This window comes from Alosa alosa, chromosome 6 (assembly GCF_017589495.1).
Source record: "Alosa alosa isolate M-15738 ecotype Scorff River chromosome 6, AALO_Geno_1.1, whole genome shotgun sequence".
Classification (NCBI taxonomy): domain Eukaryota; kingdom Metazoa; phylum Chordata; class Actinopteri; order Clupeiformes; family Clupeidae; genus Alosa; species Alosa alosa.
Genome location: NC_063194.1, coordinates 1,162,719 through 1,272,477, shown reverse-complemented (window position 1 = coordinate 1,272,477; position 109,759 = coordinate 1,162,719). Strand labels below are relative to the sequence as shown.

The 109,759-nt window shown below is 43.1% G+C and overlaps 6 protein-coding genes and 1 pseudogene across 17 annotated transcripts in view; 2 read left to right on the top strand and 5 right to left on the bottom strand.

Annotated features, from left to right (window-relative positions):
• gas7a (growth arrest-specific 7a) overlaps positions 1–21,322 on the bottom strand; it is a 57,800-nt gene extending 36,478 nt beyond the window's left edge. For 3 of the 4 annotated variants that reach the window (XM_048246752.1, XM_048246751.1, XM_048246753.1), the window contains exons 1-5: positions 20,991–21,322; positions 15,639–15,759; positions 13,630–13,728; positions 11,627–11,712; positions 4,807–4,875 (exon numbers count right to left, since the gene is read on the bottom strand). In XM_048246752.1, coding sequence (XP_048102709.1) covers positions 4,807–4,875; positions 11,627–11,712; positions 13,630–13,728; positions 15,639–15,759; positions 20,991–21,167 — 552 coding nt within the window. In that variant the 5' untranslated portion in view covers positions 21,168–21,322. Of the gene's footprint in view, positions 1–4,806; positions 4,876–11,626; positions 11,713–13,629; positions 13,729–15,638; positions 15,760–18,930; positions 19,020–20,990 lie in introns of those variants that run through there. The other variant, XM_048246754.1, reaches the window with a different exon arrangement.
• Positions 21,323–22,899: 1,577 nt separating this feature from the next.
• On the top strand, positions 22,900–37,463 carry LOC125296720 (annotated as a pseudogene).
• Positions 37,464–38,521: 1,058 nt separating this feature from the next.
• LOC125296721 (myosin heavy chain, fast skeletal muscle-like) lies at positions 38,522–51,388 on the bottom strand. The gene is made up of 39 exons (XM_048246790.1): positions 51,185–51,388; positions 50,567–50,710; positions 50,326–50,482; positions 50,012–50,039; positions 49,802–49,913; positions 49,610–49,702; positions 49,440–49,503; positions 49,233–49,331; positions 49,021–49,124; positions 48,760–48,898; positions 48,531–48,649; positions 47,948–48,097; positions 47,640–47,810; positions 47,240–47,549; positions 46,957–47,054; positions 46,772–46,859; positions 46,497–46,614; positions 46,289–46,412; positions 46,030–46,166; positions 45,661–45,916; positions 45,225–45,467; positions 44,962–45,138; positions 44,698–44,843; positions 44,523–44,613; positions 44,039–44,428; positions 43,598–43,724; positions 43,104–43,222; positions 42,786–42,982; positions 42,508–42,691; positions 42,138–42,303; positions 41,877–42,001; positions 41,415–41,723; positions 41,071–41,274; positions 40,783–40,908; positions 40,525–40,695; positions 40,281–40,385; positions 39,652–39,747; positions 39,432–39,566; positions 38,522–38,944 (listed from the first exon to the last, which is right to left on the bottom strand). The coding sequence occupies exons 1-39, from the start codon at positions 51,386–51,388 to the stop codon at positions 38,921–38,923; spliced, it is 5,850 nt and encodes a 1,949-aa protein (XP_048102747.1). The 3' UTR covers positions 38,522–38,920.
• A 3,642-nt stretch (positions 51,389–55,030) lies between these two features.
• LOC125296722 (myosin-3-like) lies at positions 55,031–71,710 on the bottom strand. Of its 3 annotated transcripts, none has more exons than XM_048246794.1 (38): positions 71,507–71,710; positions 71,045–71,188; positions 69,621–69,777; positions 69,089–69,116; positions 68,871–68,985; positions 68,656–68,748; positions 68,500–68,563; positions 68,282–68,380; positions 68,078–68,181; positions 67,811–67,949; positions 67,591–67,709; positions 67,342–67,491; positions 67,056–67,226; positions 66,652–66,958; positions 66,478–66,551; positions 66,246–66,333; positions 65,847–65,964; positions 65,345–65,468; positions 64,979–65,115; positions 63,302–63,557; positions 62,833–63,075; positions 62,162–62,338; positions 61,765–61,910; positions 61,444–61,534; positions 59,999–60,388; positions 59,552–59,678; positions 59,335–59,453; positions 58,968–59,164; positions 58,257–58,440; positions 57,976–58,141; positions 57,412–57,536; positions 57,018–57,326; positions 56,447–56,650; positions 56,244–56,369; positions 55,969–56,139; positions 55,769–55,873; positions 55,539–55,634; positions 55,031–55,338 (listed from the first exon to the last, which is right to left on the bottom strand). In XM_048246794.1, the coding sequence occupies exons 1-38, from the start codon at positions 71,705–71,707 to the stop codon at positions 55,141–55,143; spliced, it is 5,862 nt and encodes a 1,953-aa protein (XP_048102751.1). In that variant the 5' UTR covers positions 71,708–71,710; the 3' UTR covers positions 55,031–55,140. The 3 variants fall into 3 exon arrangements, with proteins under 3 accessions (XP_048102751.1, XP_048102750.1, XP_048102748.1); XM_048246793.1 differs by having other exon boundaries at positions 66,478–66,519; positions 66,644–66,958; positions 71,507–71,707; XM_048246791.1 differs by having other exon boundaries at positions 66,478–66,539; positions 71,507–71,707.
• Positions 71,711–74,482: 2,772 nt separating this feature from the next.
• On the bottom strand, positions 74,483–77,156 carry LOC125295781 (protein SCO1 homolog, mitochondrial). 2 transcript variants are annotated; one of them, XM_048245257.1, is made up of 7 exons: positions 76,914–77,152; positions 76,658–76,774; positions 76,334–76,424; positions 75,982–76,179; positions 75,704–75,796; positions 75,295–75,410; positions 74,483–75,158 (listed from the first exon to the last, which is right to left on the bottom strand). In XM_048245257.1, exons 1-7 carry the CDS (start codon positions 77,088–77,090, stop codon positions 75,024–75,026), a joined length of 927 nt encoding a protein of 308 aa, XP_048101214.1. In that variant the 5' UTR covers positions 77,091–77,152; the 3' UTR covers positions 74,483–75,023. The 2 variants fall into 2 exon arrangements, with proteins under 2 accessions (XP_048101214.1, XP_048101215.1); XM_048245258.1 differs by lacking the exon at positions 75,704–75,796 and having other exon boundaries at positions 76,914–77,156.
• Positions 77,157–82,410: 5,254 nt separating this feature from the next.
• Positions 82,411–94,551, top strand: LOC125295780 (phosphoribosyl pyrophosphate synthase-associated protein 1). 6 transcript variants are annotated; one of them, XM_048245251.1, is made up of 13 exons: positions 82,411–82,999; positions 83,326–83,462; positions 83,866–83,918; positions 83,990–84,056; positions 84,278–84,450; positions 84,585–84,700; positions 87,366–87,421; positions 87,632–87,777; positions 88,240–88,257; positions 88,788–88,826; positions 90,685–90,755; positions 91,897–92,043; positions 92,524–94,551. In XM_048245251.1, exons 2-13 carry the CDS (start codon positions 83,380–83,382, stop codon positions 92,680–92,682), a joined length of 1,128 nt encoding a protein of 375 aa, XP_048101208.1. In that variant the 5' UTR covers positions 82,411–82,999; positions 83,326–83,379; the 3' UTR covers positions 92,683–94,551. The 6 variants fall into 6 exon arrangements, with proteins under 6 accessions (XP_048101208.1, XP_048101209.1, XP_048101207.1 ...); XM_048245252.1 differs by having other exon boundaries at positions 82,987–83,074; XM_048245250.1 differs by lacking the exon at positions 82,411–82,999 and having other exon boundaries at positions 83,006–83,462.
• Positions 94,552–96,447: 1,896 nt separating this feature from the next.
• LOC125296372 (GTP-binding protein Rhes-like) lies at positions 96,448–98,285 on the bottom strand. Its single transcript, XM_048246253.1, has one exon. The coding sequence runs from the start codon at positions 97,957–97,959 to the stop codon at positions 97,333–97,335; it is 627 nt and encodes a 208-aa protein (XP_048102210.1). The 5' UTR covers positions 97,960–98,285; the 3' UTR covers positions 96,448–97,332.
• Between the last annotated feature and the right edge of the window lie 11,474 nt (positions 98,286–109,759).

Sequence of the window (109,759 nt, the reverse complement as noted above, 5' to 3'; positions counted from 1 at the left end):
AGTACGTTCAGTGTGTAGTGCCACTATTCCAATGTTATTGCACTATACGGCCTCCCGTAGTGATGGGACTCCAGGTGAACGATCTCCTGACCACTCAAACAAACAAACCCCTAATCTGGTCACCGGGGAGCACAAACTCCACTCAAGTGTGCAGTGTATGCACACACACACACACACACACACACACACACACACACACACACACACACACACACACAAACACATAAACACACACAAACACACACACACAAACAGATGCACATACAATATATACAAACAGCACGTGTCCACAAATGTCTATGCATGTGTGCACATTAGCACATGGATGCATGTTTAGAAGCACACACACTCATCCAGACAAACACACACCCAGAACCAAGACACAAACACTCACACACTCACCTAGACAAACACACACCCAGAACCAAGACACAAACACACACCCAGAACCAAGACACAAACACACACCCAGAACCAAGACACAAACACGCACACACTCACCCAGACAAACACACACACCCAGAACCAAGACAAACACACAAACACTCACCCAGACAAACACACACCCAGAACCAAGACACAAACACACACCCAGAACCAAGACACAAACACACTCACATTCACACTTATCTAGACAAACACACACCCAGAACCAAGACACAAACACAAACACACTCACCTAGACAAACACACACCCAGAACCAAGACACAAACACACGCCCAGAACCAAGACACAAACACGCACCTCTGTGCGCATTCTACACCGATCAGGAATCTCAGTCACCACTGACACTATGGGGTGCTCGCCGCTGTTGCTAAGCGACAAATTGCTTTTGCTGTAAAGGCAAATTCTCCGCTCCCCAAACACACACACACACACACACACACACACACACACACACACACACACACACACACACACACACACACACACATCCACCCACCCTCTCCATTACACAACACTCTAAATACTTCCTCACTCTCTCTCTTTCCATCTCTCCCTCCCTCTCTTTGTGCTTATCATCCACATCTCTCCATCCTTCAGAGCTGTACTACGTGTACCTTGTCATCACCATAATGGCGGATCATCCTGCCCAGACCATTCTCCACCACAACCACCACCACCACCTCGACCACCTCCATCCAACCCTTCAACAAACTGTTGACACCCCTCCCCCCCAACTGCTACCCTCTTCAGCAACAAGTGGTGCATAAGAGGGGATAGCACAGCATTACCCCAGAAGAGGATTGATATACTGTATCAATATAACACTCTCTCTCCATGGTTCTCATGCAAGCTGCTAAACAACAGTTCTGACAAGTTGCACTGGAGAACCAAGACACACGCACCATGCAGCATGGGGGCAGGAGGCTGAGGAGAGGTGAGAGCGAGGCTGAGACATCACACCGTAGACGTGTGGAAACAGTCCTGATACCAGAGCTTGTACCACATCACAGTCTGTGTTGCCAGCCCAGGAGACGCGTATAGACTGTGGCTAAATCAGGCTAAATCAAAGATATAGACACTAAACAGAAATAGTCACACACAAGAGATGTTACGTTTCCACGTATCATTAACCCCAATGATTTTATGAATGTCAGCACAGGGAATACAATATACGTTTGCAAAATAGTCTCAAGCCAGCATGTGGCTGTGTGAGTGAGAATGTGTGTGTATGGAATTATGATTGCACTCGGACCCACGGCAGAGGCATTACTCAGTAGACACAAACAGCCTGAAACCCCCTGAACGTGAAAAGAACCAACAAACACACATCACATTTCAAGACGTCTCCATTCATGCCGCAAACTAAAACGTTTGATGAGGTTTCCCTTTTTGATGTGTATGAATACAATATATTTTGCTTTTTCCACAGCACATGATCGTGTTTTCCATTTCAACTGCCATTAATCAGAACTATTGCCTTTGTCACCATGGCAACTGGCCTGGCTGTGTCTTCCTCCCCCTCTGCACGGTCTGTGAGCTCTCCACGGCCAAACCCCCGCACTGCTCTAGTGGCTGCGGCAGGTCAGTATTACAGCATCACACACACACACACACACACACACACACACACACACACACACACACACACACACACACACACACACACACACACAAGCACACATGCACACACACACAAACATTCTGACACCTCTGTCTGCAGTCCTAAGAAAAAAACCTCAACCTGCTTCCATCTGTCTCGGTCACACACACACACACACACACACACACACACACACACACACACACACACACAGAAACCTACACACACACCTACCTTTCCTCTTCCCTAAGCTCCCACAAAACTCATAGTCAAAAACCCACACACGTGCACTCAAACATTTCCTCTGCCCTGACCACCCCCTCACACACACACACACACACACACACGAGGCATTTTTCTCTGAAAATCACTGTTAATCATCAGCAGGCTGTGGGTTACATAAGCTGGGCCAGTGTCAGGCTGACGTGAGAGGCTGGAGGGGAAATGCTCCTATTATTTATTTCTCCACACATTCACACACACACACACACACACACACACACACACACACACACACACACGCACAAAACCCACAGCCATAGCCTCCCTCTCCATCTCTCTCTCTCTCATTTTCTATCTCTCTAAGTTTACTCAGCCATTCTGCTCCACAGCACCTATTTAATGGGCTGCTTTCTTTATGTTATGTTTATGATATTTATGTGCTAAAAGAAGTAAAAAACATAAAAATTAAAATCACAACTAACAACTGTTTGGAGAATATGCAGGATAAAAATCAAACCCTGGACTTTTGTGTGTTTGTTCTAATTCTCAAATAATGAACAGGGAATGATTTTAGAGATGGGGGAGAGGACTTGTCCACACAGCACACGACTCCGTAGTCCTTCATTTTACCGTCCCCTAAATACTTATATCTACCTCACAAATACACGGTAAATTATAGTATATCATTGGGTAATTACCACAGGTAACATGAAGGCAAATACAGAGAAACTACATGTAACCATAGGTAAGATCACATGTACATGTTGCGTCCTGGTAATTACCCAGTAAAATACTATCATTTACCGCCTATTTACTTGCTAATCAGAGGACTGTAAAAGGAAGGGTTACCTCGCGGTGAAAGGAAGCCCTGGTCAGTGGTACCCTGCGGACATGTTTCACAGATGTGCCCACTGGCACGTAGTGCCCACACACACTCTGCTACAGCTGGGGTTGGGGAGAACAGACAGTGAGAAGTGACAGTGAGGTGCGTGAGCAGCACGCGTGAGCACGCGTGAGTGACGGTGACGGTGACGTGATGCGATGGGAAGAGCGCGCCTCAGTGAGCTACAGGTGGAGAGCCAGCTGTGGCAGGGGGAGCTCTGGAGGGAGGAGGAGGAGGAGGAGGAGGAGGAGCTCTGGACACGCATCTTTCTGTCCATCCGTTCACGTCACGTTCACACCGCGGCAGAGCCAGAAAACAGCCGTGCGCCTCCTGGCCAAGGTCCACACACGCTCAGGATAGGTGCACGCTCCTCGCCACACGCCCCCCCCAACATGGACCAGACCTCCCCCACCACCGAACCAACACTCCCGTGCGGTCACCAAAAACATTTATCCAGAGGTTTTGCCGAGCTGCGTGACTTTGGTGTGGGAGCAGTGCCTCTCTCTCTGTAAGAGTAAAGCACAGTGCAGCACAAGAGCCTCTAAATAAAGCTTAAGAGCGGCATTGGAGGTTCGAGGTGTGGGGGTGAGGGGGAGGTGAGGAGAAGGGACAGAGTGTCATCTTTTTCCAGCATCAGATGGCCTCTCTCTCTCTCTCTCTCTCTCTCTCTCTCTGACGGTTTAATCTGTGCCGTGGCGAAATCAAGACAATCATCAGGTTGGCAAAAACTCATATCATCACTACAAACACGGCGGTCAGTGAGTCAACTGAGCCTCTGCAACACTAAACACTTGATGTGAATGAAAGAAAAAAACAAAAAACACTGCGGTTTCTACTGTGCAGTCTCTAGCCTGGATCTCTGGAACCTTCAAAACACACACACACACACACACACACACACACACACACACACACACACACACACACACACACACACACACACACACAGTCAAATCTCTGTAGAGTTGATATTGCTGGCCAGGAGCTGAAGCATGAGGAAGAGTTGTGCTGGTAAGCAGATGCTGAACATTACACACATAACAGCTGCTTCTCTCTCTCTCTCTCTCTCTCTCTCTCTCTCTCTCTCTCTCTTTTCTCTCTCTCCGTAAGTGAAAACACTCCTGGCTGCGACGGTGAGAGATCTCCCAGGCACTCACCACTCGGTTCTCTCTTTCAGAGCTCAGTTAGCGCACAGAGATGTGCCATGGAAGATAGGAAGCCAATAAAAGAGCCATTATGGATTCCACTGTACACTGATCAGCCTGTGGTTACTCACTGTTTTGTATCTCCCATAGGGGTGGAGGGAGAGAGAGAAGGAGAGAGAGAGGCATGCATTCAGAATAAAATAAACAAATAATTCAAACAATTCAAACAATAATTCAGAAAAAATTATACAAAATGTACACAACAAAAACAAAATGACAACAAAGAAAGATCGAGAAAGAGAGAGAGAGGGAGGGACAAAGACTAAAATAAACAAAGACAGAATAGAGAGTGCGAGAGCCAGAGCCAGTTAGATATGGACTGAGTGTGACAGAGAGAGAGAAAGAGAGTGAGAGCGAGAGGGAGAGAGAGAGAGAGAGTGAGGGAACACCAGCGTGACAGCGGGGAGCGAGGTGGACAGACGAGCGGAGGCGCTCCATGGCTACTCACGGTCATCTTGGTCTCCTTGATCTCGCGCTCCTTGTTCTGCCTCCTGGCGGGGGAGGTGGAGCCCGGACTCTGTGGAGAGAGGCAGGAGGCATCGTCAAAGCTCTCCTCCGCGTCAAAGCTGGCCTCCATGATCCTCCACTCCACTCACTACCTAGCTATCTCTCTCTCTCTCTGTCTTTATCTCTATCTTTCTCTCCTCTTCCTCCTTATCTCTTAACTCCCTCCCCAAAAATCCAGATGCTTCTTCAGTCACTTTCTCTTTCTGTCTCTCTCTCTCACTCTCTATCTCTCTCTCTCTCTCTCTCTCTCTCTTTCTCTCTCGTGCGCTCTTTCTATCTCCTGTTGTTTTTTCCCTCTTTCTCTCTGAAGGCTGCTGAAGCTCTGCGTGCGCTTTTGAATCTGGCTGCCTCTGTTGCCGTGGTGAGTGGAGTGTGTGGATGTTGGTGGTGGTGATGGTTGGGGGGAGGGGGGGAGGGGGAGGAAGGGGGGGCGGTCGCGGCTGAGGGAGCGTGACGAGTGGAGAGGAGTGTGTGTGTGTGTGTGTGTGTGTGTGTGTTTGGGGGGGGGGGGTAGTAGGGGGAGCTCCTGGTTTAAGCGCAGCGGTCCTGCCTCAGGGGTGGATGACTGGGGAGAGAGAGAGAGAGACGGGGAACAAGAGGGCGAGAAAGAGAGGGAGAGATGATATTATGATATATAGAGGCAGATTTAGACAATCAAAGAGAGAGAGAGGGGGGTAGAGAGAATGATACAGATGATAGAGTTCAAAGAGACAGATATAGAAAATCAGAGAAAGAGGGGGGTAGGGTGATATAGCGGTTGAGAAAGATGACAGAGGGAGGGGGAGATGTAGAGAATAAGAGATGGAAAGAGAGAGGGAGAGGGAGATGTAGAGAATAAGAGATGGAAAGAGAGAGGGAGAGGGAGAGGGTGATTAAGGAGAAAGTGAGAATATATTAATTCCAAGCCCAGCTGTATTTGTATGATATTCCATTAGGACAATATTTACAGATGATCCAAATTTAAGTTGACACCTCATCATGTCAGGAGGACAGAAAGATAACTACAGAGATACACAGAGGCAGATGTATGGAGGAAGAGAGAGAGAGAGAGAGAGAGAGAGAGAGAGAGAGAGGAAGTCAGGTATTCTACAGCTGCAGCAGAGCAGGCATCTCCTCAAGCAGTGAACCACTGATGAGTCCCACTGACACACAACACATGGAAGGAGCGAGGAAGAGAGAGAGAGAGATAGAGAGAGGAGGGGAGAGAGAGAGAAGGAGATGCTGGAAGGGATAGAGAGAAGGAAAGAAAGAGGGACTGAGAGAGTGATACAGAGACAGAGAGAGAGAGAGAGAGAGAGAGACAGAGAGAGAGAGACAGAGAGAGAGAGTGAGAGTGAGAAAGGAGAGTCAGATTTATTTATCCAACTCCCCCTCGCTCCTACCTCCTGCCCTCCACAGACGGCCAGTTTGTAGAAGGCAGGGGAGAGAGCAAGAGATGGAACGAGAGAGAAATAGAGAGCGCATGTGAGAAGAAGAGATGTGAGGTGTGTGCTTGTGTGTACATCTGTTTGTGTGTGTGGGGTGGGGGTTGGGGCTGTTACAAGTAAATGAACTGATGAGCCCAGAGAGACCTGATCATAATTAGATGCAAGCTGCAAATGAGGATATCAGGATCACAGATACTGATACACAGACATACAGACACAGGCACACACACACACACACACACACACACACACACACACACACACACACACACACACACACACGCACAAACACAAACACATACACAAACACATACACACACAAGCATGCTTTTGTTAAAGCTTTTGAAACTATCCCCCATTACCATGTGTGTCTGCATCAGTGTGTCTGCTGGTATGTTTAAGTGTGAGGATAAGTTGGGCTTGTAAAAGTCAGGGTGAATTGTCTGTGCGTGTGTCCGTGTGTGTCCGTGTGTGTGCATGCGTTTTATTGGGTTGAAGAAAATGACTGTATTTTGTATAACAATACAGTATTGTATGTATTGATGTGTTTTTGAGAAAATACTGCAAAATACTCTCTGTGAGACATATGTGATTTTGACCTGATTGTATAGTGCATTCATGTGGCTGGGAAGTGGGAAGGCCCCCACTTTGGAACTCCATACTTCCGAACTGAGGGCCAGATGTACTAACGCTTTTGCGCCCACTTCAGGCGTATTTGCTTCACAATGTATGTGTAAAATCATTGCGAGGTATAGAAACAGGCCGCAATGATGTAAAAGTGCAAACTGCCTGTGGCGGAGCTGAAAGTGGCAGATTGCGTTTGTCATGTCATGCATATGCATTCATGGGAGGATCCAGGGGAAAGTGTAAGTTTAACGTAAAAAGTTGGGAGGGGAAGAGTAAAGAGCGCCTAATTATGTATTCCGCGGTATGTACAAAGACTGCGCCTGAAAGCGCACGTCTATTTTGCGCCTAAATACTTCCACCTTGTAAAAGCAGGTGTTAATCCAAATTGCAGTTCAATGCGTCAATATGAGAACCTTTCAAAGACAACAGAATCGCTAGAGCACCAGTTTTGTAAGTCTCTGTACTATCAAAAGCAACATTAACTTTTGTTGGCCTTGAATGTCTTACTTTCACTTTCACGTCATTCACTTAAACTTTCCTACTTGCTAGATTTGACCAATCTTCCATAGCCTACGTGCACAAGTAGTTTGAGTAGAACTACTGATCTTCATTATCTCCCTGCTTGTTGACATCTTATCATGTATGGTATTATTTCATGATCGCTAAACGTTTGATTCTTTTTAATGTTGTCACCAGTTAACTTCATTCAACTGCTTTGTATGTAGGCTGCCATTCAGTTGTGGACATTAAGAATTGCGTTTAAGGGCGGAGAAAGGCAGAGAAAGGCGCAGTTTACACTAAGTGGAAATGCATGGATTCCAGTTGCTGCTACTGGAAGAAACTGGAATCCATGCATTTCCACTGAATTATTTTTGGAATCTGATCCCTTATCATACCTGTTCATTCTTACTCGTTGCTCGACTTATCGTGACTAAATTCAAGATGGCTGCAAACGCTAAACCGTGGAAGATACTGTCTGTATAAATCGTCTTGTAAGTAAACTACCAGTGCTTTTCAAAGTTCTCAATGTCTCGCTTTTAAATGTCAGGGTCCTCGGAAGTCTACCAATGAAGTGTGGAGATACATTGAGCCTCGTAAATGGGTGTAAAACAGTGATTTATTTGCATGGCTAGTCCGATGCCGAAGCACCACTATTGAAAAAGCTGTTGGTAGCATCGGCTAACTAGCGCCAGATTTTGGAGTGCAGGGGACAAGCCGAGATGGGCTATGAGACATACGTTCACACTCGGTATCATGTTTCAATACACTTTAGGTCAATATCACACCGGATTTCTCCTTTAATATTACATCCAACAGTAAAATAATGTTAGCTACTGACAGTAGCTTAGGTAGTTCGCCACAATGATAGTGTGTGATGGAAAAAGACTTATATCGCTGTAACGTCGGTTTTGTTGTGCTAAGTTATTGCTCGACAGAGCTGGTTTAGCAAGAGTTGACATAAAAATGATGGAAAAGGTTTGAAGCGATATAAGAATGTTTAGAACTTTTAAACCGTTTTGGAATTTCTGGTGTGTGATATTCCATATGCAGCCTTAGACAAGTTTTAATAGGCTAAATGTTTGGGATAAAAAAGTTGATTTACAAAGTGATTCCATGCTCCCTTGAAAAAAAGTATTTTGAGTATTTTCAAACTGAAAAAAATAAAGTACCGGTAATTTATTTTGAAACTTAATATGGCTACAGCATTTTGCAGTTTATTTTGATACGTTTAAAAGGCTATTTGTCTTTTTATTTTGAAATACATTCTGATGTACATGTATTTTTGCCCATCCCTCTCTCTCTGTGTGTGTGCTGTGTGTGTGTGTGTGTGTGTGTGTGTGTGTGTGTGTGTGTGTGTGTGTGTGTGTGCGTGTGTGTGTGTGTGCCTGTGAGCTCATGCATCTGTATAGATTCATACATCTGCGGCCCGTGACACATTTTTTGTTCTGTGAGTACACATATGGTGGTGTGTTTCCACAGTTCCTATTCCAGTGCTTCTGTGTGTGTGTGTGTGTTTGTGTGTGTGAGAGAGAGTGTACGTGTGTGTGTGTGTGTGTGTGTGTTGGAGTGTGTGTGTGTGTGTAAGTGTGGGTGTGTGTGTGTGTGTGTGTGAGAGAGAGAGTGTGAGTGTGAATGTGTGTGTGTGTTGGAGTGTTTGGTGTGTGTGAGAGAAAGAGTGTGTGAGTGTGTGTGCGTGTGTTGGAGTGTGTGCATGTGTGTGTGTGTGTGTGTGAGAGAGACAAAGAGATAGAGAGAGAGAGAGAGAGAGAGTGTGTTGGAGTGTGTGCATGTGTACTGTATGTGTGTGAATGTGTGTGTGTGTGTTGGAGTGTGTGCGTGTGTGTGTGTTTGTGTGTGTGTGTGTGTGTGTGTGTGTGTGTGTGTGTGTGAGAGAGAGAAAGAGTGTGTGCATGTGTGTGTGTGTGTGTGTGTGTGTGTGTGAGAGAGAGAGTGTAAGTGAGTGTGTGTTGGAGTATGTGCGTGTGTATGTGTGTGTGTGTGTGAGAAAGAGATAATGTGAGTGTGTGAGTGTGTGTGTTTATCAGAATGTGGTGCTGCATGCTGTGCTAATGCCGCTGCAGTGCTGAGGCTGGAAGTGTGAGAGCAGGAATACTACACGTGACGGCTCCAGGACGTCTCACACACACGCCACTTGCTGCTTTACTCGCATGCACACACACACACACACACACACACACACACACACACACACAAGAAAAAATCATATGCATACACACAAACAAGCACAAACACATATAAATGAACACACACATTTCTATGAAGCCATTACAAACTAAACAGTTACAATAAGTATAGTATAAGTATATATACTCTTTTGATCCCGTGAGAGGAAATTTGGTCTCTGCATTTATCCCAAACCATGAATTAGTGATTACACACTCAGCACACAGTGAGGTGAAGCACACACTAATCCCGGCGCAGTGAGCTGCCTGCTACAACAGCGGCGCTCGGGGAGCAGTGAGGGGTTAGGTGCCTTGCTCAAGAGCACTTCAGCCGTTCCCACTGGTTGGGGCTCGAACCGGCAACCTTCCGGTTACAGGTCCGGAGTGCTAACCAGTGGGCCACGGCTGCCCACAAATATACAAACACACACACACAGACATAAGAGCAAGCCTAAACACTCCCTTGATCAAAACAAGCCGACATCAGCACATACAGTCCATCACATACATCAGCGGTTCCCAAACTTTTTTTCCCGCGGACACCTTTTACATCCGGACTCGGCTCGCGTACCCCCACCTGGTCTATGAGCTCGCACGCTAAAAAAAACAGTGTGGAGAACAACATTGGACTGATTAGATAGCACCTCACTGCAAACCACGCACTGTGGATTTGGGTAGTCTGTCTCCCAATTCACGTGAAGCCAAGGCCTATATGCCTCATCATACTTTAGTTTTCTTCACACACTTTAGTCTTTTCTGTCTCTTCCTTTCTTTTATCCCCCTGCTCTCCACCTCCGCCTTCATCATTCTGCCCCCCATCCCATCGTTACCTGTCTCCTGCTCTGTTTCTCTTGCTTCTCCTCTTCGATCGCTTTAATTAGGCCTTTTGGACAGTGTCCCTGTTTTTAGCCAGTTTTCCATGTTTCCAGTTTTCTATATTTCCACGAAACTAACATGCCAGATATTCTGGCTGCCCGCAGGAAATCCTGTGCATTGTGGGTAGCTTATTTTTTAATGAAAACATAGCCTACTATAGAGTTTACAAATTATTTCCTTTAATTTCACATTTCCATATCATTATAACCCGATTCGAAATTATGTATTATTTATTAATTAATTAGATTATTAATTAATTAAATAATTTTTCCGACACCTTTCCGACATTGCCCTTTTCCTCTCGCGTAACCCTTGACATACATAACACACTCACTCTCCCACACCTGCTGATCGTGCCTCTTAGCCCAAAGTCTCAGACTGCCTCTCTGAGTCCCGCTCCTCACCTTCCTCCTCCAGAACATGGCTCCTCCACCTCCTACTCCAGCAGCGATGGCTGCCGCCTTGCCCTCTCCTCTCCTCTCCTCTCCTCTCCTCTCCTCTCCTTGCGCCCCAGTGTCCGCTACCCCTTGCGCCCGCTCCTGGTCCCCGTCGCTCACCTCCGCGCCTCCGAAACTCCAGCCGTCACTCTCTCCTCCGATCGCATCGATGCCGATATACTCAGCCCGCTTCTACCCTCGGCCCACACACACACTCCTTCACACACACTCACTCCTTGTTTTCACTGGCCCCCTTTCAGGAACTGACCGAGCCCAACGTCTCACCGTCCAAATTTCTGCGTGGCCATATGGCCCTCTCTCTCTCTCTGTCCCTCTCCTCCACCTTCCTAGTCCTGCTGCCACTGTGCCAAACACGGCTGTTGTACCCTCTTCTGACTCGTTGGTGGTCACGTGACACTGGCACCGACCCTGTTGACGAAGCTTCGCTCAGGTTGGTACCACTGGGCCACCCGACTGGGACGCTATGACGGAACAAGTCGACTGCAGACTGTTCACTGGTGCCTCTGCCTTGCCATGCTACTTCCTGGACTGAGCTGAAAATGACAGGACTGGCAGGTCAGCTGGGTGTGTATGGGACACCTGGGAGCCAGCAGATGAATGGCGGCGGTGCTGGAACACAATCAGTGGTGGAATCCTTTCAATGGAAACCACACACTGGCCTTGTCTGTGAGAGAGAGACCTGATTTTACCTGTTTGTCCAGGCTGGCTTTCTGGAGAGCCAAATCGGGCAGCTCCAACGGCAACGCAGGACTCCTGCTGGCCTGGCATCCGTTCACTGGAGGGAGAGAGGGAGAGATGGAGAGAGAGAGAAAGAGAGAGAGAGGGAGAGACGAAGAGAGAGAGAGAGAGATGAGAGAATGCTGTCTTAAATGAATCTTAATGCTGTCAATGTTCTAATTGTTATGCTGTTTTAATTGTGCTTTGGCAACACTGTACTTACAGTCATGCTAATAAAGCAACCTTGAATTGAATTGAATTGAATTAAAAGAGAGAGAGAGAGAGATGGAGAGAGAGAGAGACAGAGAGAGATGAAGATAGAGAGATGAGTGGTGAGAGAAAGGGAAAGGAGAGAGAGAGAGAAGAGGAATGAAAGAACCCAGGACACAGACAGACGAGGAGATATGCATGGCTTTCACATTCAAACCTGCGGAGTCTGTACAGAACATGCTAGAACTTGGAGCACACGATTACCACGGTTACGTAATGTCATTGTAAAATGGGCCGTTTCCCAGGCACATACTCTGGGGTTCCCGTGGTGACGGATATGCTATAATTAGGTCACAGGCTTGGTCAGCTCGTCTGTAAAGCAGTGACACCACTGGACTAAGCCGGGCCAGGCTGAGGTGTGTGTGTGTGTGTGTGTGTGTGTGTGTGTGTGTGTGTGTGTGTGTGTGCGTGTGTTAGTGTGTGTGCGTGCCTGCAGCTCTCAAGGGACTGAGTTTATCACTAATGAGGCACAGGCCTTGCATAGAAACAGAGAATCTTACAGCAGACATACACACACACACACACACACGCATTGAAACAACAGATGTGTATGTCTGCACATGTCCCCCCCCACCCCCCACATACACACACACACACAGAATACAGAATAAAATGTTCAGATAATTTTTTATCCCAAATGAGGAAAACAGAGTAGGAGAGATGCTCCTCCCTCCCTCAGGTAAAGGCCTTCCTGTCCCAGCGTACCACAGGAACCGCAGTGGCAGCAGGCTGGGGGAGGCAGGGTGGGCTGTGTATGTGTATGTGTATGTGTGTGTGTGTGTGTGTGTGGGGGGGCTGATGCTAGCGCTCAGTTTAATTACTGCCCCCTGTCTGCCCTCAGATGGGACTTGTCATCTCTGGCAAGTGTTTGCCTCTTAACGCCTCCCTCCTAACACACACACACACACACACACACAACCACCCAGACCACCAGTGAGAGGAGACTCTGTCAGGTCCATTACCACATACCTAGCTTCCTACATCTGAAGCATAGTTGACGGAGAGTGCTTGGTTGTATGTGAGTGTGTGTGCTTGTTAGGGTGGTTTATGACCACATTTCACCTGAATACAGTACATACCACATCATCCTCAAATGTCCCTCCAATTTAAAAGACTGTTTGGTTAAAAGTGATATGCGCCCTCAACACACACCGACCATGCCTTTCATGCCTGACAGCAACTACAGGTGTGGTGGCTACGCAAAATGCACGTACACACACAAATATAAGAGCTTTAATCATCCACACACTGGTAAGGCCATAATCATACACTGTGCTATTATGTACAGCACCACTGTTATGCGTTTCTGTTTGGATTTTACACCACCTTTGGAAACTAGAATAGAAACTTGAACTTAAAACCAACAAGGATGCTTGCGCTGTCCCAGAGTAAAGAGGAGTACAGGGCAGAGAGTGCCAGCACGCCACAGGTATGTTGACCGCTCTCTGAGGCTCCTGCCTAGCTGTTATACACACATGCATTCACACATGGTTAGAAGAACCTACTTCCATGTCTGTTCACCACATGTAGGGCTAGCGGGTAGGGTAGCTGTTACAATGAAGAGCTGTGGCCTCCTTCCTTCGTATACGAGAATAAATATATTCAGCCTTTATTTGACCTATGTGTTGTGTGTATGAATTTATTATCTAATTGGAAGGGTTGAACACACACAGTGCCGTTGCTGATATGGAGAGGAGAAAGTCACCTGAGGAGGTGCTGGTTGAGGACGAGGCTCTTGGCAGGAGGCTCTTGGGAGACACAGTGGAGGAGGAGGAGGTGCAGGAAGGCCGCTTCCATGTTGTCTCTGGAACACAGAGTACGCACAAGAAGAATCTTCAAGGCGATAGTCATTTAAAATACTCTTGGAACATATACCAGGGGTACTGTTCCTCACAGGCAGCTCACTGTGTCAGGATTAGTGTGTTCTTCACCTCACTGTGTGTTCACTGTGTGCTGAGTGTGTTTCACTAATTCACGGATTGGGATAAATGCAGAGACCAAATTTCCCTCACGGGATCAAAAGAGTATATATACTTACTTATACTATACCAGTTGACCAGTCCAATTTATGGGCTGACACAACAGATACAGTGTCTGAACAGTCCTGGGACTGTAGATGGGATAAAAGACAAACACGACAAACAAACAACAAATTACTTTATCCTACAATATTTAACCAGTCTTGACACCTGGAGGTTCTGAACCAATCAGGACAAAGTCTACCTGTCACATGTGCTAAACAAGGCCTACGGTGAGACCAGGGGATGGGAGGTGTTTTTTTGTTTTTTTTTCCTGTTGCGCTCCTTTTACGTAAACAGCAGACACCAGGAAATACCCAAGAAACATCACAACACCTGTGAAGTCACCTCTCACACCTCATCAAAGCAAAGCATACAAACACAACACAACAAAGGCAAAAAACAAACCAAAAACTGAAGCATAGTTTCAATCATGACTCCATCCTTTTCAAATTCATCCTCTTATTCATCCTCTTATTCTTCCTTTGGGCCTGATTTGGGATTTCCACTGACTAAGCAGTGTGCCTCAGCCCCTCCACCATCTCCACAGCCCAGCTTGGACTTCCTGCCGACCGACTGCTGCCCGCCTGTCTCACATTTCATTTGCATTATAAACATTACGAGCCGAGTCAGCCTACTGTATCGCAGAAATGGAATACGCGCGGCGTCCACGGGGGAACGCGCTGACGCGAGGTAGCCGCAATAAAAACTGCGAACAGAACTGGGCCGGCTGAGTAGCGCTCCGCAGCGCTCCCTGCTCCATCAGTGTTAGCGAGGGCTGAGGGGAGACGAGAGAGACAGGTATTTATGTGTACCCAACACCTGTAATTAACATTATTGAGGCTGTGACCCATGCAGCACAATGGAAGGAGCGCTGGAGATTTTTTATTGAGGGCATCATCCACATGCAGGCATGCCGCCGTGCCACTGCAGGAGGAGCTGTGCCATACATCAATTACACCGTGAAAACAGCAATCAGCAGTATTCCAGCAAGAGTTATGGCAGTCGGCAAAAGCAGTTATTACTGAGAGGAGAGTAGGAAACACACTCGCGCTCACGCATATGCACACACACATGCACACACACACACACACACACACACACACACACACACACACACACACACACACACACATGCATGCACACACACACACGCGCCGCATACACACACACACACACACACACACACACACACACACACACACACACACACACACACACACACACACCTCTCATTCCACATCACCCGTAATCAATTCTTAACCCACAGGCACAACTTCACAATCCTGCACAGCCTTCCCCCTTTGATAAAGCTGAGTACTGTGGCCCCAGTGCTTCAGACGGGCGACCACTAACGTGCCCGAACAGAAAGAGCAGGCAGCCGGGTCTGAGCGAGCAGAACCCTGACTAGCAGGGGCTTTGTGAGTGAGATGAATGTGACTCCCTCTACAGATGAATGGGGTGCGGATGTAGGAGGCGGACGGGGATGATGATGAGCTCTCCAAAGCCCCGGAGAGTGATGGGACACGACAGCCACTTCAGACAAGACAGAGAAGACGTGGACACAGGAGGAGAGGAGCGGAGCTGTGGTCTCCCTTTCTAGACTTGCTACAAAAACTCTAATGCATCCACAATAAATACTATCTAACAGAACAGAACAGAACAGAATTATTTCCTTTGGTGCAGAACGGCCTACCTTTGGTGGTGGAGTTGACAAAGTAGCGGTGTCCGTCAGGTGACAGGTAGCACCTCCATCCCTGGGGAAGAGTCTGGTTGTCTGTCACCTCTGGTGCACTCAGAGGTGGGGCCACAGGCTTCTAAGAAACAGAAAACAAGATGGCAGCCTTTCACTGCAGCTCTGCCACAAACTGGCTTTATGGCTGAACAAGGGATGAGGTGGGTGGTAGGGGGGGTGGGTATGAGGCATTGATTTCAGACAGCACATTTCATCATTATGCCCATTTTTTGTATTGCATGAATGGAAAATTGACTGATTATTTATCTATGAGCAAAAATACTACTCCAAAACAACACTGTATCAGTAAAATCATGAGTGTTATGGCAAGATTTGGTGAGCTTATTTCACTTTTGATGTGCTTATTTCACTTCCTGAGGTCCACTACCATAATATACTTGGACTACCCTCTCTTCAGCTCTACTGAGGCCTCCTTCATAAGGCATCAACACACTGCGTGGGAACTCAGCTGAGGCGGCATAAGACTTCATTAACTTGACCAGACCCTAACAAGCTGCAGTTTACCGTGAAATGAGGACGAAGAAGAGAAGTGGTTGGCCGCAGAGGATGAGGGACCCTTTTTAATCAGATTAGCTTGCCTTGGCAATGAATACCACACTGGCACAACTGCCAAGGTGTCATAGAAACCCGCTAAACTGTCCTAGAATAAAAAGCCAGGCTAGCGCAGGCTGGAGATTCAGGTTGTTTAGTATGTCTTCGCTGAGGTGGAACACAAACGCTTGGCAGAGAGATGCCCGGCTAATGGACAGGGGGTGTTGGTCAGTCCAGGAGTCTGCGATCTGTTCCATATGCTCAACATTATGATGGGAATGACCTCACGGATACACTGAGTGTGTATTCAAGTAAACTTTTCACCCAGAGCAAAAGAACCTTAAAGCGTCCATTTTTCATCTAACTGCCAGAACACTGATTCAATTAGGGTGGTAAATAAAATTAGATTAAAAACCAAACCGCAAATTGAAATTCAGATCTGTTGCACATTGGGCAAGCCAAGGACACTGGCAGAGAAGCAATCGTATTTTGGACAATAACTGAGGTGTAAAGAATAAAGTCTGATTTATTGCAGCTTTTATCCGAGCGGCCCAGTGTTCAGCTGAGCCTAGCATTGCACTGGCACAAGAACTTTCCTTGCTGGCTTTGCTCCACGCTGTCGTAGACGCATTATCTGAGCTGTATTTCACCTGGAGAAACGTGGTCGTGGTTACGTAAGGGAATAAATATGAGTGTTCTTCAGTGAGCCTTTATCTTCTGTTTCCAGAAGCCCACGGTAGTCCCCCCTCATTCTCTCGGCAGTGAGAGAGGATGCCACTGCGAAGCAAGCGAGTGTTTACTGCAGCGTGTTTTTACAGTGGAGGAAGCGCAGCAACTCTCAGCAACTACCAAGTTCGATAGCACACACACAGCAGCAACCTTAACTCCGCTGCCTGTTTTACTGTGTGTGTGTGTGTGTGTGTGTCCATAGCATACATGTGTGCTGGTACACGTAAATCACAAATATGTAACTGTGTGCAAGAGAGAGTCTCATCAAGAGAGAGCACATCATTCATTCTGGTCCTCATCCAAAATGATCATGTGTCTCACTCCAGGTCATCAGGCCAGTGTGGGTGGACGTGCACGTTTGATGTGCAACATAAAAGGGATTCCTCTCTATCTCTCACTCCCACCCTCCCTCCCTCCCCCTCTCTCTCTCTCTCTCTCTCTCTCTCTCTCTCTCGAACTCACACACTCCCCTCTGCATCAAGGCTTAGTCACGACCTTGCCGCATACAGTAAGTGCTACTGAAACAGCCTGCGGACCAATTTTTATTTACTCTGCAACCGTAGACGTCCGCCACTTCCTCCCGGCGCGAGCCACAGAATAACCGTTATGGATGCAAACGGCTCGGCGCCTCGAGGTCAGAGCTGTAAAGATGGATAACGTGCCATGGTTCATGAAACTATTACAGTCTCCTTTTTTATTGCTTTCAGAAAACGTTTTCTCTTCTGTCGCTGAAAGAAAATGTGGCTCTCTTGTTATTACAGCTTCCCAGTGAATCATCTGGATGAGTTGCAGCTTCCCACAGTGGCTTTATAGATACCACACATTACTCAAGAGATGGGAGATAGTAATCAGCTGCTCAAAATAGGAAAGCGCTGATTGTATCATATCTCTTACACAGACAACATACAAGATTCCAGACTGATTCCAGACTTTCTGTAGTCCTATCTAGAGTCAAGATATGCTCAGACTGTCACAAATATAATACTTCCTGTGAATATATTTGTCAGCCCCCTCCCAGACATATTTGTTATTATTCATAGTCTGATGTAACGCAAAGAGCTTCATTACATTGCTCTAACACTGTTCATATATAGATCCAACAAGAGCCCTGGGATTAAACGCACACTGCATGCAAGCCAGTTCTGACGGGGACACTGCATGCAAGCAAGCAGTTCTCAAATCCAAGGTAATGAACCCAGAGCATGGTCATCATCATCTGCGCTCAGGAGCAGAGACAAATTTGTCACTCTCTACCTTAATTAGTGACTACAGAGGCAGCAGAGATGAGTAAGACGACAGAGGTCTGGCACCAGAACAAACAACCCAGACTGCATGTGACACATGCTTTCCCCTCTCTGGAAGCAGGGGAAACACTGTGAGACAGAGGAGGAGGAGGAGGAGGAGGAGGTTTGACAAAGTCGACAATGGCAGCATTGCGTTAAGAAGTGCAGCAGGCACCTCTTGAAACCCACAATGAAGATTAAAGCACTTTGGCAGGAGCTCCTCAGGGTGGACCAGCTACTGGGATAGACAATATAAGCAGTGACCGCCAGATCTGGAGCCTGACCAAGAGAGTAACTGAGACCACAGAAACATCTTTTTCAATGCTTCAGTTAAAAGCGTTACTAAAAGGCCTTGGCTGGAGAGCTCAAAACTCTTAAAAATATATATTATTTTCTTGCAGTGCAGCATGGATATTTCTGTTTTATACTTATCAATGCCAGAAGAGAAGTTCTGTTACTGTATCCACACAAAATGCCTTCTTCATTGAAATGAAGTGCATAGCTTCAAAGGTTGCAGCATCCACATTTAATCAGTTAGACCTGACGTGAACACATACAGGCATTGCTTTCTGCTGCAGACACACACACACCACACAGAAAACCGAAAAACAAACTAAGTAAAGTAGCACACGACAATCGAAGGATCAAGCCCAGCCAGAAGTGCATGGATTAAAAAAGGCTGTCCCTACCATGCTCCCTCAGACCTGGTCTTTCTTGTGTCACAGAGTGAAGGTGAGAGGTGTCGACTGACACGACTTGCTCAGGGGAGAGAACCGTCAGACTGTGAGGCAGAAAGAAACTCTGGAAGCAATTTTTTTGCGGCTCTAACGTCCGTCCCAACCGAACCACCGCCTAAGGGCTCAAGGCTGAGGACATGGGTGGACAAAGAATGAACATGACTTTATAACTGAAACTCTGTCAAAGAAAAGGAGACGTGTTTGTCTCGTTGTCCAATGCCAGTTGGAAAGCTGTTTGAACGCCTTTGTCTGAGACTGCCAGATGTTAACGACGCCACAAGAGCCCAGGCCGAAACATCACTGCATCCCTCTTCTGAGCCTGGACGCACAATGGACCACAGTGTGGGACGTAGCTAGGGGAGTCACCGTGGCAACAAGGCCTGTTTTGTGCGACCCGCTGGCCCATAACTTGCAAATCAAATTGACCCCTCTGTGTATCGCACCACTGATGCTCCCTCCAAAAATGGAAATGGGCAACTTTACTGATGAGATGATGACAGTGAGTGGGCTTGGCTGTGCGGAGCATGCAGTGCAGCTGGCTACACAGGGAGATAAAAAGCGAAAACACAGGATAGGGAGGGAGGAGAAGGGGAGAAATGATGACAAAATGCTGTCTTAAAAAAGCATCAACGTCACACCATGGGGGGCTTCAAAAGTAGAGCAGTCATTCTGTTTTAAATCACATCTTTTCACTAGAAAGATAATCTCATGGGACTTGCCTGAAAAAAAAACAATGCATATTACATTAAACACTGATTTTAGGGAGATTCTTATATTCTTTCCTGGTGCCTGTCACACAACAATCACTTAGGACTCCAATTTAAAATGATCAACCATGTGCATTGCTAGTTTACAAAAAATAACAAAATATTGAATTGACTGACTGTCAAGAGATGGGGACATCCAAGGGCTGTCTGCCTCTCCTGTAAATCTGAGTGTTCTGGATGAAAACAAACCTGTGTGCTGCTTGTATGTATTTTATGCAGCTCCCGTGTTGAAAGTAGTGTCTGCTAGTGTATTTTATGCAGCTCCAGTGTTAAAAGTAGTGTCTGCTAGTGTATTTTATGCAGCTCCAGTGTTGAAAGTAGTGTCTGCTAGTGTATTTTATGCAGCTCCAGTGTTAAAAGTAGTGTCTGCTAGTGTATTTTATGCAGCTCCAGTGTTGAAAGTGGTATCTGCTGTGAATGAAACAATCTAAGAAGACTTGATGTGTTTGACGGAAAAGGTCAAGTTGACCTCTTGGTCCTTTCCATGATTTTCCTGTATAAGCACTTACAGTATGCCTTTGAACAAGAGCACACTTTTACCTTCCCCAAATTGTACATTGTTTCCTGAAACTTCATACCAATGTATTACATGTAGAGAGTGAGCAAGATATCTGAACAAGGAGTCATGTTTTTCCTTAAACAGATTAAGAGAAAATCATAAACAGAAAGGCCCCACAGGCAAAGCAACCTGAAGTGATGGCAAAAGTTTTCCTTAAGCGCAGCACAAAAAGGACACTGTGAAGTGTCTGACAGCTGTGCAAGACTAATTTGACTGAAGTGGCTGACTGTTGACCAAACGTTTTGACATTAAGAGATTAAGTGTTATCTTAGATGATATTTCTTGCTGCCTCCTTTTTGTAAGTGACACGCACTCCGTGTGTGGCCAGATATGCGCTCACCAACATTACTGAGCTTCCCTTATGAGAGCTTTGAACTTCTGTGTGCATGCCGAGTGCTTGTGTGTGATGTGCACTGCAGAAGATGACATGAACGTGCTCCTGGAAACATGCTGCAGTACATGATAAGTCATTCGTATCCCAGAAATAAATGTCATAACTGAATTAATATACTGCATTTGTTTCAGGTATGGGTTTATTATTTTCACAGGTCACCTTTTACGCATCAGAATACAAGTAATCCTACTCGGACGAACGGATGTGCGGAACAAGGTGTAAAGTTAGAGAAGTTAAAGTTCTGATGAGAACTGATGAGAACTGCCATGTTTGTCATCTGCCCCTGGCTTACCTCCAGAACTTTGACATAATTAGCAGGGAACCATCCTCTGACTCCGTCTATCGCTCCTTCCCACCACCCGCCGTCCAGTGGTTGCAAGAGCTCGATCATTTCTCCCACTTCGAACTTGAGCGCTCGGTCATTTTCTCCGCTGAAGGCGTACATCGTTCGGCAGTAGATTCCTGTCATTGCCTCAAAGGTTTAGAAAGAGCTCTAAGCGGGGAATGTTAACCTATCTTGGTGATGTTTTCATAGTTCAGTGTCGTTTCGTTGAATGTAGCATCGCAATGCAGCCACTTGTAGAGTGACAGCGGTACGAAGAAAGAAACTTTATTCCCACTAGCCAAAACGTTGCGGCAGAAGAAGAAGAATCGGAGGTTCTGTAATATAGGCTACAGATTACAGAACCTCCGATTCTTCTTATGTCTTGCCCAGATGACACACTGCACCCAGCAACTCAAACACACACACCTGTGAATTACTGACTGAACACAGTGAAATGGCAGTGGATATTATAGCCGATTAATTGTTTCCGGATATGCATTCCCTTCTTGACATAACCACAGGTTGCTTGACCCATGAAATACAGAACGCCAGATATGCTGCTCTGTTTCATGACGGACGCCATCTAGAGTAAGTATTTTGAACAACACACGTACTGTAGGATAGGATAGGCCGTGGCCTATCCTATCCCCAGTGGTATTAATGTGTTGGGGCGAAAAGGCGACACTGAAAGCTACTTCCACCGAGATAGTCGTGTTATATTTGTTTAACAATACTGTTTCTAATCTTCGGGCGGGGGGGGGCGCCGCACAGTCTACAACTCAAGTCGTGATTTAGGGATATCTCTTTGGCACGGAGCTGGCCCTGTGAATAGAAAGTTGTCGTGCCTATGTGCTCACCTTGATGTGACTTTGCATTCAGCAGACAACTCGAGCACAGTAATAATTGGAAGTGGGAACAGCCGTGGCATTAATTACAGAGCTCTGGGCATCTAAATTGGGTTCATTAACTTCAATGTCACTGTCCTTCAGTCAGAAGAATAGGTCTACGCGTATTGAGGCTGGTTGGTTATGATAGTCATTGTTTTAAAACAGCTGCGTCTAAGCGGCGTCTTTTGATGACCTGTCAGTATGTCCGTCCTGGTTGACCTCCATTAGCCTTTAAAACGAATCATAACAAACCTCGATCACAGCCTGCGAGTCTGTTGCTTTTCTGTATCCACTAACATAGCAAGTGTATTTAAGTCAGGAGACGCTTCAAACCATAGACTGTATACAGTCTATGCTTAAAACCCTGTTGAGTATCTAAAATACCATAATAGTATAGACCTATTGTTTGTAAGACCGGATACCTTGCATATGATTACAGAATGCTTAGGCATACGTCCCTGAAACTAAACAATTTTCATGTCAAGACGCCAACAACATCTTGTAAAGACACGATATTTATTCTCTGATTAAATTATATTGTTTTTGATTGATTTAGTTGACAGATTGTGAAACTTTAGAAAATAGAATAGTAATCAAAGGTTATTTCAGGTAGGCCGTAGCTCAAGGTAGCAATGGGTTAGCTGGTCGTTTTGTCAAGTTCTGAACATTTAATCACAATTGACAAAGTTTCTGATACCAGATGACTTCATGTTGCTAAAAAGTGAACTAATAATAACAGCCTGACACTGCATGCTGTTCATAATTTAAAACAAAAAATGGTATGTGATATCTATTGATTGAGTAGTGTGTAGTTAGTGTGATTGAATTGCATGCCTAGTCCACAGGATTATAATATTTTATTGTGAGAGAGTACTAAATATAACTCTTCCTTGTACTGGATTTATTAACTAACTACCCTCTGCTGGGATAACAATGCCTGCCCAAATATAGGGCATAGAATAGACACCAAGGACAATGACCACACTATATAAGGGTTGGTTGAGGTGGGCCACTGTTGAGAAGCGTCCCAGGTAAGTCACTGCATTTGAGTAATACTAAGGTGGTGCAGCTGTGCATTGTTCTGTAAATTAGTTTTTTTATAAGACATGGCAAAAAGTCATGAAAAATTTAAAACATAATAGATCTGTCATGATATGGTTGATGTTTTCCCCTCCTGTGAATGCTGTTTGGATAATCCATCTCCAAGAATTCATCCAGCTGATTTTGTGATCGATACATCTCAGATAGGTATGTAAGTCAAGTTGTGTTTCTTTTAGTCTTCACTTTCTTTTTGAACAAAGATCGCCAGTGTCTAAAGACATCTTATTCCACTGGCGCTCTTGCTCAAAGGACCAGAATGAGTTCTGACGCAGAGATGGCAGTCTTTGGGGTGGCTGCCCAGTACCTACGCAAGAGCGAGAAAGAGCGCATCGAGTCCCAGGGCAGGCCCTTTGATGGCAAAACGGCCTGCTTTGTCTGCGATGAAAAGGAACTGTATGTGAAAGGAACCATCATGAGCAAAGATGGAGACAAAGCTACAGTGGAGACCCAGGACAGCAGGGTATGTGGCATGCATACCATTATATCTCACTGTCCGTTTGCATTACAGTACAGCAGCATCAAATATCTCTTTAAGTTGTGGAATGTAGTGTCATCAGATTTGATAATTGATCATTGATCATTTTCATGTGAAATAATGAAGCATCTTTTTGTCTTGAAAAGCGCTATAGAAATTAAATTATTTTTTATTATAAATAAATAATAAATTAGTTATTATTATATTATATATGTTTAGCTGTTTTGCTATAACCTTGCAAGGAAGCATACCTCTTATAAAATGTATTTTCAAAAACTTAGATTGTAACTGTCAAGGAGGACCAAGTCTTTCCTCTGAATCCGCCCAAATTTGACAAGATTGAGGACATGGCCATGATGACTCACCTCAACGAACCATGTGTGCTGTTTAACCTCAAAGAGCGTTATGCAGCCTGGATGATCTATGTAAGAATTGCATTTCTAGTCAGTAAACCTCCAAAAGCAATGAATTACATTAATACATTATTTATTGCCAGCTTTGGATGTAATATGGAGTCTTCTCCCCATATGTCAGACCTATTCTGGGTTGTTCTGTGTGACTGTGAACCCGTACAAGTGGCTCCCCGTCTACAACCCCGAGGTGGTGACTGCATACAGAGGAAAGAAAAGGATGGAGGTCCCCCCACATATTTTTGCTCTGTCTGATAATGCCTATCAGTTCATGCTTACTGGTGAGGGGACTTCGTGGGAAAATGTTGTCATTTACATTTAGAGTTACAGTTCTGCTTTATCAAAAATGTTATTTTTGTGTTGTTGTAGACAGGGAGAATCAGTCTATCCTGATCACGTAAGTATTATTTTAATTCTGATTCAATTGACCAGCAGACTGCTACAGTCAAATCACAGCTGTGGTGATGTATTTTACCAATGCCACTATTACTCATACAATACATTAAAAATTAACAGAATAATCTGATATTCTTTAGTGGAGAATCTGGTGCAGGGAAAACTGTGAACACCAAACGTGTCATCCAGTACTTCGCAACAATTGCAGTGTCTTCCGACAAGAAAAAAGAAGTTGTCAGCAAAATGAAGGCAAAGGATTTTGTTTGTTATTGCTATTTTGCCAAATAGCCCAAGCAAACTCATCAAAAAGATATTTACAGTTTGCTTTGGCCACAGGGTACCCTGGAGGATCAAATCATCCAGGCTAACCCTCTACTGGAGGCTTTTGGCAATGCCAAGACAGTGAGAAATGACAACTCATCTTGTTTTGTGAGTACATCATTCTTAACTCATTTATAATTCATATCCTGTATAAACAGCATACCAACAGCACAGAAGTAGATGCTGAATTTTTTTATTGCAGGGAAAGTTTATTAGAATACACTTTGGAATGACAGGTAAACTGGCATCAGCCGATATTGAGACATGTGAGTATCCTATAAATGTCAACAAAGAAATACCAAAATTACAGATATAACATAAATTGTGTATAACAATGTATAACATAACATTATTATGTCTTCTCATTTATTATGGTGCCACATGGCTACTACAGATCTCCTGGAAAAATCCAGAGTTACATTTCAGCTCGGAGCTGAGAGAAGCTATCACATTTTTTACCAGCTTACTTGCAACAAGAAGCCAGAACTAATTGGTAAATTATTGATACAGTGATAACATACTATTTTAAATGGTTATTTTTCTGGAAGCATTAGTATTCTTAGGAAGCATTCTGTAATGTTGACTAACATACATAGATATACTTTATAGATCTGCTTCTCATTACCACAAATCCATATGACTTCGCCTTCATCAGCCAAGGGGAGGTGGCAGTAAAAAGCATCGATGACGCTGAAGAACTGATGGCAACCGATGTAAGTAAAACACAGTTTGATGATGTGAGGTTATTTTCAAAACAAGCAAAACAAACCAAGACACAAACAAAGCGAAACAATAACATTTTGTTTGTGTGTTACAGGAAGCCATTAGTATTCTTGGCTTCTCCGCTGAGGAGAAGATGAGCATCTACAAGCTGACAGGAGCTGTGATGCATTATGGGAACATGAAGTTCAAGCAGAAACAGCGTGAGGAGCAGGCTGAGCCTGATGGCACAGAGGGTAAAACACCTTCATCTCAGAGGTTCAGCTTATTCTTCTACTGCTACCATGTTATACTGAAGCAATTTGACAGGCTGATGTGTTTGTTATGTTTGTTATTTACATTATGTTCTAAAGAATTAAAAGTTCGTGCTAATGTTTGGTTCATAACTTTGTTATGGCAAAGTTAGCTATTACTGCAAATAGAATGAGATTATTTTGCGTTGAACGTAACTTTGGGTTTATGTTATCTGCTCATTTGTTTAGTGGCAGATAAAGCTGCCTATCTGATGGGCCTCAACTCAGCAGACCTGCTGAAGAATCTGTGCTATCCGCGGGTGAAGGTCGGGAATGAGTATGTCACCAAGGGACAAAATGTCCAACAAGTAAGACCATGCTGCAGTAGAACCTCGTTCTACATTTTGTACCTACTGTATTACCCATATTTATCTGTTTTTTTCTATATCTTGTCACCTAAAACTGAGTAGGACATTGAGTAAGCATTTGGTTTAGGTTGCATGGTTACTTCTGTTTGCCTACACTTATAACTTTGACCAGATAAATGATGATGTTGCTGTTTTATGCCTTAGGTGTACAACTCCATTGGTGCCCTGGCAAAGTCTGTGTATGAGAAGATGTTCATGTGGATGGTTATGCGGATCAATCAGCAGCTGGACACCAAACAACAAAGACAGCATTTCATTGGGGTCTTGGATATTGCAGGATTTGAAATCTTTGATGTAGGTTTTTACAGTTCAAGTTCAGGTTTATTGCCATTTCAACAACACAGTTGATAAGAAAGTGCCTTGGTATGCTCACAATACAACACGACTCATCACAGCACAACATAACACATGATACAAAATCAATGCATAATGAAAACACTAACGGCTACAAAAATCAACTCGTTTTTTTGTATTTCATGTTTTTCTTATTGGTTTAGTTCAACACATTGGAGCAGCTCTGCATCAACTTCACTAATGAGAAACTGCAACAGTTTTTCAACCACCACATGTTTGTTCTGGAGCAAGAGGAGTACAAGAAGGAAGGGATTGAGTGGGCCTTCATAGACTTCGGGATGGATCTGGCTGCCTGCATTGAGCTTATTGAAAAGGTCCATTTCACCAAGTATACACACTAAAACATGTGTTAATGCTTATACACATTTGAGTTTACATGAGTGTCACTTATGTTTATTGTCATTTTTAACAGCCAATGGGCATCTTTTCCATTCTTGAGGAGGAGTGCATGTTCCCCAAATCAACTGACACATCATTTAAGAACAAGCTGTATGACCAACATCTGGGCAAGAACAACTGCTTTCTGAAGCCAAAGGCTGTCAAAGGCAAACCTGAGGGCCACTTCTCCCTGGTCCACTATGCCGGCACTGTTGACTACAACATCTCCGGCTGGTTAGAGAAGAACAAGGATCCCCTGAATGAGTCTGTTGTGCAGCTGTACCAGAAAGCCTCAGTGAAAATTCTTGGGATGCTGTATGCAAATTTTTCTGGCAGTGATGGTAAATTCATATGAATTTATGTTGAGTCTGAAATGTCTATGTTACAATATTGCAATCTAAATAATCTAATTAATTTCCACCACTACTACTACTAAAACTACTACTTTAACAATTAAAAATACAACAACAACAACAACAACTACAACTACAACTACAACTACAACAACTACAACTATTATAACAACTACTACAACAACAACTACTACTACTACCACTAAATATTAATTTATTATGTGAATTTTAGATTCTGGTGCTGGTGGAAAGAAAGCTGCGAAAAAGAAGGGCTCATCTTTTCAAACGGTCTCCGCTCTGTTCAGGGTAAACACTTCTCCAGGTATATGAAACATAGGATACCTTCTTGTTGCCAAAAGTAAAATAAAAAACTCTTGTGTTTATGTAGGAAAACCTGAATAAGCTGATGTCAAACCTGAGGACCACTCATCCACACTTTGTGCGATGTTTGATCCCAAACGAGACAAAAACACCAGGTACTTTTTGTGTGTTTTTCTGTAGGATATTCAGTAAATTCTGATCGTTTCCTTCCGCTGTTGGTCATGCATGTGCTACTGATATCAGGTGCCATGGAAAACAACTTGGTCATCCACCAGCTGCGCTGTAACGGTGTACTGGAAGGCATCAGAATCTGTAGGAAGGGTTTCCCCAGCAGAATCTTATACGGGGACTTCAAGCAAAGGTATGCTCCCTGGATGGATATCAGACCTCTGCTACCTCAGGTGTCTTTAATTACTATGTATTTCATACTTAACTATGAATTAATAGTGCAATGTCCTTTATTAAAAATTAATAAAGGAACACAGGTGTTTAATGATATTTAGTATTCGTGGTTAATAACAATAATTCATTTAAGAAGTTTACTATATGAGCATATTCACAGGTTTCCCGTTTACCTACAAAACTAGATGCGCGCGCAGCCGTGGGGAAGAAGACGCTTGGTGGCCGTCCACAACGTTATAAACTTAACCTAATAGTCGGCTGCTGTAAGCTACAATCTGAATTTTTTGTATACCCCTGTTGTCTCAATGATAATAACATCTCATTTCCGACTATATTTCAGAGTTTGCCGTTAATTTGCATTATTAATATAACATCGTCTTTTGGCATTTTTGGCGAAGACATGCATTCCGTTAGGGATACTGAACATATTGAACATTCTCTAACCATTGTGATTTTGAATTGGTGCAGTTTTCAGCACAAAAACTCATTTTATTCTTTTCATGGAGAGCACTGCTCTATGCTGTTCTATGGTGCTTTCTGCCTCTTAGTTGCGCACACATGTTTTCATGACGTTGCATAGAAATCCATGTATATAGTACTGGATTTCATCATCTGTCATTGAAACCTGCAACTCTGAATATGTTTTAGATACAGGATCCTGAATGCTAGTGCAGTTCCTGAAGGTCAGTTCATGGACAACAAAAAAGCTGCGGAGAAGCTGTTGGGCTCAATTGATGTTGATCACTCACAGTATAAGTTTGGACACACCAAGGTGCAACTCTCCATTATCTACACTTATATTGCAATTAAAGGAGAATTCCGGTGTGATATTGACCTAAAGTGTGTTGAAACATGATAACGAGTGTGAACGTATGTCTCATAGCCCATCTCGGCTTGTCCCCTGCACTCCAAAATCTGGCGCTAGTTAGCCGATGCTACCAACAGTCCCTACCAACTTTTTCAATGGTGGTGCTTCGGCATCGGGCTAGCCATGCAAATAAATCACTGTTTTACACCATTTACGAGGCTCAATGTATCGCCACACTTCATTGGTAGACTTCCGAGCGACGAGTAAGAATGAACAGGTATGATAAGGGATCAGATTCCAAAAATAATTCCGTGGAAATGCATGGATTCCAGTTGCTGCTACTGGAAGAAACTGGAATCCATGCATTTCCACAGAATTATTTTTGGAATCTGATCCCTTATCATACCTGTTCATTCTTACTCGTTGCTCTACTTATCGTGACGAAATTCAAGATGGCTGCAAACGCTAAACTTTGTGAAGATACTGTCTGTATAAATCGTCTTGTAAGTAAACTACCAATGCTTTTTCAAAGTTCTCAATGTCTCGTTTTAAATGTCAGGGCCCTCGGAAGTCTACCAATGAAGTGTGGAGATACATTGAGCCTCGTAAATGGTGTAAAACAGTGATTTATTTGCATGGCTAGCCTGATGCCGAAGCACCACCATTGAAAAAGCTGTTGGTAGCATCGGCTAACTAGCGCCAGATTTTGGAGTGCAAGGGACAAGCCGAGATGGCCTATGAGACATACTGTACGTTCACACTCGGTATCATGTTTCAACACACTTTAGTTCAATATCACACCGGAATTCTCCTTTAAACCACACAGAAATGAGGACCATAATTGACATAAGCTTTTTATTGAGTTGACATCTTTGTGAGAATGTACATGAAAATCAGATTTCTGTATGTTGTCTTCCAAAGTATTAAACAAAGCCTATCTATCTATTTAACTAAATCATAATGATATCACATATAAACAATGGGCGAAGATTTGACCATTTAAACCTTAAAACCTTGTGACTGAAGTATGTTCTCTGGAATTGAAATATGTTGTCTCACACAGGTGTTCTTTAAAGCGGGTCTCCTGGGAGTCCTGGAGGAGATGAGAGATGAGCGTCTGGCCCAAGTGGTCACCTGTATTCAGGCCGTCTGTCGTGCATACATCGTGAGAATGGAGTACAAGAAGATGCTTGACAGGAGGTATTCAATGTGATCTACTGTACTGTGCTTTTCCTGTTGTATACCTAAAAATGAATATAATCATTCATATCATTATTCTATTTGAAAAGGGAATCCATCTACACCATCCAGTACAACATCCGGGCATTTATGAATGTCAAACACTGGCCATGGATGCGTCTGTACTTCAAGATGAAGCCCCTGCTGAAGAGCGCTGAGTCTGAGAAGGAGATGGCGCAGATGAAGGAGGACTTTGCTAAGTGCAAGGAGGACCTGGCCAAGTCTGAGAGCAGACGCAAGGAGCTGGAGGAGAAACTGGTCTCAGTTGTGCAAGAGAAGAATGACCTTCTCCTTCAAGTCCAAGCAGTATGTCTTATTTCCCAACTCTATTGGCTGGTTTCCTGTATATAGATTTAACCTAGTCCTATACTTAAAATCATTAAAAGTTTCCATTGAAAATTGTTTTAGTCTGGTCGAGTATGTGTACAACCCTTATGTCCTTTTTTGTTTTATTCATTTATTTTTTGTTACGTTTTAATTTATTTGTGTATCTCTCCAACTGCCTATTTTCTTTTATAATTTGTGAAAGGAATCAGATAACCTGGTGGATGCGGAGGAGAGGTGCGAGGGGTTAATTAAGAGCAAGATACAGCTGGAGGCGAAGCTGAAGGAGACGACTGAGAGGCTGGAGGACGAGGAGGAAATCAATTCTGAGCTGACCGCCAAGAAGAGGAAGTTGGAGGATGAGTGCTCTGAGCTCAAGAAGGACATGGACGACTTGGAACTCACCTTGGCTAAAGTGGAGAAGGAGAAACATGCTATGGAGAATAAGGTCCGAGTTGTGTCCATGCATCCCCACAAAGGAATCATTTGTACAATAACTAATGAATCATATTTCATAATCTGTCTGTGTTTTGTCTGGAAATGTACCTCATTGATATTGAGAAATAATAATAATAACAGAAATGACATTAATAGTCTGTAACATACTGTATGTGATTGACATGATTTGATTGTCCTACCACACAGGTGAAGAACCTGACTGAGGAGATCATTGCTCAGGAGGAGAGTATTTCTAAGCTGACCAAGGAGAAGAAAGCCCTGCAGGAGTCCCATCAGCAGATGCTAGATGACCTTCAGGTCGAAGAGGACAAGGTCAACACCCTGACCAAAGCCAAGACTAAGCTGGAGCAGCAAGTGGAAGACGTGAGTCTGTATGAGCTGAATGATGACTTACATACTGTATATACCGTTACCAGTGTAGACATTGTTATGATGTTGTTATGATGGTGCTTCACATTGGTGGTGGTTAGTGAGGTTTCCCGTTCACTTTAAAGCACTTTGGGCGCCTTGAAAAGCACTATATGAATGCATTGTGTTGTTGTTGTTGTTGTTGTTGTTGTTTATTGGTGGTGGTTTTCGTGGTGGTGTTGTATATTGTTTCCTTGTTCTCACACAGCAGGATCTCTTGAACATGAGGTAGATGTTCAGATATAAATGTATGTGTTTATGTGTATGTGGCTTGTTTTTCTTTTATCTTTTATTCAGATGGAGGGTTCTCTTGAGCAAGATCGAAAGGTTCGGATGGACCTTGAGAGGGCAAAGCGGAAGCTGGAGGGGGATCTGAAACTGGCCCTGGAGTCCACAATGGACCTGGAGAATGAGAGGCAACAGCTGGAGGAAAAGTTGAAAAAGTACCAAATGCTGAACCACTGTATACGCTGTGCATTCATTATGTGGAGTTTGTCACAACAAGGAGATCTTTATTGTAATTTTGTCTTTTCCACCTGTAAATATTTTTTTTTTGTTCAGGAAAGACTTTGAGGTCACACAGCTTCAAAGTAAGATTGAGGATGAGCTGTCGCTTGCTTCTCAGATTCAGAAGAAAATCAAAGAGCTTCAGGTGATCAACCCATTTCATACAGACATTGCTCATTGGAAATTATGGCTAACTGATGATGAACTCCACTTCTCTTCCTGATGCCCAGGCTCGTATTGAAGAACTGGAGGAGGAGATTGAGTCTGAGCGCGCTGCGCGTACCAAAGTGGAGAAGCAGCGGTCAGATCTGTCCAGGGAGCTGGAGGAGATCAGCGAGAGGCTGGAGGAGGCCGGAGGCGCCACCGCCGCCCAGATCGAGATGAACAAGAAGCGGGAGACTGAGCTCCAGAAGCTCCGGCGAGACCTGGAGGAGTCGTCCCTGCAGCACGAGGCCACTGGAGCAGCTCTCCGCAGCATGCCGACACCGTGGCCGAGCTGGGGGAGCAGATCGACAGCCTCCAGCGGGTCAAGCAGAAGGTGGAGAAGGAGAAGAGTGAACTGAAAATGGAGGTGGATGACCTCACGAGCAATATGGAGACTATAGCTAAAGCTAAGGTGAAAGAAAGTCCTAAATGTTGCTGAGTGGATCTCAGATACTAGTGTACTTTGTGCACAAGCTGTGATGACGTATGTATTTCGTAGGTGAATCTTGAGAAGATGTGTCGTGCCCTTGAAGACCAGCTAAGTGAGGTGAAAACCAGACAAGTGGAGAAACTGAGACTCATCAATGACCTTTCTTCCCAGAAGGCTCGGTTGCAGACAGAAAATGGTAATGCTGCAAGATAACTTTCATAATTAACCTTTACCTTAATTAACCTTAAGGGTGTCACACCGGTGTGACAAGAATGTTGGAAAATGAACGTTCTAAAGAATATCTGGGTTCATTGAATTCAAACAGAGCCCGAGATATCTCTATCATCTCTATAATATGGCTCTGAATTTTAACATGGTATTTTAAAACCTGGGATTGCTCTGGAATGGAATCTTTTCTTAGAATGTTCAAAACTCCACCAAAAACACCAAGAAGAAACTATGAGTGTTTTTTTATTTTGACAAATATAACTAAGTAACACTTGATCTGGGTGTAGGTGAGATGGCACGCCATGTCGAAGAGAAGGAGTCCTTGCTGTCTCAGCTAACAAGAGGAAAACAGGCGTACATTCAACAACTTGAAGAGCTAAAGAGGCAAAACGAGGAAGAAACTAAAGTGAGTAAAGTGGACAAGAACAGTTAAGTGGCAACATAAAAATGTTATTAGCAAACATTTCAAAAATCCTAATTATTTTGGGGCACTGTGGCGTAATTGGTTACAGTGTCTGTACCATGCCAACGGGGGCCCGGGTTTGAGTCCAACCTGGGTCATTTCCTGATCCCACCTCATCTCTCTCTCCCACTCACTTCCTGTCTGCCTCTTCACTGTCTTATCATATTATTATTGGGCAATAAAGCCCAAAAAATCATATTAAAAAATGTTATTATTTAAATTGTTTAACAGGCCAAGAATGCCCTGGCCCATGGTCTGCAGTCCTCCCGCCATGACTGTGACCTCCTGCGGGAGCAGTTTGAGGAGGAGCAGGAGGCCAAAGCTGAGCTGCAGCGCTGCATGTCTAAGGCCAACAGCGAGGTGGCGCAGTGGAGAACCAAGTACGAGACGGACGCCATCCAGCGCACCGAGGAACTCGAAGAGGCCAAGTAAATATCACATCACTACATAAGCATCAAAATATGTGAAAAATGGATTTGTAAATATATGTGAGATGGGAAGTAACTAAGTCAGTGACAGGGAAATAGTTGTTAAGGAGTTACAGTTGTTAAATTGGAATATCATTGTAGGCTACAGTCTGCTTCTTTTAACAGAAACAACAGGTAAAATAGTCCTTCAAAAAGGCTAGGATACCTTTTACTTGTATACTTTACATTTCAGTACATTTCAGTCTGTACTTTGTTATTTTTACTGGAGTAAAGAAGGTGAATTTTTACAGAGGTATCTGTAGTTCTACTTGATTGAAGATCGATGGAAAGTGTGTACTTTTACCATCTCATGGTATATTTACTACATGTAGATAGTATATAACTGCATTGATAATGCTGTGTATATATTTATGTATTCGAAATGTTAAATCTGAAAGGAAGAAGCTGGCCCAGTGTCTTCAGGAGGCAGAGGAGGCAGTCGGAGTGGTCAGCTCCAAGTGCTCCTCTCTGGAGAAGACCAAGCAGAGGCTGCAGAGTGAGGTGGAGGATCTCATGACGGATCTGGAGAGGGCAAATTCAGCTGCAGCTGCCCTGGACAAGAAGCAAAGGACTTTTGACAAGGCAAGAACTTTATGAAAACACAGCAATACCTTTTATAATACATTTCATATTTCAATGAGCAAAGCCTAACTACCATCTTTGTGTCTTAATATGACATGTCTGTGATAAGATAAACAATGTCTCTAATATAAATGTTTTTTTGCTCCTGGCAGAGTGGAAGCAGAAGTATGAGGAGAGCCAGGCTGAACTGGAGGCGGCCATGAAAGAAGTGCGTGCAATGGGCACAGAACATTTCAAACTGAAAAATTCCTATGAGAAATCTCTGGAACATCTTGAAACGATGAAACGTGAAAACAAAAACCTGCAGCGTAAGAGCCTGATCCTTGAAAGAAGTTGACTTTCATGTAATCAGAACATTTTCATCAAATATTCCATTTGTATTTTTCAGAGGAGATCATGGATCTCACAGACCAACTCGGAGAGTCAGGAAAAAACCTTCATGAAATTGAAAAGTTAAAGAAACAAGCAGAACAAGAGAAGACAGAGATTCAGACCTCCTTGGAGGAGGCTGAGGTAACCTTGTTTCCATACCAGTGTGGCTACTGTGCATCCTGTGCTATACCACTATGAACTTGTCTTGGAATCATACACTCCACAGCACAGAAATGCAGTCGCAAAATCACAACACACGGACATTATCACAGGGCCATTGCATCAACAGCCATTTCTGCTTCAAAAGCACAGTGTTCAGTGATAACCACTTGGTATAAAAGAGTTGAGAGAGTATGAATGGAATGAAGGAGAACTTCTTCTTCTTAAGCAAGAATAGTACTTCACACAGTTGCTTGCAAGTGTTGGTTAAACGCAGTAACACAAAACTTGTATTAAGCTCAATAATGACAGATACATGTCTTTCAGGAGACACTAGTGCTAGTACTAGGGGTCGTAGTGTCTTTTTGGGCTCAAAGACATAGAGGACAACAGTAGCGCTGTATCATGTTCATGCAGTATCAATGGTCATTTCCTTTTGAGGCGTCCCTGGAGCACGAGGAGTCGAGGATCCTCCGCGTGCAGCTGGAACTGAATCAAGTGAAGTCTGAAATGGAGCGAAAGATCGCAGAGAAGGACGAGGAGATGGATCAACTGAAAAGGAGCAGCCAGAGGATCATAGAGTCCATGCAGAGCACTCTGGACTCAGAGGTCCGGAGCAGGAATGACGCCCTGAGAATCAAGAAGAAGATGGAGGGAGACCTGAACGAGATGGAGATTCAACTGAGCCATTCCAACAGACAAGCCAGCCACCTGAGGAACCTACAGGCTCAGCTAAAGGTGAACAGATGAATCAAATGGGGCTTTCAGGTTGTCTTTGGATTCACAACAATATAACCAGTGCCCTTAACACATATATTCATTTCAAAAGGATGTTCAGATTCATCTTGAGGACACGCTGAGAAATAACGATGACATGAAAGAGCAGGTGGCCATGACGGAGCGGCGGGCCAACCTGCTGCAGGCCGAAATTGAGGAGATCAGGGCAGCTCTGGAACAGACCGAGAGGAGCCGCAAGTTGGCTGAGCAGGAGTTGGTGGACGCTAGTGAGCGGGTTCAGCTACTGCACTCACAGGTAGCTACAGGGTCAGTTAAAGGGCAGCATGATTTGGAGAAAATATCTAATTGCGATTTTTCTTACGGATAATGTGAATCTTGCGATTGTGATTGGTGATATAATTTTTTGAATATCAATGTCAAGATTCAGTTCAACATTCCAAATGTCTTTTCCGATTGGTGAGCATGCCTTGTGCATGAGAAGCATAGCACTCCTGACTGGTGAGCTTCACTGTCTGTCACACAAAGAAGATGACATGAACATAAAAATCATAAATCATAAAAAGATTAACCATGCACGATTAATTGTAGCCTTTGCGATTAAATAATTGCATTGGTTGAAATTGCGATTGCGATAATTATGCAGCCCTTGTCAGTTACATTGAAGACAGATGATTATTCTGGGGATCACTGAGCAGTATTGACAGTTGTGTTTTTTTCCCGTAGAATGTGAGTTTGCTCAACAGCAAGAAGAAGCTGGAGACTGACCTCAACCAGATTCAATCTGAAATGGAGGACACTACTCAAGAGTCCAGGGATACAGAGGAGAAAGCCAAAAAGGCCATCACTGACGTAAAACAACATACCTCACTCTAGTACACGGGAATATGACATGTCATGGTTATAGTGCATTACATGAATATAATAAACCTTTGGTTTCTGTGCCAAGGCTGCTATGATGGCTGAGGAGCTGAAGAAGGAGCAGGACACCTGTGCTCACCTGGAGAGGATGAAGAAGAACCTGGAGACCACCGTCAAAGACCTGCAGCACCGCCTGGACGAGGCTGAGAACCTGGCCATGAAGGGTGGCAAAAAGCAACTCCAGAAGCTGGAGTCCAAAGTAAGAGCAACACAACACCAGTGCACATGCACAGACAAACAAGAGAGGGCTTTGCAGATACGTTTTCCATGGCCGTAAAAATAGCTATTCTTTGTCTTTTAGGTGCGTGAACTTGAGAACGAGCTGGAGTTGGAGCAGAGACAGAGTTCTGATGCCATAAAAGGCTTGCACAAATATGAACGCAGAATTAAGGAGCTTTCTTACCAGGTAGGTTGACAAAAAATCAACTCACATGTGGAAGGGAGTATGCTAGACTGCTTAATCCTGGTTAGTAATGGACTATTTTCATATCCACACACTCATTTCTTTAAATAGTCTGAGGAGGATAGAAAGAATATCCTGCGTCTGCAAGAGCTTGTGGATAAACTGCAGCTGAAGGTGAAAACATACAAAAGGCAGGCCGAAGAGTCTGTGAGTATCAGCACACTCAAATGGGTTGGGCTTGAGAAGAGAACTTTACATGAAACACAACTTTAATTCGTTTACTGTCTTACAGGAGGAACAAGCCAACATGTACTTATCAAAGTTAAGGAAGGTGCAGCATGAGCTGGAGGAGGCTCAGGAGAGAGCCGACAGTGCCGAGTCCCAGGTCAACAAGATGCGAGCCAAGAGCCGAGACATGGGAGCCAAAGTGAGTCGATGGCGAGACATGGCGAGCATCACAATGGGATTATGCCTGGGGATGGATTTGTGCATTTCATCTGAATGGGCTACTGTGGAATGTGTTCTCTCTCTCTCTCTCTCTCTCTCTCTCTCTCTCTCTCTCTGTCTTTCTTTTTCTTTTCTTTCTTTGCAGGGAAAGGATGCCAGTGAATAACAGAGACTCTTGGGGAGAAAAGTGTTTAGTGTAATGACATCAAAGAAATTCTCCTTTCATCGCCTGCTGTTCATGCTAAAATGCTTTGACACTGTTCGAGGCTCTTGAGTCTGATCACACTACAGTAATTGCCTGTGTGCATGCCTAATGTGCATTCTGTAATTGCTTGAATGAGATTATTATGTAGAAAGATTTTCAATATTAAAATGATCTGGAGGATCAAAGAGGAAAAGTGGTAAGCGATGGTGTAGTAAACTATGAATATAAAAAAAGCTTTCTCTATTTTTCTCTCTAAAGTCATTGGTTGTAAGGCAACTGCTACAGTAGTTTAGTCATGGAGTGGGGATATTGTTTGTGTATTTGCTGCTTTTGAATTGATGTGTGTGCATTGCAACAATAAAAAACTTGAATGCAATATGGATTGGTAACTGTTTTTCTTTGCATGCTCATATGTATGGTATAAATCCCAAGGTGAACTCATCTAAAATCCCATAATCCATCATGGAGTGTCTTCAATGTATATCTGACCAGAAGTCAGGAAAACAAAGGGAAAGAGCAATCTGATATCAAATTATTGTTTCTGTGTCTATTGAAATGCCCTCAGTTCACTGTTGAAATGAGAATTCTGCTATATTTTGAGCACTCTGCTTTTGGACGTCTAGTACGGGTGTTTTTTTCTTTGGAAGGAAAATGTCCTCTATGGGTGTATTGCTACAGAATATTGTTTTGCTTTAGAGCCGACACCATGGAACAAACAAAAGTATGTGCTACTTGGCTCTGTGCATGGCATCCAACATCAGAGGGCAAAAACTCACACAAGGGACACAGAGTGACCTCCAGAGCAAAGGGACGAGAGCGCATGATAATCCTCTCATAAGCATTTAAATCAGCCCAACATTTCACAACACGGTGTAAATGCTGGATAAGCCACACATATGATGGAGAATGGAACTTGAGCAAGGAGCCCTCAAGTTCAAATATAGCCAGAAGTTTATCCCTTAAGTGCAGCGTTGCTCTGCGTGCAGTCTGTGAGAAGGAATTGGGCATGGCAGTGAGGTTATCACTATGGAATGGAATTATATAGAATTTTATGTAGCTTCATTGTGTATTTACAGAGTAGGCTCCTACATCTGTGGCCTCACACATCTTGAAGAGGTAAGGTGATACTGCTGAGTGGGTTTTGTATGTGGTGTCATTGTGAGCATTGATTAAAATACATTGAAAAGGAATTAAACAACACAAGGGTTTTGCTACGGATATGGTACTTAATTTATTGATAGATTATATTTTATTTGAGAAACTGAAATGGGTAAAGGGGTTGTCATTAATGGTTGGTAAGGTTGAATGATTTAATGAGTGTTGTCTTTTATCTTCATTTAGTTTCATTTGAGGTTTAAATGACTAATATGACTAGTACAGCATTCAGTAAAGTATTATTGGTGGAGAAATTCAAGGCACGCAAATCAACAAATGTAATACATTCAACGTCATTATTTGATAATACTGTAGCTGGCATTAAGTGTATTCCATGTGCATATCATGTGTATATGGGCATTCCGCTGAGTTAGACTCATGCACAATATAGCACCCTTTATGAAGTGAGATCATTTGTTTCCATGTATTGTGTGAAAAACAAGAGCCTGCAATGGGTTTTGACAACAACACCAAAGACAAGGGCTGTGTCATAATATCTCCATGTCCTGATGATGCTGAATATAAGATTACACACGCAATACATGAACATTTCCTCTCTTTTTTCTTATTCATCTTATCCAAAGATATTATCTCTGTCTCCCCTACTCGGCTGGGCCCTCTGGTGTCTGTCAAAACAAAGAGAGCACAACAGCAATTAAGAAACCCCATTAAAACAACACCATCATCTGAGGTCTTCTAACAATGCCATAGTAAATAACTCATTGAAGAATTGTTCTAAGAGCACTGAACAAAATCACATTAAACAACTGAAAGAAAGTACAAGTACAAAGTGTCCAAAACACAGATTGTTTTATTTTTTTATGTCTGAGAGATTTTATTTTTTAATTGTCTGTTGTCAGAATGCCTGGAAGATCTGTTTTCCTTTAATCTACAACATTATTGCTGTTAATTCGCCTGTAAGGAATTTGATGTTTGACAGTGATTTTGACACTGAAACTGAAAAGGACTGTTTTATATGGGATAGAAAAAAAATAATTCAAAATGTAAAAACCTTTTATTACTGTGTAGTATGTAGTCACTGCTATTACCAAAAAGGTTGCATTTTGTATATGCCAAAAGGTGGAGGCCAAATCTACAGATATCTCCACTCACCTTGGGTCCCATGTCTCTGGTTTTGGCTCTCATCTTGTTGACCTGGGACTCTGCGATATCGGCCCTCTCCTGAGCTTCCTCCAGCTCATGCTGCACCTTCCTGAAGCGTGTCAGGTGAGTGTTGGCCTGCTCCTCCTGAAAACATATAATTAGGGTAAAGACACTGGCTAAATAAATAGGGTAACATGGTGTGTCACTTGTGTGTGTTGGGGTGTCTTACAGCTTCTTCAGCTTGTCTCTTGTAGGCCTTCACTTTGTTCTGAAGTTTATCCACCAGATTCTGCAGTCTGTTCACGTTCTTCTTGTCCTCTTCAGACTGCAAGGCAGCACAGAACACATATAGTCCCCATAAAAAAGCTGCAGATTTCAGGCTCAAAACATTTATTTTATTTCTCTCTTTTTACTTCAATCATCTCACAGATCTGTCTGATACAAGCCAATTTGAATGGCATATTGGTATCATATTTAGTAAAATTATCTATTTCTTCAAAAAATCCCAGATTTTGTCTATCATTTCAACCCAGCAGAGGACTAGAAATGCATTAGGACGAAAAATTCAGTAATTTGTAGAACAGATCTAGCCTGGTTAAAACCAGACTCATTCACTGTGTGAATAGACCCTGTGGATTGTGAAACGTTTCCAACACTTTTTGTTGTCTGATGGAAACGTTTTGTCACAACGTGAATTATGGTGTTCCAGACTAGTATCTCCCTGAAAGGAGATCTAGGTGGGCCTGTCCAGGCTAGAACAGACCAGCACCAGCATCTACTGTATACTGTAGAGGCTGATGTGCTGGGCCATTACAGCTTCTCTAGAGAAGAGCAGAGGAGCAATAAAATGGTTTGAACCTGGTAGGTGAGCTCCTTTGCCCTCCTCTCGTACTTGCGGACGCTCTTGATGGCCTCAGCTCCACGCTTCTGCTCTGCGTCCAGCTCGTTTTCCAGCTCACGCACCTGCGGTCATCATCACAGCAGGGTTTAAGAGGAACAACGCTGTCACACTCAGTAGTGCACACTCTCTCTAACCACCACACATCCTCTCAAACCTCACACTCTGCTGAGACACATAGTACATACGGTCACATACACATACCCTTGTTTCCAGTTTCTGGAGTTGCTTTTTGCCACCCTTCATGGCCAGGTTCTCAGCCTCGTCCAGGCGGTGCTGCAGGTCTTTGACGGTGGTCTCCAGGTTCTTCTTCATCCTCTCCAGGTGAGCACAGGTGTCCTGCTCCTTCTTCAGCTCCTCAGCCATCATAGCAGCCTTTATGGAGGTAATAATACAAAATCATTCATTTGTCATTTCCGTGGTTATTGTTGTGGGTGAAACTGTGAGAGACAGGAAACGTACATCTGTGATGGCCTTCTTGGCCTTCTCCTCAGCATTCCTGGCTTCCTGAGCAAAGTCCTCCATTTCAGTCTGCTGTTGAACCGCATCAGCCTCAAGCTTCTTCTTTGTGTTGAGCAGACTTGTGTTCTTAAATGAAAATTACAGTGTTGGCTTAAAATGACTGCCAGACTGACTGACTTGTAAGAGCCAAATGTTTGTTGAATGCAAACACTTCAACAGAAATAGCCTCATTAACATGGTCTCATTAAGTGGAACTTAGATACGACTCATGATTCCCATATGACCCACCTGAGAGTGCAGGAGTGCCACTCTCTCACTAGCATCGAGTAGCTCTTGCTCGGCCACCTTGCGACCCCGCTCCGTTTGCTCAAGGGCACCGCGCAGCTCCTCGATTTCAGCCTGCATGAGGTTGGCCCTACGCTCGGACATGCTAACCTGCTCCTTCATATCCTCCTGTCCCCTTAGGGAATCGTCCAGGTGAATTTGGATGTCCTTCAGAATTGAGAAAAACATGTCTTATTAGAATGATCTGTTCAGTACATTCGACTAGAATGCCATTGCTGTGTTTATCTTTTCAGAAGAAAACAAAAATGAATCAGAAAATGTATAACACTGCATGAGAGGCTTCATACCTTAAGCTGTCCCTGGACATATCTCAACTGCTTTTGTGCTTCAATTGCCTGGCGGTTAGCATGGCTCAGCTGAATCTCCATCTCGTTCAGGTCTCCCTCCATCTTTTTCTTGATTCTCAGGGCGTCGTTCCTGCTCCTGATCTCCGAGTCCAGGGTGCTCTGCAGGGTGTCGATGATCCTCTGGCTGCTCCTTTTCAGTTGATCCATCTCCTCGTCCTTCTCTGCAATCTTTCGCTCCACTTCAGACTTCACTTGATTCAGTTCCAGCTGCACGCGGAGGATCTTCGACTCCTCGTGCTCCAGAGACGCCTCAAAAGGAAATTAACATTATGATACAGCGCTACTGTTTACATTGAGCCTGAGGTCACCTTGTTCAAGTAGGAAAGAGGTAACGCATACAGCATAATGACATGTGCTATTCATGTCATAATTGGGCGAAAATGAAAAGGTGAGCTTTCTCACCTCCGCTTCCTCCAATGCTCCTTGGATGTCAGATTTCTCAGTCTCCATCTGCTTCCTGGATTTCTCCAGCTCATGGATACTCTTTCCAGTTTCACCTATTTGCTCGGTCAGGTCAGAGATCTCCTCTAATTAAGGTAGACAATCAGTGTCAGTAGAAGATTAAAATGTTCTTTTGTACTACAGTATATGAGGTTGTTGTGTCAATTAATCAATTACTGACTACTGCAACAAGTGCATTTGTAAAATGCTCAATTCCCTCACGTTGAAGGTTCTTGTTTTCACGCTTCAAGGTCTCAAGGTGGTCAAGGGATTCTTCATATGAGTTCTTCATTTTGAAAAGCTCGGTGCTGAGCGTTCGGGACTCTTTCAGAGAACCTTCCAGCTCTGCCTGGCATTCCTCATACTTCTGCTTCCACTCAGCAAGAACCTGCCATTAGACACAAATACACATGCTATTGTCTGCTATTAACAGAGTGAGAACTGCTAAAAATATCATTATCAGTCAAGATGCAAGAACTGCAAACATTCAGAACCTCTGTCCTGCTTACACATGGTATGTTCCTGAAATGTAGATAAGTAGATCTCCTGTATCTTCACATTTAAAAACTGCAAGTGGACATATACTGAGCACCTTATCAAAGTTCCTTTGCTTCTTGTCCAGGTTGCCAGCCAAGCTGTTGGCCTTTTCCACATCAATCATGAGATCTTCAATCTCACTCTGCAGCCTCTGCTTGGTTTTCTCCAGGGAGGCACATTTAGCGTTCACGGCTTCAATTTGCTCCTCTGCGTCTTGGAGACGTTGGGCAAGCTTTTTCCTGTGAAAAGGCGGGAAATTGTTTTAGCACTTCTGGCTTTATTCACGTAAGCTATGAACAGAACATCCTAAGGTTTTGGAGATAGTCGAATTACTTGGCCTCTTCGAGTTCCTCGGTGCGCTGGATGGCGTCCGTCTCGTACTTGGTTCTCCACTGCGCCACCTCGCTGTTGGCCTTGGACATGCAGCGCTGCAGCTCAGCTTTGGCCTCCTGCTCCTCCTCAAACTGCTCCCGCAGGAGGTCACAGTCATGGCGGGAGGACTGCAGACCATGGGCCAGGGCATTCTTGGCCTGTTATGTTGTACAATTAAATAGTTATGTGTTATCATTACAGATAAGAAGGGCATTTTTTCACCTGTTCCTTTGGATATATATTTACTACATTGTCTCTCTCATTGTATCTATCATTTACCTTTCCCTCTTCTTCTAGCTGTCTTTTCAGCTCATCTAACTGCTGTGTGTATCCAAGTTTGCCTCTGGTCAGCTGTGAGATGAGACTTTCTTTCTCCTCAAGTTGGCGAGAGAATTCCCCTGTGTAGCAAAAACATTTGTAGAGGAAAGGAAAATTCTAAATAAGATCGCTTCTTTGTGTAGCCTATTTCTCCTAGACACAATTGAGCTCAATTGAACACCAATGTATGATGTTGACTGTCTCATATTTCTTAAATGTATCTAAGAAATAGCCTTGTGTCATCTCAGGTCCAATAGCTCATGTTCAACTAAATATCTTAAAATGCTTAAAAAAATTGCTATTCTAATAGCAGGTCAGAATTCAGTATTCTCTACATAAGAGTCTATTTATTTCTGTGAAACAAAGACAAACAAGACTGTTGTAATCAGAAGTAATCTTTTAATTTTGGGTAGTCTTCCAGAGGACAGAGGAAGCTTTGGGGCCTTGGCCATTACCATTTTCAGTTTGCAGACGAGCTTTCTGTGCGCTCAGGTCGTTGATGTGCTTCAGGCCCTCCTCGTGTTTGGTCTTAATCTCACTGAGCTGGTCCTCCAGAGTGCGGCACATCTTCTCCAGGTTGATCTGTTTTTAAAACACCATGAGAAATCCATCATCCAGCCTCTCCAATCTGCTTGGTCAGGTCTGAGATCTTCTCTGATTAAGACCACCAATACCAGTTGTAGATTGACAGTTTCCTTTGTCCTGCATAAGGTTGCTGACTGGATTGTTTTGTAAATTTTTGCAACAGATGCAACTGTAGAGGCTCAATTCATCACCATGAGAAAAAAAATGCCTCATAATGTGCTTATTTTATTTCATCATGGTTTTGCAGGTAGCAGTGTTTAGTAAGATTAACATCATAATGGTATTATTAATTTAAAAATGTAGAATTCTACCTTGGCTTTTGCCACAGCCTCCACGTTGCTGGCCAGGTCGTCGATCTCCATCTTGAATTCGCTCTTCTCCTTCTCCAGCTTCTGTTTGATGCGCTGCAGGTTGTCGATCTGCTCGCCGAGCTCGGCCACGCTGTCGGCCTGCTTCTTGCGCAGGGCGGCGGTGGTGGCCTCATGGTGTAGAGTGGACTCCTCCAGGTCTCGCCGGAGCTTCTGGCACTCCGCCTCCCGCTTCTTGTTCATCTCGATCTGGGCGGAGGTGGCGCCTCCGGCCTCCTCCAGCCTCTCGCTGATCTCCTCCAGCTCCCTGGACAGATCTGACCGCTGCTTCTCCACTTTGGCACGGGCAGCGCGCTCAGCCTCAATCTCCTCCTCCAGTTCTTCAGTGCGGGCCTGAAAAGACAGAGAGTATGTTGCAGCAGCCAAAGATAAGGCAAAAAGTTCTTATTATAAAGTTATGATTATCAAAAAAAGGGCTTGTCATTACCTGAAGCTCCTTTTGCTTCTTTTGAAATTGAGACACCATCGATTGTTCATCCTCAATTTTGGTGAGCAGCTGATTTGTTTCAAAATCTTTTCTGGGAAAAAAGAACTCCTGCTCAATTGCATGTAGCAAGGACACATACCTACACCTATTGTATTTGCGCCAAACATGATCTTACTTCTTGAGTTTTTCCTCCAACTGTAATTTGTCATTCTCCAAGTCCATTACAGACTCTTGGGTCAGTTTCAGATCCCCTTCCAGTTTCCGCTTCCCTCTTTCCAGGTCCATGCGGAGCTTCTTCTCTTGCTCCAAAGAACCCTCCAACTATTTCACACATTAAAGTCCACTTCAAACAGTAACATTTATACAGTATATATCAATATAATCATCCATATTACAGATATAGACATAGATATACATAGAGAAAGACAAAGGGACTCACATCATCCACTTGTTGTTCAAGTTTAGTTTTAGCTTTTGTCAAGGTGTTGACTTTGTCTTCCTCAACTTGAAGGTCATCCAGAGTCTGCTGGTGGGCCTCTTGGAGAGCTTTCTTCTCTTTGGTCAGTTTGGCAATACTTTCATCTTGACCAGAGATCTCCTCTATAAGATTTTTCACCTGTAAATATTTTCATGGACTTCCAGTTAAAATCAATGTTGTAAATTGTTTCTGAGATAGGTTTAGTTGCGGTTTTCAGTATGCACCTTATTTTCAGTGGCATGTTTCTCCTTCTCCACTTTGGCCAAGGTGACCTCGAGGTCATCGATGTCCTTCTTCAGCTCGGAGCATTCATCCTCTAGCTTCCTCTTCTTGGCCGTCAGCTCAGCGTTGACCTCCTCCTCATCCTCCAGTCTCTCAGTCGTCTCTTTGAGTTTCGCCTCCATCTGTATCTTACTTTTAATCAGACCCTCACATCTCTCCTCAGCATCCGACAGATGCTCCGCTTCCTGGCAATCAGCATCAGATACAAAAAAAAGTAGAACAATTTAGGCAGCAATTTAGGTAAAAACATTATTTAATTAAATTTGAAATAAAAACTGACCTGAACATTCAGTATGTAAATGCTATGATATAAACAGAAATGTTACTAAAGTTATATTATATATTTTTTGAAGATTCTAGAAACCTCTACATGCTTACAGACTGGATCTGTAAGAGCAGGTCATTCTTCTCTTGCAGCAGAGTGACCATTTTCTCCTCCAGCTCCTTCCTCTTGGTCTCCTGCTTGACCAGGTCATCCTTGCATTTCACAAAGTCCTCCTTCATGGTGGCCATCTCCTTCTCTGTCTCAGCGCTCTTCAGCAGAGGTTTGATCTTGAAGTAGAGACGCATCCATGGCCAGCCTTTCACGTTCATGAATGAGCGAAGATTGTATTGCAAGGTATACACAGCATCCCTTTAAGAAAAGACAACAGAAAATTCTTGTAGACATTAAAAGTTTGCATTACTGCTGTTATCTACAGTGTAAAAACATCTAGTAAAACGTAAACGTGTTAGAGCTATAATTACTTCCTGGATGTCATCTTGGAGATTTCCAATCTCATGAGGTAGCCGCGGCACAGGGCTTGAGTGGACGTTACCAACGAGGCCAGCTTCTCGTCCCGCATCTCCTCCAATGTTCCCAGCAGACCTGCTTTGAAAAACACCTGCGTGTCCCCAAGACATTCATCCATTAGTCATTGTAAGAAATGTTTACACAGAGAAATGCATCATGACATTATTTTATCTTACTTTATGTTATATTTGGTGTGCTCTAGAATGTTCTTACCTTAGTGTGTCCGAAGCGATACTGTGTGTGATCAACATCAATGGATCCCAAAAGCTTCTCGGAAGCCTTCTTGCCATCAATAAACTGGCCTTCTGGAATGGCACTGGCATTCAGTATTCTGTACCTGTTTGGACCCATGAAAGCCGTAATGAGCATGACTCCAGAGGATTAGTTCCACTGGGAGTGAGCGTGCTCACGGTTCATTTACCTCTGCTTGAAGTCAGCATACAGGATTCTGCTGGGGAAGCCCTTCCGGCAGATTCGGATGCCTTCCAGTACACCATTACAGCGTAGCTGGTGGATGACCAGATGATTGTCCATTATCCCTGTCATGAATTCAGTAGGCAAACATAAGTTGGTTTTCCATCATTTGCCGCATAAACAGAGCGTACCAAAACTGTCTACTGAATGTAAGCAGCATTTTATGACAGACAGAGGTTCAGTGGTTCATTGGTGGTATATTCTACAATGCCTAAACAATACCTGGAGTTTTTACTTCATTGGGAATCAGGCATCGCACAAAATGAGGATGGGTGGATCTTAAGTTGGTCATCAGTTTACCCAGATTCTCCTGCAGGTAGTCAGAAGCCATGGGTGATTAATCAGTGACCAGTGACTTGAAAGGGCTTCAGTGAGTTCTGGACATGGGCTGTGTGGTGCAGGTTTACCCTGAAGACAGCTGAGACGGTCTGGAAGGAGCCGCCTTTCTTCTTGGCTCCCTTTGCCTTGGCACCACCCCCGGCGCCACCCCCACCACCACTGGCCTCTTCAGGAACAAGCCAACAATCCAGTCAATCAAAACCATCATGTTCATGTAACGTATTTACATCTATATTATCAAAGACTATGACCAAAATTATAAATAACAATAAATCTAAGTTAAATATTAATATTAATATGAATGGAGTTGGAGTTAATGCAGTTAACTCCTCACTACACAACGAATAGTACCTGCTTCTGCAGTGGAAAAGGATGCATACAGCAAGGCCAACAGCTTGACTGAGGATTTCTGGTAGAGCTGCACCACGGACTCGTTTAGCGGGTCCTTGTTCTTATCCAGCCAGCCAGAGAGGTTGTAGTCCACGGTGCCAGCGTAGTGCACCAGGGTGAAGTGGGCCTCAGGCTTGCCTTTGACAGTCTTGGGCTTCTGGAAGGCATTGTTCTTGCCAAGGTGTTGGTCATACAGCTTGTTTTTGAAAGAGGTATCAGATGCCTTTGGAAACATACACTCTTCCTCGAGAATGGAGAAGATCCCCATCGGCTGAGGAAGAAAAAACAAGGATGCTCATTGGTGCAAGGTTATAGAGAGAGGGAAATTAAATTATAGTTATTTAATGTGAGAATGTACTACCTTCTCTATAAGCTCAATGCAGGCAGCCAAGTCCATTCCAAAGTCAATAAACTCCCAATCTATGCCCTCTTTTTTATATTCGTCTTGTTCCAACACAAACATGTGGTGGTTGAAGAACTGTTGCAGTTTCTCATTGGTGAAGTTGATGCACAGCTGTTCCAAGCTGTTGTACTATGTGAAAATTAATGAAATACAAATAGTTTGAATTCCATCATTTCAGTATAGAGTATCACAGAGAACAGTGTCTAGTTAACAATAATCCTCATACACTAAAACCAACTATTATATCGCAAAAACAAAAAACTCACATCAAAGATTTCAAAGCCAGCAATGTCAAGCACGCCAATGAAGAACTGTCTTGGCTGCTTTGTGTCCAGCATTTGATTGATTCGTATTACCATCCACAGGAACATTTTCTCATAAACAGATTTTGCCAAGGCACCAACTGAGTTGACCACCTGAAAAGGGTGTATTGAAGTGAATCAAATCTCAACATTCAGTGCTAAATAAATATATTATGAACAAAAACCATTCTGTGGAATATACCATAACTTGACAGACTCTTGGGTATTTGACTAAGTGCTTTCATTTTCACATGTTACTTGGACATTTACTCCTTTGCTATGACAACTGGGCTTATTCATAATTTAAAATGCATGTAATTTTCAGCCCATGACAAAAATGTTTCCTTAACACTTCAAATTAAGCTGAGGCCCATTTAGAGTCCCATGGACAGAGCTATTTTCCAAATCAAGTGAATGGGGAGGCATACAGGAAGGAGCGGGATATGTGTAGACATCGGCCATATTGGCGTTACAAACTAACCCCATGCATTTTTATGGAGGATTCTTTGGGTGCTGTGTCTCCTCATTAGAAAGTCTCTCGGTTTACCTGTTGGACACTCTGTCCCTTTGTGACATACTCATTTCCCACCTTGACCCTGGGGTAGCACAGAGCTTTGAGCAGGTCGGCAGAGTTCAGGCCCATGAGGTAGGCGACTTTGTCAGCCACTGCAATATGAACATCCGAGGACAAAACATGTAGAAATTAACAGCAGACCAGACAACAGAAATATGACAATCACTACTAGGAACAGCAAGACTGGGAAGAAGGGTTCTACCCTCAGTGCCATCTGGTTCCGCCTGCTCCTCACGTTGCTTTTGTTTGAACTTCAAGTTCCCATAATGCATCACAGCTCCAGTCAGCTTGTAGATGCCTAATTTCTCATCGTGACTGAAGCCCAGGATATCAATAGCCGTCTTCAGAAAGAAAAATAGATAGCTGATTTATAATTTTGGGGCAATAAGGGATTATTATGAAAACAACAATAGTAAAGAGATACCAAATGCAGTTTCGTATGCAAAAGAAAACAAATACACACATCTGTGGCAACCAGCTCCTCCTTGTCATCAATGCTTGCCACTGTGATCTGACCCTGGCTAATCAATGGGAAATCATACGGGTTGGTGGTGATCAACAGCATTTCTGACATAGGTAAAAAAGACAGGAAGTAAGAGTGAGGATGGGATGACATGACGTCTATCTTCACTGCAGTAGTCTACTAAAAATAGGCATAACATCATATGAATGTACCAATGAGCTCTGGCTTGTGGTTTGTCATGATTTGATAGAAGATGTGGTAACTTCTTTCATCTGACAGCTGAAATGTCACTCTTGACTTCTCCAACAAATCTTAATAAAAAAAGAAAACGTGTAGTCATTGATTACCAGACAAGAAATAAATATTCCTGACAAATAAAATACTAGTAACAAATAAAATGGAATAGAGGAGAAACTTACAAGTTTCAATATCTGCGGATGCCAGTTTTCCTGTTGTTCCAAAGTGAATTCTAATAAATTTACCCTATTATAAAGAAAGACTTTATTTTCACTTTTTCTCTTCAAAAGAGAAGCATCAATTTGAAATGCTTCAGATCATTTTCAAAATAAAAAAATAGAAATCTACTCACAAAACGTGAGGAGTTGTCATTTCTCACTGTCTTGGCATTCCCAAATGCTTCCAGCAGAGGGTTGGCTGAAATGATTTGATCTTCCAGTGTTCCCTGGGAAAGTCAACATGTCTTGTACAGTACAGTACAGTACGGTATGGTTATAGGCCGACTTCCTCTTTACAACCGTCCGCATCAGTGTCCCTGACCTACCTGTATTTTGCCAGGAGCAGCCTCCTTCTTCTTGTCTCCAGACACTGCAATTGTTGCGAAGTACTGGATGACCCGTTTGGTGTTCACCGTTTTCCCTGCACCAGATTCTCCACTAGAAAATGCACCAGTGCATACATTCAGTGTCACCCGAACACTCAAAGCACGATGGATTGCAAACGTGTTAGAAAGAAGCAAATGAACATGACTCACGTGATCAGAACAGACTGATTTTCACGATCTGTTGAAATCATTACAAAGATACAAAGCATTTATTATAAAAATACTTGATAAAATACTGTACATGTGTCCAATATTATTGATATATTCATCATACAATCAAATGAAACTTCTCTGTACACTTCAACTTCTCGTCATAGTGATGTCATACAGATATTTAAACACTAATGATGAAGTGTGTGTGCATGTGTGTGTGTGTGTTTGAGTGTGTGTGAGTGTGACTGACTGTATTTGTGTCCATATCTGTATGTGAGTAGGATATCCTTGTAATATCCTATTGGCCTCACCTGTTAGCATGTTCTGGTATGCATTATCAGACACAGAGAAGATATGGGGTGGAGCCTCCATTCGCTTCTTGCCTCTGTAGGCAGACACCACCTCTGCACTGTACACTGGGAGGAACTTGTAGGGGTTCACAGTGACGCAGAACAGCCCAGAGTAGGTCTACAGGAAAAAGTCCATCATGAATTTCTCGTCCCATGTTAAATGTTCCTTAAAATTCCATAGCATTCCCAGGAAAAAACTTACGTAGATCATCCAGGCTGCGTAACGCTCTTTGAGATTACACAGCACAGATGGTTCGTTGAGGTAGGTCATCATGACCATGTCCTCAATCTTGTCATACTTGGGCGGGTTCATGGGGTGGCAGTCCTCGTCTTTAACGGTCACTGTCTGTCACACACAAAGACAAGGAGCAAACTCACATCAGCTGGGGAGCCTGAAAAGTTGTGGGTTCAATTCCCAGCTTCCACTGTTGTGCCCTTGAGCAAGGCACTTACCCTGAGTTGCTCTGGGGAGACTGGCCCTTGTAATATAATTGTAAGTCACATTAAGTCACATAAAAAGTGTTGGCTAAATGAACAAATGTAAATGTTATTGTGCGTTCCATTTGTACATGGTGACAGCTTGTGACAAACTCGTAAATTGAAATGACATAACTTTCAAGTCATCAGAACTCGCCATGAACTGGGGATCCATTGATTTGTACAAGTCCGTTTCTCATCGGATGACTTTAGGGAGGCGTGCCGTCGCGTAATTTTATGTAACTTCTTGTTTCTCGGTCATCTTACTACTCGTAAGAAGAGCCCTTCATACAAATGGAACACACAATAAATCCTTAGTGGAAAAGGAGGCCTGTGGGCTCACCTCCCCAGCCTCGGTCTTCACGGTTGCTTTGCCACCCTCCTTGCTCTGGATGACACCTTTGACGTACAACTCCTTGGTGTCAGGGACAAAGCAGGCCGTCCTGGCATCAAAGGGCCGGTTCTGAGCCTCGATGCGCTCCTTCTCGGGCTTCCGGAGGTAGATGGCGGCCGGGCCGAACACGGCCATCTCCGCATCAGAACTCATGATGACTGCTTCACTGTATAGAACATATGAATGACTTTTGATGTATTTTTGATATATTGATTTCTTTGTATTGACAGAGCTATTCACATTTTTAGAATTATATATCTAATGTTGTTATATTAAGATATTTTTCCCCCATACCTTCTCTTCAGTCAGTCCAAAGATGAATTACTTCAACACACAGAAATCTGCTGAAAAACACTCCAATTAAACATAAAAAAAATCATTTACAGTATTTACATTTTGAGTCCCGTTATATTAAAAAATGTAACAGAATGCCATGTCCCTGAATTCATGTGGAAACTCCATGAGTAGAATAAACGTTGGGGATCTTACCTCCGTCAATCCCAACCTCAGGGGCCTCAGTGTAAGAGGCAGAGAACCAGTGGTCCTTTTATGAGGATGAAAGTGCTTGTCAAGCGCAAATGCACACGCTATGTTTGGGCATGTAATACTATGCAAATCTTAATCAAGTCGCATTATCGATTTCTTCTGAGCACTTAAATCGGCAGTAGATCTTCAAGGGGCAACAGGATGTGTCAACACCAACAGGTGACGACAGTAGACCACTCTTGAGTTATTTTTACATGCCTTACATCCTTAAGACCCCTTCACTGACCTATTGCATTACCTATTAGCTGTTAAACAAGATACTTCATATTAAAAGCCTGATTCTGTATAGATAAACATCATGTTTTTACTGTCAAAAAGACAGTTAAATGTAATGTTGTGTGCAAATATTTTAGATCTATTAACATCATACTTACACACTCTGTATACAGTGCATATCTTGGGGCAGTCTTGTACAATGTAATTTAGGAGGATGAAAGGAACCTAGAGGTTTATTTGTGGAACTGACCGGTGTCACTTACCTCACCTATTCAACCCCTATATCACCACAATCCTCTCTCACCTCCACATTTTTAAGCATCCCCGGCTGACCTTCCTGACAGGTGCAACAATGCATTGTCTACAATCAACTGGACACATAAAGAATGAATGATGTTGTGCCCACCATTTTTATAGTGGCTAGAAATGAGAGACACTATGATCATCTCAAAATGTATCATCAATACACATACAAATCAAAATTGATCTCTTTATCTAACTAATGAACCTGGGGTCCTGGTTTAGGTTCATGCTGTGTCGGCCACTTAAAGTTGCTCATCAAACGACTTCCCCTGTGTGTGTTGTGCGTCAACAGCTTGGTGCTTTGTTGGAGCTGGGACCCCTGGCTCAAAAAGGCTTTCCACAAATCCGTTCCCAGCAGCGCCTTCCGTTTGAAGGGGCAGATGTTTAGTCCAGCTGGTGTTTTCTTTGCCCCGCCACAAATCAAAGGCTGTCCTCCGCTACCAAATATATCGCTGGTGCCAATGCAGACTTGACATAATGTGTGATTCTTGCATTGTGATAATCTGTCACAACTTTTGTTTGACATTCTGAAGAAGCATCTCAGTCGAGGACACAGACGGTACAGGACACCATGTGCACCTGTGCAGGGTTTATTCCTATTCTGGACATAGAGATGTCCAACAAGTGCATTTGTTTTAGCATTTTCCATTTAATTACTGCTACTATTTCAGTTCTTCATTTTCATATTTCATATTGATTCAAAACTACACACATACTGTACACACATACATATATGGACCAATAGGCAAAACATATGACTAAACCATCAGATTGAAATTACTTTTATCAAAATTAAATCAAACAAGATGTCTGAACTTGTAAGTAAGTGAACTGAAGGTGCACTGGTCTGCTATGTTCCTCAGATTTAATTAAGTTAGATAAAAATAAACAGGGCTATGATGTAAGTTGGCAGTGACAGTTCAGTTAATGAATTAATTAACACCTAATGACTTGTGGCTACTGTATTTCATGTGGTCAAGGTTGTTGATAGAACTGTACTTGCCATTTGTGATCAATGGCCTAAGCCTGCACTCAGTGTTTTAATGAAAAATCTTGAGGAATTTCAACAGAAATGGACAGAAGGTGCCATAGTTAATATACACTACATGCCTATTTGTTTAATGTATAGAGTTAACACCTGAGGGAAATTCGCTTTATGTGTATGTTCTGATTCTAGTTTTCCAAAGCTGGCTGCATGTATATTCAGTATAGATAAGCTGCTACATGGATAAAGTTTCTCACCGAGTCTGAAGACAAGCAAATAATCTCCATTGCTCAAACAATGAAGCCCCATAAGGGCGGGCTTAAATTTAGGCTAAGGATAAAATGATACAGCGACAGCGTGAGTGACGACCACATAGCCACTCAAATTCAGTGACTGAGAAACTGATGGCGAAAAGGACGTAGAGAGAGTGTCATCGCTGCCGTTTCCAAGTATCCTGCAGGTCGCTGTACACACCAATGTGACCCTCCATGAAAACCAAATGCGCAACGTATTAACCCTCAACATCAGCCAGGAGTTCAAGAAATGTCGTGTACTTGTCAGCTGCTGTCAATTAGTCCTGACGTGTGGAAAAAAATGCATGTGCTTAAAGGAATTAGAAACTGAGCTCACAATAATCCATTTTTATCGTGGTGGACTAAGAATGCAATGGAACATCTTTAAATTCCATTGCGTAAAGGCCGATTGGTTTTCCTTCCATGTATACTATAGCGCATGTCTACCTGGTGAGTCGCGTCGAGTGTGATATGTCGACCTTGCCATGCCCAGACCACCTCATGGGACGTAGCTGATGCTACTACAACTAACCAACTAACATGGCCAACTTCACATTGATACTGCGAATGGGAAGAAAAACACATTTTAAGTGCTGATGTGATACAAACATGTTGGCGTGGCTCGCTACAGTGAGGAAGGCTAGGGCTCCATCTACTGGTATTTTGATACAACCGCATGTTGTTGTTAGCGTATAAAATGTAAGAATTGGGTCGTTTAGTTAATACTGACTGTCTGTGTAGTTGTTTGAACCTTATGAGTCATAAAGATCTACGGTATGTGAATTTTAATACAAGTAGACTACACTGCTCCTCTCATTTCAGCCATTCGGTAAGCATGTGTGACCTCTTGCATGTAGGCCTACTGCACTTTGATTTTGTTATATGCCTTCTCTACCTTTCGAGTCTAAATTAACAAACACAAAAAGAACATACATGTGTAATGAATGAGATAATGCGAGTTTGCGCCCTTGATTCATTCTCGCAGTGAGTGGGACCTACACAATGACAATTGTTTTATGAGCCAACAAATGGCAATGTAGGCCTACAAAATGGATTATATTAGCTGGCTGGGCTCAGGCGGAGGTATTAATACTGTCCGAGTGAACAGAGCTCCGAAGCCCCCTCCACGATTTTAATCCCGGGATGTCTGCAGCATGACATTCCTAGAATAGTACCGAGCAGCCAGACATTATTTCTGGGGGTGGCAAACACCATGGTGGCTGCTTTTCTTTGCGTAATCCCTATGATTAGACCATTGTTTTGGTAGATATCTTTATTTGCCAGGCTGTCTGTCATGCATATGCATATGATACATAATTATGATTAGAGATGGAAAGTTATGATTTGACCTAAAACAACAGAGATTCTTGGAAATGTCAATTATATTTTTAACAAATGATAAATTATTTCTGGTAAATTTACTAGGCCTAAATGTCATACATCTCGATTCACAAATTATATTAACTACTACATAAAAACTGGTAAATGTTCGTATTGACTGAAACAAACAGCTTTAACTAACTAAGAATTTAATATCACAATAAATAAATAAAACCATTCATTTAGTCATTTATCAACATGCTAATGGGTGCTAATCCATCCAGTTTCTTATAATTCTCTATTCCCTTACTGCCAAAGTCTCGGCTCTTGGTTCGCAGTTTGTTCACTTGGGACTCCGCTATGTCGGCTCTCTCCTCTGCTTCCTCCAGTTCATGCTGCACCTTTCGGAGCTTGGACAGGTGCATGCTAGTCTGCTCCTCCTGGGTTGGGGGAAAACAGGAAGATATACATAAGAGTAGATTTGAGCACCACTATGCTCTCTTTCCAAGTCAAATCTCGGTTATCTCGACTTCATTGAACATGAGGACAACCCTTAATGAACTTCCGAGAATAAATAAAGCTGGAATGAATGAATGAAAAAAAAAATAGCATTGCATTGTATTTCTATATCACAACTTACCGCCTCTTCACACTGCCTCTTGAAGGCTTTCACTTTCAGTTGCAGTTTGTTGACCAGATCCTGCAGCCGTGCAACATTCTTCTTGTCTTCTTCAGACTATAGATAGAAAGACATTAAGCATACAGTTCCATACTCACACATACAAGATAGGCTTTAAGACACCTGTGGGTTTATGGGTTTTATTTAGAAACTGCACTAAAAAAATAATAAAAAAAAGAACCCTATGCTACCTGGTAAGTAAGTTCCTTGATCCTTCTCTCATATTTTCTTAACCCTTTCACAGACTCTGCACTGCGTTTCTGTTCTCCTTCGAGCTCATTCTCCAGGTCTTTCACCTGTCACAGGAAGCACACAGATCAAAATGCTGCAAAGATACAGCATCTTTTAGCATATTTCAACTCAAAGTCCATTGGACTGCGCTTCCCCTCACCCTTGTCTCCAGTTTCTGGATCTCCTTTCTCCCACCCTTCATGGTGATCTGTTCAGCCTCGTCCAGGCGGTGTTGCAGGTCTTTGACGGTGGTCTCCAGGTTCTTCTTCATCCTCTCAAGATGGGCACTGGTGTCCTGCTCCTTCTTCAGCTCGTCTGCCATCATGGCTGCCTAACAGCCACCAAAGTATTTCATTGAATAGCCGAATTCACTCGAATTACTCATTAACTCCATATACTCATCAAGCTTAAAAAAAGTCCAGAATCTTAACATACATCCATGATGGCCTTCTTGGCTTTCTCATCTGCATTTCTGGCCTCCTGTACGGCATCCTCCACCTCTGACTGGAGCTGTGTGATGTCAGTCTCCATCTTCTTCTTTGTGTTGTTCAGGCTGGTTGTCTGTGAGGAATGCCAAGAAACACTTCACTACCGGGCATCAAACAAACATTCATTACCACGGAGTCTGAAGCTCTCACCTGGGTGTGGAGAAACTGCATCTTCTCGCTGACGTCCACCAGCTCCTGTTCGGCCATCTTGCGACATCTGTCTGACTGCTCTAAAGCCGCTCTCATCTCCTCGATCTCTGTGGTCATTAGAGCATTTCTGCGCTCGACGATGGCCAACTGCTCCTTCAGGTCCTCTTGTCCATGAAGGGCATCGTCCAGGTGCACCTGGGTGTCCTGAAACACAGGAAAGAAGGGAGAGATCACCACCAATTAGAGACCTGGAGGGCAAGTGGTGGGATCAAAGCACACACAGTAGCAGGGGGCCAGGCTTTTTAGACCCAGATTCAACCAGTCAGTGTCAGCCATTTTAGTGCTCTAGTGTGTTCTGGTGAATGTGGTCATAGAAACATTTGGAACTCAGGCAATCAGCTTCTTATAGTGTTGGTGGCAAAATCTACCACCACGAACCCAATATGTTGGTGGTCATTTTCGTACCTTCTGGGCTAGTGTTGGAATTGGCAACTGAAATGATTGGAGTTCTACTGTAGTTCATCACTCTCTCTGTCTGTGCTGCACAGCTGTGTGTGACATCCACACGTACCTTCAGCTGACCCTGCAGGGTGCGGAGCTGTCTGTGGGTGTCGGCAGCCTGGCGGTTAGCATGGCCCAACTGGATCTCCATCTCGTTCAGATCTCCGTCCATCTTCTTCTTCAGGCGCACAGCTTCGTTCCTGCTGCGGGTTTCTGAGTCCAGAGCGCTCTGGAGTGTGTCGATCGTCCGCTGGTAGTTTCTCTTTAGCAGGTCAATCTCTTCCTCTTTCTCCGCCACCTTCCTGTCCAACTCGGACTTCACTTGGTTGAGCTCCAGCTGGACATGGAGGATCTTGGCTTCCTCATGTTCTAGAGATGACTAGAAATAAAAGGTTTTTCAGTTACAGTATTTGAGTATCCCTTCCATTTTGACAGCGGAAGTCTATTTCTTTAGTGTTAGGTACCTCGGCTTCTTCGAGAGCTGTCTGGACATCGATTTTGTCTTGTTCGGCCTGTTTTACAGCTTTCTCTAGCTCAAGAATGGTCTTTGCAGATTGACCCACTTGCTCGGCGACATCGGCAATCTCCTCTGAAAAAAAAAACATTTTTTGTCACTTACAGCAAACATCACCTCACCATCCGCTAGCTGCCTGTGTCCCGACTACACTACAAAAAAAAATGCTCTGGGGACAAAAAAAAATCTCTGTGGACAGCCTAGGCTTCAAAAAGCCACAAAACAACTTGGGTAAACCTTGCCCATAAAAATATAACAAACTGTTCTAGCAAATCACCGACAAGATGCGCATTTAGGAGAGTTTCAATTGCACGGGAGGAAGGGGGAGGAAGTAGCAAGCTAGCTTTCTGTTTTGTTTGAATGTCAACAGAAGTGACGTTACCCAGCATCGCTTAGAGCACCTTTAATTAAATAACGATAGACTCAACAATGGAGTTACATTTCATTCATGTAATATTTCAGTCAGTGGCTAGCATGTGGGTATCTCTAGAATAGATTAGACAACTGGACATACGCTGAAGGTTTTTGTTCTCTCTCTTCATGTTCTCCAGGTGATCCAATGCCTCTTCATAAGCATTTTTCAGTTTGAAAAGATCTGTGCTCAGAGTCCTGGACTCCCTTTGGGAGGCCTCAAGCTCTGACTGACTCTCCTCATACTTCTGCTTCCACTCTGCAAGAATCTGACGCAAAAGCAATATACCTTCACAGTTTTCATCATCCATCAATTGTTGATCAAGATTAAAGTTCAGTAGACTCTTTTCTTCTATAGACTAAATGAGATGGGGTTGAAATTACCTTATCAAAGTTCTTCTGCTTCTTGTCCAGTATGGCACTAGCAGCATTAGCCCGATCCATCTCAACCATGAGGTCCTCCACCTCAGCCTGCAGTCTCTGTTTGGTCTTCTCCAGTGAGGCACATTTGGCATTCACAGCTTCAGTTTGCTCCTCAGAGTCCTGGAGGCGCTGAGCAAGTCTCTTTCTACATGGGTACAATAAAATGGTGTAAGTAAATCATTTCCATTTCCATTTATTCATTTAGCAGACGCTTTTATCCAAAGCGACTTACATATGTCAACTATATTACAAGGGCAATGGAAATGGAAATGTACAAGGAATATGTAAATTTATCCCATCCATGAATTAGTGAACAACACAGAGCACACAGTGAAGTGAAGCACACACTAATCCAGAGCAGTGAGCTGCCTTGCTACAGTGGCGCTCGGGGTCGGGGATCGAACCGGCAACCCTTTGGTTCCAAACGCAAAGCCCTAACCAGTAGGCCACGACTGCCCCAATTCTCCCCAAAACAACTCAGGGTTAAGTACCTTGCTCAAGGGCACAACAGTAGAAGCCGGGAATCGAACCTACAACTTTTCAGGCTACTGCATTTTAGCCCAGCTCCTTGGCATTTACACTACCCCCCCCCCCCCACACACACACACACACACACACACACACACACACACACAATGGTACACTGTATGCACACGCTACGTGCTACATTACTTGGCCTCTTCGAGTTCCTCGGTGCGCTGGATGGCGTCCGTCTCGTACTTGGTTCTCCACTGCGCCACCTCGCTGTTGGCCTTGGACATGCAGCGCTGCAGCTCAGCTTTGGCCTCCTGCTCCTCCTCAAACTGCTCCCGCAGGAGGTCACAGTCATGGCGGGAGGACTGCAGACCATGGGCCAGGGCATTCTTGGCCTGAAATCCATCACCAAAACCATTAATGTTTTAAAGATTATTTAACATCAACAAAGGAAATCTTTGCTGCTCTAAAGAGAGGTATAAACCAAATGACAGTGACACATTTTCAGAGATAGTTGTGAGACACATGCAGAAGTTGAAGAGGTGAGGGGAAGTATTGATGGAACCTTAATTTCTTCTTCCAAAAGTCTCTTTAGTTCATCAATTTGCTGAGTGCACACTGCCTTCACTCGGTTGACCTGAGAAATTGTACTTTCCTTCTCCTCAACATTGCGTGTGAGCTCACCTGCTCAAGAAAAAACAAAGCCTTTCAGTAAAAACAAACAAACAAACAAATAAACATGAGAGCCATCTTATGCTGCAAGAGACCAGGTCAGATCTCACCGTTTTCGGCTTGCAGGCGAGCGTTCTGACTTGTGAAGTCAGTCAGGGCCCTCTGGGCTTCTTCAGCCTTGGCTTTGTATTCCTGACACTGATCCTCAAGGCTGCGACACTGTCTCTCAATGTTTGCCTAGAGAGCAGACATGTGTAGGCTCATTGTACATAGGCTCCAATGAAAAACAAATATAAGACCATTTATAAAGTGTATTATATTTTTTGGGCTTTTTTGCCTTAGTGAAGAGGCAGACAGGAAGTGAGTGGGAGAGAGAGATGGGGTGGGATCAGGAAATGACCCGGGTCAGACTCGAACCCGGGCCCCCGTAGGCACTTGGACCCATATATGGTATGAGCGCTGTAGCCAGTTGCGCCACAGTGCCCCATAAGACAACTTATATACAGTATTTTCAATGTAAATAAATTGGAGATGAAATGGCTTCAGGGCAGGCTTACTTTACTTTTCAGGATGCCCTCCATGTGGCTTGACATGTCATCAATCTCCATCTTGTACTCGCTCTTCTCCTTCTCCAGCTTCTGTTTAACCCTCTGCAGGTTCTCAATTTGCTCCCCCAGTTCCGCCACGCTGTCGGCCTGTTTCTTGCGGAGGGTGGCGGTGACAGACTCGTGCTGCAGGATTGCCTCTTCGAGGTCCCGCCGGAGCTTCTGGAGCTCGGTCTCCCGCTTCTTGTTCATCTCGATCTGGGCAGCGGTGGCACCTCCGGCCTCCTCCAGCCTCTCGCTGATCTCCTCCAGCTCCCTGGACAGATCTGACCGCTGCTTCTCCACTTTGGCACAGGCAGCACGCTCAGACTCAATCTCCTCCTCCAGTTCTTCAATGCGGGCCTATGCAGAAGTGTTAATATATTTTGTCTATGAGAGCATTGAAATAAATATCAATGTATCAAATGCAACTAGAAATGCAATTCCAAGGAATTACCAGTGCATGAAAATGCAAAAGATGTGATGTAAAATATCATGTATAGTTAAAATAGATAATACAGAGATGGTTACTACAGTGATGCTAGGAGGTGGTTGCAAAGCTTAATAAAAGTTGATAGTTTAAAAGTAGACCGTTGAATGTAGATAGTTTAAAAGTTGTTGATAGACAGCTAGTTGAATAGATAGATAGTTTAATGGTAGTTTAAAAGTACACCGTTTAAAAGTTGAATGTATAGTTTAAAAGTTGTTGATAGACAGCTAGTTTAATAGATAGATAGTTTAATGATAGTTTACATGTAGACCATTTAAAAGTTGAATATAGATAGTTTAAAAGTTGTTGATAGACAGCTAGTTTAATAGATAGATAGTGTAATGATAGTTTAAGAGTAGACTGTTTAAAAGTTGAATGTAAAAAGTTCAGTAGTTTAATGGGTTTAACAGTGGATTATTGTAGTGAGGACTTTTATTTTGAAACGGTTTTGGGCAGAGGAAACAGTTGAATAGGATGTGTAGCCTTAATTGACCCAGATTGTATGCTTAAAGCCTGAGGCTGCAGGTGGCCTGAACACCTGCCATTGGATTCTAATTGCTTAATGGCCATATTATGATGTCATAATCGGCAATGTTAAGTCTATGGGGTTTTTGTAAAAAGTTTTTCTTTAATAGTTTAAAAAGTATAAAAGTTTCAAAGTGGAAAAGACATAGCAACCTGCTTCGTTTGAAGACCTACGTTACAAAGTTTGAACAAAGTTTCTAAGTTAAACTGTTCAAGAGAAAATGCGAATGGAAAAAGTGGTAAGCGGAATAATAATAATAAGAAAAAGTTGTTGATGCCTAGGAAGAACAGTACAGTGCATTTTCATGCACTGTAATAAGAAGTTGCCTAGGAAGAACAGTACAGTGCATTTTCATGCACTGTAATAAGTATCAAGGTAATGTTTCCATTAGTGTAAGCTTACTTGAAGCTCCTTGATTTTCTTTTGAAGCTGCAAGCTTAGTATTTGCTCATCATCAATTTTAGCCTGAAGGTGATTGAGTTCAAAATCTTTCCTGTAAGAATTTAAAACTTTTTATGAATTATATCACACAAATAGTTCAGGTTTAGGATTAACCTGAGGATCCATACTGAAATATAAACATAAATCAATAGTCAAGTTTATTTATATAGCGCATTTCATACACAGAGGTCATTCAATGTGCTTTACATAAACAAAAGCAAACAGGAATAACAAATGAAAGCATAAGAGGGCAATAGTGAATTTGTAAATAGCATTATATACTTTTTCAGTCTTTCGTCCAATTGCTGCCTTTCATTTTCTAGGTCCATGATGTTCTCTAAGGACAGTTTGAGGTCCCCCTCCAGTTTCCTCTTTGCTCTGTCCAGATCTGCACGGATCTTCTTTTCTTGTTCTAGAGATCCCTCAAGCTGAAATGATGAACTTGATGTTTAGCAATCTCGCAGGCAAATGGGACTTTTTAAATATGTTATGTATGACTTTGAATGGTCCTCTGATTTTATTTAACTGTATTTTATCTCATTTTACATTATTGTGTATTTTTTCAAGCTGCACTCTGCATTCTTTAACATTCTCTATACATTTTATGACTTTTAAATGATTTGTTCTATAACTGTTTTTCACAGTACAGAAATAAAACTTATATAGAAGAAATACATACATCATCTACTTGTTGCTCCAGTTTTAATTTTGTCTTGGCTAGTGTGCTGACTTTGTCCTCCTCAGCCTGAAGGTCATCCAGGGTTTGCTGATGAACCTCCTGCAGGGATTTCATCTCCTTTGAGTTCTTCAGTAGGACCTCTTCCATTGTGGTAAGCTCCTCCGTCAAATTCTGCACCTATGGTCATAATTGGACATAGAAATGATACTTTTAACCATGACAGACCAAACTGTTTAAACCAAAACGTCTGGGCAGTGGTGACGTAGTGTCCATGCAGTAGCCACAAAGGTTGCGGGTTTGATTCCCGGTTTTCATCAGGCAAATAAGAACTAAGTTCTTATTTGCTTGATGAAGATCTGTTGAGATGGAAACGTTGCCTTTTTAGAATAAATATAGTATCTCTTGGAGCCCATATACAGATGGTCTATCTCCTTCTCTCTCTCTGACACTTTTTGTCTGGCACCTGTTAAAACATGTTTTGGATGTGTGCACCCGTTTCCACAAATAAATTTGATTCCCGGCTGCCACTGTTTATGCCTTGAGCAAAGCACTTAACCCGGAGTTGAGAATGGCCATACAATTTGCGCAAGTCGCTTTAGATAAAAGTGTCAGCTAAATGCATACATATACAGTAAAATGTTTTTATTTAGACATCATAGATGACCACTCACCTTGTTCTCCGTGGCATACTTCTCCTTCTCGACCTTGGCTATGGTGAGCTCCAGGTCATCAATGTCTCTTTTCAGCTCCGAGCACTCATCCTCCAGTTTCCTTTTCCTGGCTGTAATTTCTGAATTGATCTCCTCCTCTTCCTCTATCCTCTCAGTCAGCTCCTTCACCTTCGCCTCCAGGTGTATCTTGCTTTTGATCATGCCCTCATATCGCTCCTCAGCATCAATGAGATTGTCTCTCTCCTGTGAAAACATGGGCAAGAGGCATAAATGGTTTCCCACTTCAGTAATGAAGGACATTGTTTAATACACAAACTCTAACAGGATGAACATATTCCAAAGTTTTTACAAATAGAATATTATTTAACAGAGGCACATGACACCATAATAGATTATTAATGTAATCTATCTGTCTATCTATATTTGTTGTATTGATTTGATATACAAAACCCCAAAAAAACACCCTTACTGCTTGGATCTGAAAATAGAGGTCATTCTTCTCTTGGACAAGGACGACCATCTTCTCTTCCAGCTCCTTCCTCCTGGTCTCTGAATTGGTAAAATCCTCTTTCAGTTTGGAAAATTCTTCCTTCATGTTTTGCATCTCTTTTTCGGCCTCTGCGCTGCGTAGCAGCGGTTTGATTTTGAAAAAGAGCCTCATCCACAGCCAGTTCTTTACATTCATAAAGGAGCGCAGGTTGTACTGGAGGATGTAAATAGACTCCCTGAATGGAAACATTTACATTTATTCATTTAGCAGACACTTTTATCCAAAGCGACTTACATACAGTATGTTGATTATAGTACAAGGCTCATTGTCCCCAGAGCAACTCGGGGTTAAAGCAACAAAGAGTTTTTTGTACCTTGTATAATTTTTAAGTTTCCAAAATTGTTTCAGTGGTTCATCAACTCGTAATAGGGTAAACGGCACTTCTGCATTCGCTTTGCGACCTTCTATCGGCTATAACCGCACTATGCAAGTTTGCCAGATCGGGTAGCGGATTTGTAGTTAAATGGAAGGAGACATAAGAAAGTACAAATTTGACTTGCTTCTGATGTCGCAATAATCATACTTTCATAAAATATGCAACATACTGTAGTCTACCATGTCTGTGGACATCATTATTTGCAAATCCGGTGCTGGATAAATAAATAGCGTGCGTGCGACAGAGGAAAAGTGCTTTGGTGTTGCTTTAAAGCAGTACTAAAGAAGATTTGCACTCGGGAGCGCCTCTACAGTAGCCTAGAAATCTAGACGCACCCCTAGCGGCATCAAATTACATTTGCTGTCAGGGCTAGTCTAGCAACTCTCCGTTGGCTTGTGAGCTCCAGAAATCGGAACTTAATCAGGCCAATAAAATCGTGTATAGAGTCATTAGGTGGGCTTAACATAATGATTGATGGCAGAGTTGCAACGGTTTGGCTTGAATTCCCTGCTACTTGAATACAAATAAGATAGATGTTGCTGCTGGCGAACAGTGTGACACGAGTTAAGCTTTTATTACGTTGGCAAACGTTTGAACTAGCCAACTAGCTCCGCTGGTGGGAAACGCATGGGACTCAGAGCGCTGCCGCTGTCCTATTGCGTGCAGAGGGAATTTGAAAGACAACTGATTATCCCGCCCCTCGGACTGAGCACTGCGAACGGTGAGTGCCCAGACCCTACATTTTAATGTGGGTCTGGCTCGTCAGGCTACCTCTACAGTTGAGAAGCGCAATACTGGGCAAACTAAATATGCGTCTTTTGCAACACAGGACAAACATAACTCCTGCTCAGAGTGCGGCAGAAGTGCCGTTCGCCCTATTAAGAGTTTATGTGCTATCAAAATGATTTTGGAAACGTTATTTTAAGGTAAAAAAAATCTTTGGGGCGCTTTTAACTACCTTGATCAAGGGCATAACAGGGGAAACTGGAAATTGAACCCATAACTTTTCAGGCTACTGCTTGCTAACCCCACTCATTAGCCACTATGCTACCACTGCCCACAACAGTCCCGTAATCATTCAGTACACAGTAATACTATTAGAACAGAGTGATGTATTGTTGTTGTAGCCACTATGACTCTCTCTATGTATCTGTCCATTTTCTATATAAATAAATCAAGTAAACCAAAATGTTTTTGTTTGTAAGTTTCTCAGCTTAGACCTTTTCCTTGTCATCTCTTTGAACTTGAGCCTGGAGACGTAACCCCTGGAGACGGCCTGGATGCGGGTCATTAGCACTGCTAGCCGCTCATCTCGCATCTCCTCCAGCACGCCCAGCAGACCGGCTTTGAAGAACACCTACACAGAAACACAGCTCATCACAGGTCATCACTGTGCATGATCACCTTTCATGTCAACCCTAAGGTACTCAGCACCCAGGAAACCCTGTCAAAAGACTGGCATAACCTTAAAGTCTTAAACATCAGTGGTTGTCCATTACAATCACAAAGTTGTCATAAAGTTGTTTCCATGTAGTATGACAAGTTGCATCAGGATTTTACAACACTTTCTCAATCTATAATGTTACCTTTGTATGTCCAAATTTATACTGGTTATGATCCACCTCGATCGAGGACAGTAATTTCTCTGAGGCCTTTTTGCTGTCAATGAACTGTCCCTCTGGAATCGCACTTGCATTAAGGATCCGGTACCTGTTGAAATGGAACATCCAGTTGTACCAGAGACTTTCTAATGAGGAGACACAGCACTCAAAAAATCCTCCATAGAAATGCATGGGGTTACCAACATAGCAGTTGTTTACACATATCCCGCACCTTCTGCGGCAAAAAAGTCGGCATGTGAATATATTGTGCCAATCATGTGGTGTGTTGTGAATACATCGTGCCAATCATGTGTTGTGATCTCGCCGCTGGAGCAAGGTTGGTGTCTTAAAGCCTTGCGCACGCACATTACTGCCGAAATAGATGCCCAAAAAGCGTAACAATATGGCTGCCGAGTGGAGGGACTCCTCATAGGGATTCTTATGATTGGATATGCTTTGATTAACCACGTAATGTGATAAGATGTACCTCTGCTTGAAATCTCCATAGAGGATTCTGCTTGGGAAGCCCTTCCTACAGATCCTGATGCCTTCCAGCACCCCATTGCAGCGCAGCTGGTGCAAGACGAGGCTGTTTTCCATGGCACCTTTAAATAAGAGTTTGTTGGGAAGAGTGAACGCACACTGTGAAAACTTCTAAGCGAGGTGCTGGTCATGGAGAGAGATTATGGAATAAAAAAGGAAGAAACCACACACTCTTGCAACTTGAAAAAGGCTGCACAACCAAAATGTTGCCAAATCCACTGCATCTAGAAACAGAGTGTACCATTTCCTCTGTTTTTAACATATTTTAATCTTGGGCAGGTTAGTCACCCAATGTTTCATTCATCCTTGTCACATTGTATGGATTAGAGGAGCCATGTCTTACCCGGTGTCTTTGTCTCATTGGGAATGATACAGCGCACAAAGTGGGGATGAGTGGACCTTAAGTTGGTCATGAGCTTGTTTAGATTTTCCTGCAAACATAGCATTGATATTATGCCTGCCGTTGTACACCCTGTGCAGTTCAATACCTCTAATAAGTTTAATGAGCAATACACAACCAATGTCATCACCAGCATGTCATTGTCAAGCAAGTGTGTGTAAACCACTGAAGTTACCCTAAAAAGTGCAGAAACTGTCTGGAAAGATGAGCCTTTCTTCTTCCCGCCTTTTTTAAAGCCTCCACCATCCACTACAGTAAGGGAGGAAACAATGGACATGTATGAGAGAGATAGAGAGAGAGAGTTAGCTACAGTACATGGAAGAGTTCCAGAGGCTGTTCACCAACTTACCATCAGCCGCAGCATACGTGACAAAGAGCTGCGACAGCAGTTTGAGAGCAGCCTTCTGGTACAGCTGCACCACCGTGTCATTCAGGGGGTCTTTGTTCTTCTCCAGCCAACCGCTGATGTTGTAATCCACCGTGCCGGCGTAGTGCACCAGGGAGAAATGGGCCTCCACCTTACCTTTGGCTGGCTTGGGCTTCTGGAAGTTGTTGTTCTTACCAGAGTGCTGATCATACAGCTTGTTTTTAAAGGAGGTGTCTGTGGCCTTTGGAAACATACACTCCTCTTCCAGAATGGAGAAGATGCCCATTGGCTATTGAAAAAATGTCATGTTATCACACATCTTTGTTACACAAGGAGGCAAACTCATAGGGTCATGATTGTTTGTAATTACTTCTGTTTTACATTACCTTCTCAATAAGCTCAATGCAGGCAGCCAGATCCATCCCGAAGTCTATGAACTCCCACTCAATCCCTTCCTTCTTGTACTCCTCTTGCTCCAGAACAAACATGTGGTGGTTGAAAAACTGTTGCAGTTTCTCATTAGTGAAGTTGATGCAGAGCTGCTCCAGGCTGTTCATCTGTTGGAGATGACAGGCGAGATGACAGGCGTTAACAAGTTAGTGAGTAGTGAGGCAAACCTATTCCGTCCCATCTGTGCCTGTGATCAGTGTGTCTCAGTGGGAAGGGACTCACTTCAAATATTTCAAATCCTGCAATGTCCAGCACTCCAATGAAATGCTGTCGAGATAGTTTGGTGTCCAGCTGCTGATTGATCCGGGTCACCATCCAAAAGAAGAGCTTTTCATACACAGCTTTTGAAAGCCCACCCATTGAATTATTCACCTTCAGGAAAACGAGGCAAAGTTATTCATTGATCTAGTATACTAAATGTACTACATTTTATTTAGAAATGTCTCTTTTTTTGTGTGTGTGTGACAGTACCTGTTGAACAGTCTGACCCTTTGTGACATACTCATTTCCCACCTTGACCCTGGGGTAGCACAGAGCTTTGAGCAGGTCGGCAGAGTTCAGGCCCATGAGGTAGGCGACTTTGTCAGCCACTGGGTAGCAAACAATGAGTCATGATCAAAAGAGGAATCAATATTTGAAAATCAGTTCATTGACCGTTGATACGACTTCTTGGAAAGATGGCTTCCTATACCCTCGGTGCCGTCAGGTTCAGCCTGCTCTTCCCGCTGTTTCTGCTTGAACTTCATGTTGCCATGGTGCATGACTGCCCCTGTAAGCTTGTATATCCCACATTTTTCTTCTGTGTTGAAACCAAGGATGTCAATGGCATTCTGTAGAGGGAGAGAAGGCATGTTGTGGATCACACCTCTGGATATATTTTTCCCATTTATCGCCAACAAATGAACAAAGAATGAAAGACATCAGTCTAACTGAGAAACTGTTTGACTGACTCTCTTACATCTGTGGCCATTAATTCCTCAGTGTCATCAATGCTCTGCACTGTGATCTCGCCCTGGCTGATGTAAGGGTAATCGTATGGGTTTGTGGTGAGAAGCATAATCTCTGAGGGGAAAACAACAGAAGAGTTTATTTTGTAACACAGGTGCCCAATCAAATGTCCAAAATTAGTACGGTTGCGGAAAGTTTCATATGCAGTGCCAACCAATTAATTCTGGCTTTTTATTCGACAGAATTTGATAGTAGATATGGTAGCTTCTCTCTGCAGGTAGCTGAAACGTAACTCTGGATTTTTCCAGAAGGTCTGAGGAGGAGAGCATGCACATCAGTGAATACATCACCAATCCATTTTAGTGGTATGTTCGTGTAAAATGATATCATAAAATGACTTCCATACTGGTACATCAGTAACAAATGTCTCACATGTCTCAATGTCGGCTGACGCAAGCTTCCCCTTTGTTCCAAAGTGGATTCGGATGAATTTGCCCTAAAATCATAAAATGTTTCTTTACTTTAATCGCTCAAACAGTCTTTGGGATTATAATGATGAGTTTATGATTGACCCAATGAGACACTTACAAAGCGAGAGGAGTTGTCATTCCTCACAGTTTTGGCATTCCCAAAAGCCTCAAGAAGAGGATTGGCCTGGATGATTTGATCCTCTAGTGTGCCCTGTATTAATGATTCCATGAAGCACAAGATAAGAGAAAGTTTTCAAGTTCACAATCTGCTCACGGACTCATTTTTGAGCATTTGGGCAGTGCAGGAAAAAAAAGGTATGATTTACTTTGTACCTGCATTTTGCCAGCTTGCTCCTTTTTCTTGTTTAAGTCTCCAATAGATGCAATTGTTGCAAAGTACTGGATGACACGTTTTGTGTTCACAGTCTTTCCTGCACCAGATTCTCCGCTATTGTTCAAAGCATTAAACAGATAAATACATAATTACACAAAATAAAGACACAGAGTACTAATTAATCAAAAATAATCAACAGAATTCAGTTGGAACATACGTAATCAGAATGGACTGGTTCTCACGGTCTGAAGGAAAAAAACAGATTACTGGTGTACACACATGCAAATCATTCATTATTTTTTGTTTTCATTTTATCCCTAGAAGAAACAGTGCACAGTTCTACAAGAGTACATTATGTGAGTCAATTTGTCTACCGGTATGTAAATGTAAAGTCTATGGCATTGACTTTAAAACCTTAAATTCAGAGTCTGTGATTTAAATGTTAAAATGTTGTTAATAATTGAGCTTAACTGACAATCAAATGGCATCTCTCACTTCCATGAATCTGTGGCAATATATTTATTTGCTTGTTCAGTCTGAGGCACTTTTTTCCCATTTATAGAGGGGCAATTCCACATAAAAAAAACGGTCACATTCATAACGCCAACTAAATACCATGGCATTGTGTTGGCGTTATGGATGTGACAGTTTTGCGCGGAATTGCCCAGAGCCATAACTTGGGAAATCACACACCAAACTTAACAATTCAATTCTTTGCATTTGTGCAACACCATGTTGTTCGGGCATACCTGTGAGCATGAACTGGTAGGCATTGTCAGAAATGGAGAAAATATGGGGTGGGACTTCCTGTCTCTTCTTGCCACGGTAGCCAGCCACCACCTCTGGGTTGTAGACTGGAAGCCACTTGTAGGGATTCACAGTCACACAGAACAGCCCAGAGTAGGTCTGCAAGGAAGCGAGGCGCAGTTAGAACTCATCAAGACAAGTAGTGCTCAAAACAATCAAATACAAATGTGTCTCTACTCAAGTGAGCTGCAAGATTCTAACAACATGAATTGTTAACCCAGGGACCAAAGAGAATGGTAACATGCATACTGTGTAAAGCAAATCAAGAGCCTTATAATTACACTGATTTATTACACGGCTCCTCACAAGGCAAGTAGAACGCTCCATTGACTTGAATGGGATTTCCCAAAGTTCTAGCGGTCATTATTTCTTGGGAAAGGACCTCTGAAAAAAATAATGACCGCTGTCAATGGCAACGGGATTTGTGCTTCTAATTAAGGTATCTCATATCACTACGCAAGGACTGGAACTTCATTCAAAAGTGAAAGCAGACGGTTGATCAGCTGTGTTCTAAAGAATGTTTGATTCAAGTTCAGCGTGTGTTGTTGCGAACTATTATTCAGCAAATGCCACGATGAACGGTAACAAATAAGCTAGGCTATGTAGGCTAAAGTCATATTGTGGGGAGTTTATTATTTAGTTTTGGCAAGTAGCCGTGTAATAAGCGGGATAATGTATAGCACGCCGGTCATTATTGGGAAAATAAGTCCCTTCAGGGCGGAACGAGACCCCTTTGCTGCACGTCGGGGTCCAGTTCGCCCTGTCGGGACTTATTTTCCCAATAATGACCGGCGTTCTAGCTATACATTATCCCTTACTTAAAGGAATATGCTTGGAGTAAGGGCTGATAGAAATGTTCAGTGCAGGGGAGGTCCTCTGAATGCTTGTATTAAGTAAGGGATAATGTATAGAACGCCGGTCATTATGGGGAAAATAAGTCCCGACAGGGCGAACCGGACCCCGACGCGCCAGCGGAGGAATATACATTATCCCGCTTATTATACGGCTACTTGCCAAAACGAAAAAATTAACTCATGATATGTCTCTTTACACTTATTTGTTACCGTTTCGTCGTGGCTTTTGCTGAGAAACAAATAGTTCGCAACACATGCTGAACTTGAATCAAACATTCTTTAGAACACAGCTGATCAACCGTCTGCTTTCACTTTTGAATGAAGTTCCAAGCACAAACTCCGTTGCCATTGACAGCGGTCATTCTTGTTTTCAGAGGTCCTTTCCCAAGAAATAATGACCGCTAGAACTTTCGGAAATCCCATTCAAGTCAATGGAGCATTTAAATCAATATAAATGCTAATAAATATAGATGGTGAAGTATGTATGAGCTGTGTGAAGTGGTTTTGGTTACATAAATCATCCAGGCAGCGTAACGTTCCTTCAGGTTGAACAGGACGGCCGGCTCGTGAAGATGGGTCAGCATGGCCATGTCTTCAATCTTGTCAAACTTGGGTGGATTCATGGGCCTGATTTCATCTGGCTTAACCATGACAACCTGTTGCACAAGCCAGACGTGTTAAACAGTTTGGTTGCACATGGCACCAGCAGTCCGTTAAGTCCTATCTTCACTGAGAAATCATATATCTCAATTACAAGATTGATGATTGGTGTGTGCTTTCAACTTTTCTCAGTTGTGAAATAATAGAATGATTATCATATTAATACTCTGTACAAGCCCATTGGGCTTCATTCCCTCCTTGCACCATTTAATGCTCATCAGTACGATTTACATGTATGTCAAGTGTATTTACTGGTGGCATGATGATGACGGCATCAAGGTATCTACAGTAGGTGAAATTAAATGAGTATCTACCCTTCCATCCTCAGTCTCCACGGTGGCTTTGGTGCTGTCCTGGCTCAGGATCTTCCCCTTGATGTACTCCACCTTTGGGTCAGCCACATAGCAGGAGGTTTTGGCGTCAAAGAGCTTGTTCTGAGAAGCGATCCTCTCCCTCTCAGACTTGCGCAGGTATGGGGCAGCCTCCCCAAATATTTCCAAATCGGTGTCACTCATCTTGAAAAGCTGTATAAAGACAGGCAGCCACCGCAATATAACATACAATACACAATGCTTTCAAATGTCAGGACCTTGGACATAGCAAATATACAGTAAGGTCAAGGATAAGTAATTCCCAAGCTTACCTTTAGTTAATCAGTATGCAGAAACAACTTGCATCCACCCAAGGGTGTGTCCTTGAGAAATTTTACTGAAGGTGTCCTTCTCCCTGTGTATCACTCACAGAAGCAGGAAACTACACCAGCTATTGTGTCTTGTTCGTTGCGAACACAATCGCATTCCTTTCGCCCCCTCTGTCATCGTGCTAACAAGACTTTGACAGCTTTTATAAAGGGGGCAGTTTTCAGGGGGCTTTTCTACAATGGGCAACACCTTATTCGGGCAATGATCAAATCTGGCTTTGGGGTGGTGGTGGTGGTGGGGGGAGGGTCTCTTTGGAGCAGTCAACTATGTTTGTTTTATGCTTTGATATGTCTATCCACGGCTTCATTGTGTCACCTTTTAAATGTTTTCATTCTAATTCTCGGCCCAGGCCATTAAAAAGCAATGATGGTAGATTAGACAGGCTTTTGGTGCCTCTTGATTTGCTCATTTTCTTGGCTCAGGGAAGATTAGGTCTGCCGGAGTGGTGCCTAAATGGGGATTGGCACTGTCTGCGGATCGGTGGCACCAGGGTCTGTCTGGTGGTGGGGGATCATGTGGAAGTGGGCAAAGAGTGATGGGCAGTATGGGCAGACTCCTCCAGTCATATTCCATCACTTTCATCTGGGATCCCCCCATTCAGCTTTACACCACTGAAATACATGGAATAGTAAGCTCTCCATTCAGCCACCACTGACACACATACTGTACATGGAAGAGTGAACTCTCTCTTCTTTACATTGGCTTTTACACAAACAATTGACTTTTTAAAAATCAAGCATTGGGGAAAATAGTAAAATAATTAGTATGTTTAAGAGATAAGGAATAAACTCAGTAAAATAGTTTTCATAGTTGATACAAATGCAAGAATATGAGAATGCTCTAAACCTGCTAGTTATATGCAGTACTAAACACTTAGACACAGTAGACTCAGTTACAGACAGACAGAAATCCCAGACCTCCATTTGTCAGGCTCCATTGATTGCATGGATTTATGGGGTTGAACACAGATCCTAAAACTCACCACCAGATCTTGTCTGAAATCCTTTAAATGGATTCATATTAGTGTGCTTTAAACACTCAGGACAATTTGACGCAAGAATGTGTTTCATGTACGCTCTGTGCGAGATTCCCTGTGGCCAGTTATTGATGAGAAGCTTTGCTGCTGACAATGCAGCTAATAATACTAAGATATCGCTGCATAACTCACATAGTTGTGGATGATGTTCATGCATGTTTATTTTTTAAATCAAGGGTTCTTAAATATGCCATCCCAACTGAATATTGCCCATGTCAAAACTCGCCAATAGTATACTCGCCAAGCCAACGGCCCTTTTTCAAATTCGAGCATGTTAAATTGCAGCATATAACTAACACAAGCACAATACAAACACACCCACAATGTTAAGGCCTTAATGAAGAGTAGTTATTCCCATTCATAAAGGAGCGCATGGTTATCTCAAGGATGATGACACTTTTTGGCACATCACATCATTGCTGATTATGCTAATGGGTCATAAATGTCAAGTGATCAGTTGGTGACAGCTGCAGATTTATTCACACACACACACACACATTGGACGGGGTACAAAAGACCCTGTGCTGACCTCTTCTGCTTGAGATTGGCATACAGGGTATCCCCCAACGTTACCAGACAAGGTGTAAGGACCCAAGGTCATGCCTGCGGCAACTGGTGGAGGCAGCAGCTGATTCCCTATGAGCCGTTTTATCATGAGGGGAGGGGGCTGGGCAGGGAGAGGACATGTCTGGCCCCAGGCCCTGCTGGAGGACAGATCTGAGGGTGGGAGCATTTGCCTAGAATTAGGGGTTCAGGAGACAGGCGACCAGACAGCCTGGGAATAAAGGCGCTGTGGTGCGTCTCCCATGCCAGTGGTCACAGGGGACGACCAGGAGGAAACAGTATAGTGGGCTTCAAAGAGGTTTAGGAAATAGGTGGGCTCGACTCAACGTAAAATGTGGGTTTTGGGTGCGAAAATACAAAGGAAGCACTGGATGAAACAAAAAGTAAACGCACTCTCAAGTTATAACTTTTTTTTTAGAAAGCATGTCACAATGCCGTCTTCAGCGTCAAAGAGGGTTAACAAGCTTATATTGATTTTCAAATTCAAGTAATAATAAATTAAAAATAAGAGAATATAATGAATCAGAGTGCTGATTTAATCTGAGGAGTGATGAGCTCAAAGATCATTTGCTAAATGTTATGTGTTAAGTTTGTAAAATCATTGCTGATGCAGTGCATCTGAAATGTCACAACAAGAGAGGTGCCTAACATGAATGTGCCAAAGGAGTTGCCTGGCATACTATAATAACAAGGACATATAACGTCTTTGTATTGTAAATGTATTTATTGTTAGAAGTGATAACCCTAGAGAAAATGGTCAGACCTACAGTATATAATGTAGTTGTCTGTTTACAGTCCAACTCTGATAACAAACCAGTGGAGGAAGTGAGAGTAGATGTAATATAGTTTGCCGGTTCGAATCCCAACCAGTAGGCACGGCTGAAGTGCCCTTGAGCAAGGCACCTGGCACCTAACCCCTCACTGCTCCCCGAGCGCTGCTGTTGTTGCAGGCAGCTCACTGCGCCGGGATTAGTGTGTGCTTCACCTCACTGTGTGTTCACTGTGTGCTGAGTGTGTTTCACTAATTCACGGATTGGGATAAATGCTGAGACCAAATTTCCCTCACGGGATCAAAAGAGTATATATACTTATACCTATATCAAAATGTTTCATTACAGGCCAAAGATGGATATGAAAATGTGTTCATAATGTCATACATGGTTGGCAGTGTGTGTAGAATAGAAAGGCAGTGATTTGCTTCACTGTTTAACACACTTAAATTCACAATATCTTTTAATCGAAAAGAAATATTATATTTTAAAGAATGTGGAACAAAAGCAGATGATGGTAAACTCAACAATCAAAAAACTGACTTCTGCAATCAAATGAATATATGTTTAGTTGCTCAAAGACTGTTTCTTTGAGAATTCACAAATATAAAGTATTGCTCATAAATACTTAATCTCTTAGAAAAAAGCAAAAAAAAAAAACCCAGCAACCCCAAGTCCGATCGAGGCACAGCCAGCCTGTGTCCGAATAGCAGTGCATTTTTGAGCCATCATCCAATAGGACAGTGCATGTAGCATAGTACTACTTATTCTGCCGATACTTCCGCATGTGTGATGCAATGGAAGATGAAATCTCCCCACTCTTCTTGTTCTGTCCAAAATACTCCACAAAGTCACCGTCGGGGCCAACCAAGTACATGATAATTGTGTGATCAACCTGTGAGGAGAAAAGGCAAACACAGCAGTTAGGTGTCTAGTCTAATGGATGTCAATTTTCGCACATTTGCACTGGAATGTGGTATTGCGATTTCATGTTAGAGCAGGCATTACTGATGTGAAAATCATAAACTCACTATGTAGTCATTATCCTCATCTTTTGGTCCCTGGCTGTAGTACACTCGATAGGCTCGAGAAACCTGATCAACTTGTGCAGTTGCTCCTGTTAGACCAATGAGCTTTGGAGAAAATTCTAGAGACGAAAAAACAGAACAAAACAAAACAAAGATGTATGTTAATTCACAACTACTTTGTGCTGTATTCCAATTCAAGCAACAGTGATTTATTTGATTCAGAATGAAACATACTCACTAGCATTATTTTTAATAAAGAAAATCAAAGTCATAATAATGCCAGCAGCACTATACAGGAATATAGTAATTATATAGCACAACATATTTTATACTGAAAACTAAATGTTCAGATGTTCATGTTCATGTTAAGTCACTCAAAATGGCTGAAAATGTTGGTGGGGTTTAAGTGTACCTTTCACATACACTGACATAGCCTCTGCAGTATCTCTCTCTGGATCGATTGTAATGAGGATTGGTGTCAGGTTGGGAAGAGACTTTATCCTGTCTGTGACAAAGTATTCACTCTTTCATGATCCATTCCATAACCTGATTTTATTTTAGTAACTTGTGGTCTATCATAGCTAGAGTTAACAATACATAATGCACCAAGGAACAGACTTCTGAGATTAAATAAACACGTCAAACACAAGCACAATGCAGTGCGCCTCAATAATAAACTAGGTAACTTACCGATTTCATCCACAACCTCAATCATTTTCTCAATTTCATCTGGACAAATGTCTGGACAATGAGTGAAGCCGAAGTAGAGTAGGACCCACTGGCCCAAAAAATCCTCACTCTTGCATGGCTTGTTGTTGTGGTCGATGAGAGAGAATGGACCTCCCAGAGCCGGCTTCCCCAATGACTTTGTCCTTTCTCGCTCTATTGCTGCATAAGGAAATTCAGTTCAGAGCATTCAAAATATTGCCTGAGACCTGAGCTTGAACAGACCAATCATAAATGCACTGATTAAAAATGTAAGCTCTCCATGCCCATTTGTTATAATGTCAATGGATTTGCACAAACTACTAAGGCTGCTTACAGTCTTCTTTTTCTTTCTTGAATATTTTCATGGCTGCAAGCAGAGTTCCACCAATGGCAAATGTTACTACTAAGGATTTCCAAGTCACTGGCTGTAAACAAACAAAACAGGGATAACTGTGAGAAAAAAAAAATCATTCTACCTATACCCATCTGCCAAGGCGAAATGACAATATTTGTAAAAAGCATGCATGTTCTCTATGTTGGTTTTGCCTCATACAACTTACTTATCCTCAAAAGTAAGCAAGTATAACTTTATAATTTGTGTCCAGTCTACATTTAGTGTCTACACAGACTGTATAACTGTTATCATGCTTGAACGCACCTCAGTCTTCTTGTTACCAGACTTCTTGTCACCAGGTGAGGGCGGTAGAGGCATGGAAGCGAATGTTCTTGTGTTTGGTAATACATATCCTGACGTTCTGCATGTCAATGATGAAATCTAGGAGATGAGCAGACCAAGTCATAATACTATTCAATATCCATTTTTACAAATTCAGTCCATCTTAGATGCAAATGAAGTGCAACCATAATAGCGTGCTAACGTAGCTAACGTTAAATGGCAGAACTGAATGACCTACCGGTTGGTGTGTTCTCAAGAGCGTGATATTGGTACACGCAGAAAGAGTCCGTGGTGTCACATGACATGTGTACCGGCAGACTGTGTGTATTCTGAAGCCTTTCAGTAAAGCAACTGGAGAAAACATCTTCGGTAAACATTTTAGAGCCCGGGCACTGACTGCCACTGCAAGCCTCATTGTAGTGGTGTGCAGTTGCACGGACACAGTTAATGCGGAAGTGAATCTATTTTACACAACGTGAATCCTCCAGCATACAAACCTCTGATCTGAGGCCGACAAATCCCTGCTTTTCTGCTCACGGATATTCTTACATGTCGAGAGACTGATCCCAGACCAGCTCTCATTCACGGGGGTGCAACTTTGTGTACAAGGAAATGACGTAGCGCAGTGGGAAAGTTTAGGGGATTTTTTTTTTGTAAATGTAGCCTACATAAACTGCAAATAAAATATTTTGCGGTAGATTTTTTCTCAAAAATACGGTAGAAGTGCAAAAACCGTGTCATTATAATAGTCTTGTATATAGCTCAAATCGGATTATGTTTTTGTGTTTTTCTATTTTAAATGATTTATTATTATATATCAGTAACATTATTAAGCCTGAGGAATCCTCACAACTTAATTAGATAAATAAATAATATGGTGAAAAGTAACGCTGCGTAAATTAGCCTCTTGCTCATCACGAAGAGGGTCAGAATGTCCTCGGTCACTCCAGTAGAACTGCCACAAGGGACTGGAACTGGAAGGCCAAAATCCAGGTTCACTGGAGGAGGGGGGCACGCAGAGAGGATGAGGGCAGCCCATAAAATCCCTAAACTGTAGGTTAACTTTGGTGCACACCCCACCCTCCAGAGGACGGACACTAGCCATGGTGCGCCCCTATCCCCCCACACCCAACCCTCAAGAGGACGGACACTAGCAATGGTGTGCCCCTCTCCCTTCCCCTTCCTCCAGAGGACGGTCACTAGCCATGGTGCGCTCCTCTCTCCCCACACCCCACCCTCAAGAGGACGGACACTAGCCATTGTGCGCCCCTCGCCCCCCACACCCCACCCTCAAGAGGAGGGACACTAGCAATGGTGGGCCCCTCTCTCACCCTATGTATATAGTTTAATGTCTATAGTTTTTTTAGATTAGATTAGATTCAACTTTATTGTCACGTTCTAAAACCTTGCAACTGTGACTAGACATGGTGATGGCTTGCAACAGCTGGCAAGGACGTGCAACATTTAATTCACACCACTGCAACTCTTTCTGCAACGGTTTTGTCTCGTCGCAAATCTTTGGTGTGAATCTGGCCTAATTTGGCATAACTCCTCTCCTAGTTTCTCTCTGCTGGCTAGTAGCCAGAATTAAATTTAAATCTCTCATTTAGGCCTATAGGACACTGACTGGGTCTGCTCCCTGTTATTTTAATTCAATGATTAACACGTACATTGCCGATTGCGGTCTTGTGATGAGCGCCTGTTGTGTCGACCAGTCATAAACGCTAGGTCAGATTCAAGACTCTTTTCCTCAGTGGTTCTATGTTGGTGGAATGAGTTGCCCAGTGCTGTCCGTTCCTGTAGTAGTTTTGGGTCCTTCAAGAGGGTCTAAAGGCATATCTGTTCAACATGCACTTAGTTAATTAAGCGCTTCTTATGCGTTATGGTTCTATAGCATTGTTTATTTTCATTAGGCTGTTGATTGACATTGTTGTTTATTATTGATATTGTCATTAATATAGTCTTACCATGCTATTGTTATATTGTTGATTGAATTGACATTGTTGTTTGTTATTGCTATTCCTCTTAATGTAGTCTGACCAACATTTGAAATTGTTCCCTGTTAAATTTAAGTATTATATTGTTTTATATGTGTGTGTCGCTTTGGACAAAGGTGTCTGCCAAATCCCATAACCACAACCATAACTATATACATGTTCCCTTTTGGACAGCGGCCATAATGGAATTGGAGGATTAAGGGGTCCAGATATACTGGGTCATAAATATAAACATTCCTATGTGTTTCCCATGATCAATTAAGCTGAGAAAGCCATCAAGTTTGTATTTGTAGCTCATGTGGTTCAAAAGTTATAGTCGAAACCCTAGTCGAAACCCTTTTCGGGCCTCAAGGGTCGTTGGCTCCGGCGCCCTAGCTAAATCATTTCAGTATGACCTGAATTACATCTGTGCCAAATTCGGTGCTTTTAGATGAATTTGCGCAAAATTGCCTATTTATGTAGTGTGTATTTATGTATGTGACTGAAGTTACCACTCACTGTCAATAACATGTGCAGAGTAGGCTACCCTACCAGGGTAATGTGTAGAATTCATTCAAACATGTTGATTTGTATTCACATAATTTCTAGGTTGTTGCCTTTTCTATCCAGTAGGTGGCAGTCCAGGATAAGAAATAGCAGTTCAAGAAAATAAACTAAATAGTAGGAACAAAGAAATTAAAGCAGCATAGCCAACAAGTGCAAACGGAAATGTAATGTGTGACGTTATTGGAATGGAAATAAATGTAACCACCTTCTACATACTTTTGGAGACATTTTGTTTCAAGTGTGCAACAAATGTAGTCAATTTATTTAGGGAGTTTGTGGGTTAGTTAGTTTATTCGGTCATAGGGTAGCCTGGGTTCAGCAAAACGTTAGCAAAGTTAATTTTGACAAGGCTGGCGGCTAGCATTATTATCTCGCCTGCCTCCTTCAGTCACAATAGCCAGACTGCATTGGGTCAAATGTCACTATGAAATGCGAGTAATCAGCTTTAAAAAAAAATGTAACGCATTATTATTTCTGTAATTAATTAATCGAAATGAACACATTATTTTGACAGCCCTACCTTCAACATAATCTTTTTTATTTTATACACACACACACACACACACACACATATATATATATATATTTGTAAATAACATTGTAATCATTTGTAAAGCACTTTGGGTCAACCCTGTTGCGTAAAATGTGCTATATAAATAAACTGCCCTGACTTTATCCTGTAACTGTTATCAAAGCAAGTGTACTTTTCTACTGTAGCCTAAGCCAACTGAAGTCACATAGCCTACGATAATTTGTATATTGGCGGACGAAAAGCACGTAACCTATGATAGGTTACGTTTTGAGCTCACCTAATCAAACCATATATTTTCTGAAAGCTTCTGAAGGTTCATGCTCTCTCAATAATTAAATGCTTATAGTTGTACGACAACAGTTTTCGTTAATAGCCTATATCGTGGTAGCCAACTAACGTTAGTCCTTATTATTAGCCTGTGGAGTCGCTAACTTTAGTTGTCGTTTTGTTTTGGCTGGTGATGTAAGCGATAGGGCCTTGTGTTGGTGCATACGATTCATTAACACCTCTTCAGGAGAGTCTCTTATCTTTTATCTTCTGGGGTTTCATAGTTAAACAAAAGTATTATATTATATATAATATTATTAATATAAATCATAGCAAACTGACACCAATTTTACACTGCTCGGATGACATCGACGCAGGAAAATAACAGTGTAACCAATTTAAAACTAGGCTTATTTAAACGCAATGACGCAGATTTATTTTAGGTTAATATATTGTCTCAACTTTTCACACTGTCGGTCTGTTTTTCTCATAGGTTTTTCTCTGGTGCGAAAGTAACGCTTTTACCGCGCCGTTAAAATGTTTAACTGAGGTGCAACGCAACAATCGGCATCTGCATCGAACGTTCGGAACGACCGCTGTTACCAGATATACGGTTTCTGAGATTCTGAGTTTCCATGGGTGGAGTCGGGTGGAGTTTAGCGTGAATATTTATAAACGGAGGTTGACGTGCGCGCGCGCCTAGAGAGCATTCATGAAGCGTGACTCAAATGGAACTGAAAATGTTGGTAAAGAAGCTAGAAGACTACAGCAATTTTAAATCGTTTTTAAATGTTGATATGGGATATTGTGGAAAAACGTGACAATTTCGACGACCACTGGTGGTCGAGTAAGTGTACGATTAGGCAATTTGGCGTCTATGTTTTGATCTTGTGTAGCTTTGACAGGCTAGCCTATAGCCTATCAAATTGTCATTACTTTCATTTAGCCCTGTTTAAATGGGCTATTTAGCACTTAAGGTTGTAATGTCAGTGGGACATCATGGTAGATGTCTTGAAAGTGTTAGTACATCATCTGTTTTTGTGTGTGATGTCCAATGAGTTTCGAGGTTTGGTCATGCATGCTTGCCTACACAAACATGTTAGCCTAGTTTGACAAATTTACTTGTGCTGCATTACAATGCCCAGCTAGCTACCTCTGTTGCCAAAAATGCTTTATTGGATATTCTGATATCTTGGAGTCTTGTGAAATAATAAAACTTGTTTTATACAATCATGTTGTTATTGTACCATTAGGGAAGCAGGGCATTAAAATGGGCCATGCACTTACAGTATATTGGTTATTTTAACCATAAAGGTCATAACTGCATTAAGTCAATATGCTTTATTACCTTACAAGTACTGTCTAGCTTTACATGGATGATACCTTCTGTAAGAGAAGTCCTTCAGATACAGTACACAAGATGAATGGGTTATGGTGTGGTGAACGGGTATTGAATGGCTAATGGTTACAAATTAAGTAGTGCTTTACAAGAACCTATGTGCTCAATGAGGATGATTGGGGGGGGGCTATAAGGTAAAGTTCATCAGTCATCAGATTGAGGTGAATGACTACATATGGGCTGATTATAACAGGTAGTAATCTGGCCCTTCAAACCCCAAATTAGTCATGTGATGCATAAAGGACCCCAGAGGAGTTTTTACCTTAAAATAACGTTTCCAAAATCATTTTGAAAGCCCATGAACTCTTAGTTAATGGCATTTTGAGCAGGTCTTATCGCTTTGAAAGTTTACTGTTCAGGTAGGAACAGAGAAACACACCACTCCACTCGTGTATTTGATGCCAGACAGGCTCATATCTTGCTGTTCTATATGCATGCCCATTAATTTACATTTTCGACCAAATCTGCTGTTATGTTCTATTCCCTAAGAATATTAGGCTAACTTGGCCAGACTCCCTCTTACTATGTAAAATTAAAATTGAAAAGAATAAACTGCTCTACAATAGATAGACAGGGCACCCCATTTCTGTCCTTTGAAGGCTGATTACCCAAACTTTATTTTGTATATCCTTATCCTTGCACACAATACTCTGTGGGTTTTTTGGTATGGTAATATATATATTTTTACAACTTTGGCTTGACATCAGTATTAAGCTTAACTCAATGTTTTTTGTCTTGAAGATAAAATGTGATTGCTGCCAGGGCTGGCAGGCCTACCACTGAATGTGTAAACTGGCCTGACACTGAAGGACAGTTTATATGCCCTGGTTATAAATAACTAATACAATACATTTTTTCACAACTTTTTGTGTGTTTAGTTATGTGTAGTAATTCCTATATTATGTCTCAGAATAACATATCACATGTGCATGCGAGCAATGACAGGATGCCATTTGTTCAGAGTTAGGACACACACAGCCATGTATAACATGCTATTTATTGCACAGACATTTGTGTTGTAGGCTATACAGTGGGTCAATTTGATGTAGGCTATGTTGCTGCCTGGGCTAACATGTCACTACAGATGCACAGAGCCTAGGCTACAATCAAAACGATAAAAAAAAACATAATAGCCTAGCTAGGCTAAGACTACCATCAAGGCCTACTGTATAAAAATCGCCAATATCCTTAATGGTAAGCGACCCACTGAATCTGACACAAAGTTTTGTTTGACTGGCTGCGACACAAGATAACAACATTGACGCCAAATTGCATCTAAACTCGAACACAACATAGTCATACTTTCCATTAATAACACATAACAACATCCAAAAACGTGTTAAAAGGCCGTGGTCTTCTACTTTCTTTGACAACATTTTCAGTTCCATTTCATTCACGCTTCAGCAATGGGCGTCTAGGCACTCGCGCACGACATCCTCCGTTCATAAATATTCACGCTAAACTCCGCCCTGGAAACTCAGAATCTCAGAAACCGTATATCTGGCAACACCGCCCCCTGTCCGTCCGGCTGATCCATTCTAGCATCAACCATCCACAATCCCATGCGTGCCTCCAGTCTTGAGGTAACATAGCTACTAACGGCTCTGGTGCTAGTAGTTAGACAATAAACAGATGAACGGCTGTCAACCTATTTGAGGGTATTGTTTGTGTTGACGGACTTACTGTGTCAGCTAATGTGACGTTTTTATAAATCATTTTGCATGTAGTACGTTACGGTTGTATGTTTTATTAGTATTATCCGTTAGCTACCTACGCAGCTAACGTTCGTCTCATCCAGTCATTTTACAAGCTATTTGCTTATGCTAGCAAGCTAGCTAACATCACTTCAACGGCAGAGAATGGCAGGTTAGCTATCTAGCTAACTAATAACTGTTATTCGTGTATCTAGCACGCTACATTGAAACCCCGGTGTGATCTGTGAAATTCCCATGCCCTGTCAAGTATGAACGTCCCAAAAAGTGGATATCGCGTATTCTCTGCTAACTCCACGGCGGCATGCACGGAGTTAGCCAAGAAAATCACTGAGTAAGTTATTATAAAATCACTGAGTAAGTATGATATGAAACCTGACATTTGTGGCAAATATGAATGCAGCAACAGACCAGCTGAACTGCTTTGCTAGCTACTAGCTAGTTAGCTGTCAGATACATGACATAGGCTTGCAAACACTATTAGCCAACATGTTTTTCAATGACAGGTGTTGCAATATGATTTTTTTCGTGTCTGGGGCAGCTGCTTTCTTTTGTTGTTATTCACTATTGAAATTATGTATCGAAATCTTGGCGGTTATTTGTGTTCATGTTAGTTGACTATCTGGTGAAAAAAATGTTATCGGCAGCAACGTTTATAGTGCTGGACAAAATTGGACGTTTTCAAAGGAATCAGTGACAGTTGTGCAGTAGCCTAACTGATTATGGTTTTCTTTCAGACGGCTTGGAGTTGAGTTGGGGAAATCCGTTGTTTATCAAGAGTCCAACAGAGGTGAGTTTTAACCAAATAAAGCTTTCTCGCTTCTTATTGCGATTATAACAATGCGTCTTTTGCCCTGACAGAGACACGGGTGGATGTGAAGGAGTCTGTGCGAGGTCAAACCATTTTTATCATCCAGACCATTCCCAGGTAGGGACCTAGATTACCCCAGCAGCAGGTTGTTTTTCATTACAGTCACAGACCCCCCCAATAACTCTACAGATCATAAAATGATATTTTTAGCCCTCATCTCTCCTCTCTCCTCCCTCTGCTAGCATATGCTCCTGCAGTGTGGGAAATATGACATATGTTTAGTAGTTTTCCATTGTACACTAGACTTAATTTGCTACTCATCCTCTCTAACCTGTCAGAGATGTCAACACAGCCATTATGGAGCTCCTGGTCATGGCGTATGCCCTCAAGACCTCCTGTGCAAAGAACATCATTGGCGTCATCCCATACTTCCCTTACAGCAAGCAGTGCAAAATGAGAAAGAGGGGCTCTATTGTGTGCAAACTGTTGGCCTCCATGCTTGCCAAAGCAGGTGAGTTTATGTCTTTAAGTCATGTGGTCAGTAACAGCAGCTCATGCCTTTTTCAGGATCAGTTGAATTACACAGCAGCATGCTTTTTTTTCTGGATGAACTAAGAATTAAGTTCCGCCTGTGCTTCAACCCAGGTTTAACTCACATCATCACCATGGACCTCCACCAAAAAGAGATCCAAGGCTTCTTTGGCTTTCCCGTGGACAACTTGCGTGCCTCGCCATTCCTGCTGCAGTACATCCAAGAAGAGGTTAGTAACACCCTGGGGCCTCCTGTACAAAGCTTGCGTAAGCACAAAAATGTTGCGTACGCCATCTTTCACGCACGCGGTCGGATGTATCAAGAGTAAATGAGCGTGAGAATGTACGTTCCTCCCGCGTTTCTCCACGCCATCTGTATGTGTGGCGTATGCACATTTCCAATGTGTACCGTCAGTTGGCGACACTAGAGGCAATGCAGCGCAACAACATTAGGCCTAGTTGATCACGAGTCTAGGCTTTTATTTGCACAGCATATTGTGAAATGTGGGCTTTTAAGAATGATAACATTTCGAAGTAAGCCTATGTTTCTAGATAAATGGGCACGCAATATTCGCAAATACTAAGCTATGCAACAGCCTACATCAATTGTACAATTGTAGTCTTATCAGAGGATATCAAGAATTTAAAGGGAATGTGAAACCTATTTAGAGGCAGCGCCTAGGCCTATATTTAATTTCACAATGGTTGATGACTGGCTTATCAAACATTTCAGATTTTGAAGAGCTTTCTTCGAAACCTGTGATGAATGGGGAGCATTTACCAGGCGTTTTAGATAGATAGATAGATAGATAGATAGATAGATAGATAGATAGATAGATACTTTATTGATCCCCAGGGGAAATTCAAGGTCTCAGTAGCATACAGACAACACACACACACATTCACTAACAGCAGAAAAGTAATTAAAAGTATATAATATAAAAACACAACTAAGCAAGAAGGACAGTAGAAAGTAGTTTTCACTTCATATCTTCGATAGTTTTCATAGGCTATATGAGACGGGATCATCCAAGTGAATAGCTACTGTATAACCTGACTAATAAGCGCAATTGAAGCTATTTCCCTTAGTATGATTGACTGCATGCTACTTTGACTTTCCTCGAGTAAGTATTCGCATTATTATTGTCACACTTGTGTGCAAACTATTGGAATATGATCCAGCAATCGTAATGTTCTGGCAAGGTGGCCTGGATTAACTTTGTTTATTCTACTTTGGGTGCACGATGCGTGGTCTCTTACTTGGACATGATTGATGTCTTTTTAGTTAATGCAGTTATTTTGTAATGTTCCTTTAGGCCCACAAAATCTCGTTATGTGAACCCTGTCACCTACTTGCAGACTGATCAATGAATCTGCCACGGTCTCTGACTCTAGTAGCCATGGCCACGCTCTGTCACAGCTACTATTTTTGTTGTTGTTATTAATTACAGATGATAAAGACGTAAGTTTCTTGCCATTTCATCGGATAAGAGCACTTCTACTTTGCATTTCTGGAAATAAGCTTTTATTTGATGATTTCAATTATTACATTTTGGAGCAGGTTCGAGTACGGATGGATCCACAAATGAGTTTTCATTCTTATTAATATTGCGGCATAGGCTATTTTGTCTTCGTGGAGGTGTGCCCTCTCGAGTGGCCTTCTAGTTAGCATATTAAAATGAGTGTGATTGAGGGAGGAGAGAGGGTGGAGTTTAATGCTTGTGAATGTGCGCTTTACTTCACGTTAATTGGTATGTACAGTTATGTGCAGAATAATAGCAGTGTGTTTTAAAAAATTGAATAAAGCTCAAAATCCTTAGAATAGCTGTTAATTCCATAATATCAATGCATTGGGAACACTGCACATCCAATTTCAAATCAAAACACCAAAATTGATCAAGTTTGTGTAGAAAGTGAAGAAAAAGGAATGTTAGGCTGTTAAAAAAAATAGCAGTGTTTGCATTTTTCTTTACAAACTCAAACATTTATTGTATAAACTGAAAAATGTCTCAAGATTTTGCTTTACTTTGAATCACTGCACTAATATCTAGTTGCATTACCATTATTTCTGAGAATTGCTTCACATCTGTGTTGCATTGAGTCGACCAACTACTGGCAGCTGTGAACAGGTATTCCAGCCCAGGACGATTGAATTACATTCCACAATTCCTCTGCATTTCTGGGTTTTGCCTCAGAAACAGTATTTTGATGTTACCCCACAAGTTTTTTATAGGATTGAGGTCTGGGGATCGGGCTGGCCACTCCATAACGTCAATCTTGTTAGTCTGGAACCAAGACTTTGCTCGCTTACTGGTGTGTTTTGGGTCATTGTCTTGTTGAAACACCTATTTCAAAGGCATTGCCTCTTCAGCATAAGACAACATGACCTCTTCAAATATTCTGATGTATTGAAACTGATCCATGATCTCTGGTGTGCGATAAATAGGTCCAACACCACAGTATGAGCAATATCCCCATAACATGAATTGTGCACCACCAAGCTTTATTCAAAACACATTTAAAACGCTATTATTCTGCACATAACTGTACAAAGAAATGTTGTGTGGATTGCTGTGTACGCACAGTTTTATACATTTGAATTTTTTTGTGCGCGCGCTACTTTCCAGATTTTCGCATACAGTACGCAATGTTTTAGTAGGAATTCTTTGTACATGAGGCCCCTGGACTCTCAGTTGAAGTGTGAATGCTCAGCTGGACACAGCACTCTTGTTTCTTTGTTTGGAAATACCAATTTTATTTGCATACAATATCATTTTAATACATACTGTATGCAAGATTTCCTCAGTGAGGTCTGGCATAAAGTGGACAGCAGGTGGCACCAGTGTTTCATTTTACAGTCGATCTTAACATGAACGCTTTCTGTTCTCTTGACAGATTCCAGACTACAGAAATGCCATCATTGTTGCAAAATCGCCATCTGCAGCCAAAAGGTAACCTGAAACAGCTGTTTGTGCGACCTAAAGCTTCGTCACATGTCTCAGTCCTGTGGTTCATGTTTTTTGCTTCATTTTAGTTATCTCAATGTGAACGTTGTTAGTAAGAGTGTAGTTATTCTGTGCTGTGCTGTGTATGCTGTGTGTGCGGTGCCCGGTAGGCTAGGTGCCCATGTTACCTGTCTGCACTCTCTGCGTTGAACACAGAGCTCAGTCGTACGCCGAGAGGCTCCGTCTCGGCCTGGCTGTCATACACGGGGAGGCCCAGTGTGCCGAGTCAGACATGGCGGATGGACGACACTCACCGCCCTGTGTCCGCAACAGTTCCGGACACCCCGGGCTCGAACTGCCATGTAAGACCACAGCCAGCCCTCTCCCTCCCTTCTTATCTCTCCCTCTTCCTCTCTCTCTCTCTCTCTTTCTCTCTGTGTCTCCCCTGCTGACTCTCTCTCTCTCTCACTTTGTCTATTCATCACACCCTCACATTCCCTCTCTGTTTCTTCAGGCCATTGTGAGCTCTCTGTTTCCTTTGTCTGCAGTTTCCCGCCATGGTAACAGATGGGAGCTCATTTTAATTCCTTCCTCAGAGGCTCAGTGTATATATTTTTTTTTAATTTAAGAAAAGGGATACTCAAACGGGTCGCCTTTCTCGGAGGAACCCAGCCGCAAGACCCTCTCTCCGCATTACGTGGTCAGCTGCTGCTCTGTGACCAGTTCTGCCCCTGCCCCTATCTCTTTCTTGCTCTTTCTCTTTCTCTCCTTCCCTCCCCCAGCTACTGTCCTGCCATCCTGTCTTATTTCTGCCTCTGCCACAGACTCCTCCCTAAATGAAGGCAAGATCTTCAAATGGTTTTTTTTGTTCTTCTTGCAATACTAACAGCAATGTACAGAAAGGGACCTATTTTAAGCCCTAACACACTTCTATTTTAAACTACAACACCTTGCCTACCTTAGTACATTTGAGTTTGGTTTGTAAGGTTATGTTTTGACCACTCAATGTAGAAAGTAGAGATGTGTTAACAGCATTTAAGTTTGAATTTTGAATGGATTGCAAGCTGATCTTGAGTGTTCTTTAACCTTGGCACTTGTTTGAGAATGACAATGATAATAGTCAACAGGCATTAGGCTGTCAACAAACTTTTATACATGTGTGTTTTTCTTTGTTTTTTTTTCTTTCATTCTTTTGTGATGCAGGACTTGGACAATCCCTATTGGAAACTTGATTTAAAAAGCATCTTTAACTGACTTATAAGCACAGCATGCACTTGAATAAAATGGGTTTCCAAGTCTTGCCATTGCCATTGTATCCAGTCTGCGTTAAGTTTGTGTGTTTTTAACATAGTCTTTTATTTGTTGATAATAGGCAAACAACAAGCGCCGTTCCCTGGCATAGAGCTCCCAAGTACGAACGTTAACTCCCTTTGGCTCTGATCACAGCGGTGACCACCCCATAGTGGTTCCTCAGTGCGTGCATGCCTGGAACGAGGGCTCTCAACACCTGATCCCCAGTCTTCTGAAGTACTCCCTGTCTGCTCCAAAAGTAGACGCCAGACAGCAGTCGATAACGAGCAGTTATCTAGTTTGTTTGTAGTAGTTTACAGGTAGTTTAATTGGTTTGTTTTAAGTTTGATGATCTGCCATGGTAAATTTAGCACACACAAAAAATCATAATAATAAAATATGTGTTTGTGCAGACAGTGGGTAAGTGACCTCAGATAGCTGTGAAATTGTATTGAAAGCCCTTCCTAAAGTGCTTCTGTTTTGACACCCATCAAATCGTTCATCTCTCGAGAAATGAGATCATCACATCATGTCAGTATGCATTTCTTTTTCTCTTTCGTTCTCCAATCCTGGGCTCATCTCGTTGATCAATACATCATGCCCTTTCTTGTCTGTCCTTTGTTCAAATCTGTGCAGTGTCGTTGGATAGCTGGTTATATAACCAAGGCAACAGTGTGGTCTTGGAAACACATTGCCTAAAACAAATCTAGGAATAAAATGCATTTGTATCTTCATAGTGGGGACATCACATTGTCCTTGTATTTCATGTAGCTGCAGATTATATATAAATTTGCCAGTATTTCGTACATAACTATATTAGCCTTTTTTTCTCTCGCTTGTCATTTTTATTTTTGACATGTTCTTTTCCCCATTCTTTGCGAGCAGCCTCTAACTTAATCTTGCATCAGGCAGTACAGCCCAACCCAGCTGCTTGCCCTGGCCTGAGGTCTGAGGCCTGGCCGTGCATTTCACCCTCCTTTTTAAGAAAGACAAAATACTAAAGCTGCGCCTTCCCGAAAACCAACTCAAACCATTGCATGGTGACAGCTCTCTGCAAAATGAATATTCTGAAAGGAGGTGGTATCATTATGGACCCGTGTGTGTGTGTGTGTGGGGGGGTCGGATGGACCAAAACGAGCTGTTTTTTGACTGGAAGGCATGTGTTTTAGGCATGTGGTTTTTTGACGACATCCTCCTCCTCCTCTTGAGCTTCCCTGTGCTTACAAGCTCGTCCAATCAGCCTCCGGATGTCCAGGCAGGATTGATTGGTGCCCGCTGCTGCTCATGCTGAGTGGGGTGATTGTTTGTTCCTCGTTTGTTTGACTGCTGGAGGACAGACCTGCAGTCCCCACAAAAGCACCGAATCCCGACATCAGTGTTATTTTCTCTCCTCTCCCCCTCTCCCTCCTTCCTTCTCTCTCTCTTCCTTTTGTCATTAGTCTTGTCGGTCTTGTTTGAAAGACAAGATTGGGATTTTTGTTTCTTGTGGTTATGCGAGTCTTTGGAATCTGGTCTGGGCAGCCCACCTGTGCCAAACAGACACAAGTGTGATGCAAGCATTGAACTTGTCCTCTCCTCTGATTGGGTGTGATGAGTAGAAGGCAGCCATTTTGATTTTTGCATGGCATGAGCTGCAATGATTTTTGCCCCTTTGAGTGACATCTTGTAACTGTAGGAAAGGTAAAATGGGAAATGTCTCAAGCCTCATAATAGGGCCAATTAAAACGCGTCACATTTCACAGCTAGCCCGCCATACCCATGCATGACCAGATGAATTTCACTCTGAGCATCGTCTTGCACAGACCTTTGGTGCCCTTGGTCATTTCAGCATTTCTTTCCGTCTCTCTCTTTGTATTTTTCTGAGGGGCATAAACATGAACCCATCTTACCCAGCCTACACTAAGGTGATTGTCCTGCTAAAGTCTCCTCTGTGTCCTCTCCCTGGGGTTAATAACAGATTTGTGTTCTCTCCCTCGCAGTAATGATGGCTAAGGAGAAGCCGCCCATCACTGTGGTGGGAGACGTGGGAGGACGCATCGCCATCATAGTCGTAAGTTGTAGTCATTGCTTTCCTTCTCTCCTTCTCCCCGCTTCACTTATTTGAACACCATCATCATCATAATAACAATAATAAGTGTATTTTATTTAGCGCCTTTCTCAAACCCAAGTTCGCTTTATACAGTAGAAGGAAAACACAACAACAAACAATAACAATACAATAACAACAACAAAGACAAGCTATGTGTTTAGAGCTATGTGTTGGGTGTGGAGGAGAAGTGATCATTAAACAGAAAGGTCTTGAGATGTGCTTTAAAGATAGGAAGAGCAGGACAGTCACGAAGAGGTTGGGGGAGGAGTTCCAGAGTTTGTGGGCCAAGGCACTGAAGGACCTGCCACCCAGGGTGGAGAGTCTGGTGCAGGGGATAACTAAGAGGTCTTGTGTTGGAGTTCCTTCTTAAGAACTTGACTTTAAAGTGGCGAGTCATTTGGAATGCAACATAACACATTACTAGCGTTACTAGAAATCATATTCAAGGATGTGTCCTCCTTGGTATTAGTCAAATCATGAACATGCTAGTTTCACATTTTTCTCGAGCAAGATGGGTTTCATTCTTGTGCCTTACAGCGCACTGATGTGGCAAAATGAAGCTGTGCGTAACGCATCAGCACCACATCAGTGCGCTGTGAGGCAGGAGGACCCGTTTGTTTTTTGTTTGTTTTGTTTTTTAAAGCATATTTTAAAGCATATTTTTGGCCTTTTGTTTTGCCATAGGACAGTGAAGAGGCAGACAGGAAGTGAGTGGGGAGAGAGATGAGGTGGGATCAGGGGACACGGGACTCGAACCCGAATGTGGTATGGGCCATAGATATTAGAAGGCTAGAATACCGCATTGGGCTCCAGAAAGCATGAAAATAGCGCCGCCATCTTGGTGAGGGCAACAATCACTGGAGGCCAATGGAGAGACAGGTGTCTGTGATTGCCGGCAAGTTATGCCCTTAGAAGGTAAGGTGTTGCCCCCAGCAATATGGCGCCCACGTTAACATATTATGCCACCTAATAGAACTCGACGGCCAATGTGGTATCTAGCTTTCTAATATGTATGGGATGGGCGCTGTAGCCAGTTGTGGCACAGCGCCCCCCCAAGGACTGCATGTTTTAAGGCAGTGCTGCTTTACCTTCATCTCCCCAGGATGACATCATCGATGACGTGGAGGACTTTGTGGCGGCCGCAGACATCCTGAAGGAGCGCGGCGCCTATAAGATCTACATCATGGCCACTCACGGGCTGCTGTCCGCTGATGCGCCCCGGCTCATCGAGGAGTCCCCCATTGATGAGGTGAGACACAGCACAGCACGGTCGATGACCGGCAGGCCAGGAAATTGAGCTTTTAGCTTCCGCTTTGCGGTGAAAGAATGCAAGAGTATCAATGTCCAACTGGATCTAGGAGTAATCAGGCATGATATTGCTGCTTTTGTGGTTAGTTGCAGCCCTCAAGCATAAACATTAGCTGAGCTGTGGCAAGCATCTTTTTTATGCCCTTGCCAAACCCTGGGGTTCTAATCTGAAGGATATTGTTTTCCTCATGTTATTGTGGAAATGTCTCTGTCTGTTTTTTCCTTCCTTAATATTAATAATATGTCCTCTATTATGCTCCCATTATTACCTAACATTTATGATGATGACCCTGAGAAAGAATCCGTTTGGCTGGCTGTTTTTACGGCCTTTGTTTTCATGCCAGCCTATTAGCCTGCTATGTCATGATTTATCTGTTATGTAATGATCTGACTCTGATGAATATGCTGTGTGGTGTCTCAGGTGGTGGTGACCAACACTGTGCCCCACGAGGTCCAGAAGCTTCAGTGTCCGAAGATCAAGACAGTGGACGTGAGCATGATCCTGGCTGAGGCCATCCGCCGCATCCACAACGGAGAGTCCATGGCCTACCTGTTTCGCAACGTCACCGTGGACGACTAGGGTCCGCCTGAGGTGAGGGTGGGGTGGGAGGGGGTGTGACGGGACTCCCACCAACACCTTCCCCATTTGACCTCTGACCCCCTGCTCCATCAGGTGTAGAAGTGCCAAGTGCTCCCCTCATACCAAACACATTCAAAGCCACACACTTCTATGCATTTACATGGGGGGAAAAGAAAGCACAGTGCAACCATCACAATAAATCAAATTCATAGCAAGGTGTAAAGATTTCATTTAATCAAATAAGCTAAATTCAGGCGACCTGAGAGGGTCCCAGAAGAGCAGGAAGGGAGAATAGAAAACAAAGTATCTAGAATGTCATAGAATGTATTCTAGAATGTTCTAGAATGTGTTCTACGATGTCTTTTTTGAGTGTAAGCCATGTAATAAACCTCAGCTTTAGCAGAACCTCAGTTTTAAAAACATGTGACTAAAACATTGACTAGTTTACATATTCAATTTACCATTCAACCAGCTCTAACCAGAGGCTTTGATAACATGACTCTACAAGCTAAGAGACAGGAAAGCATTTACTTTCTGGCCATGCCATTTAGTACTTTTTGTTTTTTAGCACTTTGCCAGCTAGAACTGACTGGAACCCCACATGAACTGCTGGAGTTCAGGGCAGCACTGTGACCGTGTGACTCGTCATGAACGTACCCATATATACCAGACTGCCTGCGGTACCGGTCCTTGTACTATTGGTTTTCTTAAAGCAATCATCTGTGTGTAGATGTAACATCTCAGACTTTAGTGCAGTAGCCCTATGAGAATGGGCATACAGTGGAGTGTGTTATGCTCAGTGTAAAAGGCCATAGAACCAGCAGGTCTTAATCATAAGGGGCACCGTGAGCATCTCCGCTCTTAAGGAGATTCTTTTCAGTGTATTCAATGCGGTTTTATTACAGTGACTAACTGGGCGCTTAGGAGCGTGTGTGCGCGCCACTCTGCAGAGCGTAACCGAGTGCTCCCAGATGCAGTTGGCATGGTGCAGCTGCACATGGACTTAACTATGCTCGCTGATTTACCCATACAAACCTTCATGTGGCTTTCCTGATGTTGTGAACCACATGAGTTTTTCTAGTTGTCCGGTATCATTGTGTGTCTAGTTTTACGCCGCTATACCGTCCTGACTTGTAGACATTATCATGGTCATTCCTGGCGAACACTACGTGGCGTGCCGCTCAGCAGCATAGCAAATGTCCATGATCAGGTTTGGCTTTTGAAGCGATGCAAAGAGGCGTTGTGTTAGACTTTCACTTTTGCCTCGTTTTGTTGCGAGTGACATACTGTTAGCATTGAGTTTTAAGAGCCCTATGCTCAGGGAGATGTTCTTTCTAAAGCCAGAAAACAATCACTCTCAATCAAACAAACAAAACAAAATGTTCTAGAGAGTTCTGTGTTGCTTATCTCGAAGCCTGTGCCTCTTGGTGTTTGTGCAGTTTGCTGTATTGTCTGTTTATGTACTGCTTGTCCTGTGTGTAGCCAATAGTCCGTTTTGAATTTGCCTTCCCTGGTGAACCAGCTATACCGATGTGTTGTGCATCCGTCATTTTGACAGACATGCACGGTAGCAGGCACAGGTCACCCCCCTGCAGATGTGTCTCCGTCTCCGTGACCGCAGTTTCTATGCCAACCACTTTTTTCCCCCCTGAGTTTCTGAACTCTATAGTTCTTTGTGGTTAGTGCAAAAATAAATCCCATGTGTGACCCTCCCACCACCACCACCTACATGTGTACGCTCAGGCACGCATGCACGCACGCACGCACACACACACACACACACACACACACACACACACACCTTTATTGGTATTACTTGACAACTTGCAAGGCAGTAATATTTTTGTAAATAAATGCAACTTGGCTTGATTTTTCAGATTCCTGTGTCTTTATTGGATTATAGGTTGTGTAAAACAAACAAGCACAAAAATGATCACATATAGTGCCTTTAGGTACAACTTACCTCCACAGTGTGACCAAGTCTGTGTGACTGCAGATTACCTGTCAGAACACCAATGTCATTTTTTTTTAAAGAGAAACACCTGAGGGCTGAAATACGTAGTGAGGCTACTAGCTTACTCTTAAAGTTGGATAAGCTGGTAACCTCAGTTCCTAGTACATCCCTACACACTATATATATATATATATATATATATATATATATATCACAAATTACATTATACTGTGAAAATGTAATAGTCACCTGAGGGTTGGACTGTCATTGCTTATTACTAGGAAACAGATGTCGCCCAGGTCCCTTGACTTGTTCGAAACTCTTCAGGTTCCTCACATTATTCTGAGGAGCTTTGACCAAGTTCAGGGGCAAAGACAGATTTCCTCTGGGATGATCCTGTGGTTCTCTATAAACTGACAGCGATCAACTCCCTCAGAAGAGCTGACAGGCACATGCCCACACACTTGCAGCTAAGGCTGAGTTCGTATTCCACTTACAGAAACACTCAGGATATAAATGAGTGAGTCACTCAACTTTAAAGTCTGAATAATATAACAGCAGGCAGTACTCACGTGTGTGTGCTCTGTGGCTGATAAACTAATAGCAAAGACACTTTTGACTGATTACTCACATTTTTTGCTGTCGTCAGACTTGACGTCTCCTATTGAATGGGAGTCGGTCGGTGCACAGATGGGCATGGTGTAGGCTGTGGTGGGGCCAGACATCTGAGTGCTTTTATGCTCAAAGAGGAACCAGCGGACTCCTGCTCAGAGGTCACTTCCCCTTTGAGTTCAAGGGAACAATGCACCTTGTCTTTGCACTGGGCCAGAAAGGGGAAATAAAGTGTGTGTGTGTGAGAGAGAGAGTGATATGATGGCACAGTGTTTGATAACCTCATACACACACCTACACCAAAGCTAGTGTCGGTGTAGTGTGCTTTGTGGTGGTATTTCTTTCCCACTCCTGGCAAACTTGTTCGCTAGCTTAAATGGAAAAGTTCTCTGTCAAGGGGAAAAAGTGAATGGCGTTGCCAAGGAAACTATATGGATGATTGACATGTCGTTATATTACATTTGTCGTCTTTGCAGGGGCCATGAGTCACACTGGTTTGCAGGATGCTCAATTGAGCTTGGTTGTCTTATGACAGCTGTGCTCATTTTCCAGCTGCATCCACCACTAGAGGGAGATATACAGCAAGTTGAGCTCAGTTAGCAATCTCATGCCTTTACACGCTACCATGACAATTTCAGATCTTTTAAGTCTGCAGTGTCATTTATTGGTTTGACATTTTTAAATTTTAAATTTCTTACAACAGTGCCATGTATTTTAGTTTATTATTTATTTCTAATTAATAGTTTACAGGAACAACTGGATCTCATCTTCAGAGTATATCTGAAGCGTTATAAAAAAGGCGTACACCTATACCACTGAGCATGAATTTGGCAGTGAAAATACACACAAACCTGTGTGTCTTGTTTGGCGTTTGGAACAAAATGACCTCCCTTTGAAGTGGAAACAGACTTTTGAGGAGCTAACCTATTGAACTCTGAGACTGGTCCAACAGGATTCCCTCTTCGCTAAATGCTGAGCTTTAGAAATCTGAAGAGGATGCATTCTGTAGTGCATCTCACTAATGGTTGCTTCCCCCATCATAGGAAATTAAAACAAACATATAAAACATCTAATGTCCGTCAGTTTGCTCAACTGATTTGATTTTATCATTCTGCTTTGTGATTTGTATTTGCTGAAAAATGAATTGTAAACTGACACCTTGTTCACCTGTCAGGCAACCATCAATGACACCTGTCTTGTTCATGTTTGTTATATTTTTTATTTTTATTTTTTATTTCCAGCCGTCAAACCTCCAAACCAAACATCAATCACATAGCAACTACTGGTTTTCAGTGTTGTAAAAAAAACATAGATTAAGTTACTACATGAATGTGCAAGTCAACAACTGCAATGAACAATATACTGCTGAGAACCAGTGGTTTGTAATGCTACCTGACCAGTGCATTAGGACAAAAGAAACTCTGTTCTCAAACATTAACATATATGATAAACAAAAATATTCTTATAGGTTTACCTCATAGTACATAGTATATCACATACATTAAGTTTTTTTATACAAGTACATTTTTAGCTGTGGCAATAGAAGTAAAAAGCATCCAAATTTTGCCAATGCCGAGACAACTTGTGTGAAGCAGCGTGATCTCTTGATCATACATTTAAGCATACTAAGCTTTCTTTTCTCTCCCTCCACAACACAATAGTACTTAGTACATTCTTCACATATTCCTCACAACACAATCAGTTGAGTTTCGCACAAATATCAAATTTCATCCAATCGCTGATGCAGTCTGTGTTTGTTCCTGCTTCCTCGTGCCTGGCTGGCACTATCCCCTGCTGTCCCTGTCTGTGGCCATTACCTGCTGAGGCACAAACTGGCACAGAGTGGTGCTGGCTGGCAACGGAGCGAGCTGCAAAGAGCTTCAAGTCAAAAACAAAAAGTTATGACCGGTGCCTTTCTGTCTTTGCAGATTTGCACAGCTCACCTGCTTCATCAACAAACCATCTCGGCCAAGTGTGTGTGTAAATGACAGTGTGCATCGTGTGTCTCTGAACACACACAAACACACACACTATCAAGAGCCTTACAGTTGGTCCTGTTTCAGGCGGATGCATGTGTGTGTGGGTTAGGAGATGTTGCAGCTGTTGGTCTTGTTCATGGGCGGCCGGGCACCGTTGTCCTTGGGGAAGGTCTCTCGGCGGCGGCGGAGAGCAGGGCTCAGGCGGCTGGGCAGGTTGGCCTGCTGCAGAAGCTCCCGGAACACCTCCAGCACGTTCTCGTTCTCCTTGGCCGAGGCTTCCAGGAAGCTGCTGTTCCAGTCCAGCTCCACGGTGGTGAGCACGTCCTCGCTGACCACCTTGCGCTCGTCGCCACAGTCCGACTTGTTGCCCACCACCACGATGGGCGTGCACTTGTCCTGCTTGACCTCCAGGATCTCCTCGCGGAGGCTCTTGACCGTCTCCAGCGAGTTGGCATCGTCCACGGCGTAGACCAGCGCGAAGGCGTCGCCCGTCTGGATGCTGAGCTTGCGCATGGCCGGGAACGGGTAGCTGCCGCTGGTGTCTAGGATGTGGACGGTCACCTTCATGCCGCCTATCTCGTACTCCTTGTTATGGAGCTCCTCCACCGTGCGCCGGTGCTTGGGCTCGAAGGAGTCCTCCAAGAAGCGGCGAATCAGGGCCGTCTTCCCCACGCCGGCTGCCCCCAGGAAGACCAGGCGCACCTCCGTCTTCGCCTTCACTTCCAGAGACATGCTTCTCTCACTTCACTCTCTCTCTCTCTCTTCCTGTCTTTTCTCTTCTTTCAGTCTGCCTCTCTTTCTCTCTTCTTCCTCTTGCACTCTAATTCTTTTAGGTTTTTAAACAAAAAGGGATGGGGGGCAAAAAGCTTGTTAAGCTTTTCACTTGGAAAATCTATACAAGAGCTAGACTAAGTTTGAGAAGAAAAATCACCAGAGTAGTGAGGCAGATGTGCACTACAGAACACTAACGGCAGAAGAGCAGAGAGAGAGAGAGAGCTGTAGTACTAAGCCTGTAGCAATAGCTGGCAGGTACAGATGTGTGGCCGCTTGTGTGTGGCTGCTGTATTTATGGATTTTTTCAATCACTCGGAAACCATGCCCTCTCCTCCTCCTGGCCAATCAGTCTGAAGCAGCAGGACTCATTGTGTGCCCAGCGGCCAATCACAGGGTGGTATGCAAATGAGGGGCAGAGTGGGGGAAGATGAAAAAGGAGGCTGTGCTAGTGAATTCACCTCCATGCAATTCACATCTCCAGACTCTGCACTTGTAGGGAGAAACAGATGATCTTGAAGGGCTTGATAACCATGTACGGGTCTTCTATGGCGTGAATGATGGCAGAAGATTAAACAATAGACATTTATTTATTTTTAGTCTCTTTGCCCAGGGTCTGCTGAATTTAGACTTGATTGCTTTTTAAATGGCGTTTGCCAACGTCTCACTTTTATCAGAGGAATTTCCTAAAAAATCACCTAAAAAAAGCTATTTCATCAGAATAAATGGGCTTTGATTAATGTTAATCTCTGCATGTATTCAGCTACATCTCTAGCACTGCAAGTTCAAAGAGAATACATTTGTCATGTAGAACATTCATTGCCTTTTTCACCTTAGAGACGAAGGTGAAGAAAGGTGATTATTATTTTGGTTGACAATAAACATGCAGCTTGGAAATGTCAAGTTATTCATTGTGCATTCTACTCAGCTCTCTGTTTCACCATGGTAATGAAAAGGGTGCGATGGTTGCCTGTGTTCACGTGCCTCTGTCGGGCTTTACCTGCCTGCACTGTGCAGGTCACATGTGTTATGTGAGAGATGGAGAAAGGGGACCTTTACTGCCCACTGCTTCGTGATCCTTCATCCATCATGCTGACCTACCAGTACCGTGAAATACAACCGAGGTCAGCTCGATTCTGCTACCCACACACAGAGAAATGATACTACTTGTCTCTCACACAAGTGCTGCATCTTTTTTTTTAAGATGAGAAGGATACACACATGTGTGAAGGTGGATGGATGGATGGATGGATGGTGGTGCTCATGATCTTCTGTATCCGTATAAATATAAACAGAATTTTTGCCTCCTACTTTTTCTAATCGTGAGGCCTCACCTAATCAACCTGTTGATTAAACAGCTTTTAGTTGTTAGCCTGGGGAGCTGAGTTGGCTGTTATCAGTGCTGAGTTCAGTCATGCAGCTGGGTCTATCTCTGTGTGAGGCTAGCTTGGTGGGGGAGCAGGGGGGTGGAGGAAGGATATCTCCCAGCACTGGAGGTGGCAGCCGGGTGGGAAGGTGCGGCACGGGCAGGGGGGAGTGGACGTCTTATCAGCCGAGCCGGCATCTCATCTACCAGCCTATTAACTCCCAGCTTATCTTCACTGCATGCTGCCATGGTCGAATTCAATCACCTCTCTCTTTTTTTCCATCAGTCTCTCTCTCTATCTCCCTCAGACACACTGTTTGCCAGCCTGTTTCTAGCATACTCTCTCTCTCTCCCTCTCACTCTCTCCCTCTCTCTCCCTCTCTCTTATTCATTTGCACACAATTGCCATTAGAGTGGGGGAAGGGGAATTAAATCATATGAAATGCCCCTTATTAAAATAAGCAGCCATTTTCTGACATGTCATTTGAAGCCCTTTCAAGCCCTTTTGCACACTATGACTGCTTTCTTTGGCTTCCTCCTCCTTCCTTCCTCCTCACTCTCTTACTCTCACTTTCTCTTTTTCTTCCTTCTTCCTCATTTTTTCTCACTCTCTTCTTTCTCTACTTTTTGTCTCTCTATCTGCCTTTCTACTCTCCTCTTTCTCTCTCTCTCTTCCTTCTTTCTCTTCTTTCTCTACCGTTTCTCTCTCTATCTGCCCTTAGTGATGGGGACGAGACCTCCTATGCCAAGTCCGAGTCTGAGTCCGAGTCAAGACCAAGTCTTTGAGGAAGCAAGTCCGAGTAGAGACCGAGTCCTTTAGGAGTCGACCGAGTCGAGACCAAGACCATAAAAACCTGTCAGTTTTCATGTTCATGATTTAATATCACCCCAGTTAATAATCAACAGTTAGGCCTACAGACTAAGCTAGATTGGGAATTGTTTAGAGGAGCAGTCTTAACGTCTTAATATGGACTATGCTTTTACTATCATTAAAAATATCCCTACCACATGCATCATCAATGCTGCTCTGTTAAGCCCACACTGACTTTTTTAATCATAGTTCGGACATGCAGAGCAAATCAAAATGTTCTAGTGGTATGTCTAAATTAGTAGCCTGGGTTTTCCCATGCTGCCATACACGCGCAATTTTATTCATGCTGCTTGGCAGCCTGGAATCCATGGACCAAATTTTCACCTCAACGAAGGAACCAATCACAGAACGGAGAGGGGACAGCAAGACGATGACGACACACCGAAGCAGTTAGAAGCTACGTACAGACGCATTTGATAGACATTCGTAGCGCCCAATAAACGGATCTGGGCATTTGTAAACCACGTCTCGAATACGAGAAAATGAATGTATAGTTCCCAGACCCCATCTCAATGAGATGAGGTCTGGCGTTAGCCAGGCTACTAAATTAGTAGGCTTAGCTACTGGTCCGAGACCGAGTCTTTGAAGGAAGAAGTCCGAGAAAGCAGAAATCGGTCTCGAGACCGGACCCGAGTACTACATCACTATCTGCCCTTCTACTCTCCCTCTCTCTCTCTCTCTCTCTCTCTCTCTCTCTCTCTCTCTCTCTCTCTCTTTTCCTTCTTCCTCTTCTTTCTCTACCCTTCCTCTCTCTATCTGCCATTCTCTCTCCTCTCTCTTTCTCTCTCTAATTCTTCTCTATCCTTCCTATCTCTTTATCTCCCCTTCTCTCTCTCTCTCCTCTCTCTAACTCTTTCTTTCCTTCTTTTCCTTTTTCCTCTTCTTTCTCTATCCTTCCTCTCTCTATCTCCTCTCCTCCTCTCGTCTCTCCTGCAGTGAAGAGGGCTTTCCCAGGCTTTTTGACACTGGGGGAGATTAACATGTGTGCCCCCTCTTCAGTGCTCTGGCTCATCAATGTGACTCCCCTCTCTGGCCCGAGTGGCTCTTGTGATTTTAATTGTCTCTCTCGGTCGGCCTTGAAGGGGGTCCAGTCTCCTACAGCGCTCTTAATGCCGTGCTGTGTCCACCCACGCGGGACCTCTCGGTCAGGAGAACCGGAGGAGATCTGTCCACCTGCACCCTCAGCTGCGCGGCCTCCCGTCTTTTGAAGTGAGCGCCAAGTTTCTCTTCCACTCATCTATCTCACTTCCTCTCCCCTCTCTCTCACACTCTCTCCATCTCTCTCTGTTCCTTCTCTTTCTATTGCTCTTGCTCTTTGTCCTTTGCATATTCTCCTCTTTTTCTCCATCTCCCACTCGGTCACATTCTGTCTCTCTCAGTCTCTCCCCCCCTCCGTCTCTCTCCTGTTCTCCTCTTTTCTTTCTACTGCTCTTAGTCTTTGTCCTATTTGCTCTCCTCTCTCTTTCTCTCCATCTCCCACTCGGTCACTCTGTCTCTCGTGCTCCCCTTCTCCTCTCCCTCTCTCTCTTTCTCTCTCCCTCTCTCATGGTTTCACTGCTGCTTGCGCCACCCTGCGATTGTCATAGGTTGCCATGATAACCAAACCCATTTGTGTAACAGGCGCATCTGGATTTTAGCCAAGGCGAGGTGTTTTTTTTTTTTATCTCGGCAGTGTGCAATGCCTCAATCACGATTTCCATGAGAGTGATTGCTCTGCATTTTGTGCCATTTTGTATGTCTCGTTGGTTACTCACCTTGTCCACAATTGCAGATAAGTGTGGTTGTTAGCCATCTTTTTTTCCACCTGGAGCATTCAGCGTTATTTAATCCATGCCACTTAGCCATCTGAGTGGAAGTGCAGCAGTTAGCTCACTCCTAGTCAGTACCTAGTACACGTACACCTCAACTTGTCCAAGAATTCACTTCAAACTCAAATGAATGAGAGAAACTCTCAGATGAGATACCCTCTATGCAATGGTGTCATGCTACTGGAGGTTAGTAATGGGCTGGGTTCTGCACAGGTTAGTAATGGACTGGGTTCTGCACAGGTTAGTAATGGACTGGGTTCTGCACAGGTCAATGGTGTCACGCTACTGCAGGTTAGTAATGGACAGGGTTCTGCACAGGTCATTGAGAGTTCACAGATGAAAGCCCGTGTTGCGAGATGACCAATATTCCTCTGCCCCTTTGAAGAGATCAAAAGTTTTTCAGAGTGGACATGTTTCTTGGAACTCTGTGATAAAAATCACTCCACTCACTCAGCAGGTGAAATCGGCTGGGGTTTTCCATTAAGAGTGGTCTACCACCACCACCACCATCTTGCTTTTATTGTCCGGGAGCCTGAAGGATAGCAGAACTGTGATCTGTCTGTCTGTGGACTTGGCCTCTGCTTCTTTCCATCCTCCACACAGGCAATGAGACAGTAATCTCAGTGGCATCAGCTTTGTTGAGCTACCAACATTGACACGAACATCTGTCTTCTTCTATGGTTGTTGCACACAATTAAGCTTTTGGGGAAACCCAGGTGAGGCCATTACCAGGACTCTGAACACAAACACATAGTACATCAATACTCAATACAATACTGGCACACAGGGGCATCTCAGGAAGGACTCTCTGTTCTGTCGGTGTTTTGGAGTAATGGAGGGATGTTCTTCAGGACCAGCTGAGTCACTCTGGTCAAGACCGGATGAGGAGCAGGTGCTCAATTATGAATGTCATAACAGATCCAACCTAGAAATCCAGTCAGTCAGTATGTTAGTATGCCACACGGCCATTTCATATCCACGGCTGAGCGGAACGCAAGTTACATGAAGACAAACAAGCTCCTGTCCTAAAGCGTTTGGGAAAACCATGAGAACAATCAAAGCCTTTAGAGGCCATTTTCTCAGAAAGTCCACAACATCTTAGTTTCTGTGGTGTAAGAGACTATAGTAGTAGGCTATAGTATTTGGGTAATAGTTGGGTTGCTCTTAAAAATAATGGCAGTAGCTTGCAACAAGGAGTCTACAGGAGGATGAATAATCTCGAGTGGAACTCCAGCACTCCAAAAGCCTTGACCTGGTTTTGAGTCTTTTGAAGTCTGATTGGCTTCTCTTCTAGCGAGAGCCTGAATGATTTGTTCTTTTCATTCTCAGGGTATTGGGTTTTTTTAAATAACAAATTCAATTAAATTTGTGTCTTATAATGAACTTTTACATAACAAGTTTGAATTGGTTTGTTGGATTGTTTTGTTTTTACACTGTTACTACAGTATACCTCTATTGTAAACTCATTATGTTCTTACTGCACATAATAAATAATAAATAAGAGAAATGTGAAAGATGATTTATTCTCCTCACTGACCTGTGCTGTGCCTTCTTCAAATAATCTGACCTATGTAGAGACACTAAGACAGTGAAGCTTGTTTTAGAGGAAATGATCATTTGTGCTATGCTCTCCTGTAGCATGGTTTCAGTACATAGTCATTGGTAACATGCCCCACTAAGATGGGACCCAGAGGATTGAGCTGGACAGAAGTCTTTAATGACTCCCCTAAGCCATGATTTCACCAACACCCCCCACCTCACACACACACACACACACCTTACAAAGCCAGGGTTGCCATGGGACCGCCGAAGGCTTCAATGTGCGAATGGGAGGGGTGTGTATAGTGGCCTTTGCTCTTGTCTCAGTCCATTGGTTTTTCATTGTGGAGCGGGACACTGTGTTTTCTCTTGGCACTGTTTGCTGCCAACACTTTCAGCGTCCAGTGCTTGAGCTGGCCCTCAGGGGTGAAAAAAAGTTTATTTAGTGCAGTTTGATGGCCAACCTTTGGTTCACACAATAGTAAGACAAGTAGAGATAGAGCAATGATTTATGAGGTCACTGTCAGCCCAGGTGATGGTAGCAGACATTACACAGAAGCTTGCTGTATCTTATGAAGTCATCTGTAACAGTGACCTTCTTACATTAATGTAGGTCAGTCAGTTGCTTTTCATTTGGCTTTATTTTTTTAGCAGAATAGGATCCAAAGCAATTTATAACAAAGGTCATCATTCAGGTCAGTGTTTTGTATAGCATAATGTGCTTGCCTTGTTGTGCTCGCCTCATCTTTTTTCAGCAATTAGGGGTGACTTCATCATGGGTGTATATCGGGGTGACTACATCATGGGTGTTGATCTCTTGCTTGGTCAGGCCGAGCACAAACAGTACAGTAGGACCATATGGACCTCTGTCAAATGTAAAATTCATATTCACTGTGGTCTAGAGATCTATTGTGTTTTGATCTGGGTAATGAGGGCCAGATGTAGCCTACGTACATTTTCGAACATAGCATTATCAGCGCCATGGACAAACCGCAGATTGCGAACGCTGTCAGACCCAAGTTTCCGTCGTATTTATCAAACTTTCAATCCATAGTGTAAACTACGCCTTTATCTGACTTTTTTTTCGCCCATTACCACAATTTACGAACGTCCACAACTGAACGGCAAAGCTATAGGCCTACAAGCGCAGTTGAATGAAGTTAACTGATGACAACATTAAAAAGAATCAAACGTTTAGCGATCATGAAATGAATGCATATGCATGACACCATTTTCAGCTCCCGCGACAGGCAGTTTGCGCTTTTACGTCATTGCGGCCTGTTTGTATACCTCGGAATGATTTTACACGCACGTTGCGAAACAAATACGCCTGAAGTGGGCTCAAAAACATTAGTACATCTGGCCCTGAGTGTCAGTCAAAATGATGGTGGAAGGAATTGGCTCAGCTAGTCAATAAAATAAAAATGGATTTTGAGAGATTTATAAACAGAGCGCATGGTTCTCTACAGCCAGATAATAAATCAGACTCATTAAAGCATAACATCTGCTTTTTAGTAGGGCTTACAGGACTTTCAGTTCAGATTTACAGGACATTGTTTATTCAATGAGAACAAGCTGTGTTGTCTCTGCTAACCTTTTGATCAAAGACACACTTTGATGAAGTGCTTTCTAGCTGTCTTTGCCTTAACCAGTGTGGCAAATACAGATTGGGAAAATGCATAATGGCATTGTGTGGAAACTGGAAGACAGGAAATGAAACCACTTTCATATTACTCTCATAAGAAAACTGTCTCTGCTATTTAGATTTTTTATTTTTTTTGCAATTTGTGCAAATTGTGACCTCTCAATTCAAGTACCCATGTCACACCATCACAAAGAGTGTATATCTGGCTTTTTGTTCTCTTTACAGTATGTAGGTCAAAGTTAGCTGTAGGTACCATGGCACATTGATAGGAGATGAATTTGATCCAAGTTCTTAGACAAAATGATATTGTTAGTTTGTGACATCTGGATAGATTTTGCCTCTAGAATGTTCCCGAATGTACTTTCCGTGGCACAAGTAGTAACATGCTGTTCTGTACAGAACTGGGTTGATGCCAGCTGCTCCAAACCCGACCATTAGTACAGCTCACGAGTGCCAATTGAGGCCAAGTTCCTGGGCCCATATACCCTCATTACGGTAGCAGTAAGTGGGGCTTGGTGATAAAGGGTCGGTGGCCTGTGGCTGGAGACTGAGTATGTGACCATTAATGTGTCCGACCTAATGACATGTCACCCACACAAGTGTCATAATGGACCATAAGCTGTAAAATGGTTGCTTAACTCTCTCCATCTTTATATTATGTAAGAGCCCTGTGTGGAGCAAGCTGGCCTCAATGTGTTAATGGTTGGTGACAAACAGGGCTCCAGTGGCCATCTTGGCTCTCCAGTTGCCTGAGGGGCACATTGCAATTTGGTGTCTGTCTGCTCTATCGAAGGTCCCCCATGGTGAGGGCCAGTGTCGCCTTCAGCAGGAACTGCCACAGAGGGCATTATCATGAAGGCATAAGACAAATCCTGGGTCTGTGGGGAGGTATGAATTGTTCATGCATTATGTAATTGCTGTTATTCACGGAAAACTTAAATATCTCATCACCCAAGTGCAGCCTATGTGTGTATAGTAATTACAGTAAGGATTAGTAAGGAAAGAACACTTTACCTACTTATGTTGTACGTAATAGAACTTGGTGTGTTTACAGATTTTTTGTACATGTGTAAATGCTTGTTACAGTACTCAGTGTCAAAGTATGAATTTCTTCTGGGAAAAAACTGTTGTGACTATGGGGGGATGTATGCAGCGAAGACACCAGCTTATTGAGGCTGTGTTCAAATCTAATTGGGAAATGAAAGTTTTAGTCACCTACACGAAACAACCACATGTATAATATGGCATTACATTTTGTTACAAAGTTTGTTACACTGTACCTCATGGTGTAGCTACACTGTAACAAGTGTACAGTAATATAAGGTGTTATCGTAATAGTAAATACTAATAGTAATATAAATAACATAAGATAAATATTGTCTTTCTCTGTGATGAAAGTATTAAATATCAGACGGGCTATGGTGATATTTTATTTTTCTTGCCGCCCTACTTTCTCATTTGAGGATTATGCAATCAGTCAGTACCGGTATTCTCTGACTCATCTAAGCTCGGGGGAACTTTTTTTGCATCTATGCACAAACTTTATATTTAAACATTTCAAGATCACTCCGTAGCCTGGTGCTAGCCAGACCAGCACTACATGAACATGACGGCCTCAGGAGGCTTCCTTGTTCAAAAACTGGATCGTTATCACACTACTTCAGTTCTGTATCTTCTTTTCTAAGATTGCACCTTTGATGTTATGGTTTCTCCAAACAAACAAAACAAAACCGAGATGGGAGGACGAGGATGTCCTTGCAACAGTCTCCTTCACTGGTCCTCTTCACCAGCACTCAAGCCCACTTTATGAAGCCTTCCCAAGAGTGGAAGAGAAACGTGTGACTTGTTTTTCTTCATAGTTTGTTTTTTTCTGTCTGTCTCTCTCTCTCTCTCCTTTTGATGATTTCTCCTCTCCATGCTCCTTTAGCTTTCCCCACAGTCTGTCTCTCCGTCTGGCTTTTTCAGACATTCAGCGGTAGCCGTGAAAATAATTACAGCAAATTTGCATCAAGCAAAGTCTGCTCATGTCCTCCTGGGGGCACATGAAGTGTTTTTCTGAAGGTCATCATGCTAGTCGTGAGTGGTACACACATACACACACACACACACACACACACACACACACACACACACATACACTGCTGCTGCTGCTAGAATGACCTGACCTTCTTTGGGGGTCAATGCCTCTCCACCTCCCCAGTGTCATGCAGCACCTCGGGGGCATTGAGGCCAGATCCCACTGAAAGGAAGGCAGAGGGGTGGAGGATGGATGTGGGATGTGGGATGTGGATGGGGGGGGGGGGGTGCCCTTTAAAAATGGATTCCTTTTGGGTAATGTTATTTCCAGGTGCAGTAATTGACTGTGTTGCCATGGTGCCTCTTTTATGTTGTTTACTGGGCTCGCAAAATCACCTTTGAAAAGCGGACCAGAGGAGCCTTCATCTCCCTTGCTTATTTATTGGCTGGAGAGGACAATAGATCTTGTGGAGAGCATATGGCACTCAGTCCATTTTCCATTTCCAGATCCCTCTTCAAACTGTCAGGATGATTCCATGCAGGGGCTAACTAGGAAACGCTGAAAATAGGGAATGAAAAGAGGTTATTGATGAAGGAATGCTATTGCTATGCTGCACTCTGAAAACAAAAGTGTTGAAAACAACACAACTTGCGTTGTTTTTAACACATCTCTGTGTCCAGTTAGGGACAACACAGTTTGTGTTGTTTCCTTTTTTTGTTACACTGTAAATTTGTGTTGAAAATAACACAACTTGCATTGAAAACAATACAACTTGTGTTGTTTTATGTTTTTTTTAACACATCTCTGTGTCTAGATCGGGACAAGACGTTCATTTTAAGAGTGTAGGCTTTTTGAATGCTGTTATGCTATACAGCAGCATTCACCTTTCCATTACGCAACCCTCTGGGAGCTGTCATGCTTTATATAACCTTGTGTCTTTGAAAAGCACCTTTATTCTGCTGACAACCTCCAGTGCTCAGGCTCAGTGTTATCAGAGAGCAGTAATCACCACATCTGGCCTGTGTTGTCCACTGACGTGCAGCTTTTTCCTCGCCTCTGTGGTGAGAGATTGCCAATCAGGTTCCTAAGATCCCTGCTGAAAAAAACAGCCTGACCAGCTAAAGGTGGTTTGCTGGTTGACCAGCTTGTTAACCAGCTTGTTTGACCACCCTATTATGGTTGACCTGCTAGACAATTAAGCAAAACTCTTGGGAAAACATACCTTCAGCTGGTTTTCCCAGCTTATGATGGTAATTCAGCTGGTTTTGCTTGTCGTACCACCTCAAGCTGATCATTTTAGCTGGTTGCTGGTCTATAGTGCTGGTTTAACTGGCCATGCCAGCTTATGTTGGTCATTCTAGCAAACCAGCATGACCAGCTTGACAGGCTGGTCACCAGCATGACCATCTTGCACCAGCTGTATCCCACAAGACAGGCTGGTCACACCAGCATGACCAGCTTCCTCAGATGGTCCCGCCAGAATATCCAGCTGGTGGCCCAACCAACTACACCAGCAAAGACCAGCAAGAGCTGAAAGAAAACCAGCAAAGACCAGCTAAAACCAGCTACCAGCATAAGCTGGTTTCTAGCTGTTTTTTTCAGCAGGGATGTGCACTCGAAGGCCGTCTGTAAAAGGCATTGAATCTGACAGGGATTGAGGGCCATTTCTCCAAGGGAGAGAGACACTTTTGTCTTCCTCCAGGTCAGCAGGATGTGTTTGGATGTTGGATGATCCAGAGGTGGTAGATGGTGTGTGTGTGTGTGTGTGATAGACAGTCGCTCAGTGTGAAGGGCTGGACGAAAACACACTGGTTGCGCAACACTGGACACCTGCTGGTGACCTGGACCCGCAGTGGACGTGACCTTTTCAAAGTCAAAGTCAAAGTCAAAGTCAGCTTTATTGTCAATTTCTTCACATGTTCCAGACATACAAAGAGATCGAAATTACGTTTCTCACTATCCCACGGTGAAGACAAGACATATTTTACCAATTTAAGTCCACAGACAAACATAACATTCAAGTAAACAAAAAAGTAAGTAAATAAGTAAATAAGAGGGCACATATAATGAAAAAAATAAGAGCAGCAAAATTTGGTTGAAATTGTGCATAGACAGTCAATAAAATACTAGTGCAAAGTCAGGCCAATAAAAGGCTGGGGTAGTTCTGTTTGACCTAAGTAAGAAAGAAAGTGGCATAGTGGTGCAAGTTATGTAAGAGCAGCAGAAGTGTTGTGTTTTCAGCAGGGGCGCAGGAGATATTTTGAAAGTGAGGGGGACCAAATTGTGAACACAAACCCATAGTGAAATCAGATTTCCAGATATCGTATCGCCACCTCTGGCCCACTTTCGACCATCATATTTTAAACTTGCCAGAATATTAAGATAATACCATTGATTGTTTTCAAAATATTGTTTGATTAAAATTGTCAAAACTGTGAGATGAGCACAATGCCAGATCTGCCCTCAGACCAGCTTCTTGCTATGTGCTATGCAATTCTACTAATTTTTTTAGATT

Bases quoted from the DNA above. Each gene is read 5' to 3' on its own strand.
- LOC125296722 (XM_048246794.1), bottom strand. From the start codon at position 71,707: ATGAGTGACACCGATTTGGAAATATTTGGGGAGGCTGCCCCATACCTG. The intron at 68,564-68,655 runs GTAAGTGTCTCA...TTATGATTTTAG, and splicing joins ATGACAACTCCTCTCGCTTT to GGCAAATTCATCCGAATCCA. The intron at 65,965-66,245 runs GTAAGACATGGC...TCTTATTTAAAG, and splicing joins CAATGAGACAAAGACACCGG to GTGCCATGGAAAACAGCCTC.
- LOC125295781 (XM_048245257.1), bottom strand. From the start codon at position 77,090: ATGAGGCTTGCAGTGGCAGTCAGTGCCCGGGCTCTAAAATGTTTACCG. The intron at 76,775-76,913 runs GTAGGTCATTCA...CTCATCTCCTAG, and splicing joins TCTTGAGAACACACCAACCG to ATTTCATCATTGACATGCAG. The intron at 75,159-75,294 runs GTGAGTTTATGA...TTCTCCTCACAG, and splicing joins ATGAGGATAATGACTACATA to GTTGATCACACAATTATCAT.
- LOC125296721 (XM_048246790.1), bottom strand. From the start codon at position 51,388: ATGAGTTCTGATGCGGAGATGGCCGTGTTCGGCCCGGCCGCCATCTAC. The intron at 49,332-49,439 runs GTAAGTTTCTCC...TTTTTTATTAAG, and splicing joins ATCCGCAGATATTGAAACTT to ATTTGTTGGAGAAGTCAAGA. The intron at 43,223-43,597 runs GTAATGGCCAAG...TTTGCTACACAG, and splicing joins TCGTCTGCAAACTGAAAATG to GGGAATTCTCTCGCCAACTT.
- LOC125296372 (XM_048246253.1), bottom strand. From the start codon at position 97,959: ATGTCTCTGGAAGTGAAGGCGAAGACGGAGGTGCGCCTGGTCTTCCTG.
- LOC125295780 (XM_048245251.1), top strand. From the start codon at position 83,380: ATGAACGTCCCAAAAAGTGGATATCGCGTATTCTCTGCTAACTCCACG. The intron at 83,463-83,865 runs GTAAGTTATTAT...GTTTTCTTTCAG, and splicing joins TTAGCCAAGAAAATCACTGA to ACGGCTTGGAGTTGAGTTGG. The intron at 88,827-90,684 runs GTACGAACGTTA...TCTCCCTCGCAG, and splicing joins CCCTGGCATAGAGCTCCCAA to TAATGATGGCTAAGGAGAAG.